This window comes from Schistocerca serialis, chromosome 4, assembly GCF_023864345.2.
Source record: "Schistocerca serialis cubense isolate TAMUIC-IGC-003099 chromosome 4, iqSchSeri2.2, whole genome shotgun sequence".
In the NCBI taxonomy this organism is placed as follows: Eukaryota; Metazoa; Arthropoda; class Insecta; order Orthoptera; family Acrididae; genus Schistocerca; species Schistocerca serialis.
In genome coordinates this window covers 491,962,678-492,106,856 of record NC_064641.1, presented here as the reverse complement: position 1 = coordinate 492,106,856, position 144,179 = coordinate 491,962,678, and the positions used below count along the sequence as shown (strand labels likewise).

Here is a 144,179-nt window from a genome sequence, read left to right as displayed (position 1 = left end):
CAGTGGTAATATATTGGCAGTGCAGGTCTCCAAATAGGGAAGTGTTAAGCTTCCAGAATCCTTTGCTGCATCAATCTGACCGAGGTGGTAGAGTGTGTGTGTCACAATGGTTCGAAAACACACAAGGCCATTTCTCTGCTTTGGAGATTTCGTTTCCTAGGTGGACAGAGCTATAAAACCAGCCGAGTCTGCCCACAGAATGCGCTGTATAATGGGTATAACTAGGGACGTCACTATGAATCTTCTCTCAAATGTCAATAAGATGAAACTGTTCGACCAAGGTATGCATCAATGGATATGGCGAACAACCAGATGTCTGGTCCATTGGGGGGAGGGGGGGGGGGCCAGGAGGATGCAGTTGAAATCGCCAACCACAATGAAGCTATCATAGGATCTGGTAAACAGGAGGTCACATTACCTATGGAAGGTGTGGAGAACTGGCGACGACTTGTAGAGCAAGGCATCATTTAGATATTGATGACAGGCATGTGAAAGATGATTACAGCCATGCCCTAGCTAGACGAACAGAGTGTCACGTCCATGTAAAAGGCCGATCTGTAGCCTGAGTGATCACATACAGACGTGTATGAGTCATAGCCTTAAACTGGTGTAGTGTGACAGCACTAACATCCTGAAAAAGGACAGTATCGACGCCAGAGGCGTGAAGCACATAATGGAGGAGCTGCAGCTTTGGTGCAATGCTGATCATGTTGTTTTCAATTTGGTGAAAAGGTTCATCTGTGCTTGCAGTGGTGGACGCATGTCTAACATCACTGTGGGGTGGGGATCACAGGGATGGCTCATAACTCTGACTGTAGTGTGTTGATTCATATGTTAAAGGACAACCTCATTGGGGGAGGGGGCAGAAAGTCCCACAGAGGAGGCATTTCATCCTCCACAGCGTCACCCTATGCCCCATGTCGAGGGTCTGTCTACATCTCAACCTGCACACCAGTCGATATAATGTTTTTGGTGGCCTTCCCTGCTTGCCACCCAGCGAAATGTGTTGGTCATCGCTAGTGCCGTCCATCGACATCTGCATGGGACTGTAAGCTGTTTGGGCGGCGCCTCCATAGGCTTGGGTAAAAATGTCTTGAGAATCTGTGAGCGAGTGGCGGCGACGTTTGCGCCAACATTGTGAGCGCTGTTTGCACATGTGTTCCTCAGAGTCGGACAACTGCGAGAAGGAGCGTCAGCCTGGTTCGAAGGCCTCAATCGGTACTGTAAAGGAGTTGAGCGAGTGTTGTGAAGAAGTACTCGTCTCCATTGGCGTCCGACACAGGAGCCTGAGTGGCGACCACGTCATCTGGTGAGGCGACCGCACAGTCCAAAGGGTGGTGGGATGGCGGGACTTACCAACCAGAGAGACCATGCAACGTGCTGGCTGAAGCGAAAGGCTTGGCGGGAGCTGTCATGTAAGTTACTGATAGGGCGTTCAACGTGGGTGGCACAAATGCTTCTGACAACAGGAGCCATGAGGCCCATCGTTGGACGCAGAGAGACCGCAAATGGCCCTCCTTTCCGCAACCGAATCTTGTGTAGGGCTTACCGTCACACATTATGATGACAGCGCAGTCTCTGATATGAAGATAGGAGGGCACATGACTCTGTAGGTCAATACGAACCTGCCTGTTACTATTTAAGATGGGACAGGTTCGGAATTGTACCCATCGTTCAGCAACACGTTCCACGACGTTACTGTAGTGTCGGAGCGCTGCAATGACGGCGTCCATTGGTAGTTCGAACGGCAGTTCGAATATCCATATCGTTCGTACGATATGGCAACGGGCCCTACGTTCCTGTCGGAATGACAGAAACATAGTCCACGTTTGGCCTCCTGTAGTACCCTGTCGTGTGCTACATCGTTAATTATCTTGATGTACAGGGTACTACTAACTCTGGAGAGATGGATGTCGAAGATATCCTATGGTGGTATTTAACGTCGTCACGAAGAAGCCGTTCGATGTCAAGCACCTTGGGGTGGGCGAAGTCTAAACAAAAGGTGAAACACAAAGTTGTAGTGCGACAGCAGTGAGCATTGTTGAGATATAAGCAAGACAGTACTTAACTTGATAGAGGTGGCGCAGTGGTTAGCACACTGGACTCGCATTCGGGAGGACGACGGTTCAATCCCGTCTCCGGCTATCCTGATTTAGGTTTTCCGTGATTTCCCTAAATCGTTTCAGGCAAATGCCGGGATGGTTCCTTTGAAAGGGCACGGCCGATTTCCTTCCCAATCCTTCCCTACCCCGAGCTTGCGCTCCGTCTCTAATGACCTCGTTGTCGACGGGACGTTAAACACTAACCACCACCACCACCACCACTTTACTTGATAGCAGCGGCCGAAGTAAACAGAATACATGACACGTGCCTCGCTAGCGGAGCTCTGGCGAGTGACCGCCCCGCAAAACTGCCGGTGACGGACTGTTGCGCCACCCTGCTTCTGCTATGAAAGGAGCTGTGCTTGGTGAATCAGCTAAAACTTGCACTGCAAATACTGCAGAAATGGGAAGTGTTACTAATGTGCGGTTTACACAGAAGGGGTTGGTAGCCAGGGGCTCGCACTGTTAGCCAATCAATTCTAACAACACTCAGAAAGTGTATTTTTTGTGCAAGCATATACTTTTTTAATCGAACACTGCTTATTGACATTAACAGACTAAAAGTATGAGAGATTGGAATGTCAGTGGTGTTTGTTGCAGGATTCTAGTGTGAATCGTTTGCGAGCTATTGTATTTTGAAAAGTTATCACACTGACACTTGTACGATACCTGTGGTAGCACACTCAAAAGAACAATACAAGTGCATATACTAGTTATGTAGATTCTTATCAGTAACAATCAATTAACCATCACAGGTTGTGTTCAAAATGACCACCGGCAGCGGCAATACTTCCAGTCTGGTATGGAACAACTGCTGCACATGTGATAGCATTTCGGCAGAGATTTCCGAGCAGGCTGCAGTAATACGTCGTGCATATCATTGGGTGTAGTTGATGTGACCTTATAGACAGCGTCTTTCAGCTTTCACCACATAAATACGTCAATAGGAGTCAAATCTGGAGAATGGAGTGGATAAGCTGCAAGTGCTCTGTGTCCGGTCCAGCGATATGGAAACAGTTCGTGAAGACATGCACTGTGGGTTGGACAGCCATCATGTTGGTACCATAGGTTCTTCTTAGTTTGTAGAGGTACTTCTTCTGGCATAGATGAAAGCTGGTTTGTTAGGAGACTGCGAAACTGTCCAGATTCAGTGCTCCATCTATGAAAATGGGCCTATGACCTGGCGGTTCACTCTCCCACACTACTTATTTACACTCCATGGACGCTGACATTCCATCTGACGAAGCCAAAGGGCACTGTCAGCAGACCCATAGTGCATGTTTCGGTTTTACAGAAATTAACGCGATTCTCATAATCGTTTCCATGTACGAGTTCCTTATGCAGAACAGTTGCCTGACTCATGCCACTTGCTCGTGCGATTGCGTGGGAGCTGACGTGCAGATCAGATGTAACAGGAGCAAGAACATTACTTTCTCCTTCTTCTGTCGTCAATTGTTTCCTTCTAGTACCCTGTCTAGCTGTTACACTACCACTTTCACGTAACTGGTTGAATAGGTTGATAAATAATTGCCGAGATGCTTGATGTCTATTGGGATAGCATGCTAGATATACCGTAGAAGAAAGAACTGAATTCTTCCTACACTCTCCATACATCATGAGCACGTCAGCTTTTCCTGGATTGGTAAATCCCATCGTCCACTCACGACCTATTGCTTGGACTGTCACATACTAACTGACTAGCAAGTCGCAAAGCACTCAAGGAACACATAGGCACACTGTAAGCAAACATAACATGATACCTAGCAACTACGCAGGTTGAATGGCAAAACAATTGGCGCAGTGGAAACTTTTCAAAATACTATGTCTCGTAAACGACCTGCACTAGGATCCGGCAATAAGCATCAGTGATGCTCCAATTTATCCTTCTTTTAGTCTGTTAATGTCAACAGGCATTGTTCTATTTAAAAAAGTGCATGTTTGCACAAAAATACTTTCTAAGCATTATTACCACCTGCTTATTGGCTAACAATACAAGCCCCTGATTACTAGTCCATTCTGTGAAAACCACACATCTAAAGCACTTTCAATTTCCACAATATTTGCAGTGCAAATTTTAGGTGATTCACCCTGTACAGTGCCAAGTGCTGGGAGTTCACACAGACCACTTTGTAAAGTTACATGGGGTGGTGAGCGCGGTTTCTTGCCAGCACGGCATACAGCTAGCCCACGTCGCTTACTGAGCGCATGAATAAGTCATACCAACCGTTTTCCTTTGTAACACTACAGCCTGTGGATTAGTTGCACATCCACTATCATACTGCAAATAATGATGCAAAACATTGGATGATGCAATACTGAATCTTGTTAAGTTCAACAGACTCGTATCATGCTTGGCTTGGCTCTGAGCACTATGGGACTTAACTTCTGAGGTCATCAGTCCCCTAGAACTTAGAACTACTTAAACCTAACTAACCTAAGGACACCACACACATCCATGCCCGAAGCAGGATTCGAACCTGCGACCGTAGCGGTCGCGCGGTTCCAGACTGTAGCGCCTAGAACCGCTCGGCCACTCGGCCGGCTTCGTATCATGCCTACTGTGCTTCAGAAACAACTTAGAGTAAATTTTGTGAGAAAATACTACTATCGCAGGGTGCCTTATACCATAAAACAGCGCCTGGCGGCACATACATTTGCTTCAGGCAAATGCCGGGATGGTTCCTTTGAAAAGTCACGGCCGACTTCCTTCCCCATCTTCCCTATTCCGATGACCTCGCTGGTTGGTCCCCTCCCCCAAATCAACCCATTCCAAGAGCTCCTCCACCTAAGCAGTTCGATGCGGTCGCACACTGTCAGCCATAAAAATGAAGTTAGAGCTAAATGTACCCCTGAAAAAAACGCAAATTGGGAAGCAGTACAGTGACATAATAATGTCGACCAGTGAATCTAACGTGTTCAAAGATTTGTAGGTCACTACGCCCATGCAACGTTTTGCCTCCCCACACCTGGGACACCAAGTTCGATCTTGTTCGACAATACTGGGATATGCCCTCCTATTGCGAGAGGAGTGTAGTGGCCTCCAAATTTTTGAACACAGACACTCGCCAGTTAACATTACTGTGACACTGTACTCCTTCCCCGTGTGCGCCTTCTCAGTAAAGTATGCATTGCAAACTTTTCGGTCTGTTCCACTGTCTGGTGCGCCATACCCGGTTCTCGTCTTGCGGAGGTATTCACGCCAAGAAGATGTAAGTGTGTGAAAATAAGAGGTTATGGATGAATGACATTGCGAAAACGATTGACTGTCAGGAAACGCAAGGAGGGTGGGGTTAGGCATCGGGGGGGCGAGGGGGGGGGAGGCAGCGTTTCAATTTTCGCACGGGGCGACAGGCAAAATCCATGGAAGTCTGACTGGCCGTGACCGCATATGAGCGACAGGGACGCCGAAGTGCAAGCTTTGTATACCGTGAATATTACTAGTAGTAGCGAAAGCTGGCATGGGTGAAAGTTTACCAGCGAAAGACGGTGTTGGGGGTAGGGGGCACCAAACGATAAGTCGCTTTTGTGGAAAAATGTTCTCGAAACAGCCTTGGCCATAAGTTAGCGAAAAATCACATTTCGATGTATTCACTCTCTCTGAATATACGGATTTGACATGGCTTGTCTAATGGCTTCAGGGCCGAATCAAGGCGATCCTGCGCCCCTGACAGCCAAAGCTGCGCCATTCCACCTGCCTAAACCTGTTTGCAATTTTTTGTACATAGATTTACCGAAATTTATAATTTTTCGTAGATTTAATAAAAATGAATCATTACTCAAAACGATATAATTGAAAGGAACTGAACTGGAATAAAGAGAGCCGATCGCTGTGGCCGAGCGGTTCTAGGTGCTTCAGTCCGGAACCGAGCTGCTGCTACGGTCGCAGGTTCAAGTCCTGCCTCGGGCATGGACGTGTGTAATGCCCTTAGGTTAGTTGGGTTTAAGTAGTTCTAAGTCTAGGGGACTGATGACCTGAGATGTTAAGTCCCATAATGCTTAGAGCCATTTGGAATAAAGAGATCCAGGGTTTGCAGCTGACTGCAGAACGACTGCTTAAGGACCACGAAGATAAGGTAAGAGAAATTAGGGTTAGTTCAGAGACATTAGATAGCCGTTTCTCCCTCGCTCTATTTGCTACTGGAACAGGAAAGGAATGACTAGTAGTGGTGCAAGCTACCCTCCGCAATCCGGTGGCTTGCGAAGTCTGTGTGTAGATGTAGATTTAGATAAAATATTGTACACAACGAATTACTGTATCATTGCAGTAAATAAATTACAAGTTGTAAAACTTTATAAGAATTGGGAAACAAAATATATATCTTACTTGTTGTTTATTGCAGTTATTGCACAGTGGTTTCAGCACGATGCACAATAAAGAATAGATATTACTTATTTGCTCATAAATTATTAACAGAGCATTAATTAGAGCCGGACAGAGTGGCCGAGCGGTTCTAGGCGCTACAGTCTCGAACTGCGCGACCGCTACGGTCGCAGGTTCGAATCCTGCCTCGGTCATGGATGTGTGTGATGTCCTTAGGTTAGTTAGGTTTAAGTACTTCTAAGTTCTAGGGGACTGATGACCTCAGCAGTTAAGTCCCATAGTGCTCAGAACCATTAATTACTATTTTTAAGTTAAAGAAAAAGAGCTGTGAAACTAACCTTTTCCAGGAACTGTGTTTTTATAATTATACTTTGCATTTCCTTGCTTTGAGTGAAGCAAATTCGTTGATTATGTCACTGAAGTCAAGTTTAGCAGATGTGCTGTATCCAACGGCAAGGTAACTAAATTTGGCAGACAGCTTGCGCCGGTACTCTACTTTAAATGATTTTTTTTTTTTTGTCTTTATTTTTCTGGAACTCCATTCACAAGACGCTGCAATCACTAGCTTTGTCATAAATATCTTCAAAGCCATTTTGATGTCTGGATAAACATTTCTTCACGAATAATTTGAGAAACCTTCAAAATATCCAAATGGGAAGCCGTGTGAACTTCTTCTTTACCTCTCTCATTTGAAACTTCAATGCAGCTATTTCGCGAACTAGCTCGGCTGTATTAATGTCTCTGCTACATTTAGCATTAAAATCAGCTCCATATTTTTCAAGATAAAATACAGAGCGTCAGTTTAACGTGTTTTCTGACAGGAAATTAACATCAGAGGAAATGTGAGATCCGTTTTCCATTTCACTTATTATTCTTTCAGTTACTTCGAAGAACTCTAGCTCAGGAAGTTTGAATAAAATAGCCTTTTGCCACATTTTTTCGGGTATTATTAAATTAGATGATACATTTCAGACTCCATGGGTCCATCTTCAGTTGCGGATCGTATAATACATAATTGGAAAGGAAATGAGCGTTTGGCGTCATTGGCCGGGAGGCCCCTTACGAGGCGGGTCCAGCCGCCTTGGCGCAGGTCTTATTACATTCGACTCCACATTGGGCGACCTGCGCGCCGGATGGGGATGAAATGATGATGAAGGCAACACAACACCCAGTCCCTGAGCGGAGAAAATCCTCAAACCAGCCGGGAATCGAACCCGGGCCCCTGAGGACGGCAGTCCATCACGCTGACCATGCAGCTATCAGGGCGGACAATACATAATTTACATTTGCTCTTGAGTGATGCGAAACGCATTTCCCTTTTATGAGAAAGTCAGATGTTAGGTTTCGTGTTTCGTGAATCAAGTGCGTAAATATGTGAGAAACTGTGGGAACAAAACAGCGAAAACTTACCAAATAAACAAGGAACAACATTTTTAACCTTTAGAGGCCAGCATACGCTGAATTATTCGTGCTATCATCGCGCACACGTCACTGAAGCCGCACATTTCTTTACAATTGCTTAAATACGCTTCTCAGAACTAGTTTAACCTGATGTGATCAAAGATGAAGTTTATCACATACTGACTGAGGTCTGAGTTCTAAGAAGTTGATGTATGCTAAGGTGATGGGATATCGATATGCACATATACAGATGGCGGTAGTATCGCGTATACAAGGTATAAAAGTGCAGCACATTGGTTGAGCTGTAATACATACTCAGATGATTCATGTGAAAAGCTTTCCGATGCGTTTATTCCCCCACGACGGGAATTAACAGACTTGGAACGCGGAATGCTAGTTGGAGCTAGACGCTTGGGACATTCCATTTTGGAAATCGTAAGGGAATTCAATATTCCGTGACACACAGTATTAACAGCGTTCCCCAGAAAGGAAAGACCGCTGGACCTGATGGGACACCAGTTCGATTTTACACAGAGTACGCGAAGGAATTTGCCCCCCTTCTTGCAGCGGTGTACCGTAGGTCTCTAGAAGAGCATAGCGCTCCAAAAGATTGGAAAAGAGCACAGGTCATCTCCGTTTTCAAGAAGGGACGTCGAACAGATGTGCAGAACTATAGACCTATATCTCTAACGTCGATCAGTTGTAGAATTTTGGAACACGTTTTATGGTCGGGTGTAATGACTTTTCTGGAGACTAGAAATGTACTCTGTAGGAATCAGCATGAGTTTCGAAAAAGACGATCGTGTGAAACACAGCTCGCGCTATTCGTCCACGAGACTCGGAGGGCCATAGACACGGGTTCACAGGTAGATGCCGTGTTTCTTGACTTCCCCAAGGCGTTCGATACAGTTCTCCACAGTCGTTTAACGAACAAAGTAAGACCATATGGACTATCAGACCAATTGTGTGATTGGATTGAAGAGTTTCTAGATAACAGAACTTCTCAATGGAGAGAAGTCTTCCGAAGTAAGAGTGATTTCAGGTGTGCCGCAGGGGAGTGTCGTAGGACCGTTGCAATTCACAATATACATAAATGACCTTGTGGATAACATCGGACGTTCACCGAGGCTTTTTGCGGATGGTGCTGTAGTATATCGAGAGGTTGTAACAATGGAAAATTGTACTGAAATGCAGGAGGATCTGCAACGAATTGACGCATGGTGCAGGGAATGGCACTTGAATCTCAATGTAGACAAGTGTAATGTGCTGCGAATACATAGAAAGAAAGATCCTTCATTATTTAGCTACAATATAGCAGGTCAGCAACTGGAAACAATTAATTCCATAAATTATCTGGGAGTAGGCATTAGGAGTGATTTTAATTGGAATGACCATATAAAATTATTCGTCGGTAAAGCAGATGCCAGACTGAGATTCATTGGAAGAATCCTAAGGAAACGCAATCAGAAAACAAAGGAAGTAGGTTACAGTACACTTGTTCACCCACTGCTTGAATACTGCTCACTGGTGTGGGATCCACACCAGATAGGGTTGATAGAAGAGATAGAGAAGATCCAACGGAGAGCAGCGCGCTTCGTTACAGGATCATATAGTAATCGCGGAAGCGTTACGGAGATATAGATAAACTCCAGTGGAAGACTCTGCAGGAGAGACGGTCAGTAGCTCGGTACGGGCTTTTGTTGAAGTTTCGAGAACATACCTTCACCGAGGAGTCAAGCAGTATATTGCTCCCTCCTACGTATATCTCGCGAAGAGACCATGAGGATAAAATCAGAGAGATTAGAGCCCACACAGAGGCACACCGACAATCTTTCTTTCCACGAACAATACGAGACTGGAATAGAAGGGAGAACCGATAGAGGTACTCAAGGTACCCTCCGCCACATACCGTCAGGTTGCTTGCGGAGTATGGATGTAGATGTAGATGTAGATGTAGAATACCTAATTGCATGCATTACCTCTTCCACGGACAACGACGGCCTTCACTTAACGACCTAGAGCAGCGGCTTTACGTAGAGTTGTCGGTGCTAACAGGCAACTGCAGACATCAATGTGGGACGTACGACGATAGTATCCGTTAAGACAGTGAGGCGAGATTTGGCGTTTATGGGCCATAACAGCAGACGACCAACGCGTAGTGCCTTTGCTGACAGTATGACATCGCCTGCATCGCCTCTCTTGCGCTCGTGAACATAACGATTGGATCCTAGACGACAGGAAACCCGAGGCCTGGTCAGATGAGTCCCGATTTCAGCTGGTCGGAGCTCATGGTAGTGTTCTAGTATGGTTCAGACCGAATGAAGCCATGAACCCGGGTTGTCAACAAAGCATTGTGCACGCTGGTAGCCGGCCGAGGTGGCCGAGCGGTTCTAGGCGCTACAGTCTGGAACGGCGCGACCGCTACGGTCGCAGGTTCGAATCCTGCCTCGGGCATGGATGTGTGTGATGTCCTTAGGTTAGTTAGGTTTAAATAGTTCTAAGTTCTAGGGGACTGATGACCTTAGAAGTTCAGTCTCATAGTGCTCAGAGCCATTTTGCACGCTGGTGATGGCCACAAACGGTCTGAGCTGTGTTTACATACAATGGACTGAGTCCTCTGGTCCAACTGAACCGGTAATTGACTGGAAATGGTTATGTTCGGCCACCTGAAGATCATTTGCAGCCATTGATGCACTTCATGTTCCCAAACGACAATTGAATTTTTTTGGATGAAAGTACGCCATGTCAGCGGGCCTCAGCTGTTCACGGTTGTTTTGAAGAACATTCTGGACAGTTAGAGCCAATGAGTTGGTCATACAAATGGACCAGTAAGCGTCCTAACTTATTATTAGTGGAGAATGCAGTATTGAGCTATTTCATCAAATATGCCACAGATCACCATCTATCCTACTTTACAGAGCAGACAAGCCTCCAAACCCTAAATTCTGTGAAGATCTTGGACGTCCAACCATTTAGTGCCTAGTGGTAGTTCCACTGTCCTTCTACCTCTTTTCGTGGATACTCAAGACAGTAGTACTTGAACATTCGACCAGTTTCGCCGTTTTCGAGATACTCGTTCACAGGTAGAATCATGCTTTTTGATTTTGTGGAGGTATATTATCAGTTCTTCTATTATATTTAGGGTCTTCCCATGGTCTTCATTGTGTAGCACTATCAAATTGTTTTCCATATTGTTGACAACATATTTGGTTTCTAGCATATGCTGTGCAATAACTGATTTTTCAAAGCGGTTGAGTCTGAAAACATTTATTTGGTCTTGGAAATGGATTTTAAAATTTCTACCTTTTCTCCCCGCATAAGAGGCAGGACAAATGGGGCACAATTCCTTATACACTCCACTGATGATGAGTTTTTGGTTTCATATTATGGACCAGTAAGTGTCCTAACTTATTATTAGTGGAGAATACAGTTGTTACATTGGTATTCTTGAAAAGTTTAGCAAATTTTTGTGATGTGGCGCCGAGGTAAGGGAAGCTGGCAAATACAGGGCTATTATAAATGATTGAAGCAATTTCATAAATTCACTGTAGCTCCATTCATTGACATATGGTCACGACACGCTACAGATACGTAGAAAAACTCATAAAGTTTTGTTCGGCTGAAGCCGCACTTCAGGTTTCTGCCGCCAGAGCGCTCGAGAGTGCAGTGAGATAAAATGGCGACAGGAGCCGAGAAAGCGTATGTCGTGCTTGAAATGCACTCACATCAGTCAGTCATAACAGTGCAACGACACTTCAGGACGAAGTTCAACAAAGATCCACCAACTGCTAACTCCATTAGGCGATGGTACGCGCAGTTTAAAGCTTCTGGATGTCTCTGTAAGGGGAAATCAACGGGTCGGCCTGCAGTGAGCGAAGAAACGGTTGAACGCGTGCGGGCAAGTTTCATGCGTAGCCCGCGGAAGTCGACGAATAAAGCAAGCAGGGAGCTAAACGTACCACAGCCGACGGTTTGGAAAATCTTACGGAAAAGGCTAAAGCAGAAGCCTTACCGTTTGCAATTGCTACAAGCCCTGACACCCGATGACAAAGTCAAACGCTTTGAATTTTCGGCGCGGTTGCAACAGCTCATGGAAGAGGATGCGTTCAGTGTGAAACTTGTTTTCAGTGATGAAGCAACATTTTTTCTTAATGGTGAAGTGAAAAGACACAATGTGCGAATCTGGGCGGTAGAGAATCCTCACGCATTCGTGCAGCAAATTCGCAATTCACCAAAAGTTAACGTGTTTTGTGCAATCTCACGGTTTAAAGTTTATGGCCCCTTTTTCTTCTGCGAAAAAAACGTTACAGGACACGTGTATCTGGACATGCTGGAAAATTGGCTCATGCCACAACTGGAGACCGGCAGCGCCGACTTCATCTTTCAACAGGATGATGCTCCACCGCACTTCCATCATGATGTTCGGCATTTCTTAAACAGGAGATTGGAAAACCGATGGATCGGTCGTGGTGGAGATCATGATCAGCAATTCATATCATGGCCTCCACGCTCTCCCGACTTAACCCCATGCGATTTCTTTCTGTGTGGTTATGTGAAAGATTCAGTGTTTAAATCTCCTCTACCAAGAAACGTGCCGGAACTGCGAGCACGCATCAACGATGCTTTCGAACTCATTGATGGGGATATGCTGCGCCGAGTGTGGGAGGAACTTGATTATCAGCTTGATGTCTGCCGAATCACTAAAGGGGCACATATCGAACATTTGTGAATGCCTAAAAAAACTTTTTGAGTTTTTGTATGTGTGTGCAAAGCATTGTGAAAATATCTCAAATAATAAAGTTATTGTAGAGCTGTGAAATCGCTTCAATCATTTGTAATAACCCTGTACTTTTCTTTCTTTCTTAGTGTGGTATTGCGTTGCCTTATTTTTGTGTATTTGTGTGTCCAGATTATCAGTTGTTCTGTTTGTGTAGCCATTGTTTATGGTAATACCTTTTATTGTGCCCAGTTCTTTCCTAAGACGGTGTTCTAAATCAAATGAGCATGCACTGTGTAGCATGGACCTGAAGGCAGCATGCTTCTGTGCAGTGGGATAGTATGATGAATTTTCTATTGTTATATGTGTGTATGTATACTTTCTGTGTATGTTGAACTTACGTTTTTGTTCGAGGTTGGTGGTTCTAAGATACAGGGAATTATGTTACAATACTAGTCGCAACATGTCAGTGACCTTGATACTTCTGAAACTGATAATGTTTTATGTTTGTCTAAGTTTTTAAAGATTATCTCTATTATTTCTTTGATTGCTACATTTGTAAACAGGTTAGCTACATCAAAAAAGTAAACCTAGCAGCTGCTGGAATTTCTATATCTTCAATTTTAGTTGTTAACCCACTTGTGTTCTTAACTGAGTATGATGTAGCAGAAGTATATTTCTGCTTTAGAATTTCATTCAGGAACTGAGAGCTTTTAAAGGAAGGTGCATTTCTAGAACCAACAACAGACTCACTGGAACATGAAGTTAATGGATTTTGGGTTGATCTCTCAGTCTTAGGGCAGTAGGATTCATTATAATACATGTTCTTGCTTGTTATTCTGTGAACAGGAATAGCGTTTATTAATGTTTTCTGATTTTTGTTGGAGCTTGTTTAAGCTAAGGTATGTTGTTTTCAGAAAAGAAGGCCAATATTTTAGAGAATTTGTAAGGTGGCAGATTAAATGATGGCCAATTACGCACCTTAATGAGAGTTCTTATACATCGTAACAGGAAGGTGAATATGTAACCTGACAAAGTTCCTATAAAAATGTACAGTATGCAATGCAAAGGGATGACACTCAACTGACGGTATTTAACACACTGAACCTATATCCTGCATGTCAATGAGCAAGAGGTGAAACAAGCTGCTGGAGGAAACGTTTCGTCCGAGGCGCATCACGGACGGAGTACAGCGGAAAGCTCTTAAAAACGACCCGCGGCGAGAGACAACAAATGGGGCCAGGTGACTCATCCAGGAGGGCAAGTAGCTGGCCACCAGAGTCGTGCAGAAAGAAGCTTTGGAAAACTGCGTTGGGGAATTTCCAGATGGATACGAACAAACAAGTGACGCAGTCGGTCGTGTGAACTGCGCCTGGTACGCTCATGCTGTACTGCACATTTTCTTCATAATACACTCAACACAATGAAGAGGAGTATTTTTCAGTTCAGCGTGCAATTCATAAGTTTTTTTCATTAGGCAATACTGTCTTATAAAAATTACTGTAACTTTCATCATAATTGAAATAAGTGTACAATTTATTTTTTATTAGATTAACTGAACATCTGTTTTGCTCATCCCTCCATTTAATGTTCATAATGCTGGAAACTTTCTCTGTGAATGCATTGAAAGGAAATGTACTCAAAACAAATGTAACTAAAACTAAAACACTGCACAATTTTGATGTGCCAATCATTTCTATAATGTAGATGCATCTTTGTGGTATTGTCAAAGTAGATAACTTTGCTTTCACATGCTCATTCCCTTCCCCCCAAGACAAATCAGAAACCATAGCAACTTCTAAATATATATTATACACACCAAGGAAATCAACAGTAGAAAGTGATTTGCCTAATTTCAAAATATTTTGAAACTCAGGTTTGTTTTCAAGTGATATGCAGACCACCAAAGGATAAAATGTTACTCTCATCAAAATCAAAACATCCTATTTAAATGGTTCAGACAGACTTCATATATACGTCAGCATTCTTTCAGTTCTGCTTGATTTTCACCTGGGATAAGGTCCTACAATTTATCTAGCAACTGTTGTACCTTATAAACAAAAACCAAATCATTTATCCTATGTTCTAACTCCATTTTTATTTTCTTCATCACACAGAATACTTCACAGATTGTCATTTCATTTTTCTATAAGTTGAGTACACCCTTCGAAAAAAACGTCAGTTAAGTGCAAGGAAAATTCTATATATAATTCCGCTAAAATAAATTTTTCCCTGAACCAGATGCACCTATAAAGTTGTTTATAATGATGCTGAGGCAACCACCTACACTATAAAAGTATGATATAACTGCAGAAATATTTTTCAATAATCTTTCTATAGCAGGCTTTAGTCTTAACCATCTTGTCAGTACATGTTTCAATAAAGCATTGTATTCTATATCAACAAATTGAAAGAAATCTTTCAACTGACTGTCCTAACTACTAACATTTCAGTATCTTTTGCCATAGCGTTCATACCAGATTTAGAACAATTATGGACTATGTGTGCACAGCAGTTTGATTTCACAATACCACGATTTTCCTTTTTCAAGTGAACATAAACAGAGTTTTTCTTCTCACAGTTTGCATTGTTATTGTCTTCAGTAAAACTTGAAACCTGGGCCAAATTCAGCTCGTGTTTTGGAGTCCTTTTCAGGACCTGGTCAGAAGTTGCAGATGCAGATTCACCAGTCCTCATAGAAATCTAGAATTCTGTGGGACACGCCTGCTTGCACATCGAAGTACCTTACATAAATAGGATAACAGTTTTGATTACCTTTGTTAGAATCGTCAAACCCCACACCAAAAAACTTGTTATCATTCAACTTTTAAGTTAAATTATTGACGCTATTTGGTCCCAAAACAACAGTAATTAATTCTCTACATTTTGATTTACCACAAGTGATTTTATTTGCAATTGCCTAATCCGTGCATAACTGAAAAGATATTTTTACAATGCGCTCAGTGCTGGCATAGAGAAGATGATATTTAACTGTATGAAATGCGAATGTAAGCTCAGATGCTGTTATCTGAAAACGAAGGAAGAAGCATTATCAATAGCGTCTTTTTATAACTGCCTAAACAGGTCTATTATTACCCTGAAAATTAGAAATGTTGAAATTAGTATGCACCTACTACATATATTGTCTGCTTCAACAGAATCCACCGTTTAGAGAATTTTCATCAGTGTGATTTGTATTGGTGTTAAGCATCTGCGCTTGTGGTTGACACTGTTTAAGTGATGCCTAACATCGGTTACGCCGCCGTGTGAAATCGAAAATCCCTCTCCAGCTTTTCCAACTCATAAGGTACATTTTGCTTTAAGTGCATTTCTTGGAACTGGCCGCAATTCCGGAAATTATTTTTCCCAAACTGGACGATGCACTTGCAGTCTTCTATTCCAGTGTGTGCTGATATGAATATCTAATCTTCTTTTCGTGGGATTTGTCACAGTCTCATCTATTTTGGACACACTACTTCCACAAAGGAATGAGTTCTAAAACGTAAAATATACGATGGCTTGCGATAATCAACGAAACACTGTGCCTTGTTGCATGGAGAGTAAGTACAGCTTGTTCATAAAAAAGAAGAAAAATTCTGAGGGGGTGCGGAGTTGGGAGAACAAGCCACACTCCCGTCACCCAGTGTTACTAGGTGCAGTCGCATTTACATACCGGTATTAATTTATGCCCAAGCAAGGCTCCAGTCGGAGTTAACAGTTTCATGTTGAATGACGGTGCTTTTTTTTCCTACTTCCGTATCATAGACAATTAGAACTCGAAAAGAGCAAGTAATAAAACTTACATTTAGGCTATAAAAAGAACACATGACAACAATCACTTCGCAATGGCAACAACGCAAGGTTCCGTGTTGGATCGCTGAGGTTGGCAGCGACCGACACAAAACACGAGCAGGCCGAAGTCGACCGACTTTTGCCGAGCCTCAACTGGGCAGGACACGTTGATCTCTCTGTTAATAGACTGCACACAACGCGGTTCTGCTTATGACGTCACATCCGTTTCACACTCAGTCTCAACTGCCATCACATTCGCGCATGTCATTGGTATGACACTGTGGCAATAGCATACACTCTCAGTTCGAGCGGAAAGGCTTTAAGACGGCAGCGCGATAGTTAGAACACACTTCTCCTGGTTAATTCTTATTTTTCTTCGCCCCCTTTGTGTTTGCGCCCTTGGCGGGGGCCTATCCCGCCACGCCGTCAGTACGACCCTGAATTGTCTCATTCTGTATACATGATGAGGCGCCTGACTTTTTCCCTTCAGATGACTTTTGACTCGTTAAATGTATTAGAATCCTCTTTTTATCTGCGTGAATAGTGACCAAGGGCTAATAAAACGATCGAATGCCAGGTCGCAAATGACGCTGGCAAATAGTTGTCCCATACCGATACATTAACTAATCTCGTTAACATGAATGGACTCGTAGAATGTGTGGCGTAAACTTCACGCATCGCTTTAATCGGGTGCGACAGCTTCAATGGAGACTGACACAAACTTCCAGCCGGTGCCCCATTCAAACGATCGCAACAACAAACGCAACTATTCCTCATATTCACCGTACTCGCAATCCGTATTTTCTTGTCAGATCAATAAAAGAGGAATATCACTGTATTTGTCTGACGCAGGTCTGCTATTCTCTAGAAAAGAAATATGAAACTTCCCTTAAAAGAAGACGCACGGAATGGCCCTCAACTTTAATGGCTAGCAATGTAATTAAAATTCGTTCAGTTTCATTGTAACCCCCACGGACATTAACTGCTCATATTTTGTAGGAGCGACAAAATAGAGATTTTCTTAATTATTCATTTCGTTTAACAACGCACTTTATCTGCAATTTCAGTTTTCATTTTATTTTAACTTTTTGGTAATGCGCAATCGCATCTTAAAAAGTGGCTGCAGTTGGTAAAACTGGTGAACCACGAGTTGAGTAGTCTTCAACTACTCGATAGCGCTTTCTGACACTTGCGGTACGGCTCTTTTTTTAAAAAAATTTACGTTCTCGCGAGACTGAATTAATTGTACCGTCATTGACAGGATAAAGCCGCAATATCACAACTGAGATTCAGATTCTTGTCCGACCATCCACAGTTAGGTTTCCGTAAACCACTTGTGGCAAATTTATGGGACTGTTCTTCTGAACGGCTTATTGCCTTCCCCATTCTGAGCTTGTCCTCCGTTCCTAATGAACTCGTCGTCGACGGGGCGTCAAACCTTACGACGCTATTTCTTTTGTTCCAAAAGAGCGCACGTCTATCCTGACGGCATTCCAGATACTGTATGTTCAATACGATTGTGGTCACGTGATCTGCGGCGTGACCACATGCATGTAGTGTTCCTACCCACCCACAATATTACTGCACTTGGCCTCCCATGGCCGTTATCGGGAACACCTGAACATTACGGTAAACAAGTACAGCGGTGAACATACTGTCAAGTGGTTCAGCGTGTCTTTGTGAAATATCGTCAGAAGTGGAGTGTGGTGTTATCCATAATCAGGAACAGCCTAGGAATGGAAAACAGAGGAAGGTGTCGCACACATTCAGGTGAAAATTAGCTTATATGCAAAGATGTACAATTTTTCCAGGAATTAAAAAAAAAACAGAATCGGGTAATGATATTCCTACAGAAAGCAATCTTGCGGGAAGAAAAAATGGTAGTGAAGTTAGAACGAACAGTAAAATACATTTTTCAAGACTTTAAAGAAACGGAAGAAACCGGGGAAAATATTAAAACTCCTGAAAAAGAATGACTTTTTAGAAAAGTACTTTTTCTAGACGACTTCGACAAAGCACTTATTTGAAGAAAATGTTTGGAGGATTACGAGCAGAAGAAGGAAATTTCAACGATGGGAAGCTGCTTACATTTTCAAAATCTGAGATAAATTTCCTGAGGGTAGGGGAGGAGGGATACATTTCGAAAGAGTTGCAATTCGTTTCAAAAATGTAAAACTTTGAGTACCATCCTAAGGAAAAGCTCCGACATTTTTGTAAAGTGCGTGGCATACTTGAGACAAATCAGAAATAATGAGAAGAGCCAAATAAACCAGTAGTGTTCACGGATCAAAGCTGCTGTATAGTAGTTATACCAGCCTGGTGAAGTTCCGGGTGTAATGACTAACAGCAGTGCAGGCCAAAGAGCTTTTGCTGTGTACTGAGTTCATTTGTGATTCAAAATTTAAATCACACAATATCATAAGGATATGAATGCAGATAGCTATGACAAATAGTTAGAAGAGAAACTGATTCCTAACATCCCTGTTAGAATTAATGTTGTTCTTGATAACGCCTCGTATCATACAGTTCGGACAAATAAAGCCCAAACTACTGCAAACTCGTAAAATGGATATCATTCAATGCTCACTCAGAACAAAATCAGTTTTGAACTGAGCTTAACAAGGAATGAACTTTTACAACTAGTGTACTATAAGAATCTAAGGCCTGTTTTTAAAGCAAATGTGTTTTAAAGCATAAGGAATATATTGTTCTCAGACTCCCACCTTACCACTGTGATCTGAACGCTATAGAGCTAATGTGAGATACAGTAAAACAAAGCATTATAGAAAAAAAGCTTTTTCGATTCATTCAATTACCCTAAAACAAATAGCCAAAGAATCTTTGCCTAAGATTATCCAACACGACTGGTGTAAATCCTGCGAATATGTAAAAGGAATATTGGCGTAGAGATGGGGTAATGGAAGACTCAATGGAGACTACAATTAGCAGTGTTGGCCTGGAGAGCGGAGATGAATATAAAACACATAACCATGTCAATTACATGGAAACTTACACGGCGGGTGACATTGGAACGGATTCCAGTGAAACAGATAAAGCAGATGATGCACTTGGCGATTACCCCTTGTCAGATGGACCATCCACTTAATAACTTTCGGGAGGACGACGGTTCAATCCCGTCTCCAGCCATCCTGATTTAGGTTTTCCGTGATTTCCCTAAATCGCTTCAGGCAAATGCCGGGATGGTTCCTTTGAAAGGGCACGGCCGATTTCCTTCCCAATCCTTCCCTAACCCGAGCATGAGCTCCGTCTCTAATGACCTCGTTGTTGACGGGACGTTAAACACTAACCACCACCACCACCACATAATAACTCTAATCACCAAGGTTAGAGCAATTTACATTACACGACTATGGTTGTACCGGCGTTCCTTCCCTCCGCAACCCCGATTACGCGCTGACTCCCCGTCAGCCGACCGAAGCGTTCCCACTTCCAGGAGCCATAATATTGTGGTTGATTATACTCAAACTATACTGAAACAGTTTGGGAGAGACTGGTAAATAGGGCCGCTGAAGAAGCAGGAGCTGTAAACAAATAAACGAATGCCTTTCATCAACAGTTGTGATGCTAGGTATTTTGTACCTTCACAATGTTAGCCGCGCACAATCGGACTTCGTTTGTGATGCGAACTAAGCACTGCATTACACAATTAAAGTGATTAAAATAAACAATACGGTTGCCAGGATATCGGTGACCAATAAACCTATATCCGAAATCAGTGACCTTCCATTAATAACGATCAAACTGAACCCAAATACTAACAATCCGTAAACCACATGCGAATGTGAAATAATCAAATGAATTAACAAAGTGATGTGCGTATTTTTGAAAGATAGGTCTGCAAAGGTGTCAATGTATTGCCAGCCTTGAGAGAGGAACAATTTCCTCTCCAAATAACTCCGTAACGAACATTTAAGTTTAGGAAACCGTGGAGATGTTCTGTTCTGACAAGAAACATCCAACAGGCACACTTTTTGCCGTAACTGTAACAGAATTTTATATCACTGGTGCGACTTCAAAAAATCAAAATTCTTACATGTCCCATTATCAGAAAATAGTTATTACCATACACATGCTATGTGCTTCCACTGATACTTCTTAATGATAAATGTATTTCTCTCTTTAGCAAACCTAATTAATAAGTTAATTTTTATTATTTCTTTTCATTTTTTTTCTTACGTAAATATTGCTTCGTTATTTCTATATGTACCATAAGTACTCTATTTAAAATCAGTCAATTGTTTCACATAAATATTGCTTCTTTAGTTGCCTATCATAAGTGCTCATTTATATTCATATTGTCAGTCAAACGGGAATTAACATTCTCCATTAACAGGAATCTCCTTAAAACCGCCTTTCTATATCTGTTATTTTCATCCTCGTCACTACCACTACTACTACTATTATCTTTATCGTAACCACTACTGCCACTTTCCATCTTTCTTTTCGCTCCCTTCTCCGATACCACCAGCCTGTCTTTCACCTTTAGCCCACAGACGCTTGAGTCAGTCACGACCTTGGACACACCTGTAAATATGTCTTCCCCCGCGAAATCCAGCTTTTGTCCCTCTTCCGGCCAGCAGGTAGACGGAGCGCGCTCGGTCCTACAGGCGGCCACAATGGGACGGACCGGTTCCGGCGGCGGGCTCTTTGTGGCCCACGCGAACGCTCAGTCGCTAACGGCTCACTTCGACGAGTTCTGTGACCTGTTCTGCCAATCGCTGTTCCATATTATCCTCGTCTCTGAAACTTGGTTGAAACCAAACATTTCTTCCGACGCTATCCGAATCACTGGTTACTCTCTCCTAAGGGCAGATCGTGAAACACGACGCGGGGGTGGTGTGGGTGCCTATATTCGCTCTGATCTGAGACCTACTATACTATGCACATCGGATGCAAAGGGCGAAGGAGAAGCAGAGTTCTTGTTTTTCGAAATAAATACATCAAATCAGAAACTGCTAATTGGAGTAATCTATAAACCTCCAAACGTCGGTGCTATGTCCTCCTTTCAGTCTGCCCTGTCCTCGCTCGTGACACTGTATGAACACATAATCATTATGGGCGACACAAACATCGACTTACAGTTAAAATCTCCCTCTGCAGAAAAACTTAGGAGACTGTTCCACTCCAATGATATGAGTTTAGCACCGCTGGACCCAATTCATCACACGCCACACAGCCATACACTCATAGATATAATAGCAACAAAGCGACCAGATAAAATAATTCGCGCCAATCAGACATCCGCTCCAGGACTCTCTGCTCATGACGTGATTTTCTTAAATTACTCAGTACATACTACCAAAGAAAAATCTCACCTGGTAACCTACAGAAACCTAACAAATGTTAACCATGACGCTCTTCAAAAGGATTGCTCAGACATCCCTTGGCATGATATAAGCAATGAACCGACTTTAGACGGAAAAATTCGGGAATTATGTCGCAAAATTATTGCACTGTATGATAAACATGCTCCTCAACGCACTGTCAAGGTAAAGAGAGCTCCCGCTCCGTGGCTCACCACTGCATTACGCCAGTTAATGAATGAACGTGATGCTGCACATAGGGTCTTCAAGCGTAACCCAACTCCCGAGGCGTACGAAGCTTATAGGAAACTCCGAAATAGAACCAAGCAAAGCGTGAGGAATGCCAAAATCAGACATGCCCGCTCTGTCGTATGCGGCATATCAAAACCTGCCGCACTGTGGAAAAAGCTGCGCAGTTTCGGTATAGGGAAGCGAAGATCTGACGCTGTTTATCAAGCGTCTGCAGAAGAATTAAACGATTTCTTCTCAACAGCCGTAAACTGCCACGCAGCGACAAATTACCAGCCCCAAGATATCAATCTCTCGAGAGACAAGTTTTTCCTAAAACATGTCACTACCGGCACAGTACACAAGGCAATTATGAGAATCTCTTCCGAGGCAGTAGGAAATGATGGAGTGAGCATTGGCATGATTAAGAACGTCGTAAACACTATTACTCCAGTTATCACAGACATCTTCAACCTGTCTCTTGTCAGTAGTACATATCCTACTGAGTGGAAGCAAAGCTTAATTCAACCTATACCCAAGACTGACAACCCTAAGTCGCCAGGTGACTACAGGCCGATCAGCATACTTCCTGCAATATCTAAAGCCCTAGAACACATCGTCCATGAACAGCTGACAGATTACCTCAAAACTCATAACATCCACGACAAATATCAGTCAGGTTTTCGAAAGCACCATAGTACAGCAACTGCATTAATCAAAGTAACTGATGACATTAAACATGCTATGGACAGACGTGAAGCTACCATCCTAACACTGCTTGACTTTAGCAAGGCTTTTGATACAGTTGACTTTGATATATTACTAATTAAAATGAAGCAGTTGAATTTCTCAAACAGCGCAATACACTGGTTCGACAGCTACCTCAAAAACAGAAGTCAACAAGTCATTTGTGGGTCGGAAAAGTCATCATGGAAAAACGTGCGCTCTGGAGTTCCCCAAGGCTCCGTCCTTGGTCCATTACTCTTCTCACTGTACATTAATGATATTTCTTCAGTGATTCACTCCTGCAACTACCATCTATATGCCGACGACATCCAACTGTACATAAGTGCAAGCCCCAAGAACATTGCTGACGCAGTAGCGAGTATGAACGCAGATCTTTGCTCTGTTTCTCGATGGGCACAGAACCTAGGTCTGAAACTAAACCCCAAGAAATCCCAGGTCATACTTATATCTCATCCAAAGTTAATCAGTCGGTACTTTCGCGAAACAGTCCCTCAAATACTCCTCAATGGTACCCAACTACCATACCAAAAAACAGTAAAAGACCTTGGAATAACCTTGGATGAACACCTAAACTGGGAAGAACAAACAGTCACAGCTTGCCGGAAATCGCTCTCCTCCCTACATGCAATTCAAAAGTTTAGAAAAATATTTCCATCCCATGTTAAACAAAAATTAGTCCAAACACTAGTCTTGCCTAATCTTTACTACTGTGATGTAGTTCAACATGGCACAAATAATGAAAATTCGAGATGCCTCGAGCTAGTGATGAATGCTTGTGTTAGATACGTATGCAACATACGGTTGTATGATCATATCAGTCCTTCATACTCCCAGCTAGGTTGGATACGCCCACATAAGGCACGCGATCTCCACACGATGTGCTTACTTCATCGATTTCTTAGCCACTGGTGCCCCCAATACTTATCTTCTCACATTAAACACCTATCATCATTCCACAACCGCAATACCAGATCGGATACGTCTAGCATCTTGGCTGTACCTTTACATAACACAAAATCTTTCTCCGTGTCATTCTCCATCTCAGCCATACGACTATGGAACGCGCTCCCCTGTGATCTGCGTCTTATCCAAAACCACTCAACATTCAAGAGGGAACTTAAGACTTACATATTAGCGACGGTATAGCCACCATTGTTGTGCCCCCCCCCCCCCCCCCCTCATCTTTTTCTTTCTCCTCTCCATCATAGCTTCGAATTTTACCATTCTATTTCTCTTCCTCTAACCTATCTACCTCTTCTATATCTCTTTCACTCCATTCCATCGTCTTATGTCTCTGCTTGATGAGAATAACTTACAAGCTGCAAGAATATAACGAGAAAATTCCCAACTAGCAATAGGACTGACACTCATATAAGAAAAATATGTTTACTTTCATATACATAGTCATTATTATTATTATTATTATCATTATTATTATTATTTTTATTATTCTTGATTGTTATAATTATTTTTTGATTGCTATAATTATCATTGTACTACTTTTATAATCTCTATTTTTTTTTCTTTAACATTAATACTGTATAACATGTTATATGTCCTAATTTTCTGTAGACACTGAAATTTGTTGAATCTGAGTATGCCTGGTTAGGTGTAAGAGAGGGCCTGAAGGCCCTAATCTTGCCAGGTAAAATAAATGCATAAATAAATAAATAAATAAATAAATAATTGTTGCGTCAGTACTTTTCAGACCCATTTGAGTCTCCATCAGCACAAATTTAGGTCACATCAAACAACATTCTGTTCATAGTCCCAGAAAAATAGTTTGTTAAATGGTGAAACAGTCAGTTTGCAGTCGAAATGATGGAAAAGGCAAATCACATGAAACGACATTACAACGCGTTGAACTTCAGAAATAAGTATTTCTTAATAGCTACAAAATCGTGCTTGCAGTCATTTATTCGAAATGTTTACGCACTTCCAATTGCATTACAGTTTTACAGTCAATTAAATTATTTCTCAGATTTTATACAAGAAAATACAAAACAACGCCATTCAGTTATAGACTTCACCCACTTAATATCCGATAGAAGAGAGAGGTGATTTTAATATCTCCAGCCATTGTATGTGTTCGTTAAAGCCACAATCTGACGTTTCTCGGAAGCTGAAATTTAAACTGGCACAGCGTTATGTCTCTAGTTGACACAAGCTGATGGGTCTGTCTGTTGAAAGAGTTCCACAACTTACAGCTAGATGGTACTCGTATCGGTTTTCTCAGCGGTACGCAGTTTTCGTTAGGTTTGAATGGAAAACGAACACAAAATCCAGCATTAGTTTTCTCTCCCTTAATTTCTACCTAGCTTAAGGAAAAGAACATAATTTTTCATTATAATTCTCTGTGTGTGGAGAAAATATACTGAGTTATAACATACTGAGTCTGCTGTCGAGTTTTCTGTGACCTTTCTCAAAAACGACCAAGAAAAAAACGTTACCTTATATAGTAGTCCACCCAATCAGACGATGACAGACGTATCAAGGAAGGGAAGAAAGGTTAAGGTTTAAAGTCCCTTTTTTAGAGATGAAGCACAAGAATATTGAAGCAGATTGGTCGCGTCCTTCTCAAAGGAATCGTGTGCATTTACCCTTAGGAATTTACGGTAACCACAGAAAAACTACGGCTGGATGTCTTAAAGGCATCAGGACCTTGGTCCTCACGAACGACGTGTTATAGACTACATTTCATCCAGTGTGACCAAACCAAATACGAAAACAGCATGCAGATAATCCAGACTGTCTTCAGGATTTGTTTTCCGAATGAGTACACTACCAGCATACAAAATTGTCCAAACAATCCAAGACACAATTTGTACAAAATCTTCTTGGTGTATGGATCACTTCAAATAAGAATTAACAATCACCATCTTCTTCATCAGGAAATGGTTGCCTGCCAGGATCAAAGTCCGCCTCCCTTATAGTAGTGATGAGGCTTGCCATAGGTCGGGTGTCGTCATTTTGAAACCGTAGTTCTGTTGGCGTAGTGACATCACTAGGATTGTAGCATTTGCATGGGCAAATACGCGAAATCGTTAATGAGACTGTAGGTTATCCCTCCCCCGCCGGTGCGCGATTGAGTAGTGAAAGGAGATCGGACTCCGCCCCCAGCATCACATGTAGGGGAAGTGTGGGCATAGTGGTTTCGGCGGTCGTATTTACCACTAGCTGTTTTTTCACCTTATATTGCTGCCACCAAGTGGCAAAGGCCCTAACTACTCCGGTAGTACCAATAAACACTCTAAAATGTCGTTTTCTAAACAAAAATCAGCGCGCTACTCGAAACAAAAAATGTCTAGGACACTACCGTGCTGTTTTTAATGAAGAACAAGAACAGCAGCTCGTACATCTTTTGAAGATGGAGGTCAGTTTTTATGGAATTACAATTGCTGACTTTCGTAGTAGAACAGAACAATATCGCTAATACCTTCCACCACGACAGAAAATTAGACGAGAAAGATTGGATTAGAGGCTTCATAAAGCACCGTCCCTAAATTGTTTTGAGAAAACCAGAGGCAATCGAAATCATCTAAGGTTTTTGCAGTAAAAGGTAGAAGGCAAGTTGGTCCCCTTGCATCTGCCGAAAGAGATGTTCTCTCTACGTTTGTAATTTGTATGACGGCAGGAGGGTCTTTTCTCCCTCTTCTCGTCATATTTCCCAGATAGCGTATGAAAGTAGAACTGCAAGATGACAGGGGTGTAAAGCTAGTTCGCGTCCGTAGTGTAACACTACACGTGCACCCTGGGTAACGCTAAATGAACTACCGCATACTGGCAGTCAGATAATCTGAGGATCTCCTGACTATAAGACACTTTCACTATGAGTTATGTCACCAGACAGACCAAACGGCCCTTCTCAGGTCCCTCTGACCAGGAAACTCGGACCCGTGGTTCGAATTTGTCACATAAACATAGAAGGCATAAGCTATGCTAAGTGCCAGTTTCTATCAAAACTACTAAAAAATGACAACATTGACTTGGTTGCTATGCAGGAAACTCATTGTGATACAGTACAACAACAAAATAAAAGGGGCAAAATACCAGGCTATGAACTGTTGGGAGCGACCTATCATAGGTCTTATGGAGTAGCCACATATGTCAAACAAGATATTGAAAACGGTTTCCTAATTTCTACATCCACCAACGAAGACATTCATAACGTTGTCACAAAAATCGGAAGCATTACTGTCGCCAATATTTATAAGCCACCTGCTACACCTTTGCCAGCCCACGTTCTTCAAACTCAGCCACATCCTGCTGCATACGTTGGGGATTTCAATAGTCATCATGAACAGTGGAAGTATAAAGACAATGATGCAAATGGAGAAGCACCAGCAAAATGGGCAGAAGACGAATACTTATACCATGTATTCGATGCTAAGGATCGATTTACGTTTAGATCAGCTGCCTGGAGACAGGAATACAACCCTGACCTGTGTTTCGTCTCGTGCAACAACAGAGACCAACCTCTCATGGCCTCGCGTAGAGTTCTGTCCGACTTTCCGCACAGTCAACACCGTCCAATCATAACAGAAGTAGGAACTCAAATTCCCATAATTACCTCTATTCCTCGCCCACGATGGAATTTTAAAAAAGCCAATCGGACTGGGTTCTCCACAGATCTGGACAAATGTTTGGGATGGATACCACTTACTAGCGAAAATTACCAAAGATTTGTTGGTGCCATGATAAGCACGGCCAAGAAGCACATACCAAGAGGGTACCGCAAAGAATACATCCCTGGGTGGTCCCAAACCAGCGAAGAACTATACCAGAGCTTCCTTGAATCCGGAGATCAGGAAATAGCGGATGAACTGCTTCACAGCTTGGATGCTGCCAGAAGACAAAAGTGGACAGAAACTGTAGAAAGCCTCAATTTCCAAACATCTAGCAGACAAGCATGGTCACTGCTGAGAAAACTAGGTAGCAGCCCACTAGCACAACGACAAAAAGCAGCTGTAAGACCAAATGCCATAGCTGCACATCTAGTTAACACGTCTAGGACACCAAAGGATAAAACTCATACAATCCAAGTGAAGCGAGAACTCAAAATCTTAAAACATGAAGCCAAAGAAACTGAACACTCTCGCCCTTTCTCTAGCGAAGACATAGAAAAAGCTCTGAAAGATGTCAAACCAACAAAGGCACCAGGTTTCGACAACGTTCACCTTGAATTCATAATAAACTGTGGCAAGTATACAAAAGTATGGCTGGCTCAATTTTTCACAAACATAATGCAAACTGGCAATATCCCACAAGAACTCAAACGATCTAAGGTAATAGCTATTCTAAAGCCTGGGAAGCCAGCTGACAACCCAAAAAGCTACAGACCAATTGCCCTGCTGTGTGTAATTTACAAATTACTAGAGAGGCTTATATATAACAGAATTAGCCCAGAATTGTTCAGGTCGATCCCAGTTGAACAGGCATGCTTTCGGCCAGGAAGAAGTTGTACTGACCAGGTGTTGTCACTCACTACTTACATTGAGGCGGGATTCCAGAGAAAATTGAAAACATCAGTCGCCTTTATTGACCTCTCAGCAGCTTACGACACTGTGTGGAGAGAAGGCATCATGTACAAAATTCTTCGAGTAATTCCCTCCAAATCTATAGCACGCTTAATAGACAGCATGCTCAATGATAGGGTGTTCCAAATAAGTATGGACACTGACTACAGCTCCATCAAAAAACTAAAGAATGGCTTACCACAAGGATCAGTGCTTGCACCACTGCTGTTTAGCCTCTATATTGCAGACCTGCCGGAAACACAATCAAGAAAGTTCGGGTATGCTGACGATTGGGCCCTCGCTACAAGATGTAGTACAATTGAAGCATCTGAGGATATCCTAACGAAAGACCTGAAGATAATGGGTGAATATTTCCGTAAGTGGAGACTTCAACCAAATGTTTCCAAAACAGAGGTTAGTTGCTTCCATCTCAACAACAAACTCGCTGGAAAGGAACTCAATATTCGACTTGAAAACACCGTTCTCAAGCATAATAAAACTCCGAAGTACTTGGGCATGACGCTGGACAGAACACTATCTTTTAAAGAGCACCTAACAAAGACTGCCGAAAAATTAAAGACGAGGAACAACATTGTTCAAAAGCTCTGTGGTACTACCTGGGGAGCAACGACCTCCACTCTCCGCACCTCTGCTTTAGCAATTGTATTCTCGGCTGTCGAATACTGTGCTCCGATCTGGCTAAACAGCCCACATGTAAAAAAGGTGGAAGTCCAGTTGCATAACACTCTAAGGATGATTTCTGGAGTAATTAAACCCACTCCGACGCAATGGCTCCCAATATTAAGCCACATCCCGCTGCCACACCTGCGACGTACTGACGCCCTTGTACGGGAATACAAAAACATCAAGGGAAATCGAACCCTGCCAATCCACCAAGACATTGAGGCTGCAAACACTAATAGGCTTCGATCTAGGAGCATGCCAACAAGAGCAGCAAGGACCTGTGTACAAGAAGGTTTCAGTATCACAAACGCATGGTCTGAAAAATGGAACGCATGGCAAAATCATAACATGCCTTGCGTCACACAAAAGCCACCTGGTTTTGACCTACCACGCAAAACGCGGTCCACTCTAAATAGGATTAGAACTCGTCATGGCAGACGTGCTTACTCCCTGTATAAATGGGGTAAAATACCATCCCCTCGGTGTGACTGCGGAGAAAGTCAGACCATCAGTCACATTGTTGAAGAGTGTTCCAGAAGAGCCTATAATGGTAGCCCCGACGACTTCCTGCTCGCAACTCCAGAGTCGATAGATTATATTAATTGACTTGATGTTTGTTTATAATCCGTAAACTTTGTTATATTAGTAATGTTGGTTTGCAATTATTAACGTTTGTTATATTAGTGATTTCTCTGTTTGTTTATTATGTGTCTGTATTGCCATACGATAAATAAAAATGCAAGATGACTCTCCACCTCGGCATCTTTCGCTTGTCACACGTCAGAGTGGATGGTTCAAATGGCTCTGAGCACTATGGGACTTAACATCTGTGGTGGTTCAATGGTTCAAATGGCTCTGAGCACTATGGGACTCAACTGCTGAGGTCATTAGTCCCCTAGAACTTAGAACTAGTTAAACCTAACTAACCTAAGGACATCACAAACATCCATGCCCGAGGCAGGATTCGAACCTGCGACCGTAGCGGTCCTGCGGTTCCAGACTGCAGCGCCTTTAACCGCACGGCCACTTCGGCCGGCTAACATCTGTGGTCACCAGTCCCCTAGAACCTAGAACTACTTAAACCTAACTAACCTAAGGACATCACACACATCCGTGCCCGAGGCAGGATTCGAACCTGCGACCGTAGCAGTCGCGCGGTTCCGGACTGAGCGCCTAGAGCCGCGAGACCACCGCGGCCGGCCCAGAGTGGATGCAGAGTGAGATATTTACTATGTGGTTTGACCATTTTTTGAAGTATGCTAAACCAACAAAAGACGCCCCTTATTACTAATACCCGATGGACAAGCTACGCACACGAGGAACCTTGACTTCATTGGAAAGGCTATGAATAACCGAACAACTCTAGTTTGCATACCTCCACAGCGCAGCCACAAGCTGCAGCTACTGGACGTTCCTTTTGTGGGGCCTTTCAACACCCTTTACATGCAGGCTATCCGGAGATTATTGCATAATAACCCTGGTAAACTAACTTAATAGGAAGTGTCTCGCCTCCTTGAGGCTTTTTTAAGTGCAGCTACTTCTGCTGTTGTACATGAATTTTGGAGGTGTGGCGTAGAATCAATCAACAGGAACGTGTTTACTGAAGTGGATTTTGCCGCAGCTACAGCCTCAGAAGTTCCCAATCCATCTGCCTCTGCTGCATGCCCACCAACTGAAGACCGTCAAGACTAACAGGTTCTAGGATTAGAATGAACTCGTTCTGCTGAGATTGATCACCCACCTGCAGACCCTCAGCCCAACGCTGCACTTTCTAGGGATCGCATTGCAGAATTCACAGTAGGTTCTGGAGACCCCAACACTGGCTTAGTTCTCATCTCTGGAGACTCATCAAATCTTAGCACTTCATCTGCAGTTAATCTGCCTATAAAGCCCAGTACATCTACTGTAAGCTCATTCTCCATGCCCAGGAAGCCAACCTCATTTGCAGTAAGCCCTCATGATATTGCTCCAATCCCAACATTAAACATTAGCAAATGCCAAAATAAGCGGAAAGGTTCAACAGCAGGTTTAACTACAGCCCCTTACAAAGCTCTTCTTGTAACAGCAAAGGCAGAAAAGGAAGAAAGACTGGAGAAAATTCAAATACAATTAAAAAGGGAAGAGAAAAATAAAAATAAGAAGTAAATAAAGAAGACAGAAGTTCAAGGAAAAAAGAAATCGAAAGTGGTAAAACGAGCTTTGTTTCAAGACTTCAATTGTGACACTGATTGCCTGTACTGTAGGGACTCATTTTCAAGGTCCAGAGAAAACGAAGGCTGGCCCAGGTGTTCAGACTGTCTGAATAGGGCACACGAGGCTTGTGCCAGGTGAGAGGAAGAAGACAATGAGTTCATCTGTGATCTCTCCAAATAAACTGAAAAAGACAATAGCCAAAGATATATTGTGAAACAATGTTGAAATGCAACTTTTGATAAATTGTGTAATTTAACTCAGGACATAATTTTAAAACAAATTGAAAATTGTTAAACATTTGTATACAATGATAAAATTCCTATTGTTTGCGAAAATACACAATATAGGAATTACTACATCCAGCCACAAGTTTTCTTGAAGTGATTTTGTTCTACCAATACTAGTTTCGGACCTGAACCCACCATCAGATGATGGTGTTGACTTCTTGCTAGTTCTACATTTCTGTCTTCCTGAAAAGTCCTCCTCTGCATACTGTAGGACAGGGGTCGGATTTTGTATAAGAAAATCTTTCAAGAAAACTTGTGACTGGTTGCAGTATCTCTACAGTGTTATTTACGAAAACAACTGCGGTGTTCTCCAACCAAAATGGATAAAATAAACACTTCTCAAAATGCAACTAATTTTTTTTTTTAAAATCAGTCATGGTGGCTACCCAGTGGCTATTTTACATTACCCAACAGGGTAAAGTAGCCATTTAGCAGAATGAGTTAAAAACAGTTTTTTTCGAAAAAAGTAAATGAAACACAGTAATAGTGAAAATTTGCACACAAACATAAATAATTAAGCTAACTGATACCTAATTTTTCACCTATCAAAAACAACGTTTTCCCTTAACTTGTCACTGTACCCATCCTTCCCCTAAAACTAAACTAAACTCCTCCCCAACAAGCCATGAAGGCCCAACCGCACCGACCGGCCGCCGTATCATCCTCAGCCCACATGCGTCACTGGATGCAGATATATGGGGGGGGGGGGGGGGGGGGGGCCGGCATGTGGTGTGCCAACCCGCTCTCCCAACCGTATGTGAGTTTCCGAGACCGGAGACGCTACTTCTCAATCAAGTAGCTCCTCAGTTTGCCTCTCAAGGGCTGAGTGCTCCCCGCTTGCCAACAGCGCTCGGCAGACCGGGTGGTCACCCATCCAAGTACTAGCCCAACCCGACAGCGCTTAACTTCGGTGATCTGACAGGAACCGGTGTTACACTGTGGCAAGGCCGTTAGCCACCCTTCCCCTACCCTTAAGAATTACCATTTTATGGTCCTCTTTATTTGAAGAAGTGCTCATCCCCAGACACCACAGAGATTATAATCTCTGTCCCTATTAAATTTTGTTGCGCGCAATCGAAACTCTCTTGCTTCTTTTATTGCAGAATCCCAGTTATTCGATGGACAGGAAAAGATCTTCGTATCCTCAAAGTTGATTTTGTGCCCTTCCATACGGCAGTGATCTGCTATTGTTATTTTTTTAGAATTTTCTGAACTTGATGTGCTGTCTATGTTCAGTGCAGCGCTAATCTACGGTGCAGATTGTCTGCCCTCCATAATTTTCGCCCCATTCACTTGGTACATTATAGACACCACCCAGCCACATCCAGTCAAAACAGCTTGATCTCCATTCCCTTTCCACCCCATCAATCATAGCTCAGTGAGGGAAGGGGGAAAAACTGCCTCATTGCCAATTTCGTCCGCAGCTCGTGATCTGGTAGTTAGCGTGGCTGCCTCTGGATCATGGGGCACGGGTTTGATTCACGGCCAGGTTGCGGATTTTCTCTGCGTAGGAACTGGGTGTTTGTGTTGTCCTCATCATTTCATCATCATCATTCGCGACAGTGGCTAGATTGGACTGTGTAAAAATTGGGACTTCATACAGGCGCTGATGACAGCGCAGTTGAGCAAACATCATTATCATTGCCAATTTCCCGCATTTGGACATGCAAATCCACCAGCAGGTGTCGTCACTCTGGCAATATAAGTTGGTTGGTTCAAATGGCTCTGAGCACTATGGGACTCAACCGCTGTGGTCATAAGTCCCCTAGCACTTAGAACTAATTAAACCTAACTAACCTAAGGACATCACACACATCCATGCCCGAGGCAGGATTCGAACCTGCGACCGTAGCGGTCGTGCGGTTCCAGACTGTAGCGCCTTTAACCGCTCGACCACTCCGGCCGGCAATATAAGTTGGAACTCCAAGCAACATCACTCGGCCGGTGACAAATTTGAACGCTATTACAAAGGAGGAAGCGTTTGCTCCCACCAGACAGACATCTCCTGACGAAGAATATGGTGATTATCTTCCACAACTCGAGTTTTAACTCTTATTTGATGTAGTCTGTATACCAAGAAGATTTCATACAAGAATGGCGCTTCGGAAAACAGTGATGTAATATCATGACGCTGTTTACCAGCTACAGCAGTCAGGAAAGGTCGTGGTATTCTGATAAGCACCTGGCCTAACAGGACTCCAAGAAAAGGAAGTAGCAGATAAAGCGGTGCGTTTAATACTTTCTCTTGTGCACTTATGAGTACCCCAAGATAATTCGGCATGAACAGGTGTGATACCAGGCCAGCTACTTTAGTTGTTGCGGACCAACTAGAACGGTGTACACCCATAGAAACTACTGCATCCAACCCAGTATCTCAGACAAGTCTGTTTGTAATGACAGCCCCTGCGGACTGTCCCATACAGGAAGTAACGAATGAATTAACAGCAGTAAATAACCAGTCACTAAATGCTTTCAGTTATTGTAATAACCAGTGACCCATATTATATAACCTAACATGGCATGGCATTCGTTTACTGAAGTGCAACATCGAGCTTTCAGTATCTGCCACATATGTATAATAGTGAACTTTCAGTATTAACATGCCCATGTATGAACCGGTTCTTTCTCCAGAGGTAAAAGATATTTTCTTACACTTACCTGAGTAGGAACAACTTTTCTTGACATGGAGACAACAATACCGTGCTAGAACCTATAGCTCATAGTTAAGTCTGATCTTAAAACTATCGAGAGAAAAATATTGATTAATCCAGTTGATGATTTGTGATTCCACGGAAATAACCAAAGTTTAGAGATTCTTTAGTTCCTTCCGTCAAAGTGGAGACTGCTCAAGTGAATAAATTCCGGAATCGATCTCAAGAGCATGCCCAGTGAGGGGCAGGAGAGTGCAGCTGCCGTTCTCTCCTGTTTCCATTCCTAGAAAAAAGATCTTCACAAACTAAATTTGCATATTGCCACACCAGACAGAGAGAGGTTTTAAGTCAGTATCTATTTGAAGAAAGCCAGAACAAGCAATAAATATTGACTAGCAGCAAGCGAACACTGGTAATATATCGTGAAATCCCGGAACTATTTTTGTCATCAACATTCACTGTAAAACTAACATTGCACCTCCCTCCCCCCAAATCTCAGATCTTAGGAACAGATTTTTTTTTCATCTGTTGACTTACTGCAAAGTCTTGCATAATGAGTTCCATCATCCACATAACTGAAGGGGTCGGCAGAAGAAAGTGTTACCCCACAGGAGTGTACACTCATGCTCATAAATTAAGGATAATTACAGAATGTGGTGCCACACAACGTGGCACTACACAAAACTGGCCATAATAGCTTAGGCACATAGGGAACACACACGACACAGATCTGTACGTCCACGGTATTGGTGATAAGTTAAGAAAACCGTCCCAAAACGCATGTGCTACAAAACGCCACTGTTTCCTGCACATGTACTCCGACATCAATATGGGATATGATCACCATGCACACGTACACAGGTCGCACAACGGGTTGGCATACTCTGGATCAGGTGGTCGAGCAGCTGCTGGGGTATAGCCTCCCATTCTTGCACCAGTGCCTGTCGGAGCTCCTGAAGTGTCATAGGGGTTTGAAGACGTGCAGCGATACGTCGACCGAGAGCATCCCAGACGTACTCGATGGCGCTTAGGTCTGGAGAACAGGCAGGGCACTCCATTCGCCTGATAGCTTCAGTTTCAAGGTACTCCTCGATGATGGCAGCTTGGTGGGACCTTGCGTTATCATCCATCAGGAGGAAGGTGGGACCCACTGCACCCCTGAAAAGGCGGACATACTGGTGCAAAATGACCTCCCGATACACCTGACCTATTACAGTTCCTCTGTCAAAGACATGCAGGGGTGTATGTACACCAATCATAATCCCACCGCACATCATCAAAGCACGCCCTCCACACAGGTCCCTTTCAAGGTCGTTAAGGGGTTGGTATCTGGTTCTTGGTTCAAGTCAGATGAAAACCCAGCGAGTGTCAGTGTTCAGACTATACCTGAACTTGTCCGTGAACATAACCTCGGGCTACTGTTCCAATGACCATGTACTGTGTACTTGACACCAGGCTTGCCGGGCTCTCCTGTGACCAGGGTCAGTGGAATGCACTTTGCAGGTCTCCGGGCGAATAAACCATGTCTGTTCAGTAGTCTGTAGAATGTGTGTCTAGAGACAACAGTTCCAGTGGCTGCAGTAAGGTCCCGAGCAAGGCTTCCTGCAGTACTCCGTGGCCGTCTGCGGGCACTGATGGTGAGATATCGATCTTCTTGTGTTGTTGTACACTGTGGACGTCCCATACTGTAGCGCCTGGACACGTTTCCTGTCTGCTGGAATCGTTGCCATAATCTTGAGATCACACTTTGTGGCTTACCTAGGGCCCGTGCTATGATATGCTGTGTTTGGTCAGCCTCCAGTCGCCCTAATATTCTACCCCTCACAACGTCATCAGTATGTGTTCTTTAAGCCATTTTCAACACACAGTCACCATTAGCACGTCTGAAAACGTTTGCACACTTACTCGCTGCACCGTACTCTGACATGCACCAACACACCTCTGCATGTGTGGACTGCTGCCAGAGCCACCGTGCGACGACCGCAGGTCAAATGCACCGCATAGTCATACCCCGAGGTGATTTAAACCCGTAAACCACCCGCCAGAGCGTTGTTTCACCATGTATCAGCATTACCCTTAATTTGTGAGCATGAGTGTATTTTGAGACAAGAACACAAACACAATAAAAGAGAACATCTTCCAGAGTAGATTTTGCATTCAAGCCTTACATATGAAACTACTTGTTACCAGCATGCAGTACATTCGAAAATGCAACAGATAACATGAACAGTCTAATCCTCACTAAACTGAGGGTTAGCTGATTCTTCCTCTGATCCCTTCAGTTATCGATTTTTACAGTTTATAAGTACAAAGGCACTGTGCTGTAATGGACCCAGGCTGTTCCAAAACTTCTGTGCATTGTTCTGTCATCAACTCTGCGAAATAATTTTGCCCCTCGATAATATGAGTTTCACTTTCTTAATAAGAGCACTTCATAAGCTGTAGACCAAGAAGCATTATAAATACGGGCACCACAACGAACTTGAGACGTCACTCAAGTTGTCTTGCCTGACATACGTCGTGAACACTTGGCCCTGTCCAGAGCTCACGAGAAATCAATATGCTAATGAAAAGGTACTCACTGAAGGCCTTAACTTTGTCATGGGTTATCAGGAGCTTGCTTGTATTTAATGGTGCAGTTACGAATAATTAAACTGGTCTGATAAAGTAGCTGGCTCGACGCCGGAGAAAGTCGTTGGCGCTCATAAGACCTTTAGCATACCGTGCTGTGACGCGCGCCGTCTATTTCGTTCACCCCGCTATAGACGCGACGCCAGAGATGATAGTCTGACAACACCAAGGAATTCCAGGAAGAATTTTTACTCTGCGAATGAGTGTCGCCGATCTGCGAATGAGTGTCGCCGATTTTAAACACCCTGGCGCAAAGGTCCCAGGTTCGAATTCTAGTCCGGTACACAGTTTTACTCTGCCATGGAGGAGGTTAATGCAGAGGTTTTACACATTCCTGACAGTTATTAACAGTTGCAGTATTAATTAAATGCAATAGTTATTCAACACTAGAGGATACTGTGTAGAGGTATGTGTACTTACTACGTGTATGGTGGTAAGATATGAAAAACGTAATGTCTTTGTTATAAATTACGATGTTGCTTGAAGCCATTTTGAGAAATCATAAAATAACGAAGCATTTTTATAATTATTTTTTGTGCTAGGAGCTAGGAACAACACTTCTTTTCCATTGCATGTTAGAAATGTTCTATGCTCAAGAATTATGACGTTTTCGGATAATGAAGATCTCCTCTACAAAAATCAACATGGATTTCGCAAACAGCTACACTATTGATGACAAACAGCTGGAGACAGTGTCTGCTGTGAAATATCTAGGCCAGAGCGAACTTGAGTGGAATGACCACATAAAACAGATAGAGGGAAAAGCACATACCAGACTCAGATTCATTGGAAGAATCTTAAGGAAATGTAACTCATCCACGAAACAAGTGGCTTTTAAGGCACTTCTTCGCCCGATTCTTGAGTATTGTTCATCTATCTGCGATCCCTATCAGGTAGGACTGATAGAGAATATCCAACAAAGAATGGCGCGTTTCATCACAGGATCGTTTAGCTAGTGAGAAAGTGTTATGGAGATGCTAAACTAATTCCACTGGCAGACGTTACAAGAGAGGCGCTGTGCATCACACAGAGATTTGCTATTGAGATTTCGGGACAGCACTTTCCAGGATTCGTACAATAGGGGAGAGAGTGTCATGGATATGATAGGCGAACTGGGATGGCATTCATTAAAACAAAGGCACTTTCAAGTAAATTGCAGAGCAGTCATGTCGATGTAGATACGAAACAGCTGATATCCACGAATAACTTTAACTTCAATGACTAATATCATAAAATAGCCGTTTAACACCTCTATACTCTACTGTGTTTGGCACACGCATGCTGCGTGTGAGCAGTTCTAAATGCCTATTTTTCTCATATAATAACAGCTACCTAACAAATTCCATCAAATGTACGTACATCTATCTATAGACAAGCAAATACTTCTATGACTATGTACGCCTACTTCCCACTTTCAAAACAGATATGCTACTTAGCTGTGTTCTAGACATTCATTCACTTATTTCTGAACTCTAATGTCATTTTCAGTTACACAGTCACTTTCGATGTCTTCACAGCCCTAAATCTTTCTGAAGTTTACAAAGAACTGAGGGTTGTACAGTGTTTAAGACACAGGTTGGATATTTATGACGAGTATCCTCAGTTAAGTATTGTGTGGTTGCCCTAAGTCACTTAAGAATAAAGTCAGAATGGTTCTTTCTAGAGATCACAGCCAATTTATCATTCATCCTCGCCCAATTGACATCCACCCTTAAAGACATTGCTGTCAATGGATGAAAGGGAAGGAAGATCAGAGTTCAACATCCTAGCGATGATGTTTGGTTTGTGGGGCAATCATCTGTGTGGTTATCACATCTTTACTTAGCCCAATCTCGCCACTTTCATGAATGGTCATGAAATGATGAGGACAACACAAACACCCAGCCCCTGAGCCGGAAAAATCCCCAACCCGGCTGGGAATTGAACCTGGGACCCCATAATCCACAGGTAGCAACACTAGCCAAAAGACCACGAGCTGCGGACGTCATCTCGATGATGAGTTCATTAGAAACAGAGCACAAGCACAGACCTGGGAAAGTCAGGGAAGGAAATTGGCCATGTCCTTTTCAGAGGAACCACCATAGCATTAGCCTTAATTGATTTGGAGATGCTGGACAAGGATTGAAAGTATCATCCTTCCAAATGCAAGTCCGGTGTCTTGCACATCGCCATCTGTATCAAATGGTACTAATGGTTTGTTTTCTGGTGAAATCGTTGTTTGTGACCATGAGACGCAACTTTTGCAAGCTAAACTTCCCACAAACAATGCAAGGTACACAGGACAGTCTTCTCTTGATGGGTCCTATTCTGCATCTTTCCGCCATTTTGCCGATCGGTTCGGTAAGCGAGTGCACAGAACGGTCTTGTTTTCGAATGAGCCCCAAAATTATTCTGTAAGCATTTTCGAAGCGATGTCGAATGGTCCTAGCGAACTGAAAAGCTGTCGACAGTTCTCCTCGCGCCAACCAATCAAAAGCAATCTGCCCCAGATCCGCGCATGCGCCCTGCAACGCCACGAGCCCGAAGCGGCTAGCAGCCGACACAGGCACGCTGTTCTTCGTAGTACCGAAAAGTGTGACTAGTGTACATAATACTGTTCAAATTTCGCTGGCCACGTGCTTCCATGAATGCATGGTAACGACAGAATACTGACTGTGTTCTCGGCCACCGCGGACGGCCAAAAAACGGCTTTCTGAGAACGTGTGGCTAGTGCCGCTATAAAAGTTCGTTGTAGTTTATAACATGCATCTGATGAATCAAAATGTTTCATATATGGTGGTATAGTCTAAAAATATTGTGGCAGTAATCTTTCATCTCTGTCTACTGTTGTTAAAGATTCGATCGAAAATAAATACTTGTGACAACCTAAATTATAAAGACGATTGCTGCTAGTTTCTTTAATTTGTTGTACTCTTAGATTCCTGTCTGACCATACACTACCTACGTATTCGGAAAAAAATGGTGAATTATTTGTGACAAGAAAAAGTATAAATGTCACTGTCAGTTGTTTCATGCACAGCAATTTCATGTTTCACTTCTTAAATATATGTAAGTCACGAAATCGAAGATACTCATTAATGAGAAAGTGTGGTCTTATGTGTAAATAACAACAAATATATCAGAAAAATGCTTAACTTTGACGATTAATGAAGTGTCAGAATGTGTTACAAACACATATATATATATATATATATATATATATATATATTGATAAGTAGCGGTAGCCTTATCCACTGCACTTCTAGAACTCGCATGACTAACGCATGTTGTTTTACGTAATTCCAGTGAAGAGACACGCATGCCGACTTCGTTGCTGAATGATGCGGGCGTAAGCCGTAAATGCATGAAATTTTGGAAGGTTTCCTCCACCAGGCTTCACAAAATACCTTTCCATTGTTACTTAAAAGTTTTAAACGCGTTTCGATGGTTAATAAGTAAACCATTTGCTGAAAAAAGTACGCGAAGTCACTAGTAATTTCAGCTAACCCTCGTGTGATATACGTAAGCAGAGCAGACCTTTTGAAATCTAATGATTTTTTAAACTCTTAATTACGTAAAAATAACAGGTATTTTGTGAGAATATTGACCGACACTGTTTTTAATGTTATAATCGTTCACAGTAACAATAATACAAATCAATTTCTAACAAAGGAAAAAGAGTCTATTATGAACTCATTTTCCACCTGGACACGCCCTGGTGATTCTTCAGTAACAATCACTAAATCCGAAGCTAAAATCGCTCAATATGTTTAAAATAACAAATTCTCGGTATAAATAAATCACACCGAACCGAATAAGAGGGCCATACCGAAATCCAAAACCTCTTAGTACATGTCAAAAAATCGGCAGGACGCCCGATCAAGTAACAGGTCTCAGAAGCTTACAGAATAACAACTTCGGCTCAAGAACCGAAAATGACCTCATTACCGAGGCTAACCTACTGCACAGATCGGTATGAATGATACAGAATAGGTCCCCAGGCGGAGCCAGTCCACCAGCAAATTTTAGTGGGCTGCTTCAGAGGTCGCTAGCAGAGTGAAACTGTTTCACATCACACATCATATGGAACAAATAATATGGAGCTTTGTATCACTGTACAACAGGCTGTAACTTGCGTTTTGCAATTTAATTGGCACGGTGTGGTCGACATTGTATTTCTCTGAGAGCTCCCAACAAAAGCCAAGCACACCATTTCCAGTAACTGTCACTACTACTGATCCAGTACATTGCCAAAGAAGAATCCACCTCTCTTGAACACTACAAGGCACCTCCATGGCGCAGCCTACACTCGTGAGTTCAGGAAGTCATCTGTCAAACATACTCAAGGTTCAACACGGAGTGCCACAGGGATCTAAATTGGGACCACTTCTTTTCCTTGTAGACATAAATGACTTACCAGGAAATATAGATGTAAAGACATATATGTATGCAGATTATACAACTTTTCTATCTGTAAACCATGTACTTGATAACCTTGTAAGTCATATGAAATTGGCAAAAGAAAATGCAACATCATGGCTTAATGCAAATGGTCTGCTATTAAATGAGGAAAAGACCCAGAATATGTGGTTCAGTCTATCAAAGACTACAAAAATAGAAAAACAAAAGGCAAAGTTTTTAGGTATCGTACTTGACAACAGTCTAACATGGAACTCTCATGTTGTCAAGAGTTATATATTTGTTGAAGAGACTGATGTGTTGTGTGACATTTGAGTATGCAAGGACAGCGTACTTTGCCTTCTTTCAATCTGTTTTAAGGTATGGGTTAATACTCTGGGGAAACAGCAGAAAAATAAATGAAATTATGGTGATCCAGAAGGAAGCAATCAGAGTAATCGCTAAGGTAGATAATAGAACACATTGTAAACCATTGTTCATTAAATATATAATTTTAACGGTTATTAATTTATATATTCTTGACAGTGTTAACTACATACTTGCTGAACTACCTAATTTAAGTGTAACAAATCAAAGGCATGACTACTATACAAGAACCTGTACTTCTCTGCTGTTGCCACAAAACTAAAACTAACAATAGTCATAAGTATATGGCAATTAAAATATATAACAAATTGTCTAAAAATGTGTCAGTCAAGCCTGACAAATTATTTAAAGAAAATGTACATAACTTCTTGTTAACTAATCCATTCTATTCATTAGAAGAATTTTTAGAAATGCCCAATATCAACTTAAATATGTAAAAATTTATTTTGTAAAATTAATAGGTTAAGTGAACTGACGAAGTATATTGCATGTAATAATGCTGAATGACCAGTAAAGAATATGAATCTGAATAGAAGACCATAGTGTGCACAGACTGGACTTCGCCTCGGAGTAGGTGTGTCACATGCTAGGGATATTGTGTAAAAATTTCTTGGACTTGAGTAATTGTATGCCACTGAATAAGTGGGTGTTTTTGGATATAGCATTGTAATCATTTACGTAGTTGTGCTTATATTAGGGACAGTCGAATGAAAATGAGATAGACATAATTGCCATAACTGTCAATACATTCATCCCACTGTGATACAAGAGTGTCAAACCCAACATGGCACAATGTTTGCAGTTGCTTATGGACCTATGATTGTACTCAGGCATGCATTTCTTTGTCCAAAGCAAACAGATGGCCATGAATATCTTTCTTCAGGGCTCTAAAAAGATGGGGATAGATTGGGACTACATGGAGAATATGAAGGGCTTCCCAGCGAAACTTCTGCACCATAGTCAAAACGACCTTGGCAATACATGGGGTCATCCCTTTCGTCTATTGACATCGATGTCTTTGAAAATGGATATCAGTAGAGGGAAGATGGATGGCAAATTTGATGTAATCTCTGGGAATAGCCCGTCTGCCATTCATATTAAGTGATCAGAGTAACCACACAATACTTAACTCAGGATAGTCGTCATAAATACCCACCATGTGTTTTAATTACAGCACAAACAATCTCAGGTATTTGTAAATGTCAAAAGTTAGGGTTCTGAAGATATCGAAAGCCAACTGCCTAAATCATGGTTCCACAGGCAACCACAAACACTTTTACCTTATAGCACGGACTATTTTGTCTCACAATGGGATAGGTGTATTAAAACATATGGCAATTACTTTTGAAATGATGAACAGTTTACTTACTTTGTTTTCCACATGTCTCATTTTCATTTGACAGCCCCTTACAGGTACACGTGCCTGATGTCTGGTTGCGTGTAGCACCCCTCTTTACACTGATGTCACTGGCACCTCTATGTTTGTTCTTGACATTGACGACAAAGTGTAGTTACAACAGTTATATCTTGGTATACAGACATAGTGCAATTCAAACAGCCTGCAAAAGAATCAAGGACTCACTGTTTTAGAACCTCATAATATAAAGAAAATTTAGCATATTTGAACATTTCAATACATTATACTTATTTTTCAATTTAGTGTCCAACCTGCTAAGGAAGTGCACTGTCTAACCAATTTTTTCCCCGGAAGAAAAGATAGAGAGTAATAATCTGTACTGATTATATTCTCAGATGGCCCAACAAATTGGTACTACGATGCAAACAATCTGTTAGGAACCTGAAGAGAAGGCTGCTGATCACAGCAGGCAAACAAGAACATGGGCAAGGGGAAGTCAGGAGAATGCCGGCGGCAATCCACACGTTCGACCAACAGTACAAACGGACCAATTACACCGGCCAGATGTTGCAGCATTTGATGTCACATGAACAGGCAATATAATGCGAAGAGCCTTTTTGCTATCTGTGGTGGAAATGAAATTTATAACCTATATCAACAGTTGTTTTTGGACAAGAATCCGATCGCATTAGACTCTATTGAAATTAAAGAAAAATTATCTGAATACTTCAAAACTAAAATCAAACAATGGAAATTACAGGTAGAAATATCATATTCCATAATATACCGTAAAGATGACCTGTTGAGTTGCACACAAGCACAACGAAAAAATGTTACTCATTACAGCTTTCGGCAGTTGGACCCACCGGTAATAGCAGTCATGCGCGCGTGAGGTGTGCTTGCTTGCTTTTGTGTGTGTGTGTGTGTGTGTGTGTGTGTGTGTGTGTTTTGCTGAAGAGGGCTGTAGTCGAAAACTATAACATGTGACATTCTTTTCGTTGTGCCCACCTGCAGTTCAACAGTTATCTTTATGGTGAGTTGCAACCTATCCTTTCCTAATACTGTTGATATTCTAACATGGAGCTTTGAAGTTTTGACATTTCATGGTATTGTTGATAACATTTTACAAAGCATGCCAGAAATCCTGTCACACTTTTTTAAGTAGTGGGCCACTATGCTCCAGGGTCTAACCGGAGACTGTACATTTAAATGTGAGAACCCGGAGAGTAACCTTTCATATGCTGATGCGGCAGTAGGGAACAAGCTAATGGTACACGCTCCTGACGCTATTTGGAAGAACCGCCAAATTAGGTTAAATAACTCAACACTCGAAGAACATTTTGGGGAATTCAGGTATTTGAGTATATAACACAGGCCGATAGAAGACTAAGCAATGGGGAAAATAAAGTTTTCAATACAGAATTTCACAGCACCAGAAATTTTTAAGGGGAGACAAGTACTCACGAGTACAAAAAGATCTGTACAGGAGGAGGGAATACAAAGTTAGTTAGAAATGCGAATCATGATAATAAAAAAAAGTAAAATAATTTGCCAAGTGTTTCATTACACACAACAGGAAAGCATATTATAACAAAGACATCAAATGTCTACACCGACTTTAATGTCGAGGCACAAGACAGAAAGAAGTATGTCTACAGAAACAACGTAGTAACATAGAACATGATTGGAAATGTGTGCAATTCAAGTAGTTATGGGTTCATTCAAAACTATAATCAATACTGCAACTCATGAATTTATTGGATCATCTTAGTTAAGTATACACTAACAGGTTACAGTGACCAACCAGTTTAAAAAAAAAGGACACAGCACAGTAAATGTTTGGTATAAGCACACATCACTGTCCGTGACACTGTCGCCAACAGCTGTCAACATCATGGGACTCAATCTATTTACAGTCCAGGATTCAGCAAATCAAATACATGTAACAAATGAGAAAGAGGAATTGGAGGTCTGTAAAAGTGTGAAGGAATTTTCTGAAGAACCCCAGAAAGCATCACAGATAACCAGGTGCATATAACCTTGAAGCCTAATGCAATACCAAAGTTTTTTTCATGGCTAGATCCATCCCTTACACATTGCATGAGGTCATACAGGAATTACAGAGATGGTTGGTTGATTCGGAGGAGGGAAAAACAGCAAGGTCATCAACCCCATCGGAGTAGGGAAGGATGAGGAAGGAAGTCAGACATGTCCTTTCACGGAAACCATCCGGGCATTTACCTATAAGCAATTTTGGGAAATTACAGAAAACCTAAATCAGGATGACCAGATGTGGGTTTGAACTGTCATCCTCCTGAATGCGAGTCAAGTGTACTAACCACTGCACCACCTCGCTTAGTGAATTAGAACGGAAGGAAATAGCATACTTAAACCTACCATGAACAGTCAATGGGCCACACACTTAGTGATAGTGAAAAAACTGAATGGGGAAGCTATGGCTGTGCATTAAATTCAAATCAAACATGAAGGTTCAGTCCATAATTGAAACAGAGCCAATCCTGAGAGTTGAAGGTATAACGTAAAATTAGATGGAGGCAGATGCTATTAACACACTGATTTAATGGACACTCCTTTAACTGCCACTCGATGAAGAAAGCCAGAAAGTGATGGCAATTAACACACCATTTAGTCCCTATAAATGTGAAAGATTACTTATGGGATAAATTTTGCCCCAGCATTATATCGAAGACCCTTAGAGCACTTAATCACAATGATTATGGGGAAAGTAAATTTGTAGATGGTACAGTAGTCTCAGGGAGTGCAATGAAGAACACTTAGACAACTTAGAGACATTGTTTAATACACTACTGAAAGAGGAAGACTGCAATAATAAGTAAAAAATTGTTGTTTCTTTCAGAAAGAAATAGAGTATCTCAGATATATACTGCCAGGAGAAGATATATGTCCTACCACCAAACACTTGCAAGCCATCACAGAGCTTCTAGTACCCACCAATGCACAACAGTTGCAGTATGTGTTGGGTCAAACTAGAAATTATAAAAAATTCTTTTCAGCAGCAGCCACAACAGCCTAGCTGCTGCACAAAATGCTCCAAAAAAGCGAAGAATGGAATTGCAAGTTCTATCAAAAGTGAAGTATTTTTATCTAAGACGCAACTAATGCTCCTTGAATTGTAGTGCACTTCTGGATCATCAACACGCATTACCTCAATTTAAAGGAGTAATCATCCTACACTCAGTGAAAGGAAAGTGCGTGTTGGCATTCCAGAAGCATTACATCCAGAAGTGTTAAAACTCTTGTTGATGCCATTTGGAAACTGTCTCTACCAAGAAAACAGCAAGAAAACACTTCTACAGAAAAGATCTTGAGTAGGTCACAGAAAAAAATGTTTGCTAGATGTATTTTCTGCAGGAAATATTATGCTGCTCCATCTGAGTCATATTTTCCATGGCCCTAGCTGTCATGACCTGGGAAGTGGAATTTACTTGGACTAGACTGGACGATTCTTAGAGAAAATCAGCTCATACTAGTAGTTGCCTTCACGGCTTTCCCAGACACTGGAAGGATGAGACACAGGTGCACTGCAAATGAAGTACTGAAGCAGATATTTGCCATTGTAACTGGCAATGACATACAGATTGTTCCCAGAAAATCTGAAAAGATCTATATGGCTAAAAGGATACAGCATCTCCACAGCACAAAGTTCCACCCTGAATCCAACAGAGTTGCAGAACATTCTGACAGGACTTTCAAAACACAGATGCGGAAACTTGACCATGACAGAGAACACTCAGACAATGTTTGTAATTTCATACAGAAGCACTCCTCAAAAGGACATGTCCCCGGTCAAGCTGGTTCATGGATGGAAGATGAGAGCTCTCTCCCTAACAGTACCCCACAGGTATGCTGTAACTGCTGCCAGTGAGTCTGGAAGTATAAAAAGTATTTTCAACATTTGTAATGAAATTATATATAAAGTCTATTGCAGAAAGAAAGTATGGTACCTGGGGACTATGATTTGTAAACTGGGGAAGGTGATGTACATAGTAAGATGATGGCAGATCTGACCACCAACTGGATAATCCAATCCAGAAGATGAAAAACTTTTTAGTTTCAGATGGGGACATGAGATCAATCTGGCAGGGGGGAGGGGGGGGGGGGGGGAGGGGACAGAAATCGCAGTGGTGAACCAATGCTGACATCCCACTGCATCAGTGTCTATGCAGAGTAAGTCCAGCAGTGACAGTGTGGAGGTCAGCATGAAGGTGGATCTAATCTGCCTACAGCAGTAGCAGCAGGAAAAGATGCACCGCATCTCTCCCTTTGGAATGGGGAGGAGAGGGGGAGGGAGGGATGTTGTGACCATGAGCTGCACAACTTCTGCAAGTTAGACTTCCTTCACAAAACACAAGCTATACAGGATGACTGACTTGCCAGACGAAGTGAGTTTGTTAGAAAATTCTAGCTGCCTGCTTCAGAGGTTTTCTATTTTGCGAAACAGATCTTCATTCAATGAGTCAAGTACTCAGATTCAAGATATTGTTATACAATATTCCTAGCCTGTGACAGTCTTGCTCAGACTCTTGTCATATTGGTGCACACCACAGTCTTCTATCCTGCATAGGCACCACTGTGGTGGTAACATATGCTGTCAAAGAGTGGATGATTCTTCTTTGGAAGAGAGAGATGCAATTAACTGGAACAGTAGTGGTGATAGAGACTTAGGCTGGGACTAGCTCTCACTGGGCTCTTGCAGGAACACATTCTTGAACATGTTCCATCTTATATAAACCTTTCCCATGAGAATAAAATTGAATGTCACTGATATTGTTGCAAAGGATTTTTCAAATGGCTCTGAGCACTATGCAACTTAACTTCTGAGGTCATCAGTCACCTAGAACTTAGAACTAATTAAACCTAACCAACCTATGGACACCACACACATCCATGCCCGAGGCAGGATTCAAACCTGCGACCGTAGCGGTCGCTCGGCTCTAGACTGTAGCGCCCAGAACCACACGGCCATTCCAGCTGGCAAAGGATTTCTATGATATACTGTACAATACAGTGGTTTAAAAGCATATTCAAATATGGGAACAAGGTGGCTATAGTCAATGTGCACATGGTCCTACAATCACATGTCGGTTTAAGTGCTATCACAGACTATGAAATGACCCTGTGTACTTCATCATGAAGTTGCAGTTCATGCACTATTTGCTTCCATATGGACTTGTTGATGTGGGTAGTGGCTTTAATTTTTGTGGTCTCTGTAAAAAACTTTCACAGGCATGAAGCTTCCAGGTAGAACAAAACTGTATGCCAGGGCAGGACTCCAACTCAGATTCTTGCCATTCGCAAGCAATGCTATTACTAACTGAACAAGCCAAGCACAACTCATGACCTGCCCTCAGAGCCTTACTTCTGCCAATACCTGTCTTACCTTATAACCTTCATCTGCACTCCTGGATGAAAGGATATACCAGAAAAACAGCTTAATCACAGTCTAGGATATTATTTTCAGAAAGAATCTTGCCCTCTGCACCACAGTGTGTGCAGAAATGAAACATTCATTTGTCATGAGAAATTTAAGACCTAAATGACACCCAAGAACATGTTCCCAGTACCACCTAAATAGCTTCTGAGACAACAAAACACGTATGCCAAGAAACAGCTTGCTTGAGTTTAGTGCTATTTAATCGAGGGCATGCTGAAAAGTAATGCCTCTGAATATTTTACATGAAAGCTCTTAAAGTGTTTTAAATAACAGATTATTAACATTCTAAATCTTTATTCTTCATGTCTATGAATTTTGAGCCCTCTGTCATAGAGGGCTCCAAATTGTAGCTTATAGCATTGCAGTCCATTAATGTAACTATATCAGGATATGAGAAACAGTGTGCTGTAATCTAATTTCAAATTGGAAGAGCTCTTCCTTATGTGACGCACTCTCTCCTTCAGCATGAGAGTGATACACCACACAAGAATGCTGCTACATCTGCAACAATCCAATACCTTGGGGTTAGTCCCAACATGGCCCCATCTGATTTTAATGTTCCTAAAGCTTAAAGAACACCTCTGAGGACTTCACTTTGGTTGTGATAAACAGTGCAAGCGGAAGTAAGGTTGTGGCATTGTCAATGAAGTCAAGCGTTCTAGAGCGACGGTATCAACAACATTGTCTCTCATTAGGAGAGACATGTTTGTCACAAGGGTGACTATGTTGAGAAATAAATAAGTAGACATTAGGAATAAAGATGTAGGGTGTTATTAACATATGTATTATTTAAAAAACATTAAGAATTTTCACATAGAAAAATTGCTAGACATTACTTTTCAGCATGTACTCGTGTACTGGCACACAGAGTGAAATAATAGATGTTTCAGCATATTTTTGGACAAAATCTATTGGCATTACAATGATCAACTATGCTTAGTATTGAGTCAAAATAATTTTTCATTTATTCCATGAACTCTGGCTAATATTATCAGGATATTGCTGAATTACACTGTTCATTATTAAATGTAATCTGTATGAATAAAGACTGAATTCTCCAAGATAATTTCATTTATTCATGGAGAATGAAGGAACATTAATGTTAAATGTTCTTTAGAAGTTGAGCACAAGCTTCGGGAAGAGTTGGGATCGGGGAGGAAATTTGCCATGATTGTTTTCAAAGGAACAATTCCTGCCTTTGCCTTAATCAATTTACGAAAACAAGTTTGGAGACAATATTCTGCATCCTGTTTCCAATGTTAGCTGAGTTTTTGTACGTCCATCCTTTTGACTGATGGATTGCAGGACTTCGTCATTCACTTACATAATAAAATGAATCACCTGCAGCCCTCATTTTGATGTTATTTTATTATATTGCAACCAGTTTTTGTGAATCAGAATACTACCTTCAGACCTTAACTAATGCAGGGGTGGGGTGGGGTGGGGTGTGGTGGGGTGGGGTGGGGTGGGGTGGGGGGAGTGAACTCCAATCATTTACACGATCCCATCAGTGGCCAACATCTATGAACTGGCTTCAGTGGAATACTATAACAGTGATGTTGTGTATACAACCATCAATGACCAACTACCAGTCAGTTGGTAGTTCATAGTTGCAGACACAAAATCACTGTTACAGTATTTTACAGAAGCCAGTTCATAGATGTTGGCTACGGATGGGATCATGTAAATGATTGGAGTTCACCCTCCTAGCATTAGTTAAGGCCTGAAGATGGTATACTGAGTCACCAAAACTGGTTGCAGTATAATAAAATAGCTTCAAAATGATGGCTGCAGGTGTTTCATTTTATTATGTAATGTTAGTTAAAGTTGCAAAATGCCTTCTTAGTTCGTTAGTTGTTTCACAGACCAGATTCATAGTAACTGTTATTGGTTCAAATGGCTCTGAGCACTATGGGACTTAACATCTAAGATCATCAGTCCCCTAGAACTTAGAACTACTTAAACCTAACTAACCTTAGGACATCACACACATCCATGCTCGAGGCAGGATTCGAACCTGCGACAGTAGCGGTCGCGCGATTGAAGCGCCTAGAACCGGTCGGCCAAACCGGCCAGTAACTGTTGTTATGTGGAATGTGTCAACAGAACATACATATGGAAAAATGTTTATATATCTGCACTCTGGCCTTTTACATGTTCAGTCTATGAAAATAACTAGTTATTTCTATTCAAGAATCCAGTTAGTTTCTCTTAAGGAGAAACATCTTTAATCTACATTTCAAAACACTTCTGCTATCTGTCAGGCATTTTACTTTACAGGGTGGATTGTCAAACAGTTTTATAGCTGCATCTTTCACCCCTTTTCCTATCTATGCCAAATTTACATTCATTAAAGAGTGATACAGCTCATTTATCCTTCAAGTGTTGTAATTGTGAATACCTCTGTTACTCTCAAACTCTGACAAATCATTTATAAATTTCATAAGCGAATAAATGTTCCACAAGACTGTGGTTATATAGCCAGCTGCGTGAAGAGATGCCTGTAAGATGTTAGTGTGGGGACCCACACAATTTTAATCACTTTCTTCTTTCTTATGAATATTTCTCACCAAAATGAAGACTTACCCAAGAATAATACATCTGTGAATGAAAACATGCAAAATATGTTGACTTGCTGACTCGTGTATTCCAAAAGCTGGCAATTATTTTTATGGCAGAAGTAGCTGTACCTAAATATTTTAGCAAAGTACACACACTTCTCCCACATGTGCCACCATTGTGGGAAGCATGCCGAAAAAGCCTATTTGGGAAGTGAGTTTAGCTCAGCTGTCACTGCTGCCATAATGTCCTCTCGTCTGAAATCACACTCGTTTCAATGGCCTCTTGAGTTTCGGGAACAGCCAGAAGTTGCAGAGAGCCACATCATGAGCATAAGGAGACTGTTGATGCTCAGGAATCTTGTTTTTCGCCAACAAAGTGTGAATCAAGCGCGAGGTATGTGCTGAAGCATTGTCGTGACGGAGGCACCATTTTCCTGTTGACCCCAAGTCCATCTCGCCGTGCCACACAGCATCATATAGGCAATGGAGGACACTGCTACGGCACTCTTTGGTGATTGTTTGACTCTATGCCTCTATGGTGTCTACTTGTGGTGTACCACACTGCAGGAGTCAAAGAAAGCAGTCAGCATCACTTTGATGTTGCTGCGCACTTGGCGGGTATTCTTTGGTCTTGGTAACAAGGAATGCTTCCACTATGACGACGGGGATTTGGTTTCCAGATCATACCCATACACCTAGGATTCGTCACCAGTGATAATGGCATTCATGAAGTCAGGGTCACTATTTGTGGAGTCCAGTGTGTTCTGTGAGACTTCAACACAAAGTTCCTTTTGCTCTGCTGTGAGGAGCTTTGGCATGAATTTTACTGACACTCTTTTCACGGCCAAATCTTTGGTCACAATGGAATGTGCCAAAAATGTTCTGATGCCCACCTCTTCTGCAACTTCTCTAATAGTCATACGACCAGCCCACATCAACACAGTATTCACTTTGGCAATGGCCTGGCCTTTTCAGCACGTTGATGGCCAACTGGAGTGTGGCTCTCTCTCCACCGATGTGCAGCCTTCTTTAAACTAGACGTACCACTCCTTAATCTGTGTGATGCTCACAGCAACATCACTGGAAGCTGTCTGAATCTTCAGAATGGCTGCCATTTGGCTGTCACCCGGTTTCTGGCAAACTTTGATTCAGTAGAGCTGCTCCAGTCATTCTGTCATTTCCTTTGCAATGAAAAACTGACATGAACGTTACACACAACGTCACTCAACTACTGCTTGCCAACAACTGATGTTATCGACAGGCAGGAAAAAATTCACACATGCCTACGAAGGCTCAAGGTTGGCTCATGCAAGTGTGTTAGATTCAGATCCACCAGCTGTCAGCAAAAACAAAACAAAAAATGGTTGATTACTTTTCGAACATCTCATCTTTTTTACTGTACAATAATGAATGAGCTTTACATTTGCCCATTTGTGCAAAAACAGTCAGTAAATTTCACATCATCATTTACTATTTACTAAATCGCAGGTTCCCAGGTTCAAAATTTTCTTCAGTTGGAGACTGGGTGTGTGCTGTACTAATCATTTTTTCTCAACTTTATCTATGCCCAAGTCACTGAAGTAGAAGACATACCGAAGCCGAAAAACTACTTGCACCAGGTGACCAAACACCGATTGGGTCTTCCAGGTGCTTGGGAATGCCACTCATGAAATTTTACTTTGGGACATCTCTATACCATTTACTAACATTTATCCCATCAAAATTTGACAGATTATATTCAGATATTACATCACTGTTATTTGTATAATACTGAAAAATAAGGATTGAAAATAGACAAATCTTGGGGTGCCAGTTTTTGAGAAATGCACTCAGTACACACACACACACACACACACACACACACACACACAGCAAGCAAGCAAGCAAGCACACCTCACACACACATGACCATTACCTACAGCTGCTCCAGCCAGACTTTTTCAGAGTCCAGAGCTAGCAGTCACGTGCGTGTGATGTCTGCTTGCTTGCTTGCTTGCTTACTTTTGTGTGTGTGTGTGTGTGTGTGTGTGTGTGTGTGTGTGTGTGTGCCTTCTTTTCAAAAGAATGCTTTGGCCAGATGATCAAATGCGTAATAGTCTTTTCACTGTGCTTGTCTGGAACTCAATGTGTCATCTTTACAATGAGTAGCAATCTACCCTTTTCATAGTGTTGTTGCATATACTCTCAGCCATTCCAGCCATAACAGTCAACTCAGGATATGACAGGATATCATCTCCAATTCCCAAACTGTTTTGAAAAGTGTACTTTATATATTTGAGATTGATGTAATTATACTGAATATCAATTGAAAACATAAAAACCCGTCTTAATGGTACATTATGTGTGATTTGAATAACCATCAAGCAGATTTATTTAAAGAGTACGTATCTAGGTGTTGCTAAGTTTCATGCTCAATTTTGGGTAACCAGTTTTTTATCTCCACAAGGTGAAAACTGGAAAATGCAACTGTGCGCAGTTTTTCAAAAGTAACCTGTGTCCACTAAAATCAGGCAAAAACAAAACTTACATTACAGTCTGTAATCATTAATTCAATTCAACTGAAGACACAGAAATGATCTGAAATTCATCCGAAGTAAAAAGATATATGAGGATAGTAGCATACTTTCTTCTTGTATTTCTTAGTTTTCCCCTCCCTATTGCTGGAAACCTTAATCATTTCAGAAGATGTCTTCAAAGAAATGTAAATTAATGCTACCAACACAACTCACTGTCAATCAGCCTTTTGACACTTGGAAATGCATAATTTTGTCTGAATCAATAAAATTCAGCTTTAGTTTGTTATCACTGCACAGTGGTAGTCATGAATATTTATTGGAAGTTATAGCTCTATGCGTAATACTCCTCAGCACCTTCTACCCAAAATCATATAATGATATGATATCACAAGAACTGCTATTTATATATAACAGTTCTGCCTTGAAAACAATTCATGAACTGATGAAAAACTATGGCAGTATAATATGTGCTCACACAATGTTAATCACTGGTTTCCACAACATTTAACAAACTAACATAGTTTCATCTGTTTTAATAACTTATCTACATTAATACTTCAATGAAGTCATATTTGTCTGTTATTTGCCAAATCCACAATAAGTACATATTTGCAACTAATTTGAAGTGCTGAAGGAAAACACTAACTTTTCACACTTGCAATTAGGATTCTTATTACACCAACAGCCCTACTATTTAGCTAATACTACATGTGTCTTAAAAACAATAAACTTAATAAAATGGTATCACAAGCAATAATGGTCCTGACTTGTATCTTCAAAATTAGCTTTCACTGACTAGCATCATGAGTAGATTTTATTTATTTTGGTGTATATTGTAATATCATATAATATATCACAGAAAGATGCAGTCACAAGAAAGAACTGTTAAAATTGTACAACAGTCCATGTGCCAATAAATTACATTCATTATCACAATTTTTCATCTTGGATTCTGCTTAAAATTAACTGAATAGCCACCAGAGTTTGGATCTTTCTTGAGTTCAAAATTTTCAGTTGAAAGGTTGAATGGTCGAAGTATCATGTTACCCAAATCCTTCAGTTTTGCTGAAACAGTGACAATACTTCCGTTAGCTTGTTCTGTTACTTTTGTTCTCACGGACAATAGGAATTAATTTTGCTTTACTTACATAGCATCTCCGTTTTCAATTTTTCATTTCTCTGTTCTATCTCATATGGTAATCTCTGCAACACAGAAAATTATTATACAGTGTGGATGTCAAAAAAGGTACTTCAAACTCTGTGAACTGAAAACTGATCTATCAATGGAATAGCTTCAATAAATATGATTGGGAATTATGTTCACAAGAGACTTTGGCCAGATGTTTTTAGCTATGACTGAAAATGAGACCATAGGTAACATCAGTTTTGGTGAATTAGTTATGTTAAGAAATAACTTTTAAAGTAAAGTTTTCATATCAACGATATGGCAAAATTTTCTTGATTATCAGCAAAAAGATAAATGCACCCCAATACAATGTTTCAATAAATATTCTACTCCTGTTCTGGTGAAGTGGAAGCTGTTATTTATAGATTCTGGATTACACCTCTGCTTTCCCAACAGAACACCAGATGGACCAGTCACACACTGCCCAATGTGGTGGTGGTGGTGGTGGTGGTGGTGGTGGTGTAATGTGGCAGGGAGTTTAATTTAGATGGAAACTTCTGTTCTGCTTCAGCAAATCACTTTTACACTTACTCCCATTGCTTCTTTTTGATCACAAGAGGCTCAGAACTAATTACTGGTAACATCTGAGCATTCAAAATAAGGTAATATCTTGACAATGAAATTACAATGCTATGTTGGCCCTATATACTGGGGTCCACATTCATACCCAGTTCTGTACACACCACACTGTCCACAATTCAAACGAATTTAAGCCAAACTTCCACACTGTGCATGGTGAAAGAGCCAGAAGCACCATGGATTGCTAGTAGTTGTTGGCTGGGGCACTCACATCATTCCAAGCCAACTCTTCCCTTGTCATTCCATAACAGCTGTCCATCAGTTGAGTGCAGCACTTATAACCATCTCCCCTTTGTTGCGCAACACAGTATTATTCATTTCCACGTTAAAGAAGATGACAAATACAATGAGACTTTAACAAGACGAAACAAAGTTTGCAGCTGCTCTATTTGGAAAGACCGAAGTGTTTGAATGGGTCAGTGATGTTTCCACTGTCATGACCATGTTGAAGATAAAGCTCACTATTGTCCTTCATGGTTGGGTATGACTAATGAAAACATTGTCACTGACCATAACAATATAGAAAATTACCAATGCTCAGCTGATGTCAACATCTCACTGAATGTGAGAGTGTTCATACTATTATCAGAAAAAGATCTTTGGTATCACAAGATATCAATAAGGTGGGTCCCATGTGTCCTCAGTGACAGGAAGTGACTTTCAAGTGACAAGATTCAGGTTTTCACTATACACCAGAAAAAAATAAGACAAATTTAAAAGGGGAAAGGGTGTGGGGGATATTGGGAAAAGGTGTGGGGGAAATTGCAGTCAAAGCCAGAACAAACCCGTTAGACACACAACTTCTAGTGACTGTCATTCAGGATACAAAATGTGTGTTGCACATTGATTTTCATTGTGATGGAAGGCTGATGGATGCAGAATAATATTGCAGGTAGTTGGTTAATACGGAACCTACCTACTGCAAGAAACTATACTGCCAATATTATTGAATAACAATCTTCAGCTGCACACCGCAGCTTTAACCAGCTAAAAAATCAAAGCAATTCACTGTTCATATCTCAAACGTTCTTTTTCACTCGTGTAGGAGGCTCAGGTGGGCAAAACTTCAGTAATGGTAAAGTAGTCAACAATAAATGTGTAATAGGTTGCTGAAGTACTCATATTTTTATGAGGAAGCTGCCATTCTGGTAAATAAATGTGTTGAAGGACAAAAAGTATAAAAAGAAAAATATTGCTTTTGTAACATTACCTGTCACCAAAAAAGCAATTCAAATCTGAATGATCCTTGAATTTATCTACCTGGGCAGTAAGCACTTTTGCTTAAGGTTAGGAATGCCAAACCCATGTTCTTTTCATTGTCCTATTTCACCTTTTATTTGTCTAGAAAGCACAAATGATTTGGGTTTTGAAGTTTCATTGTTGTGGAGAGTTTTGTACAAGTATGCAAACTCTGTTGTCAGGTAGCTGATTGATTGATTGAGAGAGTATCGGACCAAACGGTGAGGTCATCAGTCATGCGATCCCAAAGTGGGTTATATAAGAAAGAGGGTCTCCTAAAAGTGGACGGATTCAGGTAGAGGAGTCGAATTATAAAAGAATGAACATTAAACAAACACAGTAAAAGCATAAAAGGTGAGACTAAATCTAAAAACTGGGGGAAAAAAGGGGGGTGACGATGAGGTCTCAGACTGTGAAGGCTGCAAAAGGAGTCCCAACCACAACTACCCTCCCCTGCTCCAAGACTAAAGGAGCGCCTTATATCTGGAAATAAAACCCACTTTCACGGAGGAAACTGAGGACCAGGTCAACCATCCATGGATCGTCTGCTAATATTAAAATTAAGGAAGCAGGACGACTATACTTAGCATGAAGGGTCGAAAGAAGTGGACATGCCACCAATATGTGAGATATTGTCAGTCCGACACCACAACCACATTGTGGGGGTGGGTATTACGTAGCAGGAAACAATGAGTGAGACGGGTGTGGCCAATGCGTAAACAGAATAAAACAGTGGACTCCTTCCGAGAGGGGCAGAGAGAAGTGCCCCAAACTGCAGTGGACTCCTTGATTGTGTGTTGTTTATTATTATGAGCAGTAGCACTCCAGATGGCATCCCACTGTAAGGCAAAGTGAGATTTGACATAGATCCCCATATCCGCAGCTGGAATCATGAAAGGAAATGGGGGTATGTATCTGCTTCTCTAGCCAAACAGTTGGCCAATTCATTCCCTGGGATGCCCACATGACTTAGGACCCAGAGAAAGACAATGAACAGGTGGCATGCTCAATGGCAAAGAGAAGGTCATGGATTGTAGAGACCAAAGGGTGACAAGAGTAGCATTGACCAATAGCCTGCAGCTGCTCATGGAGACTGAACAAATTAAAACACTGTGGAGGGAGGCCTGAGAAACAAAAAGGAGGGCCACGTGAATGGCTAGCTCTGCTGTGAACACACTACATGATCCTGGCAGTAAATGGTGTTCGAAGCCAGTAGAAGGCATGAAAGCATATCCCACCTTATCTATGGTCTTAGAACCATCAGTGTAAAAGATGGTGGCACCCTGAAACTCTGCAAGGATGGCACAGACAAGACGCTGGAAAACTATAGGAGTGACAGACCTTAGGACCCTGGAATAGATCAGTCCCAATCTGTGGTTTAGGCACCATCCAAGGAGGGAGGTAAGGGAGGAAAGACATGGGGTACAGTCCAGTGAGTGGAGATGGAGATTCTGAGAGGGGGAAGTGGGGAGCATGCCAACCGGCAATCCCACCGATGGGCAGGTGTTAGGAGGGAGACATCCCTCATTGGCGAAGAGCACAGCATACTTGGGATGGTCAGGGAATTGGTGAATGGTGACTGCATAAGAAACAAAGCACCCAGCATTCCTTTTTACTTAGCTTAATAAGGTAAGGAGCCTTAGCACGGAGATGCTTAAAAGTGAGGAGGTTGGGCTGTGAAGGTTATCGCTTCAATTGCTGCAGTGCCTGTTGGTGGTCATGGACAGCGACTGTGACATCCTTGGTGCACCACGATACTGGTGGGCGATGAGGGGGACATGAAGATAGGGGGACAGCAGCGCCAGCAGCATAAGGAAGAAAGGCAGAGAAGCTTTGCACAGCTACATCAATGGAGTTTGAGAAGGCAGTGCTAAAGTGGACAGCAGACATATATAAAGGCCAACTGGCCCTGCAGAATGCCCAATGTGTGGGCCTGTCTGCCTGGCAGCAGCAGGGGGAACGATAAAATCACTGGAAAGTGGTCACTGTTACGAAGGTAATCATGTGATGACCAATGTAGGGAAGCCATGAGGGCAGAGAAGGAGATCGTGAGATTGATAGCAGAAAAGGTGCCATGAGTGGCACTAAAGTCGATAGGGGAACCATCATTGAGGAGACACAAATCGAGGTCCGTGATAAGTTGATCAATTAGGATACCCCTACCCGCTGCAGTGACACTCGCTCACAGTGGATGGTGGGCATTGCAGTCCCCAAGGAGGAGAAATGGGGGTCGGAGTTGCTGGATTAAGGTAGACAGTGCAACATAAACAAGTGGCCAACCTGGAGGGAGGTAGACATTGCAAATGGTGATTTCCAGAGTCGCTTCCAAGGTGGTACATAGGGGGATCCAGTCACTAATGACATAGGAGCAAACCAAAGTGCAGACCCCACCATACGCCACCCCAGGACCAGCACAGTTCTGACAGAATGCCCAATAACCACGAAAAGTTGGAGAGTGGTCATCATGGAAATATGTTTTTTGAAGAACGAGACAGAATGCAGAATAAGAGAGACAAGACATTGCATTTCCTGTAGGTGACGATAGTATCCATTGCAATTCCATTGGATGAACCTGGATCCAAGGTAGACGTGAAGAAGCCGAGGAGGTCAGGTCACTTGGTCGTAGTTGTCACCTACAGGGATGGGGTGACATCCACAAATAACATGTCAGACTCAGGTTGCGAGGGGGGAGATGGCACCTCCCGGGCCACGGGGGTGCCTTGTCTTGGGATTTATGTTTCTTCTTCTTCTCTTTCTGAGGTGGAGGAGGGCAGGGCACAGGATGAGTACAGGAACCAAAAGAGATCAGGCAACCTTGGGGCACACAGATGGTGCACCTCATGGCCGAGTGGTGGTAACAGTCTTTTGGCCTGAGATACGCTGGGGAGAGGGGTCCTGGGAGGGAGCCCCATCACCGGCAGATGTTGAAGAAAGGGGGCGCTTCTTCGGCCGGAAATGGAGAGCAGCTCCCTGATAGGAGGTTGCGGGAACTGCAGGGGAGGGGGAGGGGGAGGGGAGAGTGGGATGGGGCTGGGGTAAGGACAAGGGAGGAGGAGGAGGAAAGGAAGTAACAGAGGCAAAATTTGAAGATAGTGACACTGGATGGAGTCTCTCATACTTCTGGCGAGCCTCAGCTTAAGACAGGCAATGCAGGGACTTGTATTCTTGGATCTTCTTTTCTCTCTTGTAAGCCGGGCAATTCGGCAAGAGAGGGGATTGGCAGTCAGCAGAATTGACACACACACACACACACACACACACACACACACACACACACACACACACAGGCGGCAGAACACAGGGGCTTACCTCATGGAGTGAGTGGCAACAGTCACCACACAAAGGGTCTGCCGTACAGCGGAAAGACATGTGCCTAAAACAGAAGCACCGAAAGCACAGCATAGGTGGAGGGGTGCACGGCTTCACCTCACATCTGTAGCACATAACCTTGGCCTTCTCTGGGAGGGTATCACCTCAAATGCCAGAATGAAGGCACCAGTATCAGTGCAGTTGTCTTTGCAACCCTTCTGCACACATAGAACAAAATGAACGCCAGATTAGCCCAAAGTTCCTCATCAGTTTGCAGGATGAGGTCCCTATGAAAAATTACTCCCTGGACCATATTCAGGGATAGGTCAGGAGTGACAAGACACCGGGACATTGCCAAGATGATTACAGGCACGAATAGCTGTGGACTGAGTGGCAGAAGAAGCTTTGATCAACAGGGAGCCCGAGGCATCTTACACATAGACTCCACTCCACTAAGCTTGTCCTCGATATTTTCCACGAATAACAATGGCTTTGTAGTGGTGATGTGTATCCATCCATCCTAGTACACGCGAGGTAACGGGGAAAGGCTTTCAGCCCAAGATGGCGAGCTTGGCCCTCCTCCCATGCTGTAGCCAGGGAAGGGAAGGGTGCCGGATCATACGAAGCAGCAATCAAGGATCCTTCACCATTTGAAGAGATGGCCATTTGAGAGAGGCCAAATTTTTGCAGCTTGATATGCTTCATGCACCAAGTATCTGCCCTGATACCACCCACTCTGACCAGGGGCTCTCCCCTTGGACGCCACCCAGCCTCAGCAAGGTCCTCTGGCACAATGGTCATTGCCGGGAGTTCCGATGCTCCAAGACGATAAGCAACCAATCCTTGGCATAAAAGGGGAGGGTTGGATTGCTTGGGGAAGGTGACCAGACAGCAAGGTCATCAGTCTCATCGGACTAGGGAAGGACGGGGAAGAAGTCTGCGGCGCCCTTTCAAAGCAACCATCCTGGCATTTGCCTGGAGCAACTTAGGGAAATCACAGAAAACCTAAATAAGGATGGCAGGATGGGGGATTGAACCGTTATCCTCCTGAATGTGAGTCCAGTGTCATACACTGGGAGGGAACAGCTCAGGTATCAGTAGTGTGATCCCTGTGTTGTCAGGGGGCTTAGCCATATGGGTACATAACAGCCCCATCACACAGAGTGGCTACACGTGCTGGTGACCTACCATGGTGGAAGGGGGCTACAGTGGGGAAGGGAGAGGGGAAGGAAGGTGGGTGGGTGAGAGATCCACACCTTAGATACTCGGAGGGAGTACTTCTCCATATGGCTTACACTAAAAACAGGAAATTCTGAAGTGGAGGTCAAACCTCAAGTGGTGACCTTAACACCAAAAGCACAAAAGAACAGGCAAAAGGAACAAAATTGCAACCCATACAGGAAACCAGGGGAATAGCCAGGTCGACATAAATCAGAACTCCAAGAGAGGGGAAGGAGTGGGGATAGGGAAGGAGGGGTTAGGGAGAAGGAAACGCAGCTAGGGAATGAAGAATGCGATGCAATAGCTCGGGGCCCCATGTGCACCATGCACGAACTCAAAAAAGAACCGTCACTTTGCCATTTCCAATCCAAAGCCCAGATAGAAAAGAATGAATAGTACATACAGAAGAAGTGAAAAGAATTTGAACACGTTTGAGTAACTGCCTTTGAAGCTTCTCTTCAGATGAATTTCTGGGCTGAAAAACACAGACTTCATGCGTTTATGATGCAGTAATATCTGTTACGAAGTACACAAATGAAACCCAGCACACATTTTGTCAATGAAGCACAATTGTACTTATCTGACTACTTCCAATGTGTAACTATTACTTGGGCACCAATGAAAAGGGCTCAGAGACATTGATTTTTTTTAATTTTGAAGGTTACCTAGTGAAATTTTATTGGAATTATATGCTAAAAATGTAATGTTATATATTTGAAGAGTTTTTTTCTAGTACTTAGACATCTCCCTTGAAAGTTGTTTATGGAGGAGTTTCTGTGCTCATGTAGTATCACCATTTTCTCTGTCTTTTTTTTAAGAGCAAATGTTTTTGCGTAACTGTGTAAGTCATCTATACGGGTCAAAGACTCATTACAACTGTGAAAGACAGATTATCTCTGACTCATGATATAAAAACTTTGTGGATATAATGTGGAACATTACTTGTACAATGGACAGGCTGACTTCTGATTAGAATTGTGGAGAGTAGGATTGCAGTGGAACTGTAATTAGCGGCATTGTTGTAAGCTGCCATTCCGAATATGGAATGAAATTTAATTGATTATGATAACATTTCATCTCATACAAGAGGATAATGTAGCCTGAAATGTAGCTTTGAAAATCATTTATGGAAAAATATAATTTCATTAATGGAAAAGACACATTTTATTCTTTGGGTATTTTAACTTCTCCCTTGTCCGTGGCTCAGAAGAACATTATTTGATAGGTCGTAACTAGAAGCGAACTTTGTATCCTAGAAAATCAGTAAAGCCTGCAACACATTCATTTATGCTCTATTTTGAGAGATTAATTTTTGGATTTTTATTGAAATTAATACACAACTTTGACACTGATTCCCATGCTGCAGAGTGAATACATCATAGCACCCAAGACGGCTTCCCCATGGCATACGATTGTGCCTCTGACTATGTTATGAATTTTCAGAGTCAAGGATTGCTGGCATTCTGCAGAGCTAAAGAAATTTTATTCCAGGTGCTAACCTCGACATCGAGAGGCAGACATAGTATGATTATGAACTGTAACTGTCTAATAATTTTGTTTTATACACTTGAGAATTCAATTAGGAATTAAATGTATAGCAGGAAGTGTGGGATATATCTGTGTTAAAATAATGGAGGAGCGACTTCTCTTGCCCAAAAGTTTCCACTCAAGTAACAAAATATAATTCAGTCATAATAATTTAACTTCAATTTAATGGGGAGAGAAGTTAAATTAGCACTGACGAACAGGAACTGTTTGACATTTTGGATTCTGAAGTGTTTATTTCAGATTGGATATAAAAAAAACATAAACATTAAGCATCACTGCTCAAAAGAAAGTCATTCGTAGATGGTCAACTATTTAAAGTTTACAAAAAGTAAATCAAAATTAAAATAGCATTTTGATTAGCTACTACCCAGGGCAGCAATATTTGTGCTTTACTAACACTATTTATACAGTGTACTTATTGCAGCTGGAAAATATATCCTTTGATTAAGCCCTCTGTTATAGTTTAAAGAATAAATTATACATAAAATGACAAAAAGCTCACATGAAATGCATTCAATAAACTGGAGTGAAAAAGTTTATATTGTGGTTGTTCCCTTTACAATTAATGTACTATGATCCTCAAGTAAGTTGTGATTTGTTTTACTATTCCTTCAGTTAAAACAGTGAGGAATACATGGAGAGGAGCAGATGGTAAGAAACACTGGCCAAAGGTGAGTGTTGCTTTCATCATAAACTACTAAAATAGTATCAAAAGACATAATTTAAGTCAAGGAAACAATTAAAATAATTCTCTGAGTTTTTCAATTATTTATATGCAGTGAAGTTTCAGAGTCAGAAACTTAACTGTCTGAATAACTTGAACATCCATTGTATCTATGTTGTATCGGTAATTGCCAAACTCAAAGAAAATATTCTGCATGGAGCAACATAGGTCATTCTGGGTAATACAGGTGCAGGTAAGCTGCAGTGCAAGGCACTTGTCAAGCAGCTAGCTGGATTACTGATGATGATGCAGCAGTCAAGTAGCAAGCATGTCCGCCACTTTCAAAGGGTTAAAAATAACATTCACAAATTATAAACAAAAATTCATACAGCTGTTTACAAGTTATGACTGGTTTTTATAGCCATAACAAAGTCAATAACTGTTGATCAAACATTAATGATGAGATGCATATCTCTATTAATTCTTTCCAGATGACAAGTTTACTTGATAGTGACAAGCATAACTCCAACAGAATGCTTGGACATATTGAGAAAATGCACGGAAAAGTTTTTGCCTTTTTAATGACACTGACAAAATCATTACATGTAAGGTCTGTCAAGCTTTAAGGAGACAGGATTACTTTATGGTCACAGGAAATACATAAATGTGTGACACTTGAGAAATTTCTTGTGTATGGACGAGTAATGCAAACTAAGATTATGTGGGCTAGAAAAAGAACCACCTAACACTGAGATCGAAACAACTAATTTTGCACTTTTTTGAGGTGAGTATGGAATATTTTGAAGAAAAAATAGCAATATCTTTTTCAGTTTTCTCTAGCTGTGGTTAATTTTTAGCAGGATAAATGGACCAATACACCAATGTATAGGATATTTTTATTTTCTTCCAATATCCATCACACATATGATAATAGTCATTTCTCTGTGGTGACTAGTTTTGGTCCATCAAGTCCAGTTTCAAACCATAGCACTAGATGTAAGTGTAATCATACAGTCCATCATTGTACATGTGAGTAACCAAATGTTCATTATTCATCACTAGTAATCACTATATGAAAACAAAATTTTAAACTTCATGTGAGTATACATTGCAATTCCTTGCCAATCAAACACAGCAAACCCATTACATTGGAAAGAAATCACACTGTATACTCATATGAAGCTTACAATTTTGTAACTTGAAGGGGGAAGGGCAAAGAGGGAACGGGGAAGGGAAGGGAAGGGAAGGGAAGGGAAGGGAAGGGAAGGGAAGAAACTATTGATACAACTGTGTCAGGACTTTTTGCAGAATCAGCGGCAGTGAGTGAAAATGTGTGCCGGATCCAGACACGAACACAGGATATCCTGCTTACTACACAGTAGCGTTAACCACTTTGCCACCTGGACACAGTGTTTCTGTCGCAAATGCGCGAACTATCTCGGCACACTCACTGGCTGACCCACATTCCCACCCAGCGCCACCTATCCGCAGTACATGGTGTCTGTCTGAAAGAACAGACACCATGCAAAATCTGCAGCTGTGATACACATTATAGTATGCAACGTGATGTAGAAAGGAAATGAAAGGGAAGGAACTATTGATATCACTTGCATTGGGGCTTTATGTGGAATAAGTGGCATTGGGACTTTATGTGGAATCAGCAGCAGTGAGTGAAAATGTGTGCCGGACTGGGACTCGAACTTGGGCTCTTCTGCTTACTAGGCAGTTGCATTAACCAATGTGCCATCCAGACACAGTGTTTATCATAAATGTGTGGACTACCTTGCCATGCTCCCTGGCTGACCCACATTCCCACCTAGTACCATCTATCCGTAGTCCCCATCCATGACCTCCAAGCTCACTAATTTTAGACTGCCACAGGAGGTTGAACGAAATGCGCATCCACCCTGGATATTGTGGACACATTGCCCACAATGGCAAATCAATTATATGAATGTGCGGTGTGTGTTCTTTCAGACACGTAAGAAGAACAGACACCACACATTCATATAATTTAACATTTTTAATTCATGTAATGATTACCAGTGACAAGTAATGAAAAATTGGTTACTCGCATATACAAATTGGTGGACTGTACGATTACATCTACATCTAAGGCTATGGTTTGAAAACTGATGCCGTGGTTCGAAATTAGTAACCAGAAAGAAATAACTGTTATCTCAACTGTGACAGATATAAAAATAATGAATACCGAAGTTATTGGTCCTATCTTCCATCAGTAAGTTCGAACTTCATAAATGTTATTGGATTTTAGTGGTTTCACATCTGTGTCTACAGCTGAGCTGTCAATAATTGTGGCTGAGGCACAGGGGGACCAGGTTTGATTCCCAGTTCTGCCAAGCATTTTCTTTAGAGAGAAGCCTAGAACAGAGTACAGGGTTTGTGAGGGCAAAGAGAAGTGATTGTTTTGTTGTTATATGACAGTCTCATTATTTCTAAGCCATTAATACTAGTGAAAAATGTTATATGCATTGAAAAGTTTAATCACCTGAACAGCTGCCTTTGCTTCTTTGTGGCTTGGCTCAATCTCAAGTATTTTTTTGTAATCCTCAAAGGCTTCATCAAGTTTCTCTAGTGACTCCTGTGCCTGTGCCCTACGCAAGAGTGCTTTCACATATGTTGGATTTAATTCAATGGCTTTACTGCAATCTTCAACAGCTTCTTTCTTCAAGTCCTGTAGAATAATGAAAAACTTATTAAAATAATGATACAACCTTTTACAACAAAATCATTAGTCAAAACTGCAGAGGTAATAGATAACATTATTAAAATATAATGCAAGTGCAGTGACGAATTACAGAAAAATGTAATTTCTATCCTAGATATCGCCAGTGACAAATGCCTCAATCATCAAGAAAAATAATTGCTTCAATCCAACACATGTAATATCGTAAGTTCTTTCAAGTATATCATAAAGTTTTATGAATTTGGACAATCACAAACACCTAAGAATACGTTCTGCCAACAGTAACTTGACTAGCTCAGTCTCTAAATTGTCCCATTAATATTTGCGTATTTTCATAAACAAAATTACCGATGTCCTCCATTCACTAAGCATTTCCAGAATGTAGACACATGTTACATGCAATTACTTAAAACCCATATCAATTAACATCTATCAGGTCTGTTCACTCAAGACTGTGTCACACACACACACACACACACACACACACACACACACACACACACACACACACACACACACACTTGTATAGAATCTCTCTCTCTCTCTCTCTCTCTCTCTCTCTCTCTGCAAGCATGACCACTGAAAACCTATCCTATTCTTATTCTTGAGGTAATGGAAAATAAATTGCCAAATAGAAATTAAACATAAATATCCCAACAACAGCAATGCAAAATACTCATAACTATATACATTTAGTTTATACTTAACATTCAGAGAACTGTCACTATGTTTACAAATTATGAGACCAGCATGACTTAAGTTCCAGTTAGCTAAAGTATTGGGTGGTGGAAATGATGTGACAAGCTTGAAGTCTTAATAAAGTTTAAAGTGTATACCATCACTGTACTTGGCAAGAAAGCAACTAGTATTATGTATTGTAGCCATATGACCTAGTACCAATGATAAAGCTATTTTGTACCTGAAAATAAAAGCACAACAGCAAGTCTAGCAATGTACAACACAATCCAGAATCCCATAGAGTACATGGTGAATCCTGCTTCAACAAGTGATTGTCCAGTGGGAGGAGGAAAAACAAAAATGTAAAATGCATGCACAATGAAGTAGTCATGCTTGGAGTTATACTAATTTCAATCTGGAATTACTATTGCTGGTTTTGCGGGCTAATATGCAATTTGATCTGTTACTGAAACTACTGGAAAGATTTTGTGTACAACTCATATTTGTTCACACTCTAGTGAAGATTACAATAAATTTGATACAGCATATGCAAATATTACAACCAACAACCATAACAGAGTTCAACCATGATACAGTTAGCACTTGGTACTATTGATAATGGTTTGGTCACACTTCCTACACCAAAAAAACTGAATGATAGGACTTCTTGATATTCTCCACATTCAGGTAAAAGTTCTGTTAAATGCCACAAAAAATCCTGGAACAAATAAAGAGTGTGCTCCAAAACCTTATGATCCTTAGTCAAACTTAACATGGGGAACCACGACACAACATAATATCCTTATCTAATATAAATATGAGGAGGACAGGATTAATTCACGATAAACAGATGTAACTGGGAATAACACATTTGCACACTCTCAAATACAAATCTGGAGGTTTCTTCCACACACAATGAGCACGAAAAAAGAGAATAACTGCTGATTTCAAAGATACTGGCCTTCATACAGTGTTTCATTACATCCATGACTCTATACAAGGCAGTGTAATAGCACTACACAAATGCTTCAAAGAACACAAAATTTGAATTCTGTAACAAAAAACTCTGCTCTTGTTTTCTGACACACAAAATTCTTCTGATGGATTTTATGGCTCCTATTAGAACAATTAAAGCTGAAGCATAATGTCAAGTCTTGAGACAGTTAAAACTTGCCTTTCAGAAAAGAAAATGGGATGTATGCCTTTGACAAAAAACTCTGCAGCAGATCCCATCACAGAAAAACTGAGAAGAAGTCAGATTTTGCAGCTCAAACTTTACATGTAATGGTTTCACATATTCTGTAAAAATGGAAGCCTTACATGATCACTTTGTTGTCCATCTATCTGTCTGTCCGACTGTTAAGAACTCGTTTTCTCATGAACAGGTAGATGTATCAAGCTCAAGTTTATGTTACACATTAAAGTCTATGGTCCCTTGCGGGTATAAAAATTTTAAGCTTCTAAGTCAATGCAATAAAAAAGATATGGCCATTTATGTCACATACTTTGATACTCAAAAACTCGCTAATCAAAACCTATAGACTGGTTCCCGTTAACCTAGAACCTCAAAATTTGGTAAAAAGCAACATTTCACAGTACAAATGCAGGAAAAAAATAAAAAAATTGTTAATTTGTAACTATATAATACACAAAAATATTTTTTTTTTCATTTTTATCCATCCGTCTGTCTGTCTCTATCTAAGACTTCTGAAAGATATGTAAAAATCTGCCAACCGGTTGCATAGTTTTTCTATGTACCTTGACCAGGTTTCGTCACCTCTAAGGGTGACTTCATTTGAAGGTATGGTAATTACCTGTGTTTAGGATCTTCTTTCTGATGTCTTTGTACTTCGAGACAGCCTTGGATACATGGGCGGGTAAGAAGCGTACAACTTTGAACATGGCTGACATTTGCAGTAACCATATACACAAATTTGAAAAATATGTAAAAATCTGCCAACAGGTTCTATCTAAGACCCTTTTTCCTAGTGGCGTATCAAGTTCCAATTTATGTCACATACCAAGGTCTATCGTCTCTTTGTGGCACAAACATTGTAAGCTTCTAAGTCAAAGATGTCAAACCATACCGCCAGTTATGTCGCATACTTCGACACTTGAAATACCACACATCAAAATCTATATTGTCCTTCCTGTTGACTTGGAATCGTGAAATTTGGCACAAAGCAAGGTTTCACAGTACACGTAAAGAAAAAAATCTGGAAATTGCTAATTTGTGACTATACCACACACAAAAAATATTTCTTTGGTCTTTTTTAACCCATCTGTCTTTCTGTCCATCCGTCTGTTAAGACCCTTTGTCTCTGGAACAGTTTGGTGTATCAAGTTCAAATTTATGTCACATACTAAGGCCTATTGTCCGTTGGCGACACAAAAATTATAAGTGTCTGAATCACTGCACGCAAAAGATACGGCCATTAATGTCATGTACTTTCATACTCGAAAACTCACTCCTCAAAACCTCTAGTGTGTTTCCTATTGACCCATAATCATGAAATTTTGCAAGAAGCAAGGTATTGTGTACAAGTAAAGGAAAAAATATGAAATTGTTAACTTGTATTTATAACAAACAGAAAAAAAATTGTAATTTTTTTATCCATCTGTCCATCCATCTTTTAAGACCCCTTTTTCTCTGGAATATGTTGTTGTATCAACTTCATTTTTATGTCAGATACTAATGTCTATAGTCCCTTGGCTGTGTAAAACATTTAAGCTTCTAAGTCAATACAATCAAAAGATTTGGTCATTTATGTCACATATTTTGATACTCGCAAATTCACTCATCAAAACCTATAGGGTACTTCCCATTGTCCTAGAATCAGGAAATTCTCCAAGAAGCAAAGTTCCACAGTACAACTAAAGCAAAAAATCTGAAACTTGTTAACATGTACTTACATCAATAAAATATCTCTTTTGCCATTTGAACATACATTTCATTTATCATCTATCTGTCAAAAGCATAATAGAAAAACATTACTGGATGCAAACACAAAATGTAAGTTGTAATCATGTTTTAGTATGAACTGAAGTACCCTGTTCACTTCTTTTTGTACATCCGGGCTGGGCTGAGGAACTACCGTAAAGATTTTGATAGGATCTTTGAATTTCTGGGACCAATATCCTGCCAGTATCTATATTGATAACAGGCAAAATGCTTTGAGATTCTCAATTCACAGGATGAATGAACTTAAAAATTTGTATAGAACCCTTAGTGCACATGTCCTATTCGCACTTGGCCAATGTTTTTTTAGTGTGACTGAAATTCATTGGATAAACAGATATGCAGGTTCGTTTCGAAGACTGTGGTTTTATAAGTGGCACTTTGTTAACAAATGTCCCAGCATAGCAAGGATGAACGTAATTAACTCAGCTGCATCACAGAATAATATTCTATGTATTTGTACATCCAGGATGAAGTCAAAGACAATGAGGTAGATTGATTGGTATGTAATTGTAAGCAAAGGTACTCATTGTACTATCGTGACAATGTAGATTCTCTGTGTCAGGTATACATGATAGCCAGTACAAGAACTTTGGAAGAGAGTATCAGACATCCAAACACAGTTTTGCAATATGTCCGTGTGAGATTCAAACTTTTGTATGATATGGGACAAAGTTTAGTTTTGATTGGAACTACAATACCTACCACACAATGGGGCACAGGCTCTTGAAATTACTCTTCTATGGTTCTACAGCCTCTTCAACAATTCTTTGTCTGATATCACTGTTCAACAATCGAGTTTTCCTTGTACACTCCATTTTCTGCTGGTCCTCCCTGATTCCATCTGGTCCTTGGTTGACGCTGTCCTCTCTGACACCCCTAGATTTCCATCTACTATTCATTTCTTTACTTCCATATTACTTATCCGTGCCACGTGCTCACCCTATCTCCATTTGGCTTATTTCACTATTCTTCTAGGAGGAGGATCTTTACATATACTGTACAGCTCATGACTGTACCTCCTCCATTTTCCTCTTTCACAGATTGGACCAACACTTATTCGAAATACCTTCCGTCAAAGGCATCTAGCATTCCAACATCTTTTAATTATAATGATGGAAGTTTCTGAAGCATATGTAAACACTGTTCTCATAACAGTTTCATTAATTGTTAACTTGATACTATGAGTTAAGAGTCTTGAGAAAAATAGTTTTTTAATGTAAAATAGGCTTTGTTGGCTGGTATTAATCTCTGTTTAATTTCATAAGAGGTGTCGCTGAAGTGCCTGACTGTTTTCCCAGATACTGAAACTGCTCAATTCTCTCAAAAGTATAATCGCCCAATGTTATTGGGGGTGGCACTTTCTTCTTGTTGATATTCAAATCCTATATTCTCACCGGCCTTCCCAAATGCTGAATGTCTTCTTCATTCCCTTTATAGTTCTTGTGACTATATCTACGTTGTCGGCATAAACTAAGTAGCTGTACTGATTTACAAAATATCATTTCCCTGAACAGTAGATTTGCTTATGTACCGCATACATTGTCATTCTCACAATCCTTAATGATTTTCCGGTAGTTACAAGTTTGGTCAAAGCATAGTGCAGTTGCTATCTGTTTAGGCTACCATATGCTGACTTGTAGCTGATGCAAAAGTGATGCATGCCAATCCAGAATTCAATTCTCTTTTCTAAAATTTGTCTTAGGATGTCTACCTGATCTAGTATTGATTGCGCTGGTGAAATTCACATTGATATGAGCCAGTCTCTCTGATCAATGGGGAGGAAGTGGTCGAACAGTATGTTGGAGAATACTTTATATCCCTAGTTTAGCAGCATACTTCCTTGATAGTTGTCACATTCCAAACTATCTTCTTTCTAGTATGCAGAGCACATATTTCCTTCTCTCCACTACTGGGGGATTTTCTCCTCATTCCATACTGAAATGACCAGTTTTAGGAGAACTTGTTCTAATCTAAGGTCACCTTGCCTGAAAAATTCTGCCAGAATATTGTGTGTCCCTGGTAACCTATTGTTCATCAATTTCTTCAAAGCAATTCTCGTCTCTTCTAGATCTGGTAGGCAAGTAATTTTGTCCAACTCATTCGAAATGAAAACAATCAATTTTTGAAAATATAATGTAACTGGATGATTAAAAAATCTACTCAGCAAGAGGCAGCACAAGAAAACACAAATAAAAATATTGAAATTTCCAAGCTTTTGGAGCCGGTGGCTCCTCCTCCTGGCAGAAGGGTTGAGGGGGAAGGAATAGCGGTGAAGGAAAATGCTGGTGAGGTTTAGAAAATGGAGAGCACTGTAAAAGTCACCTGGAAGCCTGGGTCAGGAGAGACTCACCGGACATGATGAGAAGGGAAGACTGATTGTTGGGGACTGCACGGGACAAGCTTTGAAAACCTGTGAGCTTAAAGGTGGAAGATAGGGTAACATGCAAGAGAGAGATTAGTGACAAAACACCATGCAAGAGTTAATAAACAGGTGGAGGGCAGGGAAAAATAGCCAGGTCAGAAAAAAAATATATATATAGAAAATGAAAAGGGAGTGAAGAAAGGAATAGTTACTGAGAAAAAAATGCTGAAAGTGTAGAAATTAATGGAAATGCCTACCAGATCTAGAAGAGACGAGAATTGCTTTGAAGAAATTGATGAACAATAGGTTACCAGGGACACACAATATTCTGGCAGAATTTTTCAGGCAAGGTGACCTTAGATTAGAACAAGTTCTCCTAAAACTGGTCATTTCAGTATGGAATGAGGAGAAAATCCCCCAGTAGTGGAGAGAAGGCTAGGTGGGACATGGTGTAAGGCCAGTTCCCACTCGTGGAGTTCTGAGAAACTGGTGTCTGATGGAAAAATCCAGATGGCACATATAGTGAAACAGGCACGAGGGTCACGACTGTCATGTTGTTGAGCATGTTCAGCAACAGGATATTGTGTGTTTCTAGTATACACCCTCTACCTATGCCTATTTATACTGATAAATTGGTGGTGGTCATGCCAATGTAAAAGACCAAACAATGTTTACACAACAGGTGGTACACAACGCGTCATTTCACAGGTGGCTAACCCTGTGAAACAACACACTTACTCCAAAAGCTTGCACATTTCAATAGCATTATGTATGTTTTCTCCTGCTGCTGCTGCTTGTTGAATAGATTTTTATCCATCCAATTACATTTCATTTAATCCTTGTACTTCACGAGATCTCTTGGTATCATTCCATGGTTTATCAAAATGTCAGCACCATCTCTCACCCCTCTCTCTCCCTTCACTAATGATTTTACCTGTTTCATCCTTTACCAAGCTAGTTTTTCCATTAAAGGATTTGCAGGCAGCATTTACCTTCCTACAAAATTTTTTCACATCGTTCTCGTTATTCTGAAACTCCAGTTCTTCGATACAATATTGCTGTAGCTGTGCTGTTCAGAAGTATGATGCATCCGAAGAAACATACACAATAGGAGCACTATGAAATTCGTGAAATCTATTCACAATTGTTAATATTGACAACCATCAGGTGTATAATGGAATAATGACAATGAAAATTTTTATTGGAACCACGATTCAAACCCAGATTTCCCACTTATTGCAAGTGGTCCCTTTAGCATTACGCTATTCAGGCATGCTCCACGGCCAGATTCAAACCTCTACATGTCATCAGCCATGTGTCTACAACCTGCACTCGTACATTCCTGTACAGGGGAGAGCATTGTATTTCTGAACATTACAAGCACTGCAATACCATATTTATCCGCCAACATTGGGCAAGTGGCTTTCAATTAAAATTCTCTGTACAGGAATATCCATAATGGATGCAAGAGTGCAGGTTGTAGCCACATGGTTGATGATATATGGAATTTTGGATCTGGCCGTGGAGCATGCTCGAATAGCCAAACGGTTAAAGGTGACCACTTGCGATAAGTGGGAAATCGGCTCGCAACAAATTTGCATTGTTGTTACCCCATTATACAGTTGATGGTTGTCCATATTTGCAAATGCAAATACATTTCACACTAGTTCTTTAATGTCTGCTTTCATAGTCCCCCCCCCCCCCCCTCCAACCCCACCTCAACTTCCATTTGTGCTCTTATACAATTTGACTGTAGTGTTGTTCTATATGCTACATTCTTTGCCCCTGTTGCTATCTCACACTCAGTATCAAGCCATGGACGTCTTATGCACCTTGCTTCAGTTCCCAGTGTTTCATTTCCTGACATCACTGTTACAGTCTTTATTATTTTTCATTTATCCTCAGAGTTGTCACACTCTTCAGTCCTTCCAAGTTTTCTATCCTAGCTGCACCAATTCATCAACTGCGGGAATTATAACAACCACAAAGAACAAGCCAGAACACAAGCCAGAACGTCAACAACATATATAATCAAGAGATCAAAGAAAAAGAGATCCCCTAAACATGCAAACATAAATGTTGCTGAGCTACTAAACATACAACTGACTCGAGTCAGCATACACCTTAACTTGGTATATTGGAAACTAGAGGCTCTTTCTTGTATGATGCTTGTCCAGAAAGTAATGCACCACATTTTTTCCTTCAACAATTCTTTATTGAACATAATGAAAATTACACAGATGAAAGAATGGTGTTTTATCTACACACCCCATTTTTCCACGTAATCTGCATCCCATTCTATGGCCTTCCTCCAGCGTGAAACAAGTGTGTGTGTGCCCTGTCAGTACCAATTCTTATCCTGGTGGCAAAGACAGTCCTTCACTGTGTGAATCACCACCTCATCGTTGTCAAAATGTCTTTAACGAACAGCATCCTTTAATCTGTCCTTGAGAATGACATCAGCTGACTGCAACAAGTCAAGTGTGACAACTGAGGATGATCTCCCTGACTGCTGCAAATCTTGGAGCTCCATCAAACCACAAATATTGGAGCTCTGCCAAACCACCTTCTGATGACCTCACCCTCCATGCCCAGCGACTAACTGTACTTCTATCCACAGAATTTACACAAGGATTTGTGAATATTCCCCACAGTTCTTTCTCTGCAGTGAAAAATTCAATAATGGTATGTTGCTTGTAACATACATCACCTACAGACACCATTTTGAAACTGTCCTGCAGCTACCCTTTCTGTCAGAAGTGACGGAAACTTGGCACGCTCAATCAGGAGACTTACATATGTAACGTTTCGCATTTGTAGCATTGTTTTTGACTGAGAAAAAAATTCTGGTGCATTACTTTTTGGGCAACCCTCATACATATAGTGTGAGCACCCCCTGTCAACAGCCATCATACCCAGTTTGCTGGCTGCCAAAATTGTTGGTTCTGTGTCCTCCATTATCATAGCATTATCAGCAGGTGTGGGTACCAACCCAGGGATCTGTGATTTTATTCCTGGTGCTACTTTCTAATTGTAGATGATTCTAGAGCTATTACATTGTGTTCCTGTTTGTTGGTTTTGTTTCCTTTATACATATTGAAAATTCCAGCCCTCACTCAGACCCATAGTAAAAAGTGGTCTGAATCTACATTTGGGCCTCTGCGGCTCCCCAAGTCCAAAAGGTCCTACTTGCACCTTGCATCAGTCAACACATGATCAGTCTGCTTAACAATGTTCCCATTTCATGACTTTCATGTTACTTTGTGTATATCTTTGTATGGGAACAGTGAAGAACCAACAATAATATGAGCACTGTTCCATTACCACTACTTGTGATTTGTTTACTGTGGGTTCCAATCATTGGTTTAAAAATCTGTTCCCTTCCCATTTGAGTATTTAGATCACCAACAACTATTTTAAGGTTGTACACAGGGCAGTCATCATATGTTCTTTCCAGTTCATAGAACAGGTCGCTTTCTTCTTCCTCTGCTTGCGCAGCTGGGGCATGGGCATTTGCTACAGAATAACTGAAAAATTTTTCACTTCATCCTGTGTGTTGAGAGCCTAGGACTTTCCAAGTGAGAATCAGTCATACAAATACAATTTTGCGATATGTTCGCGTAAGATTCAGATCTGTGTGTGGTATGGAATAGAATTTACTTTTGATTGGGTTTACAATGCCTTCCACATAAAGTATAATGGGTTCCTGAAACACTTAGAGCAAAATGCTGAAGTAAAAAATGTAAAGAAAGCATTGTTGCATGACTAGATCGTTTTAAGCATTGATCAAGTAGAAGCAGAGAAAAAGAAGTTTCTCTCTGGTTCCATAAATATCATTACTGTGAAAATGCATTTATGTTTTCTGGATGAATATTCAACATCTGAAAAAATATTCAAAAGATGTCCCCTTGACCTGAAAATAGGTAGGTCTCTCTTATCCTGGTATTGGAGTAACTTGCTTTTCCTTTTCAATCTTTCCCCACTCTACAGCTCTCCACTCCTCCAGGAGTTCTGAAAGTTGGAATAGTGTGTGTACTTTTCTGTGTGTCTATCAGCAGCACTGACATTTCATCTCCTGTAGGTACGTAGTGGCCAACAATTCAACCACATATCTCCAGAATGAATTTTCAGTCTTCAGTGTGCCCTGATTTGAAACTTTATGGCAGATTAAATGTGTGTCTGAGACCAGGATCGGAGTGCTGCACAAAGCAAACATCAGCAGTGAGAATCTCAGGAGCAATTTTGCCCAAATTACAAGCAATATCATACGGCTAATACCATCCTAAACTGCCGTCAGTCCCTCCCACAATTTAATCTTCCTTAAACATTGTGCTTAAATTTTCTGTCAACTGGCTGAGACCTGTGGAATGAGAATATTAGTGATTTTCAACATAGTTTAAACTCAACAAACACGGGAATGATTCGCTTGTCGCAGCATCTCAGATAAAATGCATGGGTGCTTAACAATCTACCTCTCTTGAGGTGTAACTTGTTGAACTCGCATATGTTCTTTGGCATCTCCTCTCCATAAGAGTACCAGATGTGACTCTTCAAGCTTTTCCAGAGGATATGTTGTAAACAGTCTTCATGGGTTTGCTGCCAGATGATGATGTGCAAATTTCACAATATTTTCTCAGAGCAACTGTCCGACACCTTCAGGTGGTTGAACCTTGCTCGTGGCTAGGTACGACTGACAGTATCCACATGTCAATGCGCCTATATATAGAACACATGCACGAAAAACGCATATGCACAGTGACTGGCAGATAGATGGCGCCGTACTCAAACATGTCAATGTTGAGTGGCATATATAGGCCAGACATGTCACATAGTACAAGATCCGCTGTGATAAACATCAACTTCATACATACCTACACCAATTGGAGATGTCGGCAATCACAAAATACTGTCTGAATATAGGAGATCGCATTATTTATGAAACGACGGAGGTTTCATCCCCAGCATCATCTTTCAAGGATTGCGTCATTAAGGAGGCAATATGTATCTGTACAGCTGATACTCTAATCAAAAGGGATACAGGATCTCCACTGAGAACACCTGGAACCCTGCATTGGGTGCTATTAAATGATAAGAAAATCACAAGATTTTTCAATAACAGACCTGTCATAACAATGGTCTAGTACGGTTTTTTAGTGAGTAACGTCTGTCCGCACTGTCAGTGAACATAGTGCATGCACAGGAGGGCTGCTCCAGAATTTTCAGCAAAGGGCATTTGAGTATGGCGCCATCTATCTGCAAATCATTGCGCATGCGTGATTTCCGCACTTGGGCATTCTTCGTACGCATGTTCTATATACAGGGGTTTCGACTTGCGGATACTGCCAGTCACACCTAGCCACCAACAAAGCAGCAAGGTTCAACCACTTGAAGATGTTGGACAATTGCTCCAAGGAAATATTGTGAAATTTGCACAATGTCATCCCGTGGCAAACCCTTGAAGACTATTTGCAATTTCTACTCTTGTTGACAAACACCTCCAACCAACTGCAAAAAACTCTGGCCTCCCACAGCAAATATACTAACCACTTCCTTCACTGAATTTCAACCACCCCCCAACCTTTACCTCCTGGATCCCTACTCATCACTGCTGATGCCATCTCCCTATACAACACCCCTCATGCCCATGGTCTTGCCGCTACTGGACAGTACTTCTCCCACTGTCCTTCAGACATCAATCCCACCACTTCATTCCATGTACACTTTACCAATCACATCCTGACCCACAACTACTTTTCCTTTGAAGGAAAGGTATACAAACAAATCCACACCACAGCCATGGGCATCTCCATGACATCCTCATATGGGCCATCTGGAGGAAATCTCCCAACCCCTAGTCTGGTTCAAGTTCATTGTTACCTTCATGATCTGGACTCAGGGCCAAGATAACCATGCACATTCCTTCGCAAATTCAACCTCCTCTCTCCCATTCACTTCACCTGGTCCTCCTCTACGCAACATACCACCTTCCTGGACAGTGACCCCCATGTCTCTGATATCTCCACCCATATTAAACCTACTAAACAGCAACAACACCTGCATTGTAACAGATACCATCCTTCCCAAATGAAAAAGATCCCTTCCACCTTACCACTCACGGACGACATATCTGCAGTGACAAGAACTCCCTTGGCCAATATGCTGAAGGCCTCATGAAGGTCTTCACAGGCAGACAATAGCCCCTACACCTAGTTTACAAATTATTTTCCCAGGCTGTATACTCACATAACCCCACCCCCACCCAAAAAATGAGAAAAAAGAACATCTACAAAGGAGGCCCCTCTCACCACCCAGTATCAACACGTACTGGAACAACTGAACCATATTCTTCGTCAGATTATCACTCACCCTGCTCTGAAATGAGGAACATCCCACGGAAGATCATTCCCACCCTTCCTTAAGGTGGTGTTCTGACACCCACTCAACCTAAACAACATCCCAGTCCATCCCTAAGGCATTTGCACTCCCAGTTCTTTGCCACAAGGATAAAATCCCTGTGGAAGGCCATCCATCCAGTCCTGTCATAAGCTTATTCTAGTCATAAGTAGCCAGGCCACCCATGAGAGCAGCCTAGTCATATACCAACTCTGCTACAAACACTGCACAGCCTTTTATGTCAGTATGACAATTAACCAGCTGTCCACCAGAATGAAAGGGCAGCTGTCAAACTGTTGCCAACAACAAAGTTACCGCCTGGTGGCACAACACGCAGTCGAGCCAACATGCTGAATTTCAATGGCTGCTTCACAACCAAGGCCATCTGGATCCTTCCCTGGATCATCTGGTCTCTGAACTATGCAGATAGGATGTTTTCTTACAACACATCCTCCACTCCTGTAATCATCCTGACCTCAATCTAAGGTAACACACTATCCTTGCACCCTCCATCCAACAGTCTCCCATTACTCCGTACTGTCATCCCTTGCCAATTCATGTCTCCACACTGCCTTCAGCATGTGTTGTTCCCCGCCGGCCCCTACAATTGTGCATTACATGGCTAGTTCATATACCTGCCACCTCTCCTCTTCACATTCCTAGCCAGCAAACCGACTGCCTACCTCCGAGCTGCTAGCCACCCACATCCATTCCCTCTCCCTGTCTCTTGCCTCTCTCTCTCTCTCTCTCTCTCTCTCTCTCTCTCTCTCTCTCTCTCTCTCTCTCTCTACCCATCCCACACGACACTACCCTCACCATACCAATCCACCTACTGAGAACCAAAGCATTGGCACTGTTAGTCCAGATGGCACCATGTAAGGGCAGGTGTGTGTGTGTGTGTGTGTGTGTGTGTGTGTGTGTGTGTGTGTGTGTGTGTGTGTGTGTGTTCACCTATCAGCACTCAACACTTCTGCTTCATGGTGAGTGGTCTCCTTTACTGCTACGGTATATGGTGAATTACAAGGATATAGTAACTTGTAGGTAATAAGTCTATAAGTCTCATGCAACAGAGGCTATGCCTAAATGCTTAAATTCACATTTTGCAGATGGTAAAACACATAAATCACAAGCAAAACAAATCTTATTTTCAACAAACCATTTTAATTTTTGCTGCTGCTCGATTGGAGTATAAGATGGCTCTGTCGTGCTCATACTTTAGTGGACAAGTCCGTAAGGCGAGCGTGTATTTTAAAGCAGCTTCCTTGTGTTTGCCTTCTTTAAACAAATCATTTGCAGATAATTTTATTTTCTCTGCTTCATCTTTCTTTTCCTGGAAAAAAAATACCACACTTATCTTTGGTTCTAAGGGCACATTTATTTATTTATTTTCCTTGGACCATTTCAAATCAAAAATACACTACAAACAATATCATTGCATGTAAAAGTAAAGTTGCACAGTTGTATGAAAATATGAGGGGAAAACACACACTACAAGGATGTGAAAGTAAAACTCTGCTCTGGCATCTTCAAAGGAAATTAGGGAAAACCACAGAAAAGATTAATCAATATACTTGGACAGGAATATAAAGCCCGCACATCATAATCACATTCAGTGACTGCATAGCAATATCACAACACATAGCTCCCTGCAAATCCAATCACTATCTTCTGAGTTACTCAACATGGCTAAGGAATTCCCACATGCTTTTTCAACATGTGAGCATTGTTCATCCATGACATATGACGTCAGGATGGATTATTACAATTGCAGATAATATGCCTGAATGTTTCTCTATAGCACCTCAATGTTGAAAAAGACTGTACTCTGATGGTTCATCAATTGGAGCTAAGCAGGTTGAGTCTCTTAAAGATTGCAGCATATCATTACAGGTTATATCCAAATGCCTTGGATTAAACCACAAACCTCTCAACAGCAACTTTTTGAGTCGAAGCATATAATCCCTTCAATGGCGACACTAAACTTTGTTGGCTTCTTTGAGCTAATTGAGATTAGAATAATGTGTGCCAACATCTTATTTTGCTCTGTCTTCCACTGCAGCATGAATTCAACATAACATTGTCATATGCAAACTCACAATGGAAAATTCTGCTGTGCTCTAATTCAACCAAGGTGGCACTGTACCCAATTCTCACTACCATAGCTCGGAAATAACTAATATCCATAGTTGGTCCTGGCAGCCATTAAGCAGTCCAACATGCATGGCATAATGACAGTCATCACATGCTTGGAAATAACTAAATTTTAGAATCCAAAGAGGAGAGGGACAGTTATGATACCAAAATAAAAATTATTCAAATAATTTAAAAGTTATAAATGATGCATCAAGCTGCCACCTGCTTATTGCATCCAGTATCTTTGCCTGCATTTAGAAGCGAGTCAATGGAAACATCTTTGCAACCAGTGGCTTCTACACACAGATCTACCGCAACACAGTGCAACAAGTTTCATTGATTTCCACTACCAATTAAGGGATCATCAACAGTTCTACTGGACGAAAACAACCATACTGCTGAAAGCTTTGAATTTTGCACCAGTACCAAGAGCATTACATAAACATGAGATCATTAGCAGCATCGAGCAAACCATTAGTGATGTCATGGAAAAAGTGAGAAGGAAGACCTGCAGGACCATTGAAAGAGCCAAGATGCCAACACCAACATCTCAGTGAGGGTGATAATGTAGTGGTACCAGCAACAGAGAGATATAGTGCCACATTTGATACGAGTCACAAGCTTTTGACCAGTGTCATGGGAAACATGTGACAAATGCCATAAACAATATGCCAACTATAACTTTTATGTTTTTGGCAATTTTTCTAAACGGCATCAGCACAGATCAGTCCATCAGCATAACCAGGGTTTTTTAGTATCACATTCGTTGGCTTCACCTACTCACAACCAAACTGTCATTTCCCAAACTAATCTATATGTTGTGTTAAGCTACACACCAGTCAGTCACCACAACCATTTTATTTATTTATTGCTTTCATATTCATTGGCTTCACCAACTAATAAAACTGTGAATATACAAACCAAAAGTGATGTGGCAGCAGCCATTAAGATTACATCACTGGCCACAGCTGACAACTTAAACCGAATATTCCCCTTGACCCACAGCAGACAAAAGAGTCATGACGGTGTTATTAAGGTCAGATGATTACTGGATGAATACAGACAATTACTACAGCATCTGGATGGATGGTTGGTTGGTTGTTTCGGGGAAGGAGACCAGACGGCGAGGTCATCGGTCTCATCGGATTAGGGAAGGATGGGGAAGGAAGTCGGCCGTGCCCTTTGAAAGGAACCATCCTGGCATTTGCCTGGAGCGATTTAGGGAAATCACGGAAAACCTAAATCAGGATGGCCGGACGCGGGATTGAATCGTCGTCCTCCCGAATGCGAGTCCAGTGTCTAACCACTCAGCATCTGGAAAACAAAAAAGTGGATAAGGATTCTACACCACCTATGATGCAGAAGACCAAACCACACCTAAACAGGTCAGCTTAAGAGAAGGATAGTGTCAGACTGCTTTACTCCAGAACACAGGCACCACCATGGCTTCACGATCTCCTGAAAATACGCAGTGAGAGTCCCACTACGTCCTATAGTGAATGCAATAAATTCACCAACATGTGGTGCAGCTGGTGATATCTCTCACAGATCATTACCCGCAACAAGTCAAGAATTCGACAGAAATTGTAAAGCTGCTCCTGAAGATTCACCTGCACCTGAACCTCCTAGTCAGCTTCAACATCACGTCCGTCTTCAGACAGGTGCCACTGAGACACTCCATGGTACTGTTCACGGGTCACTTTGATAAGGGCACAGTTAAACTGGTCCGACATGCACTAACAACCCTTTACTTTCAATGTGGTGTGAAATCCTGTGAAGAAAGAGAACATCACAGGTTCACCATGGAGGCGGAAGAAAATGTATGCCTACTGTTACTGGTCATTATAATGAAGAAGAACCACGACGGCATGTTGGGGCAATCTTTCTACAGGAAGAAGACACACATGGACTTGCACCATAGTGCTAATAGTTGGCACCAAACAGCGCAAGAAAATTCTGAGCTCACACCTCAGTATAAGGATCAAAGGATCAAAAGAACATTTTCAACAAGAAGAGTCTGCCTGTCAAGTTACAGTATCTGCAGGAACCTTTATATAAGAATGGGTAAATGGTGACCAAAATAAGGTGTGCATTCTGGCATAACAAGAGGAAAAAAGAAAAGACCGGAAGAAGAAACCACACACCTGATGCTCGTTCTGTGTGCAGAGCCACCCACACCAAAGATTAACAGGATCATGGAGAAACACCACATAAAAACATTTTCCACCCAACAGACAAAATCAAGGACATAGGCCTACTTGCCTCAGTAAAAGATAAACTAGGACTATGAACACCTGACACTTATAGTATCAGGTGCGAGTTTGGTAAGTAGCACTGCAACTCATAGTGCTGAATATAGCATGTCAGGGGAGCCTGCCTCAGCCAAACAAACAACTTCATGGTAGCAGAGCACAGCATCAACAGAGGACATATATTTGGTTTTGAACAGATGAAAGGGCTGCGCCACACCATTAGGCTCTGGAACTGTCTTCAAAGACACAATGGAGATATAAATATATGACAATCTTGTCAACTGGGACAATTGTTTTCAACTAATCTGTACATGGTATCTGGCAACAGCACAAATCCATCAAGACAGCTTTATTCAAAGCAGAAGAAACAGCAGACAGAATGGACAGGCTACACGAAGACTTGACGTCAAGACATCTCTGCTACCCTGGTCATGAACTCCCACCACCAGCTGTGACATACTTTTCTGGAATCTTACATCTGACCACACCAGTTATACCCTGAGCAGAGGAATCAGTGTTACAGCAGTTAATAAATATCGCACATCATAGGAACCTGACACTTCACCTCAAAGTGCCAAGCAGGAAATTCACTGAAACTTTGTTACAAGACAACAATGCCACTCAGCTGATATAGTACAAGAAGGAGCAAGATAAAGGATAGACTAAAAACTTCAAATAACACTATCAGTGCACAAAAAGATCAACTGCAACATGTTTGAGACTTCTCACATTACATTTCATTATGAAGAGCAGCACATTCCAGACAACACAACAGTGGTCTGTTGGCTTAAAAATCTTTAACAATGAATATACTTGTGATACAGAACACTGTCAGAACCAGTTTGTGCAGAAGTGCATTTAAACAAATGAAGAGGTATAGGCTAATGATCAAACACACGAAACTAATCTGAAAAAATTCAAGAATGATGTGAACTGATGAAACATGATGGTGATGAACGGTGCTATAGAACATCTCTCAAAAACAAAAATAATAAAAATACATTTTTCAAAAGAATTCACACGCTAACATTCTTTCCGCAGATCCCAAGTGAGATTATGCTTAACGATGCAGAGAATGTAAAAAATTACATGTTTAAAATGTGTGCCAAGTACAGTAAAACTAAAAACAACTCTGTCCGAACAGGCCTTGGAAGGCCCAATGGTAGAGACAAATCATCAATAGGCATCACTGGTCAACACATAGCTCTCCCAGCTGTTGTTAATTTTAATGACTGGAGCCACTACTTCTCAGTTGCGTAGCTCCTCAAATGCCCTCACAAGGGATCAGTGCGCCATGCTTGCCAACAGCACTTGGCACACCCAGATGGCCACCCATCCAACCACTAGCCAAGCCCAATAGTGCTTGACTTCGGCAATCTGACGGGAACTGGTGTTACCACTTCCACTTTGCCAAGGAAGTTGGTGTGCCGAGTGCAGTAGTTGTGCCAATACTTTCCATTAAAGGGAAACTATGTGTGTTGGGGGGTGGGGGAGGGGAAGAGGGGGGGAGGGGTCAGTGTTCATTAGAAAAGAAGTTTTGGACTGCTGCAAGAAAAATGAATTTCTTGTTCACATTCAGCATGCAACAGGACTCAGCAATATGACTATTGGTGATAGTTCAGAATCAATCGTAAAATCAGTTTAATGTTCCAACAACCACAGGGCAATGAACGTGAATAGATCAGACACAGGGGCTTCTCAAAAGAATGGAAGAAAAACTTCAGCCACTGACTAGCACATTCCTCTTTCTGCAGCTGCAATTGAAATGAAAGTTAACAGTTAGTTTGCAGATCTCACTAAAGAACAGGGGATCCATCACTTTTACATGGCAATCAGGTTGTGTAAATCATTACAAGCATTAATTTGGCTTCCCTACTATTAAACTATTAATGGAGGCAGTTGTACACGTAAACTCTGATCAAATGAACTATTAAAACTGAAGCAAATTGTGAAAGAAAACCTTTACACATTGAAGCAGGTTCATTTTGAAAATAGTATCTAACCATATGTGCATTGTTGTTGATGAGAAAACAGTTCCCAGTTTTAAAGGCGCTAAGTTCAATTAACTTTTCGAGAAAACCATTCTGGATATTATTAATTAAAGCCTACTACACTCTACCAATTAGAAGAGGTGAGGATACTAAAGGCATTTGACAAGAATAAGTTACCCATTCTCTGAAGATCAAATAATAGATACTGGATGACATACCCAATATGGAATCACTCCTGAATGTATAAACAGTAAAAACCGATGCCTCATTCTCTATGAATAGTCAGTGAGATTGAATAGTCAGTGAGATGTCCAGTGCAACTGAAAAGGGGTCGACAGAAGCGTCCGATCCCACGCGTCGGCTTTGACCCGTGACGTAAGGGTGTTGTCATGTGTGACGTCATGACGGCGCGGAGTTTGGTTTGAGTGTGGCTGTCTCCAGTTCTATTTTATCTTATTTTATTTACTTTTCTGATCTGTTCGTTCTATCTCGTGAGATTTTTTTTAAATTTAAAAACATTTATTACTTATTTTAATTATCTGTTTCCTCGAATTTCTGTTTTAGTTTATTATATTTATCTTTCTGATCTGTTTGTTCTATCCCATGAGATTTTTTTTTTAAAAGACAAAAAACACTAATCAGCTACTGAAGCATCTTTATCTCCTATGGGTTGCAGGGGTTACGACCCTTGGGGAGGTGGGTGGGTATTCATGCATGGCTGTCTTCACTTACACGTTGTAGCTACGCAAGGCGTCTAAATTTGTTTATATTTAGTTTGCCCCCCACCCAAAACACCCCATTTCCCGCGCTTGTCCCGTTAGTGTCATTAGGCTTCTTGTGGAAAGTGTGTGTGTGTGTTTTTGTTTCCGCCATATTTGTGACGTCATGGGTCAAAGCAGACGGGTGGGATCGGACGCTGCCGTATTTCCCTGAAAAGCAGATTGAGCATTGAAAAACAAACTAGTTTCACGGATGTTGTCAAAGAGAACATATGAAGTTCTAAGCTCTTATCTCAATAACTGGGCAATAAGGATATAGTGGGTACTGTTGTTGTGATCTTCAGTCTAAAGACTGATTTGATGCAGCTCTCCATGCTACTCTATCCCATGTAAATCTCTCCACCTCTAAGTAACTACTGCAGCCTACATCCTTCTGAATCTGCTTACTGTATTCATCTCTACATCTCCCTCTACAACTCTTACCCCCACACTTCCCTCCAGTACTAAACTGGTGATCCCTTGATGCCTTAGATTATGTCCTACCAACCAATCACTTCTTCTAGTCATGTTGTGCCACAAATTTCCTCATTAGTTATGTGATCTATCCACCTAACGTTCAGTATTCATCTGTAGCACCACATTTCAAAAGCTTATACTCTCTTCTTGTCTGAACTGTTTATCGTCAAATGTTTTACGTCCATGCACGGCTACAGTCCATACAAATACCTTCAGAAACGACTTCCTGACACTTAAATCTATATTCGATGTTAACAAATTTCTCTTCTTCAGAAATGCTTTCCTTGCCACTGCCATTGTAGATTTTATATCCTATCTATTTTGCTGTCCAGATAGTAAAACTCACCTACTACAGTGCCTCATTTCCTAATCCAATTCCATCATCATTACCTGATTTAATTCCACTACATTCCATTATCCTTGTTTTGCTTTTGTTGATGTTCATTTTATATCCTCATTTCAAGACCCGACCATTCTCTTCAACTGTTCTTCCAACTCCTTTGCTGTCTTACAGAGAATTACAATGTCATCATCAAACCTCAAACTTTTTATATCTTCTCCCTGGACTTCAATTCCTACTACAAAATTTCCTGTTGTTTCTTTTACTGCTTGCTCAATGCACAGATTGAATAACATCAGGTATAGGCTACAACCCTGTCTCACTCCCTTCTCCACTGCTTCCCTTTCATGCCCTCAACCCTTATTACTGCTACCTGGTTTCTGTACAAGTTGTAAATAGCCTTTTGCTCCCTGGATTTTATCCCTGCTACATTCAGAATTTCAAAGAGTATTTCACTCAAAATTGTCAAAAGCTTTCTCGAAGTCTACAAATGCTATAAACATAGGTTTGCCTTCCCTTAACCTATCTTCTATGAGAAGTCATACCGTCAGTACTGTCTTACGTGTTCCTACATTTCTCCTGAACCTAAACTGACCTCCCCCGAGGTCAGCTTCTACCAGTTTTTCCATTCTTCTGTTAAGAATTCATGTTAGTTTTTTGCAACTATACTAAACTAATAGTTCAGTAATATTCACATCTGTCAGCACCTGCTTTCTTTAGAATTGGAATTGTTATATTATTTTTTAAGTCTGAGGGATTTTGCCTGTTTCATACATCTTTCTCACCAGATGGAAGAGTTTTGTCATGGCTAGCTATCAGCAATTCTAACGGAATGCCATCTACTCCCAGGGCCTTGTTTCAACTTGGGTCTTTCAGTGCTCTGTCAAATTCCTCTCCCAGTATCATCTCTCCCATCTCATCTTCAGCTACGTCCTCTTCCATTTTAACAACATTGCCCTCCAGTACATCTCCACTGTAAAGACTCTATATACTCCTTCCATCTTTCAGCTTTCCCTCCTTTGCTTAGGACTAATTTTCCATCTCAGCTCTTGATATTCATATAAGTTGTTCTCTTTTCTCCAAAGACCTCTTTAATTTTCCTGTAGGCTGTATCTATCTTTTCCCTAGTGATACATGCTTCCAAATCCTTACATTTGTCCTCTAGCCATTCCTGCTTAAGCATTTTGCATTTCCTGTAAATCTCACTGTTTAGACGTTTGTATTACTCATCACCAGCTTCACTTACTGAATTTTTATATTTTATCCTTCCAATAATTAAATTCAAAATCTCTTACATTGTACAAGGATTCCTACTAGGTCTTGTCTTTTTACCTATTTTATCCTCTACTGACTTCACTATTTCATCTCTCAAAGCTACCCATTTGTCTTATAGTGTACTCATTTCATTTGTTCTGTTTATCATTCCCTAATGCTCCATCTAAAAATTCCAACAACATCTGGTTCTATCAGTTTATCCAGGTCCTATCTCCTTAATTTCCAACCTTTTTTGTAATTATAGGTATTATGGAAGGTAATAAGAAAGAATTACCTGAAGTTAGGGAGTTCAACCTGCAAGAAACAACAAAGACAACAAAAGCATCCTGAAAGGTAGATGCAGCAATAACAATTTCTTAAGACAATCCAGAGCTGGAGCGAAGCACTAACGTGAAGACGAAAATGGAAACACGTTCTCAAATTCCTGAAATTTCTGCATAGCTAGACAATGAGAACTACTCAACAACTAAACTTCTTTTCCATAACTGTTTTACACTTCAACCAAACCTAGAGCACCAATTACACAACAAATGCCTCTTCTGAAAATTAATATACACGTAGCGTCAAATGCTATGTTACCAAAATTTTTAACAGTTGATCCAGAAACTATATATGTTGTGAAATGTACTACACACAGAAGAACATTTTTGTGAGAGTCATCATTAATGCAGTGTTGCTTACATAAAATTTAGAGACATTTGCTAATAGGGGTATCAAAATTGTTCTTAATATGCATCTAGCATCTTAATTAAATTTGTCAATGGGATACTCAGTATAATGGTAGAAGTGCCTCTTCTGCAGCTGACACGTTGGAAGCACCCTAGCATTCGATATAAATAAAAAGAGAAATTACATTCTTAATTTCTCCTGTAAGCGTCCGGCTATCTGTTCTTATAGAACACTATGGTGAGAAACAGTACTGTCTGACAAGAGCACATCACCACAGGCGCAGTAAATCGTTTTGTTAATGTAAATAATTTTTTTGTCATGTAAAGAGTACCATATTAATTAACATCAAATAGGCTAATAATTCGATAATATTGCTCGAAGTTATCAAAGCTGTTTCGAGGGCTTCAGTGAATCTATTAGCTGTTATTTATTAGAGCTAGTAAAGAACAAACTGTGACAGAGATTAAACTATGAACATCAAGAATTATAAAAATTATGTCGACATGCTAACAGATTTGCAACTGGTGACTGGAAGATTTCTGCTTTATAGTACATTCACATCAAGTATACTAAGTAAACCATAAATGCAAATGTGACTTCTGATGGGGTGCCGTTCTCATTTTTGAGGATACTTGCATAGCACAGCAGAACATGACACGTCACAGCGTGTTTTGCCTGACGATATCAAATGCTTCGTAAAGGCACAAAGTTGTATAACACGCACCCTCTAATGAATAACTGTACCAACACGTACCTCCAGGAACTTAGGCCTAACCTTAATCTAAAATGTGAATAAGATTTTATTCTGTAAAAATGTAACAACCTTCTTCTCGTCGTCCGAATAAGTAGCTTCTGCGATTTTAAGAGCCTCTTCATCAACTGTATCATAATCGTCGTGCAGGATTGATTCATCATCGTCCGACCTATAAGCATCATCTGTTACCTTGCCTTCTTTCGCTTTCTCGTCCGAAACACTGCTGATAATTGCGGCATCACAATTTACTGGTGTAGTCAATATAGAGCCAACACTACCATGCTCTACTGTAGAAGGTGTGTCACCGTTCACAGAATTCGTTTTAACTGCGCACTGTTCCAGATCTTTAGTTAATTCCGCTATAATTTCCTCGTTACTTGGCACATTACTTGAAACCTCACACGGTGCCTTTGACATTCTGCTAACAGTATTATCAAAAGTTCTCTTCAATTTACTGGCACGGAAACTACTTCAGTAGCAGATATGCCATCAAACTCCTATGCGCGCTGCAAACGTTTTCCTCTACCTTTCAATAGCATTTACCACAACAAACATGATTTAGCAGACCCAAAGCTCTTCAACACAAAAGATCACTCACTTCGCCAAGCCACTAGGTTTTCACGTCAGACTATTCATGTCAACAAAGATTCTCACTATTAGACTGTGCTGCTACTATGTTATTACTATTTTTTTTAATTATTTGACTATGGACGAGGCACCATTTTGCCAGAAATAATGGTCACGTATAGCTGTTTACGCTACAATTATTCGTAACGTAAATTTGTTACAGAGTCATATGGACGAATAAATAAATAAAATGTTTTACATCTCTGCTCATAGTGTTAACTGCTTCGGCAACAAGTGTTCCATATTTGTGTTTACATTTGTCGCCAACATCTCTGAAACGCGCGTGTATTGTACAGTGATTCGAAGGCACTATGTTGTGTAAACAAATTGTGAGTGATATAATTTACGGATGGTAGCATTAAAATCTGGCATTCAGAGTTATTCTTATGTTTTGGAATGTGAGGCTAGCTTTTACGTAGACATGATTTCAATTGTTGCAAAATTATCTAGGTACTTACTAGGTTCCACAGATTCGGAATTAGAAACTTCAGAAAAAGATTTTAGTGTTGTTGATCTTCTGTCTTCATTAGAGCAGAATGCAGCCACTAATGAATCGTGTGCTCCTTCAGAAATTGAGGGTAGTGTTGTACAAGACCTTTCCAAAGACAGTTGTTGCTGTTACAGAGTGGGAGTAGTAACTCATGTACATTCGGATTATGCCCTGATTGATGATGAGGTGTATTGTGATTTAAAAGATCCTGCATTCCGCAATATAAAGGTCGGAAACAAATTGGAATATCTTGCCTTCCGTTTAAGGCCGTCGGACGAATGGAGAGTTAAGAAAATTTACTCCATACAAGAAGAAAACTGGGAAAATTCTGAGCCATTAATTGAAAAGCGAGAGACCCTGTCGAGGAGTATTGTTGGACAAGTAATGAGCAGAGATGGCAGAAATGTCATTATATCAGATAAACTCAAATTTAGCTTGGATGACGTCTCTTGTGACTTCATACCAGTTGAAGGTTTGTGTATTACAAAGGATATTCCATTACATCCAATGTTAGTTTGTGTATTTTTTTAAACGCGTTTTCTTCGTGTCTGATTTCAGGAGACTGGATACTAATTGATGCTCTTGTTGAATTGGATGGTAGTATAGCAAATTTGGAAGGAGAAATTTTACATTTATTTTCCGTACGAGCGTTGCGATCACGTATTGTCACCGGACGCATAACAAATTACGAAAGTACAGGTGATGGTCTCGTGGACAAGTCGATATATTTCAGCAAGGAAGTCTGTGAACCAGGTTACGTACCTGAGTTATGTGACGAAGTTATAGTTGAGGCGATTGAAAGTACAAAGCAGTCGGTATTGTGGCGTGCTCTTAGCGTTGTCCCATTGCATACAAGCAACACAGGACAACACAACTACAACAAAACTAAAGCAGAACAGAAGAAACCTGTTTTGGAATCAATCTCTGTAAATGGTGTCACTGTTACTCCTGCTGTTCTACAATCTGGCGAACTGAAGATAGGCGAAGAAAAAGAAATCTCAGTTACTTTGCTGAACACTGGACAAACAAAACAGGTAGTGAAATTTTGTCAATTTTTAAGTCAAATGTCATGGTCACAGCTTCGTTTGAAGTCTCCGAGTATTGATAAGCTAATAGTGTTGCACCCTGGAAAAAGTTTTTCCTATTGTTTTATTTGCCATGGAAGATATGCAGGTTGCCACACAGAGAAATTCAGATTTGTTTTTAAGGGCTTCAAAATAGAGATTGCAGTGGAAGTGAGGGTGAGAGATGATTCACAGAGTAATAATTTTAGAAATTCACAGTCTGGTAAAATGAAATTTGATACATTAGATGCAATCAAACGAGAGAATGATGTAAGTGGCAGATTGCTTATTACAGGTGTGAAGCCTAAGAAGGCACCTCCTTTTGTGCCTGTTCGAATAGGTCAATACGTAGTGCCAAAATATCTTTGGCAATTTGTTTATACAGTTGAAAGTCAAAGAAAAAGTGGCATTGAACGAAGTGAAAGTTTAACAAGTGTTGTTCCATATTTATCTGACATTCTCAGTTTTATAAATTACAGTGATTTTTTCCACACACTGTTGCACCTGGAAGAAATTTCAGAAACAATTAAGATGAGGCAGTATGACCTAAAAAATGTGACCTTCAGGATTACTGGCCCAGGTGCAGAATTCCTAGCACTAGAAGTTCCTGGTTTAGCTGAAAAAAGACCATCCCTTCTTGTTGGTGACAAAGCTATTGCTGGGCTAAGTTCAAACAAAGGTGAGTAATACAGTAAGTGCCTACATTCTTCTTTGTGTTAAATAATCATACTGTTAGTAAGGCCTAGTTAATTGTAAACTGTTATTGTTGTGGCAGTGATGGTGGTTGTGGTTGTGGTGGTGATCTTCAGTGTGAAGACTGGTTTGCTGTTCCTCTCCATGCTACTCTGTCCTGTGCATGGCTCTTCACCTCAATATAATGACTGCAAGCTACATTCCCTCTGAATCTGCTTATTGTATTCATCAATTGGCCTCCCTCTACAACTTTAACCCCACAAATTTCCCTCCATTACTATTTTTGTTCATGTTTCACTTCGATGCATGGCTACACTTCAGAATCTTAGATCTATGTTCTATGTTAACAGATTTCTCTTCTTCAGAAAAACTTTCCTTTCCATTGCCAGTCTCTGTTTTATATTCTCTACATCATCAGCTATTTTGCTGTCCGAATAGAAAAAACTCATATAGGCCCACTACTTTTAATGTATTGTTTCCTAATCTAATAATCAGCATCACCTGATGTAATTCAACTACATTGTATTATCCTTGGTTTGCTTCTGTTTATGTTCTTCATATATCCTACTTTCAACACATTGTCCATTCCATTCAACTGCTCTCCCAAGTCCTTTGCTGTCTCTCACAGTATTACAATGTCATCGGCAAACTTCGAAGTTTTTATGAATAATATGTTACAGGATTCATTTGTGTGATGACCTAATAGATCTTAAAAAAAAAAAGTTGTTGTAAATAGTCAATTCCTATTTCGAGATGTCAACTGTAGACCTAGGAGTTTTGGTCACATTTTAATCTGTTTGAGTATATTCTGTTCAAATTAAAATGTGAGTTCTAACATTTATTCGGATATCTTCAACAGTCAAGTTTTTATGAATAATATGTTACAGGATTCATTTGTGTGGTGACCTAATAGATCCTAAAAATAAAAAAAAAAACATAAAAAAATTGTTGTAAATAGTCAATTCCTATTTCGAGACGTCAACTGTAGAGCTAGGACTGTTGCTCACATTTTAATCTGTTTGAGTATATTCTGTTCAAATAAAAATGTGAGTTCAAACGTTTATTTGGATATCTTCAACAGTCAAAGCGAACTCATTTTGAGATATGCCATTCACTTTTTTCCTTCGGAAGATGAGTGTATGTAGTCGACTTCAATTTAGTGCCATTTTTTTTCCTAAGAGTGTAAAATGTGTGTATTGCCCACTAACAAATTCTTATCGAAAGTGCGATACTGATGTATCGTTGATGAATTACATTAATGCTCTGACATGAGGCATTAGCTAACTATTCATTTCAGTTACACCCAGAATAAAAGTAATACTCTTGTTAGTAGTATGGAAGTGAGAAATTTTTTTTATTTAGCATATCCTCTTTCTTTATTTGTATTAGTTCAGTTTACGTTTGGATGGGGTTAAGGAAGTTAGTCACAGATACGTTGATTAATGACCTAAGCATACTGTAAAATATACACTAAAGCCCCATATACTTTACAGGTCGGTTGAACCAATCAGTATCAGATTTTAACTTTGGTAGGATCAGTTGAAATTAGCAATATTTTAATTCTTGCACTCATACAAAAAATATGATTGTTGTTTTAGAATAACATGAAAATGGCTTAATTTTTAAGAACAATATGTTAATGTTTCTATAATGAGAAATAACAATGCTATCGAAAAATGTAGCACCATCATAAATATGAATAACACTGAAATATTGGTGAATGCTGCTTATGATATTACTTGTTTTTGGAGACAGTGTTGTCACAGCAAGCAAACTTTATCAATGTGATAAGCTTTTGTATTTATTTTTGGCATTACTTTTCATTCTTGTCTTTTCTATATAGGCTTGTTCCATCACACTGATGCCAACCTTTCTGCTGCATTTTAATTTCATTGTGCCATGGTTAATTCTTTCTTAACTTAATTTCCATCAGTGTTTCAGTTTTGGTGCTCTGGTTGGATTATTGCTACGATTGGAATGAAAAAACAGAAAAAACCCTTATTAACAGCAACTGTCAACTGTCGGTAACTTTTTCTTCAGGCTGCATTCAGCCTCTTATTTCCATTACACAGGTTTTAGATGTATTGTTCTCATACTTCCAAATTTTACATGACACGTTGTTTGTAAACTAATGAATATAAAAATTCCAGTGCTTCAGTGGAACTGGTAGCATGTTTGCTTTCTTCATAGTTTACTCAGAACTGAAGTCTTAGGTGATTCCTTGCACAATTTTTGTTTTCATCCAGGAAGCTATTATGTGTCATGTCACATATTGGTGAATGTTTTAAGTCATGTAAGATTCAACCAAAGAACCTTTATGCAGTAGTAATCTGTATTCAAAATGAAATTTGTTCAACACAGTGTTCTTTGTCAGTTGGTTTACAGAAGCCACTTTACATTGCTTCGACTGTAGCCTCTCTCTTCATGTTGAAGTTACTGTTACATCTTTTATCCATTTCCAGTATCTCAGTGAATATCTGCCCAAGTCTTTGTCTGCTGTTCTCTCCTTCCTTTGTACCATCTAGTATTATTTTCATCATGCCTCCATATTGTTGTCTACAAATCTGGTTTTATTCCATTTCGTCTCTGCACCCAGTATATATTTTGGATGTGACAATGTACTACATTTCATTGGCTTCAATCCTTTGCCTCTTCCGTGCTTCCGCTGTCCTTGTTTTGCTCCCATCAAACAACACACACTTCACAAATGTCTTCAGTAGATTCTTTTTTTATTCTTGCGTTAATACCAGACATGTTTCACATTATAGTAAGAGAGTTTTGAACACAGCACTTTCACTGCATGTAATATATTCACATTTATGTGTTGAGAACATAAAAATGTGATTATATTAATTGTGGTTAAAGTGCTGTGTGCAAAAACTCAACACATACATATAGAAGATGATGTGGGGAAAGAAAAGAACACCTTGATCACTAAAGAAGCTTTAGAATAAAGTGAAATGCATCTGGTCTTAATAAGCCTTTTATTACAGTTACGAAAGACAACAATTAACCCATAAAACTTGTATTTTGTATGTTCTATTTTTCATTGTAGACTCTTTCTTGAGCAGCTTATCGTTTGATTGTCCCTTATTTTCTATCAATATTGGTATGGCATCTTAAAATCTTAACATTTTGTAGCAATCTGATTTCCTCTTGTGATTTTTGGATGTGAATGTTGAATAATATTGAGGAGCACCCATTCACGTGCCTCTCCTTGTTCTGACATACTGTTCTTGCTATATAAAAATCTCACTGCAATCATATCTCCTTCATACAATTTCTCTTAGTATCTTGAAAATGGTATTCTCATGCCTCAGTGCCAGAAGCTTTCGATATATGCAATTCCTTATTCATTCTCTTTTTTAAGAAATACCTAAGTGCTAGCACTGCTTCTGTTGTTCTCTATTTCTTCTGAAATGGATCTGATCTTCTTTATGGATAGCTCCTACTTTATCTTCCACTCTTGAAAGTATCACTGTAGGCAGAATTTTTGTTATGATGTTTTCAAATATAAGATCATTGTTCAGTATTGAGTGCATATGTTGGTACAAACTGTCTTTTAATGGGAACTCTAATACATTTATGAAGTATGCATGTAACTGGCTGAATGTATAAATAACACATCCTGTTTATACATTTGATAATGTATTTCTTCTGCCATTCCATTCAGAAGTCCCGTAGTTATTTCATCAACCCCTTTTGATTTATTGTACTTCAGTTAGTCTAATTTCTTGTCAGATTCATCTATCTTTATGCTACCCACTCCTTCTTCAGAGTGCATTTCTTCCTCAGCTTGCATTATTTTATTCATATTCAGCTTCTTATTTCCAGCATATAAAAGATTACATTATATCACTTTACACATGCAAAACTAATAGAGAAAAGAAGGAGTTGTTACATATTTTAAAACAGAACACAAGTTCAGAAACATTGAGGCGAGTATATTTTGTAGTGATCAGCACATAGAAGAGTGTACTTGTGAATGAATACTTTTATTGTAACAGTACACAGGTCCCCACTGGAAAATTTTGCACTGTTTATGAGGAATCTGGATTCCTTTCTGTGCTATCTGTCAGACAGCAGCAAGCACTTACTAATCTGTGGTGACTTCAGTGTAGATTTTCTGAAGGATTCTGATAGCAAAAATTATCTGGAAACCTTATTTAGATCATACAATTCGATCTCAGTAATTAACTTTTAACTTTCCAACACAAGTGGATGAAGACAGTAGAACCAAACAACCACATAAAAAAGCATGACTCACTAGAGAGCTTAACGTATCTTGTGAAAGGAAAAGGGAATTTTATCTGTTTGCAAGAACAAGTTAAGAATCCTGCAATAGTTGCAAACTATGAAAACTACTCAAAATTACTAAGAAAGGTTAATAAAAAGTCAAGAAACACACATAATGCCAGAAAAAACATAATTCCAACAAAAGAATTAAGGTTATATGGACTGTAGTGAAATAAGAGACAGAACAACCAGCCACAGAACAAAGTAACATCACTATTGAACTGAGTTGAAGGGCTATAAATGAGGAGTAACACGAAGCAAATATATTTAATAATCATTTTTTGAATACAGTAGAAAGTATAGGGACAGGCAGTTCAAGTGAAAAAACACAGTAGTATATTGAAAAAGTAACTCTTATAATATTCAGTGATATGAGCGCATCATCAACTTCTCCTTCTGAAACTAAGAAAATTATTCATTCCCGGAAATAAAAGCTCGTATGATTTAGATGGTGTTTCCAATAGAGTACTAAAGATTTGCTCCCACATAACAACCCAGGTCTTATCCAAAATGTGTAAAGAATTATTAACTCAAGGAATTTTTCCAGAGAGACTGAAATATGCCATTGTTAAACCCCTCCTTAAGAAAGGTATAGGCAAGATGTCTGTTACAATTCTGACATCATTTTCCAAAATTTTTGAGAAGGTGGTGTTTTCTAGAATATTATCTCACCTTAGCAACAATGGTATCCTTGGAAAATCACAGTTGGGGTTTCAGAAGAGTTGCTCTACAGTTAATGTCATTTACATGTTCACTCATCAAAATTTACAAGCATTAAATAATAAAATAACACCTGTTGGTACTTTCTACAACCTACACAGTATTCTCTTAGATAAATTGAAGTTTTATGGAATTGATGGCATAGTCAACCAATTGATAATGTAATATTTAACCAAAAGAATGCAGAAAGTTGTGCATAGTAATTCATCCAATATAGATCAGAGATGTAATTCTGACTGGGAAGAAATCACATTTGAGATTCCATAGGGATTACTCTTACATCCACTATTATTGCTCATGTAGGTAAATAATCTTCTGTCTAATATATAACAGGCAAAATAAGTTCTTTTTGCAGATGACACTAGTATTGTAATCAGTCCAAGCATACATACAGAAGCAGAAGAAATGGTAAACAATGTTCTTTAAAGTATCATTCTTTGATTTTCTGTGAATGGTCTCAACCTCAATTTTAAAAAGGGACAATGTATTCAGTTCTGTACATCTGGGGGCACTACACCAATGGTAAATACAACACTTAGTGAGGAAATAATAAATAGAGTGATAACTTCGAATTGCTTAGACATCCATTTTGATGAGAAATGAAATTGGAAATATCACATTTGGGCACTCCTAAAACAGCTTAGTTCAACCATATGTACATTAGACTCATTGCAAGTTTGGAGAACAGATAAATCAGTAAGATGACATACTTTTCGTATTTTCATTCAATAATGTCGTATGGAATTATGTTCTGGGGTAACTCATCTTTAAGAAACAAAGTCTTCATTGCTCAAAAGCATGCTGTAACAATAATGTAGTGCTCACCCTTTCACCTAGTAGACATCTTTTAAACTGGACTCGCATTCAGGAGGACGACGGTTCAATCCTGCGTCCGGCCGTCCTGATTTAGGTTTTCCGTGATTTCCCTAAATCGATCCAGACAAATGCTGGGATGATTCCTTTCAAAGGGCATGGCCGACTTCCTTCCCCGTCCTTCCCTAATCCAATGAGACTGATGACCTCACTGTCTGGACTCCTCCCCCAAAACAACCAACAACAACAACATCTTTTAAAAAAGAGTTGGGCGTCCTGACTACTGCTTTACAGTATATTTATTCCTTCATGAAATTCGTGATAAATAATCCACTACAGTTCAAAAGGAACAATACTGTACATAATTACAATACCAGAAAGAAAAATGACATGTATTGAAAAAGAAGAAGAAAAAAAGACGTATTAATGTTCAGCACCTAGCCAGATTCACAGATTAATTTGCAATGGAATGGAAAATGATTTATTCGACATCATTATGACTTATTATGCAAGATAAACCATGGAACATTAAACTAACTGATTTTACACTCCACAAACCACTGTGAAGTGCATGACAGAGGGTAATTCCCAGAATGTCACATGTTCCTCACGTATATGGAACACAGGAAGAACTATTATTTCAGTGCCTCTGTGCACACTGTAAGTAGTCTAATCTTGTCTTTGCATTCCCTCCAGAAATGATAAACAAGGTGATTGTAGTATATTAGTAGATTCCTGGTTCTTGAAACTTTGTTAGTATACGTTCACAGGATAGCTAGCACCTATCTTCACTTTTCGTTGTTTGAGCATTTCTGTGACACCATTCTAACTATCAGACAAACCCGTCAAAATTCATGCAACCCTTATTTGTATACATTCAATATCTCCAGTTACTCCTGCTTATTATGGGTCCCAAATATATCATCTGCAAAAAGTGTGATGTCACTATTATCCTCCCCCCCCCCCCCCCCTCCTCCTCCTCCAGTTGTCCCACTGATTGCGCTGTTAACTGACCATCACTTCTGGTCAGCTTCTCAAAATAGGCACCAGCTCTTCCTTGCGTCAATATTTGTCTTTTGTCTTGCCACTTGTTCCCCCCCCCCCCTCCCCATCCCTATGTTGTGGTACAGTCATGCCCATAAACAATTTAGTCAGAGTATGCCTGGCTGTTGTACAGAATAGAGTGTGCGACCACTCCCTTTCTGATTATTTTCCGTCACTTTGTTCTTCATTAACTCTTTGTCCATGGTCAAATGTCTTGTATAAAAAAGTATACGCTTCCAGGAACAATGAAAAAAAAAGTCATCATTCTCTAGAATTTTTGCTTAAAAAGATGAGGTTCTTCAGCATTTGGTTATCAGAAAGCCCAAACACTTGTGTATATATGTAACCACAATAAATAAACCAGTTATTTGATGTCAAGAAAGCATGATAGTTGAGATATAGACATGAAAGTGGAAAAGCAGATAATATTCTGGAATATAATAGGGCCAAAGATGGAGTGGACACATTGGACAATGCGATTCATATATTGGAGCCAAAACAACAAGAAGGTGGCCCTTATCAACATTTTTCACCATTACAAATATAGCTGGAGGGAATACACAGGTGATATATGTAATTCTAAAAGGAAATGAAAGACCCATTTTATGCAGAAATTTCGTGAGTATGTGTTCCCTTGAATTAATGAAGGAACATGTCTTTAATTGTGCTTGTCTGCAACTTACCATGTCATCTTTACAGTAAGTAGCAGTCTATCTTTTCCTACATTGTTGATCTTCCAGAAGAAAAATTACCTGTCTCCCAATAGACCTGGAAGCATTTCTACATCTCCAGTACCCACCATCCTCAACTTCAGTTTCATTGAGTCTTCAAGAAAAAGAGATGCATCAGTTACGCAACGTCTGTGACAGGTAGTAAAACAGCTCCACAACAATGGCATGCAGTATGTCTGGTCATTTTGTATGCAAAACTCGCTTTTAAATAAAAATTGTTTGCAATAAATGCCAGTAGTGATGATTTATGATTGTAAAAAAAATTCAGTTGTAATACAAAGAACAATAAACATTTCTTGTTTTATATTTTTTATGTGAATAAATATAATAAAAAAGTGTAACATAATTACATATGAAAAGCACTATACTTTGAACTTAAAATGGTTACAATATGTTATTTGTTGTAACATTGTATAGACACAATATCAGAGGTAACACCAACTATGTTTTATTCTGCTTCCACAGGAAGAGATCACAATAATGCTGAATGAAGTATAGAACCGTACAAAGTATCATAACTATATAACACATCAAAGTATAGTATTAGGTGAGCATTCTGTAAGCAAGTAAACATAAATGAGGCCGAGGTACTGGCATTCTGGGTTTATATTGGGCTGTTGCGCACATGACACAGCACTTGCTGTGCCATCTGTCCATGTTGTGAGGCAGCCTCTCTATGCTGGTTATGGAGCCACTTGAATTGCATTGTTTGATTATGCATGCTCACACTATAGGGTTACAACACTCCTTCCCCTTTGTGGAAAAGTGTTCACTGTGGAGATATCCATCTCTTCATTGGCAGGTGATGACTGCTGGAGCAACTGTCGTGCTGTCACAAGGGAATGTGGTCTGGAGTGGTGCAGGCAAGGACAGGTACAGTGCCCACTCTGCAAGAGACCATAAGGGAGCACTGGTGAAGATGGTGCTGTATCCATGTCCACATCTGGGCAGTCACTCGCTGATGGTGACACCTTAGAAGATGGCGGTGATGACAGAGTCTGTGGAGATGGAGGCAGCCCAGCACTGAATACTCCACCCAGTGATGGCACCAGCCAGAGTGCAGACAGTGCTGGAGCCAGAGGTGGCATGAACCATACTAAGGATCAGACAGGGCATATCCACTACAGTTTTATAGGGCTTCCATGCATTTGTGGCTAGACTATGAATGCGCAGTGTATAACTCAGTGAGGCCTTTTTACCTGAGGGCCATTGATGTTATCCACCATGATGGAACTATGCTGGCCATGAGTGCTTATAGGACCAACACCATAAACAGTCCCTGTGCTGAGGCTGGGGATGGGATCAGTATGCAGTGTGTGCTGGAATCACTTGTGGAGCAAGTTCAATCCCAAATTGAGGTTTTTAATCACCTGCCACCGTGATTACTGCAGAGACCCAGAGTAATTTTAGATTTAGTGTAGTACAGGAGAGATTTCAACCCAGCATATGTTTTTAATACATGATTTTATGATATTTTCTATGAGCACCACAGCTCTGGCGGTTGGCCAGGGTTGGCCACAGCTGATGAAGCAGTGTATGGGGCTGGTGACTGTGAAACAGCTCCATCAGGCTATGGTCGCCGATTGGAGTGAACATATATGGACTCTAGAATCTATCAAGGGCTTCCTTGGAAGAAGATTGAGCAATATTATCTGGGTTTTTAGCATATGGACCAGTTGCTCCACCTCCCTGTTGGACTGAGGTCGAAATGGAGGAGCTGTAACATGCCGGATGCCATTCTTTGAACAAAAATCTTCAAAATCTTGAGGCACAAACTGTGGGCCATTGTCTGTAACAAGCATATAAGACAATCCTAAGGAAATCAAATAGTGGAAAATCGAGGATGGAATATAACAATATTATGAAAAGGTAAGTTGCTACTCACCATACAGCGGAGATGCTGAGTCGCAGATAGGCACAACAAAAAGGCTGTCGCAATTAAAGCTTTTGCCCAGTAAGGCTTTTGTCAAAAATAGATGACACACACACACACACACACACACACACACACACACACAAACACACACACACACACACACACAGACAGAAACAAAACTCACACACACACACACACACACACACACACACACACACACACACACACACACACAGAAACAAAACTCACACACACTCTGGCAGCTGAAGCCACACTGCGAGCAGCAGCACCAGTGCATGATGGGAGTGGCGACTGGGTGGGGGTAAAGAGGAAGTTGGGGCAGGGAGGGGGAGGGATAGTAGGGTAGGGGTGGCGGAGAGTGAAGTGTTGCTGGGGAGTGCTCAGGGCGAGGTGGAGAGAGGGTAAGGCAGCTATTAGCAGTCGACAGAGGGCAGGGGAGAGGTGGGGGGGGGGGGGGGGGGCGGAAAAGAAGTAAAAAGATTGGGTACAATGGTGGAATGAGGGCTGTGTAGTGCTGGAATGGGAACAGGGAAGGGGCTGGATGGGTGAGGACAATGGCTAATGAAGGTAGAGGCCAGGAGGGTTATGAGAACGTAGGATATATTGCCTGCAATATATTCCCTGCATTATGTCCTATGTTCCCATAACCCTCCTGGCCTCAGCCTTCGTTAGTCATTGTCTGCACCCATCCAGCTCCTTCCCTTGTCCCCATTCCCACACTGCACGTGTGTGTGTGTGTGTGTGTGTGTGTGTGTCATTTATTTTTGGCAAAAGTCTTACTGGCTGGAAGCTTTATTTGTGACAGCCTTTTCATTGTGCCTATCTGTGATTCAGCATCCCTGTTATTTGGTGAATCCTAAGGAAATAATTTCCGAGAGGGCCATATCTGCCATGGACATGGACAGGCATCTAACCACAGAAGCAAATTTTAAAAAACATCGACTACTACAAGCCAAAAGGAGTTAAGGAACGGATCTACAAAACCGGCATGAATACTCTCCCAGGGGTGCTGGGAAAAGAGAGACCCTTGATGGCACATGATGGGTAGCGTACTGTCACAATGCGCAAGATCTCCTTGTCAATACCCGGCCAAAATATGTGATGGTGGGCCAGCAATTTTGTTTGTGAAACATGCCACGGTCCATGTGGAGTGGGCGCATGACACCCCATCATAACGCACATGGGATCACAACCCTGGATGCTGATTCTTCAGTAGCCAATAGTAACACACTGTCAAGAACTGAGAGATGGTGGCAGAGAGCATAATAGTTATGCAAGGAATCCAATGATCAGCCCGGTGGTTTACCCAGCCAGCTATGGTGGACAAATTGTGCAACCTGATGTAAGACAGGATTTGCTGCAGCAGTGAGGCCGAGGCTGTTATGGGCATGTCACAGCGCTTGCTGCACCGTCTGTCCAGGTTGCGAGGTGACCTCTCTAGGCCATTTGTGGAGGCACATGTATTGTGCTCTGTTTGATCATATGCACTCACACTGTAGGGTTACGACATTATATAACACAGTTAACCTAAAGTAATACCAATAATTGAAACAAACAATGTGTTGTGCTTTGTCTAATACACTACCACTTGTACAGATATAGGTGGGACCAATGGAAGGTTAATACTGTCTACTAGGTTATTAATGTGCAGCATGAACAGCAACAGTCCTGCCACAAAAATCTGGGAGGTGCCTGAAGTTCTTCTACATCTATCAATGAAACTCAAACCGAGATAACATGTTCCATCCTCCATATTAAGAAATCCTCAATCAAGTCAAAAATTTTGTTTTATACCTCATATGATCATACTTTAGTTTATATGGTTTCAAATGTTGTTCTAATGCTAAGAAATATTGCAACTACCCAGTAACTTTGATCCATGGTGTTCAGGATGTCGTGCGCGGAACGGTCAGGTTGGCTTTCGCATGACTGAAATTCTCAGAATCCATGATAGTTGACATTGAGGGGGTTATACTGACTGAGATACCTCATTATGTTTGAGTTTGTTGATCGCTTCGGATAATGCTTCTTATAGTCAGAAATGATGTGTTCTTTCCTCCAGCTATCGGGCACAGCTTGTTGTTTGAGGGATGTATGATATATTATGATTAAAAGAACTAACTCAGTCCCAGATCCTCTGTAGAACATGATCGGGAGTCCATTGGACCCTGGGACAATGTTCAACATCAGCGATTTTAGCTGTTTCTCACTGCTGCTGACACTTTTATCAACATCTCTTATTTTGCAATAGTGTAAGAACTAAACAGGGACAGTACTGGATTTTCCTTTGTGAAAGAATACTTTAAAGCAGAGTTAAGCATTTATGTGTTTGCTTCGCTACTCTCAGTTTTAGTTCCTATGTCATCCATGAGGGTGTGGACACTAAATGTGGTGCCACAAACAGCCTTTACTTGTAACCGGTTTCTTTTGGGTCTGTGAGAGATATATGGTAAGTTTCTGTTATGGTAGTTTCTGTTTTGACAGACAATCGTGTTTCTGTTAAAATCAGTGAGAGAGCCAAATGAGCTATCGTATACTGTGTAAAGATAAACTTTCAATTCAGTCTGTCAGATAACATGATTTGGGTCTATGCAAATAGACAACAGTGTTTGGCTCTTACACATCAAGAAAGTAATGAGGTGGTTTGCTACTCCCACATGCATTTTACTTTTGTTTATCTTATTAATTTTACAAAGCATAACAGTGATGCCCGAAACAAGATCTTGTTGGGAATTCCCTATCAGCAGTAATTACCCCATTATTTATACAGAGTGATTTGAGAAAATTAAGATGTTTGCATGAAGTAAACAGGTTTGAATTCTATTTGCATAAATACTACCCAACCACAGTATTATTGCATTTATTCTCCCATGGCCATTAGCAGAAACATACAGTGACATTACAGTAAACTAATACAGTGATGACTGAGGAAAACACAGCACATTGTGGATGATTTTAAGCCAGTTGTTCTTATACTATGAAGCAGTTCAATGTGTCCTTGTGAAATATATAGAAAGTCTTGATAAGCTGTTCTATGTGTCCTCATTCCCAGGTGCAATAATCTTGTGGTTGACTAATAGGTATTTTATACTATAAAGTTTATTCGAATGAGTTACAATTGTCATAACTCAAACTGACCTGAAGAATTCACGTATGAACAACATTTTCTCTTCTTTCGTAACAGAACTATGAATCTAAAGTATCCCTGCAGGAAGTAGGTGAAATTCACTGAGTGAAAAGCATTGAACTTGGGTTTGAAAATCTGCATTTTGTCACACACTGCCTTTAGTGCTTATGGAACAGATTTATGCTGCAGACAGCTCCAGTTATCTTTCAACAATAATTAAATATGTGCCCACAACAAAAAGACCATTCCTTTGTCTTGTGATCACTAATTGGTGCTGTTGTCCATTTTAAAGAAGTTCATACACCATCCTAATGGGAGATGTTAATGGAAAAGTAGGACAAAAAGTTAAGATTGAATCTTCAGCTGAAAATTTCATGTATCATACTGGGAATGACAGATGTCATTAATTAGCAGACTTCACCAGCAAGAATAACATGTTCACCCTAAACACACTCTTTGGTGTATGAAACTAGAAAACAGACTTGACAGAGACCATGTGGAATGGGATATGAAACTGACTATATTTTATCAAATACTAAGGAATTGTATTTCATGTGAGTCTTGAATTGCTTTAAAATTTAGAGTGATCATGTACTAGAAAATCTAGGATGAAAATGGACACACTGATTGAAAGTAACAAACCTATACAATAATAAATCAGAACTGTAGATGTTAATTTATCTAAGTATAAGGAGGTGTACCAGATCAGATTAAATAAGTTCAGCATTTCAGAAAATATGGAGATTGTACCAACTTGGATGAAAGAGGCAATTATTTAACAAAGGTACTTATACAAACACCTTAATACGTTACAGATACAAAATAATAAAACAAAGGAAAATCTCAAATGAAACTAAGTAACTACTAAAGATAGTACAAGAATTTTGAAGGGACTGGTTCCTGAATACCAGGGGAAACCTTGAAGAAATGGTCAGTTTTCTAAACAGTGTAACTCAAAAAATAAAATTTGTAAGACCATTTAATGCCTACCATATTTTAAGACATCTTTTTGGGAACATTTTTATGTATGAACCACAGCTTTGGCTCTCTCACTTTTTTAATTGTATTTTTTTGTTGCACGTGAAATAAACCATGCTAATTATTTATGTACATCATAGGTACACATTACTCAACATACAAAGAAAGTTGAAGGTATATTTTTTCCTGTAAGTTCTTTACACTATTATCTTTAAAGCAGACTATTGAAAAGATTGTGTTGTCATTAATTGTGGTGCAAAAAAATTTTAATTATGTTTATCAAAAATTTTGGAAATGAATTCAGGGTTTTTCTTCAAAAAAGCATTTTATTTTCAAAGTTAAGTCACAAGACCAGTCTGCTTATTAGTTAACCATGTTTTAAGACAATATACAAAATTCCATTTCTCTATCTTTAATAGTTTTTAGTCAAAGTGTATCAGAACATGAAATAATTTAACTTTCAGGAAATTCAAGTTAAAGTCAAAACTTGCTTTTTCTATTAAACTTGCATGGCACTAATGCATCCCAGGTCCATATTCATCTTGTTTCCTGTGTTGTTCTTCATCCCTTCTCTTTTTCACACTTGTCCTCCTTATTCTTGCCTCTTTGGTGGCTTCCAACACTGATTTTACTGCTTCGGAGAGTCTTCTTTGGTCAATGGATACTAGAGTTCTATGCACATTTAGCCCACCAGGCACTCCCATCAGTTCCATAACGTTAAGGGGAGTTATTCTTTCGTAGGGGGCAAAATATTAATTTTTTTCTCATAAACATTCCTTGGAGTGTATTTTACTAGAGAGATATGTTTTCTAAGGACATTTTAGCCATTAAAGGCTTTAAATATTCTTTTACTTTAAGGGCAACACATGTTGCCATGCCCACCTTTTGCCTTCTGTCAGCTTCTTGAACTTCAAAAACGTAATTACCTGATTTGTGAAAATATTTTGTGCTCACAGTTGGCTGCCCTGTTCGTACACTACTTTTGCTTGTTCCTTGTCCTTCCAGAACCCAAATGAATCATTTAACAGTGTCATATGGTCAAGAACTCCTAAAACAGTATTTGTAGGTAAAGATACATTGAATTTCAGAGTTTATGATGCAGTTCTTTCATTTAATGATGGCAATGTGGGGAGAGTTAGGCTGCTTCAAAAGTTAGGCATATAACCTGGGGAAAATACAATGATGGCACTCTCCGAATTGGATGCTGTCTGTGTGAAGAAAGTAGATTATGATAGCTAGGAAGGCAAGAATGCACTCAAGGAATGCTAAGAGAGCCAGGGAGGATGAAGAAAATGCAGATGACCCAGGATATGGTGCAGGGAAGTTCTAAGATCAGTAACAAACTATGTTCATCTTAGAACAGTGAAACTTACACAATTTACAGAAACTGGGCTGAACATCAATGATTCATTTTTAAAAGAAGTTCAGTTTAAAATTGTAGAAATTTGCAAGTGACTTATCTACAAAAATAGGTCAATGGAGAGAAATTCTTCCTCCACCAGGCATTAAAATTTTATATCATTCTCATGAACCATTCACGAGATAAATGTACCTAAAATTGACAAATTTAACATTGTAAATATATAAGGTACAATCTCCCCTTAATCCTTGATACTGCACCATCATTGAAACATAGAACAGCATCTAGCACACCTATTTTTGAAGTATTTAATCCTAGTAGAACAGTTTATAGTATCCGTTCCCAAATACAATTGATGAAACTTTCATTTGGGTTTTGAGTTCTACTGTGTTAATGTTTCTCTAATAATCTTGTGTCACTAAGATCCCTATATATATAGATTTTACAACATCCATTACAGCAAATGGCAAAGAATGTTTATGGTTGTAGGTCTCACCTTGAGTAGCAGCCCTCTGGTAGCCACACCATGAATCTCTGCCAGGTGGACAGAGTGCATGATATGGGTTGTCATCTGTGGAGGATTTATGAGAGATGGTAGCCCATTCGGCCTTTTTCATTCCCTCAAGGTCATTTTTACTTTGTTTATGGCTCGGCCATGACAATACTGAAACCTGGCTATTTCTTCATCTGTAAGCTGATCACGTCCACTAGTGCACTTTAGCTCCTTCTACCACTTTCTTCCTGTATCATTCAAGTTTTACTACTGACGCCACACTTCATCCCCTGCTTCGGTGTGAGTCCACATATAGTTTTCCATCCTGTGTTACATGTGTTTTGCTTAGTGTTTTATCTCTCTGTACTGGGTATTTTACTGACTCTCGTTTCAATCTGTTTTTGTGTAGGCACTAAAGACCTTGCCATCATGCACCCATACCACCATCACCATCCCCCACTAATGCACTTATCATCAGCTAATTTCTTTCCTTTCAAATTCCTCTTCAATTTCCTCAGTCTTGTACCTAACCTTTTCTGGACACGTCCAACACATCCCATTTTTTAAATTTTTGTGTTTTCATAAGGTTTGGATTCACAAACTTTTTGGTGCCCTTTCGAATCTCCTCTCTTAGGTAAGATGTATACATCACACCTTATTTCTCCACTGACCTGTGAAATATCTTCACTTCACCTTCAGATTCTGTCCCTCCACTATAACCACTAGAATTGATCAATATTTATGATTTTGCTTTCCACTAGTACAACCATGATGGTACTTGGTAATACATTCCGCATCAGTGACTTTGCCATTATCCAAGAAGGTAGCTGTCACTACACCTTTTAGGGAACTAGGGCATCTTTATTGCCAGGATGCATCCAGAGCTGCAGACATACACATATTGCTGTCATTCATGTCTACACTTTCCTGAACAGCATTTTTCATATAATCATTTGCTACCGCCTTTAAAGTCTTGTAACATACCATCTCTGTTATTGTTATTGTTCTTTTTGTTATTGTAGTTGTAGAGATATGAAATTATTGTAGCGGTTTGCTTAGTCAGCTGTACTTCGGAATTTTTTGACATTAAATGGAGCCTGAAACTTGCATAATAAATACTTCGCGTGAAGCGCGATTTGCGGCATAAACAAAAATTAATTGCAGAGATGCAATCCACAGAATATTAACAGAAAAGCTTTAGAACAATGTGCACGACTGACTAGACACATTCAGAGGGCACGTACATTCGCGTACGAGTGGTTGCGATCTGATGAGAAAGATCTATCTTAAATTTTTTTGTGTAAAATAATTACTTCGTAACACACTCGGAGATTGCGAACGTACAATCAGGGTAGAGGCACGTTCTTTCTATCATTCCCTGTGGCCTGGGTAAAACAATTGCAATTATTTAAATTTAAGAATATTTCTTTTTCAATCGGACTCCTATTTTTATACGAAAAGGAAGATTGCAGTTTCTGAATGTCTCGGCAAAAACACATCAAAATTAATCTTAGCGGCCACCAAAGGAAAGTAGTGAGCACAATCACGTACCTCTATTGTTGAGCAGTGCCATTGTAAAGATCGTCGCCTCCATCTAAAATTCGCCTTCTCGAATTAACAGAATCATTTGTACTCCATTGGTATGGGATTTAGGCTTGATCTTGACAGAAATTATAAAACACATTTTTCATCATTTAACATCTTCATTTAACACACACATAGACATAAAACTATACAGTACGTCTTTACGCCAGCACATCAGAACAAAAAGGTAGTTAATACTCGAAGTAATAAAAGAATCTCGAAATTAGTCCTTTGCCTCTCAATGATAAAAAAGTTTTTTTAGAGTATTCCTCTGGTATGACAGTCGAACAGATTTTCTTCTTGTATTTTTGAGATTATATTACAACATTTTTTAGTTCCTTTTCAGTCTGTAGAATAATTTTATTGTACCTGTCAGACCTTGTAGGAGGAGATAAGTCCATTAGAGCACAGAAAACTTGTGCATTTCTGTAACCTTTGCCTATACACTATAAGCATGTTTAATATTTGTGGTATACATACTCTGTTTAGTTACACCACAAGTATAACCACATTCGTTTAAATCACAAAAATTACAAACAATTCTTAATTTCGTTGTGCAACCTCTTCTAGCATGTATCTCCTCAACTACCTTCACACCACTATTGCCACATGCCTTATACTGCAAAGCTTTATTTATTAGTTCAGATACAGCAGAGCGTTCATGAATAACACAACCTGTATCAATAGTTGGTGCCTCTTATTATAAGCATTAATACTGTCAAGCTCAATGCCCAAATATCTCAGTTTTAGCTTCGAAGCACTTGGAGTAGTTGAAGCTGTATTGTATTCCAGTATTAGCAGAATTAATCCATGTGGTGACTCAATTTCCATAAAATGTACATTATTTAACCCCAAACTTCTTAATTCTTCCCTTTGCTTTCAAGTGGAATAAGAAACTTATGCACACTGTAAGAAACTCACACACACAATTACTTTGCTGTAAACAAAATATTAGTGCCAAAACAATGACTAAACTCTCTGTATAAATAAAAGATAAGCAACTGTAAAGCTTTTGCAGGTTAGCCAGCTTAAGGGACTAAAAAGTCATAAAAATGAAACAAATGAGAACAAAACTTTATTTTTAACAGAGTTGATTATATGCCTTGGGGACGTCATGGTGCGTGCAGCCACTTTTAAATTCCTTTACTTTTGGTACTTTCTGTGGTTCATTTCCCTGGAAGTAAACTTTTTCTTGTTCATAAAACTACAGAGAATTTTTTAAGACAAAAATTTTAAAAAATCCATTTTTTGACAGTTGTTCACATACAAGTCCCCTTAAGTACATGAAAAAAGAATATGCTGAACTGAACAAAAACATCCATTAGTGGCAAGTACAATTTTGTAAGCTGTTATGTTAGTGTGTGCCACTCTGTGATCATTGACAGGTGATTAGTGGTATTTTTGTCTGTTTAATAAAGATACTCTAGATGTAAGGTACTGTTGGTAGCTTCATGTTGCAATGACAGTAAACTCTTCAGTACTAGAAGTAAATGATAGGACTTTCTAACTTTAAGTGTCCCGCCATCTTTTGCTTGTGAGTCTGAATGGACATAAATAAATGAAATATATTTATACTGAATACTTTCATCCCCTCTCTTCATTTGTTTGATTCTGTATTTCCTATTTTATGTGTTGTTTTGTTCTCTTTTGTCCTGATTCTCTGCCACATACTTTGCCCATTGCAATTTCAACATGTGTGAAACTTCTTGGCAGATTGAAACTATTTGTTGGACCAAGACACAAACTCGGGACCTATGCCATACACGGGCAAGTGTTCTATCAACTGAGCTACCAAAGGACAACTCACAACTCGTCTTCACAGCTTTACGTCTGCCAGTACCTCATCTACTACCTTCTAAACTTCACAGAAGTTCTCCTGTTAAATTAACAAGACTTACACTCCTGGAAGAAACGATATTGCAGATACATAGCTTAGCCACACCCTGGGGGGTGTTTCCAGAATGAAATTTTCACTCTACAGTGGAGTGTTTGCTGATATAGAAATTCCTGGTGGATTAAAACTTTGTACCGGACCAAGGCTCGAACTCTGGACCTTTACCTTTAGCGGGCTAGTGCTCTCCCTACTGGTCGTGATTCATACTTCAGTAGTTCAGTCAGTAGAGCACTCACCCACAAAAGGCAAAGGTGCCGAGTTTGAGTCTTAGTCCGATACACAGTTTCACTCTGCCAGAAAGTCTCATATCAGCGCACACTCCAATGCAAAGTGAAAAATTTTGTTCTGTTCAACATTTGTGTTTGCCTGCCCCTAACATTTACCATTTATCTTTCCTTTTGGCTCATCGAGTGCTGTTTCATTTGTGAAGATAGAGATGGGCTGACCACAACTTCTTCATGAGACAAAAATCGTAGTACAGCCATTAGAAGTGCATTAATAAATAAAAATACCATTTCTCCTAGCTTCCAAATTTTCTGGGAAAGGTATTGGGAAAGATGAAAGTGGGAAAGAGGGATGAGATCAGTCAGGTCACTCGAATCCCAGATTTGCAGAGAACCTTGAGAAATAATGGAAAGAGGAACAAAAATTAAATAATCTTACTCCATTGAAGAGATCAGTAAAATATTTCACTGAACAACAAAAGTGTTTACAAATATGGTATTGAAAGTTCTTGCAGAATGTGATTAATTTAGGAGTAAAGTTAACAGCTCACGGAATAATAGAGGCATTGAGTTGTCGACAGGCACACAAACAAGACTGAAAACTTTCCTACTTTTAGGTCAAATCCTTTCTCTCTCTCTCTCTCTCTCTCTCTCTCTCACTCACTCACACACACACACACACACACACACACACACACACACCAGTCTATTGTGCTGGCTAAATAAACAGTCCCAGTGGTGTTTATTCAGCCATCACAATGTAGCTGTATGTGTGTGGGTAGGGAGGTGGTGGTCGGCGCACATTTATCTGTGTATTGTTGCCCAAAAGAGGATTTGCTCAACAGCTAGCAAAGTTTTCAATCTTTTTGTGAGCCTGCTGGCATCTTAATACCTCTACTATCTAACGAGTTGTTACCTTTACTTCTAAATTGATCACAAAAAATGACTGCTAAATAAGAAGGGAAGATCACCAATCAAAGAAAAAATGATACTAACTGGAAAAGATTGTTGGAGAGAAGGAAGAGCTTGCCCGTCAGTGTTGTGAGGTGCAAATGAGGTAGAACTTAATGGAAATTAGAACATATGACAGCCATCAGTGATTAGTAACATCCTGTAGTTCATGAGCTACTACCCGCTCCAGCAATGTTCCTCCTGTTAATGGTTGCAGACCTCATGTGCTTCATTGTATATCTTAATTTTCCTTTTTCGTGCTATGTCATACTTGACATGGCATTTGTGGTGACTACCCTCTCTTGCCATTAAAGCATTCATATAGTTTTCCCTTCTTCATTTTCTTTATTTCTTTCATTGGAGGAACTTCGATTTAAAAGATATGAAATCTGTCACCATTTGGTATGTAGCTGCTGCTACCTCTCGTGCTAGCTAATTTAAAAATTGCTAAGTTTTATTTGCTTTGTGCTGAATGGTCCAAACTTGATTTTTCTATTTTCTTTTGTTTTCTTAATCCTTTTTAGGAATGGAATATGAAGGATTTGTTCATGAAGTTTACCAGAGAGAAGTTTGGTTGAAGTTCAATAAAAATTTTCACCTCGCATATAATGGAGAAGAATATGATGTAACGTTTCGAATAAGCCGTAGTGGATACATGAGATGTCATGCTGCAGTTGATCTTGCAGTTAAAAACCTTGGTTCTGACATGCTCTTCCCAACAACAGTTACTCTAAAATCACCACAGCTTCATATTGATGATGATGATGATGATGAAGGGCAGCACCAGAAGAGAACTTCCAGCACTTCTAGTACAAAGGATAAAATTGATTTTGCAAGGCGTAAAATACAGTGGTTTAATAGAAATCTAAATATTTATCAAAAGAAAGCAATAAAATGTATTTTAAAAGGAGAAGCCCGTCCCCTTCCATATGTAATATTTGGTCCACCAGGAACAGGCAAAACAGTCACACTGGTAGAAGTTATTCTTCAAATATTTCATCTGATACCTGATAGCAGGTGAGTATTGCTTAGTTAATTTAAGTGACATATTTTCTCTCAACAAGGATTCTGTTCATTATATATTTCTATCATGTACAAAATTTCAACTGATTTACTCAAATTATAATTTTTTTTGTTTTATTTATTTAATATTTTTATCAACATTCTGTTGGCTTATTAGATGTAGGCTGCTGTGATTTCCTCTCCTGTGACAATATGTTCATCTCAGAGTTGCACTTATAACCAACATCCTAGATTATTTTTTGCATATATCCTTATCTATGTCTTCACTTACAATTTCTTCCCCTCTTCTCTTGCGTCTGCATACCTTATCATTGTGCCCTTTCTTCTAGTTGGAGTTTTTCACATATCTTTTCTTTTCCAGTTCTGCAAATAACCTTCTCATTTCTTATAAGTCCTCTTAATTTTCAGTGTCCTTGTTAGTGATACCAAATCTACACTCCTGGAAATGGAAAAAAGAACACATTGACACCGGTGTGTCAGACCCACCATACTTGCTCCGGACACTGCGAGAGGGCTGTACAAGCAATGATCACACGCACGGCACAGCGGACACACCAGGAACCGCGGTGTTGGCCGTCGAATGGCGCTAGCTGCGCAGCATTTGTGCACTGCCGCCGTCAGTGTCAGCCAGTTTGCCGTGGCATACGGAGCTCCATCGCAGTCTTTAACACTGGTAGCATGCCGCGACAGCGTGGACGTGAACCGTATGTGCAGTTGACGGACTTTGAGCGAGGGCATATAGTGGGCATGCGGGAGGCCGGGTGGACGTACCGCCGAATTGCTCAACACGTGGAGCGTGAGGTCTCCACAGTACATCGATGTTGTCGCCAGTGGTCGGCAGAAGGTGCACGTGGCCGTCGACCTGGGACCGGACCGCAGCGACGCACGGATGCACGCCAAGACCGTAGGATCCTACGCAGTGCCGTAGGGGACCGCACCGCCACTTCCCAGCAAATTAGGGACACTGTTGCTCCTGGGGTATCGGCGAGGACCATTCGCAACCGTCTCCATGAAGCTGGGCTACGGTCCCGCACACCGTTAGGCCGTCTTCCGCTCACGCTCCAACATCGTGCAGCCCGCCTCCAGTGGTGTCGCGACAGGCGTGAATGGAGGGACGAATGGAGACATGTCGTCTTCAGCGATGAGAGTCGCTTCTGCCTTGGTGCCAATGATGGTCGTATGCGTGTTTGGCGCCGTGCAGGTGAGCGCCACAATCAGGACTGCATACGACCGAGGCACACAGGGCCAACACCCAGCATCATGGTGTGGGGAGCGATCTCCTACACTGGCCGTACACCACTGGTGATCGTCGAGGGGACACTGAATAGTGCACGGTACATCCAAGCCGTCCTCGAACCCATCGTTCTACCATTCCTAGACCGGCAAGGGAACTTGCTGTTCCAACAGGACAATGCACGTCCGCATGTATCCCGTGCCACCCAACGTGCTCTAGAAGGTGTAAGTCAACTACCCTGGCCAGCAAGATCTCCGGATCTGTCCCCCATTGAGCATGTTTGGGACTGGATGAAGCGTCGTCTCACGCGGTCTGCACGTCCAGCACGAACGCTGGTCCAACTGAGGTGCCAGGTGGAAATGGCATGGCAAGCCGTTCCACAGGACTACATCCAGCATCTCTACGATCGTCTCCATGGGAGAATAGCAGCCTGCATTGCTGCGAAAGGTGGATATACACTGTACTAGTGCCGACATTGTGCGTGCTCTGTTGCCTGTGTCTATGTGCCTGTGGTTCTGTCAGTGTGATCATGTGATGTATCTGACCCCAGGAATGTGTCAATAAAGTTTCCCCTTCCTGGGATAATGAATTCACGGTGTTCTTATTTCAATTTCCAGGAGTGTATGTTTGAACTGAGAGAGACAAAAGGAAACTGCACCCCCTTGTCCATCTTTCCTCTAATTTCTTAACATTAAAGATTCAGGTGCCTATCAACATTTATTGATATCTTCTGAGTAAAGAAATGATTTATTTCAAAACTAGTATGCCGTTCATATTACACAACTATTCATCTGTATGTTCAACTTCCATTAAACATAAAATTTCCATATTTTACGTTATAAATTTATCTCAATGCATAAAGCTGAATTATGGTGTAGTAGCAAATAATGTAATTATGTTGTGCAGATTAAACTGCCAATGTTCCAGTGCTCTTCAGGTGATATAATACATTACTTCTGGTGTTAGATCGGTTACCCCAATGAAGCATGGCTTCAGTGGGACTGTAATTTTGCCATATAATGTGTATTATGATATTTAGCTGCTTTGGATGTACTCACAGAAAACCCAGAGTTTTTTGAACTTGGTATAGGAACTGTGTACATGATAGTGACTGCTTCAAAACTTCCAGTAAATATGCAAATGATACCTATTTCGTTCTCCTGTAACATCCTTCTTTCATGTTTTGAATTCCATGTATGGTTCACTGCCTTTTATGTTGGTGTTCACAGCTGAAAATCTGTGGCAGGTATTTTGATTTTGACCTATTTCTGATGCACTGCTTACTTTCAGATTGGTTGTTGCTACACCATCAAATAGTTCTGCTAATCTTGTGGCTCAGCGATTACTGGAGTCAGGTTTGCTCCAACCTGGCGATATGGTAAGACTTGTGGGTTATCGGTACCTGGAGGAAGGTGGAATGCCTGAGGATCTCATTCCTTACTGTCTCTGTGCTGAAGTAGAACAATCACATCTGATGGGAAGACATCGGATTACTGTAGGTACTTGTGTTGCACTTGGCCAGTTGTTCATTGCAGGATTACCTCGTGGCCATTTCACACATGTACTGGTGGATGAGGCTGGACAAGCACTTGAACCAGAACTGCTTATTCCTGTTGGTGGGTATGGTTAACTTAGTTATTTATATTACTATGTTTATCCCTTTTACTTACTTTGAAAGTTGTAGGTGGGTTATTGTGGTAATTTTGTGCTTTGAAATCTCCTGTGTGCAATACACTTTATTCATTCTGTAGTTTGTTAGTGTGCATTGCCCATAAATACAGGAGCTTTTATTAGGCATTGTCAAGTTGTCTAAAAGTTTTGTGTTCTCAGTATAATTTTTTGGGCATAGTCTTACTTTTTATGCACTTGTGTAGAAGAAATGTGAAATATGACACTTCTAAGCAATGAGCTTAACTAATGTTTGTAGAAATATTTGTGTGCTGTAGATTCCAGTGAACAAGTTTGATAATTGACATGGAGATTTCAAATAAGCATATACAGGGTGTCTCTAACCTTTTGGGCATATTTCTCATGTTGTACACATACACAGCATAAACCGAATAACAACAATGTAGCTTATAATAATTGTTCAAAGTGATTACCACCAGTGTCAACGCATGCATGGCAGTGGCACATGAAGTTCTGTCACATTCGCTCAAAGATTCCTGGTGTCTATTGTACTAGGAGACAGGATCCAACACCATCTCCTCAAAGGCTTGTGTTTGGACATGTGTTTGGTCGGACCATTTGTCGGCTCCTTGTAGTGTGAACACCCTGTCTCTCATAAGTTGGTATCTGCAGAGATAAACGTCTTCCAGTTAGGATGAAGACTTTGAGGAAAGCATTCTCTATGCATTTATGCTGGTTTACGGGCACTACATCCTGCCACAACTCACATTAAATGAATGTTTGCCAACTCTCCTGATGAGTAACGTTCAATCTTTGACTAGGCATCATGCACTGTTCAAAAGGTTTGAGACACACTGTATGATATATCTTTTTAAGCAAACAAGTTGTCAGAACAAGAGATTTTTTCTTTTAATTCTTTTAACCTACAGTTAACAAACTATGTAACATTTCAAATAATTAAACTAACCTGTAAACCCTACCCCCATGAACCATAGACCTTGCCGTTGGTGGGGAGGCTCGCGTGCCTCAGCGATACAGATGGCCGTACCATAGGTGCAACCACAAAGGAGGTTTATCTGTTGAGAGGCCAGACAAACGTGTGGTTCCCGAAGAGGGGCAGCAGCCTTTTCAGTAGTTGCAGGGGCAACAGTCTGGATGATTGACTGATCTGGCCTTGCACCACTAACCAAAACGGCCTTGCTGTGCTGGTACTGCAAACAGCTGAAAGCAAGGGGAAACTACAGCCGTAATTTTTCCCGAGGGCATGCAGCTTTACTGTATGGTTAATTGATGATGGCGTCCTCTTGGGTAAAATATTTCGGAGGTAAAAATAGTCCCCCATTCGGATCTCCGGGCGGGGACTACTCAAGAGGACGTCGTTATCAAGAGAAAGAAAACTGGCATTCTACGGATCGGAGCCTGGAATGTCAGATCCCTTAATCGGGCAAGTAGGTTAGAAAATTTAAAAAGGGAAATGGATAGGTTAAAGTTAGATATAGTGGGAATTAGTGAAGTTTGGTGGCAGGAGGAACAAGACTTTTGGTCAGGTGAATACAGGGTTATAAATACAAAATCAAATAGGAGTAATGCAGGAGTAGGTTTAATAATGAATAAAAAAATAGGAGTGCGGGTAAGCTACTACCAACAGCATAGTGAACGCATTATTGTCGCCAAGATAGACACAAAGCCCATGCATACTACAGTAGTACATGTTTATATGCCAACTAGCTCTGCAGATGATGAAGAAATTGATGAAATGTATGATGAGATAAAAGAAATAATTCAGGTAGTGAAGGGAGACGAAAATTTAATAGTCATGGGTGACTGGAATTCGAGAGTAGGAAAAGGGAGAGAAGGAAATATAGTGGGTGAATATGGATTGGGGGAGAGAAATGAAAGAGGAAGCCGTCTGGTAGTATTTTGCACAGAGCATAACTTAATCATAGCTAACACTTGGTTCAAGAATCATAAAAGAAGGTTGTATACATGGAAGAACCCTGGAGATACTAGAAGGTATCAGATAGATTATATAATGGTAAGACAGAGATTTAGGAACCAGCTTTTAAATTGTAAGACATTTCCAGGGGCAGATGTGGACTCTGACTACAATCTATTGGTTATGAACTGTAGATTAAAACTGAAGAAACTGCAAAAAGGTGGGAATTTAAGGAGATGGGACCTGGATAAACTGACTAAACCACAGGTTGTACAGAGTTTCAGGGAGAGCATAAGGGAACAATTGACAGGAATGGGGGAAAGAAATACAGTAGAAGAAGAATGGGTAGCTCTGAGGGATGAAGTAGTGAAGGCAGCAGAGGATCAAGTAGGTAAAAAGACAAGGGCTAGTAGAAATCCTTGGGTAACAGAAGAAATATTGAATTTAATTGAGGAAAGGAGAAAATATAAAAACACAGTAAATGAAGCAGGCAAAAGGGAATACAAACGTCTCAAAAATGAGATCGACAGGAAGTGCAAAATGGCTAAGCAGGGATGGCTAGAGGACAAATATAAGGATGTAGAGGCTTATCTCACTAGGGGTAAGATAGATACTGCGTACAGGAAAATTAAAGAGACCTTTGGAGAAAAGAGAGCCACTTGTATGAAAATCAAGATCTCAGATGGAAACCCAGTTCTAAGCAAAGAAGGGAAAGTAGAAAGGTGGAAGGAGTATATAGAGGGTCTATACAAGGGCGGTGTACTTGAGGACAATATTATGGAAATGGAGGAGGATGTAGATGAAGAAGAAATGGGAGATACGATACTGCGTGAAGAGCTTGACAGAGCACTGAAAGACCTGAGTCGAAACAAGGCCCCGGGAGTAGACAACATTCCATTGGAACTACTGATAGCCTTGGGAGAGCCAGTCCTGACAAAACTCTACAATCTGGTGAGCAAGATGTATTAGACAGGCGAAATACCCTCAGACTTCAAGAAGAATATAATAATTCCAATCGCAAAGAAAGCAGGTGTTGAAAGATGTGAAAATTACCGAACTATCAGTTTAATAAGTCACAGCTGCAAAATACTAACGCGAATTCTTTACAGACGAATGGAAAAACTGGTAGAAGCCAACCTCGGTGAAGATCAGTTTGGATTCTGCAGAAATGTTGGAACATGTGAGGCAATACTGACCCTACGACTCATCTTAGAAAATAGATTAAGGAAAGGCAAACCTACATTTCTAGCATTTGTAGACATAGAGAAAGCTTTTGACAATGTTGACTGGAATACTCTCTTTCAAATTTAAAGGTGGCAGGGGTAAAATACACCGAGCGAAAGACTATTTACAATTTGTACAGACACCAGATTGCAGTTATAAGAGTCGAGGGGTATGAAAGGGAAGCAGTGGTTGGGAAGGGAGTGAGACAGGGTTGTAGCCTCTCCCCGATGTTATTCAATCTGTATATTGAGCAAGCAGTAAAGAAAACGAAAGAAAAATTCGGAGTAGGTATTAAAGTCCATGGAGAAGAAATAAAAACGTTGAGGTTCGCCGATGACGTTGTAATTCTGTCAGAGACAGCAAAGGACTTGGAAGAGCAGTTGAACGGAATGGACAGTGTCTTGAAAGGAGGATATAAGATGAACATCAACAAAAGCAAAACGAGGATAATGGAATGTAGTCGAATTAAGTCGGGTGATGCTGAGGGAATTAGATTAGGAAATGAGACACTTAAAGTAGTAAAGGAGGTTTGCTATTTGGGGAGCAAAATAACTGATGATGGTCGAAGTAGAGAGGATATAAAATGTAGACTGGCAATGGCAAGGAAAGTGTTTCTGAAGGAGACAAATTTGTTAACATCGAGTATAGATTTAAGTGTCAGGAAGTCGTTTCTGAAAGTATTTGTATGGAGTGTAGCCATGTATGGAAGTGAAACATGGACAATAACTAGTTTGGACAAGAAGAGAATAGAAGCTTTCGAAATGTGGTGCTACAGAAGAATGCTGAAGATTAGATGGGTAGATCATGTAAGTAATGAGTAGGTACTGAATAGAATTGGGGAAGAGTTTGTGGCACAACTTGACAAGAAGAAGGGACCGGTTGGTAGGACATGTTCTGAGGCATGAAGGGATCACAAATTTAGCATTGGAGGGCAGCGTGGAGGGTAAAAATCGTAGAGGGAGACCAAGAGAAGAATACACTAAACAGATTCAGAAGGACGTAGGTTGCAGTAAGTACTGGGAGATGAAGAAGCTTGCACAGGATAAAGTAGCATGGAGAGCTGCATCAAACCAGTCTCAGGACTGACGACAACGACAACAACAACCTGTAAACTTCAAAGCTTTCTTGGTGTGATTGGTAATAAACACATTTCTGGATGACTGTTTATGTTGTGGATTCAGTTTTGATATATACTGTTTCAATAGTCACTTCATTTTCACGAATCAGATTATATAAACACTGATCTTTGATGTGCTTGCTGTTGATGAACAAAAAGATTGTCATTATGACCATAATGTCATATAATTTGAAACTATTTATTTGTATGGTAATGGAAAGCCCCTTGAGGAGTGAAAATAATGGAAGGAGTAAAGGTAACAACTAACTGAGTAGTTAAGGCATTGAGTCACTTATAGGCAAACAAACAAGGCAGAGAATCTTACTGCTTTTGGATAGATCCTTCTCCAAAGCTTTAGTGTCCTCTCACGACTGTGTGGCTACATTATCCTGGCTGATTACATTGTGCTGGTACTGCAGCACAACTAGCATGAGGGTTTATGTCTGATGGAGTGGGTGGTGGGTGAAATGCAGCGAAGGGTTGGAGGGGGGGAGGGGATTGAGGAAGGCTAGTTGATGGCTGAGAGGGAGAGGCAGCAAGACACTGGATGTGAATGTGCCACCAGTGAGCTCATTCTGACCACAGGCAGAAGCAGTTGTGTGCAGCATACAATATAGAGGAGTATATTAACTATTTCAGACTTGAATTTATTCTGGAGGAAGGAAAATTGTTTATGCAGTTATGCTCTTAGGTGATTCAAAATTATTTTAAATGCAAGATTTATACAAAAATGTGTATCTGTTTCCAAAACATAGTTTGCACACTTGGGCTAAAATAACTGTTTATGAGATAGTGTCTATTGTAATAAATAGTAAAATGACCTTTTAATAATTGCCATGCAAAATAACAACAACAGTATTCAATTATACAGTGGAATATAGTGAACCAACAACATCCATGCATTCAGGTGGTCCTAAGCTGTTGTGCACTGCTAGAGTGACTTGCTGATATTTTCATAGTAATGCCCAACAATTGACAGCACTTGCACACGATAAAACAGTGGAACATTCACAGATGTGTACCTGAGGTTTCCATTTGAGGGGGGGGGGGGGGAGGGGGGGGAAGCTTGTGTTGAGGATAAATACAATAAAAGATGTAGCCAGAGGGTGTGAAAGGGTTAGAGGAGGAGACAGAACAGAGGAACAGGAATATTCTACAGAGGAAGTTGTGAGTGCAGGGTGAGATGAGTTAGGATCATGGGGCAGGGGTGGAAGTGGGTGTGTTGTAGGGACTAGTGCAGATAAGTGCCAGGAGGAGTATAGGATCGAAAGATGTGTTGCAAGGGCAGCTCCCAGCTGTGTAACTCAGAGAAGCTGATGTTGAGGAGAAGGATCCAGATGCCCCGGGTTTTGAATGAGCCGATAAAATCAAGTGTGGACTGCTCTGCAGCTTGTTGCACCATTGGGTGGTGAACTGTGCTCTTGGCCATAGTCTGTCAGTAGTTATTCAGTCAGGTGGACACCCGATTAATGGACTTGCTCACATAAAATGCTGTGCAAAAGTCGTAGCAAAACTGATATATGATATGACTGCTTTCACAAGTGGTCCTGCCTCTGGAATAGGATGTTTGGGAGAAATGGGGAGGGGGGGGGGGGTGTATTGGCTTGCAACTAGGTCTTCCTCAGAGGTATGACCCATGTGGCAGGGGTTGAGATGTGCTGTAAGGATGTTTTCTAGATTGAGTGGGGTTGGAATACCATTTTGGGAGAGGTGAGTGATGTTACTCATTTTTGGTCATGGTGATAAGTAGTTGATGCCATTTTGAAGGGTATGGTTAAGTTTGTTTCAGTCCAGGTTGGTATTGGGTGTGAGGGGTGGTTCTTGGAGGGTTGTCAGAGCATTAGAGACATTTGCAGATATGGCACTATTTTATTCCAGCATTCTAAAATTCTAGCTATTCTTGTATCATACACATTGGCTGCATATCCATGAATGTCTTTCTTGTCAAATGTCAGTTTAATTTAAATAAGACACTAAAGTAAACAATTCACGTTTCTTAACAAAGGAAAATACAATAATTTTCACTTCATTTTCTACATAATTACCTTGTTATTTACCTCTGTCAGATATTTTGATCCCCATTATTCTCCACCTGATTCATTTAGCTATAGTTACTCATGGAATTTATATCCTGTTTATTCAAATCCTAAAAAGATCATACTAGTACTGTATAGGCCAGAGTACTTAGAGCCATTGGGTAGAGAGACAATGTTTGTGTTGTATGAATGACATGACTGCCTCTCTGTAGCCAAACAAAAATAAAATAAAATGATAATTGAGTGATAAGTATTGTCTTAAACTTTGTATCAGAAGTTTGCCTGTTTGTACTCCGTAAATAGATTTCCTAAATCTTCTGCATGATTTACCAAATTAATAGTCAGAGTTCCCTAAAATTCCTGTTTTTTCATTTTACATTCACAATACACCAGTATATGATGCATTCATAAAGAGCAGAACTGAAATATTTCTTCTGTTAATCTGAATATTACAAGTGTTGTGATTTCGTTTTGTCTACAGCGGGATGCCTTGATAAGAAGTTGGGTCAGGTGGTTCTGGCAGGTGACCCGCAACAACTGGGCCCTATAGTATCATCAGCTGCAGCCAAGGAATATGGGCTTGGCGAGTCATATTTGTCTCGTCTCCTACACTGCCCCCCCTATTTGCGAGACACAGCTGGGTTTCCTGGCACAGGTTATAACCCCCGACTTGTAACAAAGTTACTGTACAATTATCGTTCACTGCCTGAGATTCTTGAAGTGCCTAACAAAATGTTCTACAACAGTGAGTTAATTGCTCAGGTAAGTAATGGCTTCTTTAATTAAATTGGCTAGATGTTATTCATATCTATTACTTAAATCATTGAGTTATTAATACTGGTATGTTTAATCTCAAAGTACCTTTAATTCTGAAATATATTAGAGGAATAAATGAAATATGATAATTGTAATGCATGGGTGATACCAAAAAAAAAAAAATCCTTTAAAGAGGTAGTTCAGAGGTTTATACTCCCAAAAATTGCTGTAACAACTATGTAGCTTGACATTTTTTCAGTGTAGTATTTGGTGTGTTGTTTACAGTACAATATAAAATTGGCTATAATAAATGAAAACTAATGCCATGTCGTTAGAAAAACAGGAGGCACAGTACCTGGCAATAACAAAATGTTTATAAGAGATCATTACTATAACACACACACTTTATGAAAAACCCTATAAAAGTTGCACCAAAACGTGTCTTTCATAATGCTAATAAATCAAATAGACAAAACAACTACTTTGCTCAAAAAGAACAAAATATTTCATTCATCAGATAATACACGCTTTATGACAATCAAATTCTCACAGAAATGTCAGTATACAGATAAAAAGTTTCTGTCAATGTAAATTTATATTTTTGCTGTTACTTTAAGTTGAACTAAATTTGTGAAGAATACACATATTTATTATTTGATAATACCATATTTGCCTGAATATAAGCCACACAGTTTATTGTGTGTGTGTTGGGGGGGGGGGGGGTCTCATTGAAGAAAAATAGTGTCAAATTACCCTTTTACAATATCTGTACACAATGTGGTCACTCTTACACTACTTGAACGCTTTTGTGATACAATCTTGTGATATTGTGTACTATGGAGAGATAATGATAATCCACTCACATATAACTCTGACTGATGAGTTTTTAATATTGACAGATGGAGTGAGTGCATGGTCCCCATATAAAGTCAGTCAGAGTAGTCTTTTAAGAGATGGTGTTTAAATGGCTTCTTCACGATGACGTCAGGCACCTGCAGTTTTGTAGTTGTACTTGCAGCCTTTTTGTAGGCAACAAGTCACAACCTCCATTTGGGAAATATTCCTTGGGCAAATATTTACTCTTCAGAATAACGAGAAGAGGGAGAGGGGAGCTTTCATACCTCTGCAGTAACTACTAACATCATGTTTTAGAATACTGCTGCGCGGTGTGGGATCCTTACCAGGTAGGACTGATGGAGTATGTCAAAAAAGATCAAAGAAAGGTGGCACACTTTGTATTATCGCGAAATATGGGAGAGAGTGTCACAGAAATGATACAGGATTTGGACTGGAAATCATTAAAAGAAAGGCATTTTTCGTTGCGATGGAATCTTCTCACGAAATTCCAATCACCAACTTTCTCCTCCGAATGCGAAAATATTTTGCTGACACCGACCTACATAGGGCGGAACGATCACCACGATAAAATGAGGGAAATCAGAGCTCGTACGGAAAGATATAGGTGTTCATTCTTTCCGCGCGCTATACGAGATTGGAATAATAGAGAATTGTGAAGGTGGTTCGATGAACCCTCTGCCAGGCACTTAAATGTAGCTATAGATGTAGATGTAATGCTTTCATTTTTTTCGTTCCCAGTGTTCTTAATTGTATACTTCTCACTCCTTTATAGTCCTCTGTCATGTTGCTTGGTTTGTCCCAAAAAAATGTTTGTTGCTCATCTGATATATGAGGGTAAGAGTGTCACTGCCATATTTGGACTGCCTGCATTTGAAAGTAGCTGAGATTCTTGGTAAAATCCTCTGCCATTCTCTGTGTATGTGAAATGGATAACCATGCAGCTCCAACCAATACTACCATAGCACTCTGCCCATGGTATGGTTAAGCCCTAGCTTCAAGTTTAGGATATTTCCTAGCTTTTTCCCATCTGTAGGTTTTCCTTGCTGAAACTGTGGTGTGTTGCTTTTTCTGCAATATGTTCAACACCAATCATTACATTCATCCAAACCATACTTTTTGCCAGCTTCTCAGTTAAATGTATTCTTTGCAAAACAGGAATTCTGAGCTCGAACTTTGCGTCATAACTGCACCGAGTTTGCGAAATTTGTTGATGATTTTCTCTCGATGTTCCAGATCATTGGTGCACACATAATTTTCCTTTAGTTGGAGAAAACTTTTGCTTGTTCTGTCATGTAAAATAATGGAACTGTGAAAATGATAACAGTGATTGCCTAAATGAAATGTTAGTAATTGAAGATGGTTACATTGTTATCTCATACACATTGATTAATTCTGAACACTAGTGATACTATTGCTCTGTTTCTAACTTAGGAATGAGTGCTACAGCGAATATTCTGTGACACAAAAATATTATCATGTGCATAAGATCATGAGGATTAACCATTATGTAATTTTTCATGGCTGAATTTTGCTGAAAAAACTTGACTTACATTTAGACAAATGCAGTATGCAAAGAGTCGATATTATCTTTCAACTATCATGGTCTATTTAAATCCTGTTTTGTACGGCATCTCTAGTTAATCATGAGTAACATCAAATGGAGTACTAGAGTGTGAACAAAGTAAGATGGCTATGCACGGAAAATGTATATGCTCTCTGTGTGTTCAGCAAGTCCATCTCTGTGATATAAAGAAGTGGCCACCTTAGTTGCATGTAGATTGTTGGCTAATGCACATAGACTATTTTCATTGTTATCTCTGTCCTATACAGAATAGGATTGCAGTTTGCAAGCACAGTAGATGCAGTGACAGCATTTTATAATGGAGGAAGTCAGGTTGTGCATACTGTCAGTTTGTCCTCTTCCCAGCACAGACCAAGGTATATCACATGAACTCTAACTAAGTAGTTATTGGTATATTTCAAAGAATAGCTACATCATTGTCTGGCGCAGAAACATTTAGTAGTGTATGTGGATACATCTACATCTACATCTACACTCCGCGAGCCACCTTACGGTGTGTGGCGGAGGGTACTTATTGTACCACTATCTGATCCCCCCTTCCCTGTTCCATTCACGAATTGTGCGTGGGAAGAACGACTGCTTGTAAGTCTCCGTATTTGCTCTAATTTCTCGGATCTTTTCGTTGTGATCATTACGCGAGATATATGTGGGCGGTAGTAATATGTTGCCCATCTCTTCCCGGAATGTGCTCTCTCGTAATTTCGATAATAAACCTCTCCGTATTGCGTAACGCCTTTCTTGAAGTGTCCACCACTGGAGCTTGTTCAGCATCTCCGTAACGCTCTCGCGCTGACTAAATGTCCCCATGACGAATCGCGCTGCTTTTCGCTGGATCATGTCTATCTCTTCTATTAATCCAACCTGGTAAGGGTCCCATACTGATGAGCAATACTCAAGAATCGGACGAACAAGCGTTTTGTAAGCTACTTCTTTCGTCGATGAGTCACATTTTCTTAGAATTCTTCCTATGAATCTCAACCTGGCGCCTGCTTTTCCCACTATTTGTTTTATGTGATCATTCCACTTCAGATCGCTCCGGATAGTAACTCCTAAGTATTTTACGGTCGTTACCGCTTCCAATGATTTACCAACTATGGCATAATCGTACTGGAATGGATTTCTGCCCCTATGTATGAGCATTATATTACATTTATCTACGTTTAGGGAAAGCTGCCAGCTGTCGCACCATGCATTAATCCTCTGCAGGTCCTCCTGGAGTACGTACGAGTCTTCTGATGTTGCTACTTTCTTGTAGACAACCGTGTCATCTGCAAATAGCCTCACGGAGCTACCGATGTTGTCAACTAAGTCATTTATGTATATTGTAAACAATAAAGGTCCTATCACGCTTCCCTGCGGTACTCCCGAAATTACCTCTACATCTGCAGATTTTGAACCGTTAAGAATGACATGTTGTGTTCTTTCTTCTAGGAAATCCTGAATCCAATCACAAACCTGGTCCGATATTCCGTAAGCTCGTATTTTTTTCACTAAACGTAAGTGCGGAACCGTATCAAATGCCTTCCTGAAGTCCAGGAATACGGCATCAATCTGCTCGCCAGTGTCTACGGCACTGTGAATTTCTTGGGCAAATAGGGCGAGCTGAGTTTCACATGATCTCTGTTTGCGGAATCCATGTTGGTTATGATGAAGGAGATTTGTATTATCTAAGAACGTCATAATACGAGAACACAAAACATGTTCCATTATTCTACAACAGATTGACGTAAGCGAAATAGGCCTATAATTATTCGCATCTGATTTATGACCCTTCTTGAAAATGGGAACGACCTGCGCTTTCTTCCAGTCGCTAGGTACTTTATGTTCTTCCAGCGATCTACGATAAATTGCTGATAGAAAGGGGGCAAGTTCTTTAGCATAATCACTGTAGAATCTTAAGGGTATCTCATCTGCTTTTCCGCTACTAAGTGATAGCAGTTGTTTTTCAATTCCGATATCGTTTATTTCAATATTTTCCATTTTGGCGTCCGTGCGACGGCTGAAGTCAGGGACCGTGTTACGATTTTCCGCAGTGAAACAGTTTCGGAGCACTGAATTCAGTATTTCTGCCTTTCTTCGGTCGTCCTCTGTTTCGGTGCCATCGTGGTCAACGAGTGACTGAATAGGGGATTTAGATCCGCTTATCGATTTTACATATGACCAAAACTTTTTAGGGTTCTTGTTTAGATTGTTTGCCAGTGTTTTATGTTCGAATTCGTTGAATGCTTCTCTCATTGCTCTCTTTACGCTCTTTTTCGCTTCGTTCAGCTTTTCCTTATCAGCTATGATTCGACTACTCTTAAACCTATGATGAAGCTTTCTTTGTTTCCGTAGTACCTTTCGTACATGATTGTTATACCACGGTGGATCTTTCCCCTCGCTTTGGACCTTAGTCGGTACGAACTTATCTAAGGCGTACTGGACGATGTTTCTGAATTTTTTCCATTTTTGTTCCACATCCACTTCCTCAGAAATGAACGTTTGATGGTGGTCACTCAGATATTCTGCGATTTGTGCCCTATCACTCTTGTTAAGCAAATATATTTTCCTTCCTTTCTTGGCATTTCTTATTACACTTGTAGTAATTGATGCAACCACTGACTTATGATCACTGATACCCTCTTCTACATTCACGGAGTCGAAAAGTTCCGGTCTATTTGTTGCTATGAGGTCTAAAACGTTAGCTTCACGAGTTGGTTCTCTAACTATCTGCTCGAAGTAATTCTCGGACAAGGCAGTAAGGATAATGTCACAAGAGTCTCTGTCCCTGGCTCCAGTTCTGATTGTGTGACTATCCCATTCTATACCTGGTAGATTGAAGTCTCCCCCTATTACAATAGTATGATCACGAAACTTCTTCACGACGTTCTGCAGGTTCTCTCTGAGGCGCTCAACTACTACGGTTGCTGATGCAGGTGGTCTATAGAAGCATCCGACTATCATATCTGACCCACCTTTGATACTTAACTTAACCCAGATTATTTCACATTCGCATTCGCTAATAACTTCACTGGATATTATTGAATTCTTTACTGCTATAAATACTCCTCCACCATTGGCGTTTATCCTATCCTTGCGGTATATATTCCATTCTGTGTCTAGGATTTCGTTACTGTTCACTTCCGGTTTTAACCAACTTTCCGTTCCTAATACTATATGCGCACTATTTCCTTCAATAAGAGATACTAATTCAGGAACCTTGCCCTGGATACTCCTGCAGTTTACCAATATTACGTTAACTTTTCCTGTTTTTGGTCTCTGAGGACGGACGTTCTTTATCAACGATGATAATGTCCTCTCTGGTAAGCCGTCAGGTATTTTATCGTTTCGCCCAAGGGGGGGTCCCTCTAACCTAAAAAAACCCCGTGTGCACGCCACACGTACTCTGCTACCCTAGTAGCTGCTTCCGGTGTGTAGTGCACGCCTGACCTGTCTAGGGGGGCCCTACAGTTCTCCACCCAATAACGGAGGTCGATGAATTTGCAACCATTATAGTCGCAGAGTCGTCTGAGCCGGCTCCAAACCAGAGGACCGCGATCGACTCTGGGCACTATGCTGCAGATATTAAGCTCAGCTTGCACTCCGCGTGCGATGCTGGTTGTCTTCACCAAATCAGCCAGCCGCCGGAAGGAACCAAGGATGGCCTCAGAACCCAAGTGGCAGGCGTCATTCGTTCCGACATGTGCTACTATCTGCAGCCAGTCACACCCAGTGCGTTCAATAGCTGCCGGAAGGGCCTCCTCCACATTACGGACGAGACCCCCCGGCAAGCACACCGAGTGCACACTGGCATTCTTCCCCGACCTACCCGCTATTTTCCTGAGGGGCTCCATAACCCGCCTAACGTTGGAGCTCCCTATAACTAATAGGCCCGCCCTCTGTGACTGTCGGGACCTTGCCGGAGAATCGGCCACTGGCCCAACAGGCGAGGCATCCTGTGGTGGCTCGGAAACGATGTCATCACCACTAGGAAGCACCCCGTACCTGTTGGAAAGGGGTAAGGCAGCTGCCACGCGGCCAGATCCCACCTTCGCCTTTCGGCCAGGCACGCGCGAGCCCACCACTGTCCGCCATTCACCCTGGAGTGATGGCTGACCGGTAAGATGCTCACTGCCGGAAGACGCAGCGACATCAGGGGCTCCATGTGATTCCAAGGCCACCGAAGTAGGCATAGGTCTCACCACAGTTGCCCCAACGCCACTACGAGCCGACGCCTGCGCCTCGAGCTCGATGAGCCTAACAGACAAAGCCTCCACCTGCCCCCGAAGAGTGGCCAATTCTCCTTTCGTCCGCTCACAACAACCACAGTCCCTACACATGACTATGTTTACCCTACTCTATACGGTGACAAATTCCCAAGATAATCTTCTGATGAGCTACTCTGATAATCAAGAAACACTCACTGAAATACGAGACGCGAAAACTACGCTAGGTTTTCCCAGAAAAACTATTTAAAAGCTAAGCGCAGCAAATAAGTACAAAAACGCTTTATACAAACAGTACTCGCTGCTGCTGGTGCTCTCGCTCTGGCTGTCACAAGACAACTGCTGATTCAAGTGACTAGTGGCTAACGGCCGCGAAACAAACAAAAGACGGTTTTAGGGCGCTTTCTGTTCTAAACGATCAAGAAAACACTAAGAAATCTAACACGAAAACTACGTAAAGTTTTATCAAGAACTGTTAGTTACTATGCAGAGCAGATAAACACAAATAGAATCCCTTCCTTAGTGGAAGGCCGTAAACAAAATGCAAAATAAACGCTTTATACAAACAGTACTCGCTGCTGCTGGTGCTCTCGCTCTGGCTGTCACAAGACACTGCAAAAAGTGTTGCATACAGACTTAGTAGTGAAGTGCCACACGATAGTATACCTTGTGCAGCCAGATAAACTTTAGAAACATTTCTGATGTTGCAAGAGGCAGGACAGAACAAGTTAATAGCCTGGTGAAATTCCAGCGAAGAAGAACCACTAAATTGCAGTGAACACAGAAGCGATTGCTACACATTAATTGAGCTGGGTGCCCAAGCCAGCAAAGCACCAGAATAACAGTGTGTTGACAGAGAGATTCTGTCACAATGGTGACCGTGCAAAGTGGAACGAGAAAGCGTAAGTTAGATGTAAGAGTAAGTAGTCAGTGTACTGACACAGCAGAAAGATTCTCTGAAAGGTAAAGTTATGAAATTCTGACCAAGCAAGGAAAGCAGACCAGTGGATGTCATTGCCACCCTACAGTAGCATGATGAATGTAGGCCATCGTCAGTTCCAGTGGAGGTAGGCTCAGTGTGCAACCAACCAGCCTGGCCGTAACATCTATGCTGGCCTGCTGTCTAGTCGTGTAGCTGTCAATGTGCTTCTGTGGAACAGCATGTCCCACTCTGGGGACTCTGACACTGCCAGTCACATTGCCGTCATCCATGCTGATACAGATGGGAAGAACTAAGATGCCTTTGACCTGTGGTCTGTATGGAGGGTTCGACTATGGCTGCTGCCGTCTTCCATACTGAGTGTCTCTGGTTCCCATCTAGAGAGATGCAGCTGTTCATCCGTCATCACAATGGGAGAGCCAGTGTGGCTGCTCCTGATGACAGACTCTATTGCCATGGCTGCCTCTCCTGTTCACAGTCTATGACAGGGTCATGGGTGGCTTGGTCATCATCTCCTGGAAACTGTTAGCACCTTGGCAGTGCAGATGACACAGCGCATGCTAACTTCTTTGGAGCAATGGCCATGTGGTGACATTGGTACTGCCACCGTGACTGCGAGGCACATCTGATTAGCACAATAAGGAGTGGGCGCCTACTGCCTGCGCACATGCCAATGCTAGCTGCCTTAACATTGATATCTCAGCTGTTGTATTTGTGTGGACAGGAAATATATGATGCTTAATATTGTTTCAGTAACTACTTTGGGCATGAGGCAGCATGTACCCTCCGAGTCTACTTTAGCAATTTCTGTGTGGTGTTACGTTGACCTGACATTGAAGCATCACAGCCAAAGTATTCACCCTGATGGCAGCTCCAGTTGTAAAGAAGCAATAAATTAAAACTTCATGACTGATGTGGCAGTTCTGCATGAACAGCAAAAATGTAGTAAACAATATACATTTTTTCCTTCATCATCTATGGTTGGGGGTGGAGAGTCAGCTGGAAAAAGTATCGTAAAGATTTGGAGAAGAGGAAATTTTGTACATATATACATTTCTTTGGGGCAATGGCCATGTGGTGACATTGGTGCTGCCACCATGATACGGAAGAAGTAGACGATAAATTACAAGACTTTTCTATATCTTTGCATTTTTAGTGGGACTCCTGAGATCCATGGAAACTAAAAAAAAGATCAGACTTGTTTCCAATTGTTCACAACATTAGCTAGCAAATAATCCTGTATGCAGTAGTATTGCAATAGCTATTCTTGAATCCTGTATTTCATTTACCGTAGTATAAAAACATATTGGAAAATCAGTTTAGAATCTCTCAACTCTGAAGTTTTTGCCTTGCGTAATACATGGAAGTATACAAAAACAATTCTTGTGTATTTCTTTCCTTCCATTCCTTTGCCGTTTCTTTCTGTAAACAGAACATGTGGTTTTCAAAACCAGTGATTTTGTTTTTTACTCATTTGTATGTGTGTAGCCACCTGGTAAGCAGAGACTTTTACATCTGTATTGGATTGTCGTTTTATTTTGGACATTTTTTGAACATAGTCTGTTTACTAGATGTGCTAGTTCTGCTTGGTCAGCAGGAGACGTTTGTCCTACTGCATAACAGAAGAAGAGAGTTGTTCATGTATACAGAGTGAAGAAAAAATGTTACATTTGGTGGTAGGCATGTGATTCCTCATCCTAATTCAAGACAAAAGTGCATTTAAACAAAACCTAGTCCTGGCAATAGGTTTAATAGAGATGTGATTTACAGAAGAAGGCTCAAGTAATACTGTAACTCGGCTAGTCCCGGCGGAGGTTCGAGTCCTCCCTCGGGCATGGGTGTGCGTGTGTGTTTGTCCGTAGGATAATTTACCGTATTTACTTGAATCTAAGCCACACTTTTTTTCCGGTTTTTAATCCAAAAAACTGCCTGCGGCTTAGTATCGAGTGCAAATCAAGCGGAAGTTCTGAAAAATGTTGGTAGGTGCCGCCACAACTAACTTCTGCTGTCGAATATATGTAACGCTACACAGGCATGCTTTGTAGGCACAAAGATAAATACTGGCACCAAAACCTCTGCGTCAGTAAATCAATTAAAAAAAAAGTTAAAGACAAGCTTTTTTCTCTGCTTCAAGTTTCAGCCACTGCATTTTCATCATTATCCAACAAAGTAAATACAAATTCCGTATTGTTCATCTTCGAATGTAGCAGCATTACAATGTACTACGAAAATCCAACTGGCAAGACTGTTTGGGATGTTTGTCAATATGGCCAACTCTACGTTCTGAATTTTTTCCTATCTGTGAGAAGAGATGGTTGCTAACAGGAACTTTTATGAACTGTGAATCACATGCAGCATTCTCTTCACCATAAGAATAATACGAATATAACCATTTTGCCATGTATTGTTTCGTGATTGCTGCTATCTCATTTAAATCCTGTCTGCCTAATAAACTACGAAACTAGAGTGAGTCATGTTTATATTTGTATTATTCTTATGCCTAATAGTGATACAGTCAGAAATGAAGCACGGCAATTGACTAGATTTTTAAATCTAAGATGACTCTAATTTCTGTGCAGAATGTAATGTACTAAAGAGGCGCCTGCAAAGATTTTCAAATGGAGAAAAATTTTCGCTAAACTCTCGTTCAGAACATCTTCTATCATACGCAGTCTTTTATTTGGTTCTTGTTGATCATTATCAAAGAAAGCATCAGTGTAAATAACAACAAGTAGCAGTCTCTTGTCATTGTTTCGCTAATGAGGCGATTCCTCTCTTTTTTATTTTAATTGTAAGCGGCGGTAGCGCGCGCAAAAGCAAGCCATCCCACGAGCAGCGACAGGCCATAAACACACACTATCAGAATGCGACAAACAATGCATGACACAGCACAGTAATGCATTTTCAGCTTAGAGTGATGTGAACACCTATAACAAAGAGAACGACACTTATCAGATCAAAGAAAAATAAGCAATCAATTCAAACCAGACGAAGCACATGAAAAAGGAAGGGTACCCGTATAAATACGTACGGAGCGCCTGACACATAGCAATGGCTACCTGGTAAAGCTTAACTGCTAAGCTTACTACTCGAACCAAACTACTGTAGCTGTATCGTCATTCATTTGACCTAAATTTTGTCTCATATTACAATGGACCAACTTTGTTTCGATTTGGAGGTGCGGCCTAAAACTTTTATCTCCCCTTGAATTTCGAGTCTCAAATTTCAAGTGCAGCTTAGATTAAGGAAATTTTTTTTCCTTGATTTTGAGTCTCATTTTTCAGGTGCGGCTTAGATTCAAGTGCAGCTTAGATTCGAGTAAATACAGTAGATTAAGTAGTGTGTAAGCTTAGGGACTGATGACCTTAGCAGTTAAGTCCCATAAGATTTCACACACACAGTACTGTAACTGTGGATAACATTTCCATGAACAAGAAGCATGAACTCTATGCTGTGCTGCAGCTGTCCCATTAGCTAGGTGAGATGAGGCAATGCCTTTGTTCACCAATGTTTGTGCCAAACTTCCCCCCCCCCCCCTCCCTCCCTCTCCCCCCCCCCCCCCCCCCCCAAAATTAAAGCATCAAATTGTATCCAATTTACACTTCGACAGTGCAGTATAATAAATGACTGCTTGGTTTTGTCCTTGACACAAATCCAGTAGGAAACAGTCATGGATACAGTGACATCATCTGTATCTAATCAGGCACAAGAAACACAATAGCTAGGCTAAGCTAGACTGCACATTGTGCTACGTGCAGTAATTCCATTTGGTATGTTTGATGTCCAGGCTTATCTTAACAGAGCCTATACATACTGGCACAAGCAACATTCACTTCAGAGAAGATGTTCAAAGTGACCATTGTGCATTTGCAAACACTTCACCACTCACTAAATCATACTTTGCTGGACCCTAAGCAACATATCTGCCTCCACGTTGCTGAAGTGGCATGCATGTGAGCTATTAAGTCGTATACAGCCATGAATGGAGTACAATAAACTTGTTCCTTTAAGAGTTCCAACAAATAAAAATCTAGTGAACTAAGGTCTGGGGAATGTGAAGGCCTAAACATTGGGCCTACTTGACCAATCAATCCATTTCCCTAGAAACACTTCATTTAAATAGTTACACACATTTATTCCAAAGTGTGGTGGTACACCGTCATGCTAAAGCCATAGCTGTTGATGAACACAAAGTGGAACATTTTCTAATGTGTCAAGCAAACTATTGCAAAGAAATGTGCATTACAGGGCACATTCTACTTGTCTGACAATAGGTAAGGGCCCAAAAGCTCTCACACAGCTCCAGCTCACAGGTTTTAGCTGAAGTATGCCTGAAAGCCACATTCACAGGTGGCATGGGTTGTGTTCCAACAAATATTGACTGTTGTGGAGACTGAAAATACCTTCATGAGTTAAGCTAGATTCATCAGTCCATATCGCATTATTTATGAAATGTTCATAATCTTCCACTTAGTGCAAAAGCCATTCACAAAACTGTAATGTCTAAAGTGATCTCGTGGCTACTGGTGCTGAGGTAACAGGTGATGACAGGGATGCAGTTCTTCATCATGCAGCACCTCAACAACCAGTCTTTCAGATATCTGGAACTTCCTTGCAATATCACAGGTACTTTGTGGAAGTGATTGGTGAATGATTTCAAGAATCACACCCTCTATTTGTGGAGCACATGCAGTCCTAGGATGACCTTTTTCCATTGCTTGTGGATGAAGATTACCAGTTTCCCAAAGACATTGCTATGGAAAACATTCTTATCAGGATGGCACCTTTGAGGATACTTAGCATCATATGCATGAGCAGCTGCAGCAGCATGGTTGTCAGATGCACCCAGCACCAAAAGCATATTGACGTGTTCATCGCTTGTGTGCTCCATCTGGAGCCGCCCTACATGGGCTTGACAGTACCATTTATATTTGGGCAAAGCATTTGGGGAGCAAAATAACTGATGATGGTCGAAGTAGAGAGGATATAAAATGTAGGCTGGCAATGGCAAGGAAAGCGTTTCTGAAGAAGAGAAATTTGTTAACATCCAGTATAGATTTAAGTGTCAGGAAGTCATTTCTGAAAGTATTCGTATGGAGTGTAGCCATGTATGGAAGTGAAACATGGACGATAAATAGTTTGGACAAGAAGAGAATAGAAGCTTTTGAAATGTGGTGCTACAGAAGAATGCTGAAGATTAGATGGGTAGATCACATAACTAATGAGGAAGTATTGAATAGGATTGGGGAGAAGAGAAGTTTGTGGCACAACTTCACCAGAAGAAGGGATCGGTTGGTAGGACATGTTCTGAGGCATCAAGGGATCACCAATTTAGTATTGGAGGGCAGCGTGGAGGGTAAAAATCGTAGAGGGAGACCAAGAGATGAATACACTAAGCAGATTCAGAAGGATGTAGGTTGCAGTAGGTACTGGGAGATGAAAAAGCTTGCACAGGATAGAGTAGCATGGAGAGCTGCATCAAACCAGTCTCAGGACTGAAGACCACAACAACAACATGGTTAGTAAATACAGACATGTAGATTAATGGAGTCCAGTGTCATGTGACAGTCTATTGTCATGTGGCCAAATGATGTCCTGTTTGTAAATGACGATAACTAGGGAACGCATGTCTGAAAAATGAAAAAGGAATCTGATGATGATTCAAACCATAGCTCCATGGTGGAGGAGGGTTTGATGTCCCAACAGTGTACACAGTGAGCCACAAATGCTGGTACAGTAGTGTGGGTTGATATACATTCCTCTGTACGTTCCAATGTACTACGCGATGTGACAGTGCTGCCAGCTCATCTTTTTCGTACTGATGTTTCCAAAATGCAATTGATCTGATTTTGCTAGATAAACTCTTGTCTTGAATCTGAATGAGAAATCACTTGTTGACCTCCAAATGCAGCATTTTTTTCTTCACCCCTTACATTCATGTATCCAGTGTGTGAAGTATATATTCAAATAACTATAAGGACACAATTGAAATTTCACACCTTTATCAGATTTTAAGGTATCACATTGATAACACATCACAGATCAAGGGCTTTTATATTGGAATGATTTCTTTGTACTTCAGTATTTTTTTATAAACTCTCTTTTGCTTTAGAGAGAAGAAGAGTTCCCTGGACTGTATATGTGAGGTGCAAATTTATGTGCAGTTTGTGTACTGCCGCTAAGAAAATTTTTATTTGACTTTTGAAACTGTGTGTGTGTATGTGTGTGTGTGTTTTTGCATAATTAGTGAAGAACTGTATGACAAAGAATCTTAAGAATCTCTAGAAAAAGATGGGAGGCATAGAAAAAATTTCCTTCAACAGTGATGCATGTTTGAAGTTTGACCTTCATTTTCTGATTGATGCTGCCTAACTGTTGAAAATTAAGCACTTTATGTAAGTCAGACTACTCTACATGCTTCTTGTTTGATGTGTTTAGTTTTGGCACCCTGTGATAGTGTGGTATTGACTAAGATTGAAGAACTGTTTTTCCCCTTTTTTGAAAAATGCTTGAGTAATTAATTTTGAATGCTGTAGAAGTCTTCATCTGGTTACAGTGAAAACCTATTTCGTTGGTTGTTATGAAAAAACTATTTAATGTCGCATTTATTATCTTAGTAGTAAAAGCACATTACATACCTCAATGCACCAATCCTGATGTACTTGTTGCAAATATTTACATCTCTGCATTCACACTGTCTTAGAGCACAGCTGCACATTTTGTGTAAATAAGCATAAAAAGGGAATAATAACTATTTGCAATATGTGTACTTGCAAAGGTGGACGTAAACATGAACTGAGTCCTTTCAAAATTTACATGATAAAACAAGCAATGGAAAATCCGGGATGGAATGTAACAATATAATGGAAAGGAACGTTGCATCTCACCATATAGCAAAGATGCTGAGTTGCAGATAGGCACAACAAAAATACTGTCACAAATAAAGCTTTCGGCCAGTATGGCCTTCACCAAGAAGAGACAACAGACACACACGCTCACACTCACTCACACATATGCAACTCATGCACATGATTGCAGTCTCTGGCAACTGATGCCACTCTGCAAACAGCACCAGTGAATGATGGGAGTGGTGACTGGGTGGCGGTAAGAAGGAGGTGGGGAGGAGGAGGGATAGTCAGGCACGGGTACGGACAGTGACGTGCTGCTGGGGAGCGCGCAGGGACGAGGTGGAGAGAGGATAGGGCAGCTGTGTGCAGTCGGGAGGTTAGATGGGGACAGGGGAGAGGTGGGGAGAGAGTGGGGGGGGGGGGGGGGGGGACAGGAAAGGAGAGAAGTAAAAATACTGAGTGTGATGGTGGAATGAGAGCAGTGTAGTGCAGGAATGGGAACAGGGAATGGTGGTAGATGAGAGAGAACAATGACTAATGAAGGTTGGGGCCATGAGGGTTACGGGAACATTATGCTCCAGGGAAAGTTCCCACCTGCACAATTCAGAAAAGCTGGTGTTCATGGGAAGGATCCATATGCCACAGGCTCTGAAGCAGTCATTGAAATGAAGGATGTCATGTTTGGCGGTGTCCTCAGGAACAGGGTGGTCCACTTGTTTCTATGCCACAGTTTGTTGGTGGCCTTTCATGCAGACAGACAGTTGGTTGTGATGCCCACATAGAATGTAACACAGTGGTTGCAGCTTTGCTTGTGGATCACATGACTGGCTTCACATACAGCCCTGCCTTTGATGGGATAGGTGGTGTTTTTGAATGAACTGGAGTAGTTTGTGGTGGGAGGAAATGTGGGACAGGTATTGCACCGAGGTATGTTAAAGGGGTATGAGTCATGAGGTAAAGGGTTGGGAGCAGGGGCTGCATAGGGATGGACGAGTATATTGTGTAGGTTCTGTGAACAACAGAATATCACTGTGGGAGGGGTGGGAAGTATAGTGAACAGGACATTTCTCATTTCAGGGCATGACAAGAGGTAGTCGAAGCCCTGTTATTCAGTTGTAATTCAGAGAATGTAATTCAGTTGCTCCAGTCCTGGGTGGTATTGAGTTACGAGGGGAATCTTCCTCTGTGGCCGGATGGTGGAACTTTGGGAGGTGATGGCAGACTGGAAAGATAAGGCTCGGCAATTGATTCTTGGGCGTACTACAAAACTAACAGTGCCATCTATTTTTTCTTTGGTGTACTGTGCTGTCACTAAGATAAACATCTGAACTACTTACAGAGCAAACTCTTAAAAATTAAAATTATGATATCTTTTTTCCTCTGTGATACAATTTTCTGTGCTCAAGTTACATGTGAAAATACAGAGAAAATTTGTCTAGTAGTTTTGCATTAGCTTGTTCAGACATACAGACATTACAGTTTTGTTATTAGTATAGATAAAATCAAAGTCAAATTTCTTTCTTTTTGCACCGTTTTCTTTTGTTGTGAGTTGTGGCACGTGAATAAGCTCCATAATGGAACAAAATATGTATTTTGCTGCAAAACCCACTATCCTAAAAATTAATAACCTATGTAAAATTGTTTTTAACTTCAATGTTTCTTAATCAGAAGTGGATAATGTGCCATGTATATTTGTGTGATATCAGGCAAAAGTTGTAGGAAAAGACTTAGTGAAGAAAGATGAGTATCTGGCTAATGGGTAACAATCAGAGCAACAGTGGAGGATGCGAGTAACATTAAAACTACTTTCCGTGCTGTGTATTCCATTGTCAAATTTCACCTGTCCAATTTTACATCTAGTCGCTGCTACTACCAACCTCCCAGTTATTTGGCACACTTCTTAATAGTTATGTTTATAATTATCTGTAGAACGGTGTTTCCATAACCAGTTATGTGCTACTGTCAACTAAAACACTTTTTTTTTTTTTTTTTTTTTTTTTTTTAACACATACATACACGTGTTGCGTTTCATAGTATGAAAATTTTGTGTAGAACATTAAATGAAATTAGAGTATGACTGTTGCTTTTAACCAAGCTGTGTGTAATTGATATTTTTCAAAAGTTGTAGTTGAATGATTGCATGGAATGCTTTTTGTTTATAAAACAGATATCTGAAAAAGAAAGCAATGAGGCAAAACTTCTGGCATCAGTTGAGTCTATACTGCCATCACGTTCATCACCACCTGCAGTTGTATTTCATGGTGTTATTGGCACAAACTATCAGGATGCTGAATGTCCATCATGGTATAACCCAGAGGAAATTGTCATTGTAACTTCCTACATCCAAAAACTTTACAAATTGGGTCTGACCACTGATCAAATTGGAGTCATCACACCATATCAAAGACAGGTACTACTGTTACTATTTAGGTAATTTTTTCTTTAATGTAGAGCTACATTGTATAGTTTTTATCTGTTGTCTCATGAACTGAAACACACAATTCATTGATGTATAGCCTTGGACATGTCTTTTTTGGTTCCATCAGCCAATTGCTGTTTGATTCATAATCTGGCATTCAATGAGTATGAGGGGCTGGTGTTTTCACCAGTTTTTGGCTTTGTCACCCTTGTAACATGTGCAAGAAGAATATTTGGCGCCATTACTCAGACATGAGTGTGAAGTTATGGATATTCTATGGACCACATAAAATGTAACAAACCCCCTCAACTGATGAAATGATACCTTTAAAGAAGATATTCCAACCACTGTCTTAGTGCCATACATCCCCTGCATAATTAACAGAATTGGACATATACTTTGAAAATTGTTTAGACTGACTAAGAAAAGCAGTGAGTGCCCCAAATGCCCAAAAACAAATGAAACCCAATTAGAAAATCAGAAGATTACTAAATAACACCCACTTGCAACAAAGTGTATATCACAGTAATAGGAAAAACCCATTAACATCGGGATAACAGAACACAAGCAAAATTGCAAGCTGACAGTCCAAGCCCGGGCACCCATTGAGTGATACAGAACATTGCACACATACCAAAAAAAGTTTTTCATTGCCCCGGTTCCCTGAACTCCTGAATATAGACGTTGACTGTGTTATTGTATCACAGACACAGTCCCTTTGATTGTTCAGAGATGTCACTAAACCCGCCCAAAGATGTAAACAACCATGCATGAGCAGCACCTATTAGACGGAGGGGGTCCGACAGCCGATCAGTTCCCGTCATTCCACCAGGAAGGAGGTACACGGTTCGTGTTGTCTGTAGTTCAACCATGCCTAGATGGTCAATACCGTGATTCGATCACATCCGCATTGTTACTTTGCACCAGGAAAGGCTGCTCAACAAGGGAAGTGTCCAGACGTCTCAGAGTGAGCCGAAGCAATGTTGTTCGGACATGGAGGAGATACAGAGAGACAGCAACTGTCGATGACATGCCTCGCTCAGGCCGCCCAAGGGCTACTACTGCAGTGGATGAGCACTACCTATGAATTATGCCTTGGAGGAACCCTGACAGCAATGCCACCAAGTTGAATAATGCTTTTCGTGCAGCCACAGGACATCTTGTTATGACTCAAACAGTGTGCAATAAGCTGCATGATGCGCAACTTCACTCCCGATGTCCATGGTGAGGTCCATCTTTGCAACCATGACACCATGCAGCGCAACACAGATGGGCCCAAAAACATGCCGAATGGACGACTGAGGATTGCCATCATGTTCATCATCACCGATGAGTGTCGCATATGCCTTCAACCATACTGTCATCGGAGACATGTTTGCAGGCAACCCGGTCAGGCTGAACACCTTGGACACTCTGTCCAGCAAGTGCAGCAAGGTGGAGGTTCCTTGCTGTTTTGGGGTGGCATTATGTGGGGCCAACGTGCGCTGCTGGTGGTCATGGAAGGCACCATAATGGCTGTACAATATGTGAATGCCATCCTCTGACCGATAGTGCACACCGTTTTGGCAGTATATCGGTGAAGCAATTGTCTTCATGGACGACAAACCGCATCCCCATCGTGCACATCTTGTGAATGGCATCGCTCAGCTAGAGTGGCCAGCATGTTCTCCAGACATGAACCCTATCGAACATGCCTGGGATAGATTGAAAAGGGCTGTTTATGGATGACATGAGCCACCAGCTGCTCTGAGGGAATCGCCGTTGAGGAGTGGGACAATCTGCACCAACAGTGCCTTGATGAACTTGTGGATAGTATGCCTTGACAAATATGGACATGCATCAATTTAAGAGGACATGCTACTGCGTATTAGAGGTACCAGTGTGTACAACAATCTGGACCACCACCTCTGAAGGTCTTGCTGTATGGTGGCACAACATGCAATGTGTGATTTTCATGAGCAATAAAAGGGGCAGAAATGATGTTTATCTTGATCTTTATTCCAATTTTCTGTACAGGTTCCAGAACTCTCGGAACCACAGTGATGCAAAACTTTTTTTGATGTGTGTATAAAGTTTCCTGAAACTCAAGTTCTGTCTGTGAAAACTAATGACCTTATCCTATTCTTAGAAGTAATTGCAATCTAAAAGCACAGTAACAACTTCAACAAGAAAGAGGAAACTTTCAGGCTAATAAAAGGTTAAATTTCTATCTTACAGAGAATTATGGCATATGGTAAGAAGACATGCCAACAATGGCCACAAGAAGGCCCTCCAACAATTTTGTCATTAGTACATACAACTTCCACCCATGAGCTCAAGTTCAGTCCTCCATGGGTAATGGAGAATAATACTTTGAGAATGCTAGCCACTTCTTCTGGCCAAACATAAGATTATTAATGAAAGAACCATCAGCCAATGAACCCAGAACTGTTGCTTGAGGCAGTATGCCAAGAAGTGGTCACAAAAACTTCAGTGGTTATGTAACAGAACTTAATACTAATGTAAAAAAATCATCTTTTGTTTCAGGTTAAACGACTCAGGGATGTTCTTAAACAGTTGGAAACATCTATTCCTAAAATTGGCTCAGTAGAAGAGTTTCAAGGTCAAGAACGCATGGTGACTATTCTCTCAGCAGTTCGAAGTAATGCATATCATATTGAAGATGACATTAGGCGTGCACTGGGGTTTGTTTCATCACCACAGAGATTAAATGTGGCTATTACAAGGGCACGAGCTTTGCTGGTAGTTGTAGGAAATCCAGTTCTCTTAGCACGTGATCCATTCTGGCGAATTCTGGTATCATTCTGTATCAGCAGAAACTGTTATATTGGATGTGATTTGCCAGTGAGTATTCAGAACATGTGTGATAATCAGTTAGACAACACATAGTTGTTATTGAGTTCAAAAGCTTTGTTCTCCCATATGAAATGTTTGGCCAGTACTGTACAACCAGTATGCAGGATTGTTCTTGATTTCTAACAAATATGTAAATACAGGATAAGTATATGACTTGAAGTGACACTGTGCTGCCATATGTGGAAAATGCGTGTCAGACCCATGTATTGAGAAACAGTGATGAACCATTTTTTGTTAGCATTAACAGAGAGAGAATTTAAAGCTTTTTTTTGTAATTTTTATACTTTGAAGCCAGTTGCCAGACTGGAAAGATTTAACTGTCATTTTAACATAATTACAGTGATGACTTATCAATTTATGATCTGTATCTGTCCAAGTTCCTCAAATTTTCATTATTTACTTCAGTTCCTTATATACTTTGTAACTATAAGATGCAGCTTCTCATGCTTTGTCTGTGATTTGATTATTTTTGTTAGTAGTTTCATATATTCTCAAGCATGGCATGTAAGTTGGCAACATTAATTTTACTTTACAATTCATAAACAATTTGAACTTTGTCAGTATGTTTGAAGAATATTACATGAAATAATGATTTGCTGTATTGTGTATAGGGTATCAGCAGAGTTATAAGCATTTATACTAGCAAAGTAAGTGTATAATTTGCAGTCATTCATTCATGCATATGTTCACCATGTCTCTTAGAACTGATTATAAATGAGAACCTTCTCCATGAATGTGAATCAAGTTATAGTCAATAATGGAGTAAGCAGCCATCTGTTAGCATTAACAGTTTATTTATTCCTGCCTTCATCAACACATGTATAATAGGTGATGCTTTCAAGAATTTCCATTTACTTAAATTGCCTCTCACACAAATAGCCTGAACTAAGAAGTAATTATTTACATCTCGATAAACAAATGAATAGGTAGATATTCTAAGCAAGCAAATTTCAAAATATATAAATCTTTCAGCTTCTAATTTGTCTAAGACTCTTTCATCATACCTATACTAAGAAATATATGGATAAAAGAATCCAAAGTATGACACTCATAGTCATTAGTGCCCAGCAACTGTTACCTTCCACATTCTTAATATGTTCATTCAATTCTGGTGTAGAATCAATCATTGTTATCATCATCAGTTTTCTGCCCTGTGAGCAGCTTCGTGCTGTACTCAGTTTTTGCGACTGATTGCTTGCTTCATCAGGTTGGTATATTTACTTCCATTGAGTAGATCATCAGGATTTCAGTCCTTTCTGTAGCTTCCCTTCCTCATATCCTTCTAAAATGATTTTAAAATTCCTTCACATTTTCTCAGTACATACCATATCCAGTTTCATTTTCTACATTCAGCTACATCCTGTAATTGTATGTATTCTACCACTTTCTTCAGAACTTATTCATTTATCACAGTTTCACCCATTTTATTTTTTCTATTATCCACTGTATGCGTATTTCAAAAGCATCAAGCCTCTTCCTGCCTTTCTATCAATGGTTCACGTTTCAGTATGGTGCGTAGAATACCCTAGACAAAATATTTCCTTTTCCAATCTTTTCCTTAATCTCATTTCCATACTACTGCAGAAAATCTCGCATTTGTTAGACAGTGTCAGTATTGCTGAAGTATTCAACACTGACTTGAATGCTCTGATTTATTTACAAACTGAAGGACAGTATATAGTAAGTGAAACAGTTTGTAATCTGCCCATGTGGAGTAATTTAGTAAATAGAGTAAGTAAAGTAGTAAATAGTAATTATTATTTTA

General features: G+C 40.6%; 2 protein-coding genes and 1 pseudogene across 2 annotated transcripts; 1 reads left to right on the top strand and 2 right to left on the bottom strand.

The window, feature by feature from the left end:
- Positions 1-32,150: 32,150 nt before the first annotated feature.
- LOC126475759 (5S ribosomal RNA) lies at positions 32,151-32,267 on the bottom strand (annotated as a pseudogene).
- A 21,338-nt stretch (positions 32,268-53,605) lies between these two features.
- LOC126475212 (tetratricopeptide repeat protein 1-like) lies at positions 53,606-89,357 on the bottom strand. The gene is made up of 5 exons (XM_050102872.1): positions 88,835-89,357; positions 79,273-79,446; positions 65,524-65,709; positions 54,417-54,471; positions 53,606-54,333 (listed from the first exon to the last, which is right to left on the bottom strand). Exons 1-5 carry the CDS (start codon positions 89,180-89,182, stop codon positions 54,209-54,211), a joined length of 888 nt encoding a protein of 295 aa, XP_049958829.1. The 5' UTR covers positions 89,183-89,357; the 3' UTR covers positions 53,606-54,208.
- A 308-nt stretch (positions 89,358-89,665) lies between these two features.
- On the top strand, positions 89,666-142,764 carry LOC126475211 (probable RNA helicase armi). Its single transcript, XM_050102871.1, has 7 exons — positions 89,666-90,354; positions 90,441-91,625; positions 112,276-112,768; positions 115,299-115,624; positions 122,432-122,712; positions 139,307-139,549; positions 142,085-142,764. The coding sequence occupies exons 1-7, from the start codon at positions 89,742-89,744 to the stop codon at positions 142,445-142,447; spliced, it is 3,504 nt and encodes a 1,167-aa protein (XP_049958828.1). The 5' UTR covers positions 89,666-89,741; the 3' UTR covers positions 142,448-142,764.
- Positions 142,765-144,179: the final 1,415 nt, after the last annotated feature.

Coding starts and splice junctions, on each gene's coding strand:
- LOC126475211 (XM_050102871.1), top strand. CDS start 89,742: ATGGTAGCATTAAAATCTGGCATTCAGAGTTATTCTTATGTTTTGGAA. Junction 115,625..122,431: donor AGAACTGCTTATTCCTGTTG/GTGGGTATGGTT, acceptor TTTTGTCTACAG/CGGGATGCCTTGATAAGAAG. Junction 139,550..142,084: donor TCACACCATATCAAAGACAG/GTACTACTGTTA, acceptor CTTTTGTTTCAG/GTTAAACGACTCAGGGATGT.
- LOC126475212 (XM_050102872.1), bottom strand. CDS start 89,182: ATGTCAAAGGCACCGTGTGAGGTTTCAAGTAATGTGCCAAGTAACGAG. Junction 65,710..79,272: donor CAGCAGCAAAAATTAAAATG/GTTTGTTGAAAA, acceptor ATTATTCTACAG/GACTTGAAGAAAGAAGCTGT. Junction 54,334..54,416: donor ATTGAAAACGGAGATGCTAT/GTAAGTAAAGCA, acceptor TCACTGTTTCAG/CAAAACTGAAGGATTTGGGT.